A 144,179-nucleotide genomic window follows, 5' to 3' on the forward strand; every position below is an offset into this window, starting at 1 on the left:
CCATTGCACTAAGAGGTGAAGGAATGAAACAGTAGATTGAAAAGACATTTATTCTACTTGTGACATGGCTTTTAATAATAGAAGCTATCTAATGCTGTTCTGCACTGCTAAACTCAGCACCTCATTAGTACTGTTGGTACTGTTCACATTTAAACTACTAGGAGATTCCTAGCAAGTCTCTTTACCCATCTTAATCTCCCACGTAACGGGATAGTTTATACTGTGGTAGGGCGACAGGGGACTCAGTTTGATTTGTCTTCCTGAATATGTTTATATGCTTTCTCATAACCAAAAACTATAGTCAAGGTGGACCAGATGGTATTTAAACTAATATTAGTTGCTACTTGCTAGAAATATTTATGCTTCGTTATGAAAACTAAAGTCCCAATTCAACTTCTGTAATTTAACAGCATTCTCCCTTGGAAATTGTCTGACACATGGCATTTTCCAGAGGCAAAATAATTACTCTTTAGAATTACTTTTATCTGCCTCCAGAACAGAAGTCATCAGTGGCAGAGATGAGTTGGTACTGAGGGCAGTGACTGAGCCTGGTATTAGCAACTGGGAATTTGCCACAGTACTCCCTGTTTCACTGTTACTTTATGTTAGCAGAGGATGCCCAGAACTTTCCCTCAACATGTAAATGCAGTTCCTGCAAGGAGATTCAGGGCAGTGTCATACCACCAGTGAGACATCCTAGCCCTCCCAGTAAACTAAGTAAGTTAAGAAACAGACGGTTGGATTTTAAACATTTGTGTTCCTGAGTAAGAACTGGGAACTAACTTTGAAATAGAAACAAAACAAGAAATACTTTCTCATATTTTTAATGCTTGACTATTGTTTCCTTTTTCTGTTAACTTTAATGATCAAGATAAGAAACTTACTTAATGTATACTCATTAGATTTAAATGCTAAGGCAAATGTCCATGGAAATGCATTTGCAATTGAAATGTAATTTTCAGCAGAGAGAAGACTCTCAGTTTAAGCAATATTGGTTATTTATATGAAGTACCTAATCAGAAATTTTTAAAATTACTTTGCATTACTTAGTTTATTAACATCTTATATACATACTTTGAACATGAAACACTTGTGATAACTACTTCAAATGGGATTCATGGACTCAGAATCGTTTGCTAAGGGATAGGATCAAACATTTCAATTGATAAAGGAAATCACAGAAAACTTGAGAATGAAAAGAGGAAAAAGTAACTGACCATAGTTCATAACAGCTCTTAATAAAATGGTTAAGAATTTACAACTTAAATGTTGGCTAACTATGCTTGTTCAGTAGGAAAACAGCAAACATCAAAGTAAAATTTCCACTAGGACTTCAAACCCCACATTACTCTGCGGTGGCTGCTAGCAACTTTTTTTTTTTTGCCATCGTTAGGCACTAAATACAGTTACAGGAAATGCTTTGCCAGGAGGGAGGAGAGACAGCCAGCCAAACTGCTGCCAGTGATCATGCCTTTTGGCTTGATATGAAAGGAGACAAGCAGAAACTGTTCATTTGCTCTTACTAGTTAGGAAAGTAACCTTTTTTTTAAAAAAAAAAATTCTTCTTTCTTTTCTACTATTCTTTTTTTCTGCCATCTGAGAACTGATTTGCAATTTGACCTATGATTAGGGATAGGAAAAGAATTGGTCTTTTCTGTGTCCAGGCAGCCTGTATTATAGCTAGCTGTCAGTCTCAGTCGGAGGACCGTACCCACATTTAGCTACTGTCCATCAGGGAAGACACAGAGCAGGTGCAGAGCTCTCGAGGAGAGATCTTAGACCTCAATAAAACCCAAAACTGAAAAAAATCACCCCTACCTTTGGGAGTAACTAGATGAAAGAGTAGGGAATTTTTTCAACCTAAAGATTAAGATGATAAATTCTCCGAAGTCACAAGGAGTTATGAGCTTAAAATATGGTAGTGGAGTTTCAGATACGATAAGAGAAAATTTTTTTTAAGGCCAAAAAGATGAAGCATAAAAATGCAGTGTCTTTGGATTCTCCATCACTGCCAATCTTTAAGAACAAATTAGATAAAAATTTCTTAGAAGTTCATAGTTAGGCATAGCTGAGCCTGCTTTGGAGCAAGGGAATAGACTATATAACCTGAAGGAATCCCTTCTTCCCTTACTTATTTTGCTATGTTATGAAGCTAATGTTGATTTTGTTGTCATTGTTCTGGTCAACCCAAATGAGGGCAAAGATATTAGGGCATTTTATTGCTTTGCTTTATTCTTTATCAACACAGTGAAATGCTTTCTCTGTGTCTTAAAGGAGGCACGTTTCCAATAAACTTTAACAGAGCTTTGGTATCTGTCAGCAGGAGTAATCTAATATCAAAGGATAGCTTTACAGAGTTATGAAAATATGTATTTGTTCAAATACACACAGTTTTCAAAAGCGTGCTGCTGAATGGTTATATATTGTATGAAGAGGTAAATGTTTTAAAAGGAGACAATTAGTATTCCCAAAGACTCTCTTTCTCCCGAATGGGTAGTGATATTTATGAAGCAATGGGAGTACTGATGCTTACACTTTTTTCCCTGATATATCTCTTTGCCAGTAAGTGAATTTTAGTGCGAACATAACAGCTCTGAAGTTGGCAGCTACATCTGTCTATCCATATACTGTACAGCTATGGTCATCTTGGCCCTATGTGGGAAGATGTATGAGTGGGCTAGAGAAAAGCTATCTTTTATGATAATTAAGTATAACAGATTGGGAAAATGCCTTTCTGTGGAGTTGTCTGGACTGAAAGCAAGCCAGGCACATCAAAGGAACTAAATCCCTGACAAGGGGTTTGAAAAATAGGTCTGGGCACACAGAGGAACAAGAATCTGGCAAACATGGAAGGGAATTAAAGTCTAACAGATAATGTCCAAAAAAAGAAAAAAAAAAGAAGTTTGAGAATGGACAGCTCTTTCCAGAGTTCAGTTACTGCTTTACTGAGTGCTTTCTCTTATAGTGGTTTCAGAATTGATATTTTCTGTCAGCCATTTCTCCTACACAGCTGCCACTTACTTTCTATTTATTTCTGGTTTTAATGAATCTCTTTGAAAATACCTTTTGAGAATTAGACTAGCTTGTATAGTTTCTCACCTGAATAAAATCTTTTCATGTGTCAGGAATAGTAATAAAGGATGAAGGCTTGGAGTTGGGAAGCTGGTATCTTTTTCTTAATTGTTTTCTTAGGAGACTTCAAAACCAGAGCAGACATAAGTGGGCAATGAAACTAGAAGGAAAGAGGTTCAGGAGCAGCAGACTACACTTTTTGAGAAGGTAATTCTAGTAAAATAATCAGAGTTTTGGTCAAGGAATTGAATTCCATCTCATTTTTGGCTCATGCCATAGTACTTTTGCCTGTGAAAGTAGAAGTAAGAAGTGATGCTTGAATTGAAGAAACAGAAACAGTAGCAGTGCAATGAGGGAGACATCTAAATATGCCTTCCTCCTCAAAATTAAACATTAAAAAAATATATACTCCACAGGACTTGGTTTTAAATCTCTGTTTCATTTGATTGTGCTGGTTCTGGAGTAAATGACTAAAAAGAGAACTTGAAAAATAAGTTAGAAAACTGACTTGCTGTGTTATTTGCAGTAGTTGTGACTGGGGAGAAGCAAACAAGAAAACTGTGTCTTTATTTTATTATATCCAGTATATTTTGCTGAGCTTCCATTTAGATCTACAAGCCTTTCTCTTGTCACCAATGTATAATCCTTAGTGGTTTTGTTCTTATGTGTAAGGGCATTGTACTTAATCAGTTAAGGCATCACCGTTCAAACCCAATCTTCTGGGATTTTAAAACTTTTTTCATTAAATATTCTCATTTCTTCTTTTCTTTTCCTCCCAAAATTGCACCCTGTTCTTTTCACCCAATAGTTTTTCATTCATATCCATTCCATTACAAAAGTATTATAGGCAACTTTCCAGAATATTTTAGGTTTTTATTGGCAGTGCTTATTAGTGATAATTTCTCTAGCAGGTCCCTTTCTTCTGTCCTCCATCATTAAAATTTTTTATACCTACCTGTTACTGGGAACTTGGCCCAAAACTTGGTCACTTTTAGTGACCTGGATTTCAAATCTGAAGGCAGTAGAAACTGTGGGGCTCAGAAGCTATGAAAAATGAAGACAAAATTAGGTAGCTTGAATATAGTCTTCTTAGGCTTTCATCTGAAAAAAAAAAAAAAAATTCAATTCTGTCTCCAAAAAACACTGCAGTGACTTGTCTTTTTGACTACGGTCCATTTTGTAGTGTGAGTTCCAGGCAAGGCACCAGCAGACCTGTCAATACTCTCCTGCCCTTTCTAGGTCACTGACAGCACAGTAACTTGTGATTTTCAGTCTCTCTCTAATGGATTCATACACAGTTAATTACAAAAAGCCATTTTCCTGGACTACAGCCAGAGTGTAAAGCTTTCTGAAAATCACTTTTCTATGTGTATCTGAGCTTTTTGCCCCCAAAAGGTGAGGACTGTGAAGTTTGCTGTTCATCCATAGAGCAGATAGTAGCAGTGCCAATTTCTATAGTACCAGCTTACATGAACACTGACATGGAGGATCAGTCCTTTGGAATGAAAGGTTAATTAAATGTCTTGTGCTTTTGAGTCCTACTTTTTCTAACGATAGTGCTGATTTAGTCTCACTACAATTTTGAATAAAGCCAACTTGCCTGCAGCAGCACTTACCATATATCTCCATTATCTTTCAGAAGTCTAGGAGCCAGACTCTGCAATTCAGCTAGACCTATTTTATTCTATTTTCTAGTGAAAAGTAGCCTTCAAGTTTGAAATATTCACACTGCATGAAACAACTTTGGCCCAGCAGAGATACTATACAGGCATGTCCTGCATCGGCAAAATGCTTTGTGCATAGTAGGAATTACGGAGAGAATATGGTTAACACCTTTTTGAGTATAATTTTTGACTTGAAAATGGAGAAGAAAGGCATAGTAGATCTGTGTTCAGTTGTATTTACTTACATAATATGATAATATTTTGGAGACAGAAGACTGAACTGGCTACTCCCTAAAATTGTTTTTTCTTTAAAGATAATTCTGATTCACAGAGGCTAAAGCTTCAGACAGGAGTATAATTGATTAAATTTTCAGCGATAAACCTTTGAAAGACCTATGGTAGATTCTATGGTGGTGCAACTCCCCACCCTCTCTTGGGCTGCTTAGTGGAGTTTTCCCCCCTGTGTCATATGCCAAGTCAAGATGAATAGGGAAAAGTAGTGAACCAGAACATAAAGGCACTCCCCTAACACTCCTGACTCCTGTCTTACCTATTGCTTGGGAGCGGACCACATGTCAGGTCAAATGGATTAGGAAAGGCAGTAGACCAGAGTGTTAAGGTGCTCCCTTAGCACGCTTGGTTTCTGCCCCCCTCTCTTATTGCTTAAGAACCATGGTAACAATCAATATCCCCTGACAACACATCCATACTTGGGTTGTGGCCCAAAGGGGGTGGTACCAGAACTCTAAGATCTAGCAAGTTCTGGGTTTCCACACTGGTAGGAAGTACCAGAATATTCCATCATCCAAGTTAGGCTGAAATGTAAAAGTATCTGATGAAAGTAAATTATCTTGGACTCTATAAACAGTGATTCTAAGCAAGACCCTTTGATCTCTCCTGAATCACAGTGGGCTGTGACCAGTATGTCCCCTGAGCTGGCATGCCTCTCAGGCTCAGACTTCTCAAAGTTTGAAGATTGTCTGCTCACAAAGCTGATGGAAGGCCAGGGTGAAGTCAGACTTCTCAGATCTCAATGATCACGCATTGGGAAATACTGATGCACTGTGAGCATTTCCTCCAAACTATAGGCTAGCCTCTTCCATCTACCTCTTTACCTATCTGTGTGTTTAACTGTGCACATTGCTGTCATGAGTGTGGGCGTCTAGATATTTCACTGAATATCCAAATATTTCTGTGCTCTTAATGTGTATGTGTGTGTATTTTTTGTGTTTATACATATATATACACATATATTAATAGATATTTTGATTTAGAATATCTTGTAGTATGTTAGTGTGAATCTTGTCATTCTCAAATCTGTAATTAAGTCTCTATTTTAATCACAATATATTCTACCAGATCATCTTGTTGATCTTTAAATGGGTCATTCATGTTCATTCAAAGTGTTGCTAAAATGCAACCTTTTGATCCACCTCACACCATTAATAAATTATAAATTGCTATTAAATCATCATTGTGTCAAACACTTTCATCCACAACAGACTTGTGATGCACTTTCATGGGATTGAGAGTATGGGGACACATCTGAGAAAAATGACCATTTTCCTTTTTTGTCTGACATCAACAGAAATGAAGGCAAGTTTCTAAACCATACTTTTTTCGTAAAAGTCATAACCCATTATAATCTGCTTGTTTCTAGAGGGAGCTCAGTTTTATGAGAGGTGATGGCTCATTTTAGGATGGCTGCAAGATGTTGTTGTCTTGCACTGCATTTCCACTTACCTGCTGAGATTCTCACCTGCATTGTACTGAGGGGACTAACCTGTTTTGTGCAAGAATTGCCACTGTTTGCAGTGCAGCACATTAACATAGCCTAAGTCTGTGCCTCCACTGTGTGATGATTCAAAACATGATGTTGATAAACAGCTGAAAGGTCTCTGCAGCAGGAAAAAGAATTTTCAGAGATAGGTAGATATAGAGCCAGAGAAGAGAATTTCCCAGGATAAGCTTTTCCTTACCGATGAGTGAAATCCTTGAGCAACCTTATGATCTTGGTGTAAGTCAATGCTGCTATTGTGAGGCTGTGAATTATGAATTCTCAGTAAATCCATGCCTTGCACTTCTCCACTTTAAATCAATCCCTTATATTTCAGGGTGGTGGTGGTGTTTCCAATTAATTCAAGATTAGCAGATTTTGAGCAGAATGGACTACAGTGAGCCTATGAATTAGATCAGTCTTTTCCTAAATTAAATAATGGATAATTTTGGGATAAAAATTTCTTCAAGAGGAAGAAAAATGGTGTCCCACTGTTCTGGCTTAAGTGACTAAAATATATAGAATATAGAAAAAGGTCAACATTTTCAAAATGAAACATTACAAATTGTCGTTCTGAAGACAGATGAAATGATCTTTTAAAATCATTTATTTTCACTGGTACTTTGAAAGAGATAAAAATATGTATACAAAATATTTAATACTTGCACATACTGGAGCTCTAAGATTATACATTACATAAACGAACCTACTGTAAATAGTTTACAGATCATCTAGAGAGGCAATACTTATGTACCTGTGCATTTGGCTGTGAATACAGTTAACAAACTTTCAACCTGAATAGTCATAAGAAAAAAAATTGTCTTTGGGATTTGGACAAATGGGTTTGTTACACAAGTTGTAAAAGGTTCCCTGTTGTCTTTTAGGAAATGTGGCTTTTTTGTTGTTGTGGGGTTTTTCTCCCTTGTTCTTTAAAAATTAAATGTTAAAAATGAGTGGTTTTTTGTTTCAAGACTACTTAGAGTTCCTAGAGCAGTGTCTTTTTTTCTTAAGTTTCCAAGCAGCTATTACAAAACAAGGACTAGGGAAGTCAATAGCTGAATTACAGTTTGAGGATGGATAATGAAGTCCTAAGCCTGAATTTAACAGGTATTGTATTCCTGTGTTGCAATATACTGTTCTCCAGTCTAGAGAACTTTTAGTATTTCAGAAGTTTCTAACAAAAATATTAACATTATTTTTTCTGGGTAGAGAGGGATGTAAAATATCAACTGTCTTCCTTTCTCTGGCATAATAGCTACTACCCTGAAAGAGGCACTGGCCTCACAGTAGTGAAATAATAGGGCTACATGGTATACATTTCCCTTTTCAGAAAAAGGAAACTTGGAGCTTCTTAAGTACAGTGACTATGTCCTGGTAAAAAACAATTTCTAAATATTTTGACTTTTAACTAGAATACTATATCCACCATATTTGCCTCTCATGTACTGCCTCTGCATAATCTCTTTTGCAAATGTGATTTGGTTTGTGTGAATTCTGATTAAACACAAATTTTGATACGGTACTAAGATTTGTATAATGAAAACATGTTTTTAACAAGTAGAAATAGTTTACAAAGGTCAGATGACTCAATCAGGAACAGAATCAATCCGAGTTTGATAATCACAGTGCAAGGACTGAATACTTGAATAGTCCAATACACATTTTGAGAATTCTCTATAGGTTGAAATTCACAACTTGTATAAAAATGATAAAATATAGTTTTCAGAGAGAAAAAGGGTAAATTGGTTAAATGAATCGTTACCATAATGTTTGTGTATGGCTGTTCCGTTCCTAATATCGCCACAGAATTTATTTAATGTGTATTTAAGGAAAGATTTTTTTTTTCCAGTTGTGATTTTTTAGATAAGGTTGCCTACATCAAGATTTGAGAAGCTAGAAAAAAATAAGCTGTCATGAGTTTACTAAATTAACTTCTTTAAGAGTTAAAAGAAGCAAATTATGTGCAATACACACAGAATTTTAGGTTAGTCAAGAAAGTTAGAGAAGTTAAATAGTGAGCAGAATGTTTCCTAATGACAGAATAAGCAATATGGATATTTTAGTGTAAGTTTGCTGCTAGAACACCCAACAATTTCTTGTTGGTACTGGATGTTGAAAATTAATAATTAACAATAATTTATAAAATTATTTTATTAATTTACATATACAGTGGCAACTGGTGCTGTTTAGTTGCATCATTAATCCTATGTAATATAACCCATTATAATCTGAAAAATCTGTTAAATGTATTTATACATTTATACTAATATTTTTCCTTGCGGACTTGTGTATTTAAATGACTTGGAAGTTTAGGCTCCTAATGGCTATCAGAATTGGAGACTCAGAAAGGAGAAAGAGATAAAGAGCAATCCACTCCAAACTGGGGAGTTAGAAAAATGTTTGCAGATTTCTGTATTCCTAATAATATATCAGATTGCTGTCTATGCTAAGAACTGTCAGATATATATAGTCTTTATAGTCTTTTAGTTTGACTCTAATTAGCCTGTGATAAACTCAAGACATCTTAAGTTTATCTGTTAGAGAGTATACAGGATGACGATTCAGGATACTACTTGAGCTAGAGACCTTGGAGTAGAAAGGTGTGTAGAGTTAGACCACTCTATATTTAGCACTGTTAAATTACAGTACAATGGAGCAATGGTTATGACCTGCTGACATTTTGTTCAAGAGAAAACTGGAGACAAATATGTCTGCAATGTTAGAAACTGATTATCAAAGCTTCAGTGAGTTGTGGAAGTATAAAGAGAGACAAAGATGTAAAAAAAACCCCACAGTATGATCTTGGGGTCTTTGGAACTATAATTGTCAAAATGATGCTTCATATTTCTGCAAAAGGAAACAGTATTTGAGAGAGGGGTGGGTAACATGAGGTTTTCTCCCAACTGTAGGAGGCTGTTACCCCAAACAAATGAATAGTATCGTGCAACATCTTTTCCAAATCCCTGTGGAAGAACGAGGACAAAACTTTCAATCTCAGGCATCAGCCATGGGATTCAGAAGAATCAAAGCTGATGGTCTTGCCATCTCTCAACACCCCTGGAGTTTTTCAGTGCCCATACTGTAAAGTGAAGAAACAGCCAAGAAGACCTACAGTGTAGAAACCAAACAGTTAAAATCACTGTAGACAAACAGAAAAAGTTGGTTCGAGACAGCTCGTCTTTTATACTGGGTAGCCACAGTACACAACTGCTAATGCTCCATGGCATCTTCAAAGCTTTAAGGGGAATTTGAGTAGAAAACAGATCAGAGATTTTGGATGGTGGACAAATGATATAACCTGATCTCTTTTCTACTATTAGTGAGACTTAATACGATTCCATTCTGACCTAGGGTACACGCGGGGTTGAAGTACACTATTAGCAGGTCTGATAAACAGCATAACTTGTGGTAGAAGTGGGAATTCTTGGGTTTCCATGCATTGTGGCAGACCACTGTTATGGTTTAACTTACATAGGAGCTTCTCATAGTTTTTAAGTGCATTACTTGAGGTGCAAGGCTCTGTATCACGTTGCCTTTAAGGTACTTTCTCTCCAGATTTGCACATTCAGACATGGCGTGTCCTAACACGCTTTTATCCACAACAAAGTTTTGTTTACCTCTCTTCCCCCCTTTTACAAGCTTTATTAGAGTTCTGTATGACTTCAAGATACCAAGAAAAGGGAAATGAATTTGCACGGCCTAATTGATATCATTATGAAAAATTTTAGGACTTACACTGTGTTATTCTTTACTCCATCAGTAGTCCCAGGGAAAATTACAAGGGCTGCAGAATCTGTTAAAAATCACTCATTCAGGAGCATTTGCACAAAATATTAACTGCTCCTCTGTGAGGGATAACAAGATTTTTCATGTATTTTTAATTAAACTGAAAACTTCCATGTGTGCATAATAGACTGGTTTGCTTGGTTGCATACTCTTTTTGCTCTCTTTAATTATTTCTATTTCTTATGCAAGAATCCTCTTCACACCTTCTCTTTGCTCTCTCTAAGCAGTTTGTTGTTTTTCACAGTTTGATCTTCACTGACAGCTTTCTTTGCTGTGTATTCAGTGCATAAAGAGCAAAACATATATTTCAGTCTCAATGACTTTCATTTTAGATTAGGAAAACTGAAATACAAAGCGAGAACAAATATAAAATCTTCATGAGGGAGAAAGCAAAGAATCTGTAAGATCTGCAGTTTAAAAACCTCTGTAAAACCTTTCATCTTTAATCCTCTTATAATGCTGTCACTGGCTGACAGGCAGGTGGAGAGATTTTTCATTTTATGGCATAGAAAGGACAGATTTGTGATTAAGGCATAGATTGGGTCTCAAAGAATTCTAGTTCAGTTTACATCTTTTGATACAAACTTTGTATGTGTGCTGGTTTAGGCTTCATAGTGCCTGTATCTTCTTTCTTTTCCTCTTCTCTGTAATGATAGTATTCCTCTGTCTATATAGATGTTGTAATTGCAAACATGCTGTCTTTTGCACCAGAACTGTTGACTTTTCCTTAATATGAAATTTAGGCCTGATAAATTTTATACAGTAACTCCAGTTCAGGTATGCAATTGTGCATGTGCTTAATCCCTTTCAAAAGTCAGACTAAGAGCATATGCAGTGTATGTCTCCACTGAACCGATGCTAAACATACAGTAGTTTTCAGAGAAGTTAAATGTATCAAACAATGTGTCTATTAGTAATATGAAATCTACATAGTACAAACATTAAACAAATTTCAGTGATGTAAGAAGGATAGGCATATAGTGAAGAGGGCTTTAAACTTGCCAGGAGATGGGAACCTCAATCCATGCCACTCCTAGCAGCTTGATGCCAGTACCAGCAATAGATGCCCAGAGTCTGGAGAGGGATAACAGGTCAGCAAGAGAGCACCTGCAGAGCAGCACAGAAGAATTCCAGAGAGTAAGTCAGCTTCATCGCGAGTCCAACTTAAATGTCTCTATGCAAACATGCATAGCATGGGGAATAAATATGAGAAGCTAGAGATGTGTGCACAACTGCAGGGCTACAATCTTATTGGCATCACAAAGACATGGTGGGATGGCTTCTATGACTGAACATTGGAATGGAAGGATACAGGCTCCTTAGGAAGGACAGGCAGGCCAGAGATGTCAAAGGCAACAAGAAAAGCTTCTCTGGGTACGTTGGTGATAAAAGGAAGACTAAGGAAAATGTGGGCACTCTCCAGAAGGAAATAGGAGACCTGGTTACCTGACATATGGAGAAGACATATGGAGGAACTCGACAACTTTTTTGCCTCAGTCTTCACTGCCAAGGGCTCCAGCCACCCTCTCTAAGATGCAGAGGGCAAAGGAGGGCATTGGAAGAAGGAAGAACTGCCTGCTGTAGGAGAGGATCATGTTTGAGACCATCTAAAGAACCTGAAGGTGCACAAGTCCATGGAACCTGATGAGATGCATCTGCAGGTCCTGAGGGAATGGGCAGATGAAGTGGCTAAGCCACTATCCATCATACTTGAGAAGTCATGGCAGTCCAGTGAAGTTCCCACTGACTGGAAAAGGAGAAACATTGCCCCCATTTTTAAAAAGGAAAAAAAGGAAGACCTGGGGAACTACAGGCCAGTCTCACCTCTGTGCCCAGCAAGATCATGGAGCAGATTCTCCTGGAAACTATGCTAGGGGACATGGAGAATAAGGAGGTGATTGGTGACAGCCAACATGGCATCACTAAGGGCAAATCATGTCTGACAAATTTCGTGGCCTTCTATGACGGTGTTACAGCAGTGGTGGATAAGAGAAGAGCAACTGATATCCTCTACCTGGACTTGTGCAAAGCATGTGACACTGTCCCACCTGACATCCTTGTCTCTAAGTTGTGAGAACGGGTTTGATGGATGGACCACTCACTGGATAAGGAACTGGCTGGATGATCTCACTCAGAGTTACGGTCAACAGCTCGATGTCCAAGTGGAGAGCAGTGACGAGTGGTGTCCTCACAGGTCGGTGTTGGGACAAGCCCTGTTTAACATCTTTGTTGGTGACATGGGCAGTGGGATCGAGGCACCCTCAGCAAGTTCACCGATGACACTGAGCTGTGTGGTGCGGTTGACACGCTGGAGGGAAGGGCTGTGTCATCTAGGGGGAATTGGACAGACTGGAGAGGTGGGACCATGTGAACCTCATGAAGTTCAACAAGGCCAAGTGCAAGGTCCTGTGCATGGGTCGGGGCAATCCCAAGCACAAATCCAGGCTGGGCAATGAGGAGTGGATTGAGAGCAGCCTCAAGGAGAAGGATTTGAGGGTATTAGTCAGCAATGTGCGCTCACAGCCCAGAAAGACAACCACGTCCTGGGCTGCATCAAGAGAAGTGTGGCCAGCAGGTCGTAAGAAGGACATGGACCTGTTTGAGCTGGTCCAGAGGAGGCCATGAAGATGATCAGGGGGCTGGAGCACCTCTCTTATGGGGACAGGCTGAGAGAGTTGGCTTTGTTCAGCCTGGAGAAGAGAAGGCTCTGGAGAGGCCTTATAGCAGCCTTCCAGTACTTAAAGGGACTACTGGAAAGATAGAAAGGGACGCTTTACTAGAGAGCACAGGGATAGGATGAGGGTTAATGGTTTTAAACTGAAAAAGGGTATATTTAGATTAGATATAAGGAAGAAATTCTTCCCTGTGAGGGTGGTGAGAGACTGGCACAGGCTGCCCAGAGAAGCTGTGGCTGCCCCCTCCCTGGCAGGGTTCAAGGCCAGGTTGGACGGGGCTGTGAGCAACCTGGGCTGGTGGGAGGTGTCCCTGCCTGTGGCAGGGGGATGGGACTGGGTGATTTTTAAGGCCCCTTCCAACCCAAACCATTCTGTGGTTCTATGTTTTTATTTCAGTTTGTTGCTAACTCTGTTCTATAAGCACAAATGAATATTCATCTTTCTGATGCTGCACACACAGCAGTCGATATTTCAAGGGGAAGTTTGGTAGAATTTGAAATGCATATCAACATTTTAATACACTCTAATGGGAAGCTATCTGACATAAAGGCAATTTATTTTGATGTTCATCACATTCAGTTGTTGTGTCTTTATATTTCATCTGACTTTTATGCTGTACAACTCATCATAAAATCAGGCCCTTTTTCAGCTAAGAGTAACATGCCTTGGTTTATTTTAGCCTAATTTCTGTGCATTGGGAAGCTATGCAAGCACTTATATGGTCGGTACTCAGTCTTCTAGACTTAGAGCATCCGTGAAGATTTCTGCACCAGTAAAAAAAGTGAATTTGTGATGGTTCAGGAATCACACCAGATTTTTTTTTTCCAATTTAGGAAACCAGCAAGTTGGGTTTTAATTACACATTAAGCAACCTTAAAGGGCTCCTTGAAAGCCATCTGATATCACTTGCCTACAATTTTAATATCTGTAGGAAAGGAAAGCTGTGTCTCAAGCCAAATTTTCAGTTCATCCAGAGTCTGTAAAATAGTTCCAGCAGGAAATGAATCAACCAAAAGAATGGAAAAAGAGAAGCAAGAAAACTTGGACAAATGGCCATTGCATTTACCACTTCCCCCAATAGCAGTACCATCAGAAAAAGTCTTGTTAGGAAGAATTGCTTGTCAGTGTGAAGGAAGCACTTTTCAAATTTTTACTTGCAGATTGTGGAGTCTGTATAGGAATACAGGAGGAAAGTTATGTGCAGGTGTCCAGATTTGCTGCAGTTCCTCTGTCTCCTTGATTCTTTTGTCATTTTGTCTTAGAAGGTATAGGAACTGAGTCATCCTCCCGTTGTCTAGTGGGTTTACATTAACTCAGGGAATGTGAATAAAAATTTCCAGGTCAGCTGTACAGTATGCATCCTTGGTTTTTATGGTAGCAAAAGGAATTTCTTAGAAGGTTGCCTGTACAAGTTAATTCCGGGTTCAATTTGTGTTATTAGCTGATTGAGTAGAGGAGGACTCTGGTTTTAACTATCGTTTCTTGGAACAGAAAAATCTTAATTTTATGTAAGAGTGTTAGTCAATGATTAGGGAATCATTACAGAGTCATAGAGACCAAACCCTGGGACTTTCACTGCCTGTGGGTGTGTTGTTATGACATGTGATGTTTGCCTGCTAGCAGCCAAAAATTAAGATCATTAATTTTCTAAGAGTAATAAATAAGCTGACTAAGCCTGGATGTAGGTTGTAGGTTGCTTTAGGTTTTGTTAACATGAGGTAAAGGGGCTTTTTAGGTTTGAAAGAGGAGGAATAACACAGTGTATCTTTGTATGTCATCCCCTGACCTGCAAAAAAAACCCAAACAAAATCACTTGAGACAAGTAGGGCTGCAGCTGTCTTGAGGTGACATTCATAGTGCTTCCTTTCTTAATGGGGTTAGGCAGTTTGCTAGACATTTTGAAAATGCAAAGCAATGCTTCACCTACTCTCAGAACATATCCAGGTAGCATATTTCACAAAGAATATTTGAGTAGAGTTTATGAATCTCATAGAACAGAACACTTTATTTTCAAAATTTACTGCAAAATAGGTAGTATGATAAAACTGAAGATTACTTAAGAAGAGGGTACAGTGAAATGGTATTCTTAATGTTAAGTGGTAAAGCAAACACTGTAAAGGTATGACACACACACTGATGAATATTGTTGTCTTTTTATGCACCTTAATATTTAGCTTTACATAAGGACATGTGTCAGAGAATGTGCCACTCAACAGACATTTTTTTTAATTCTGTATGTACAGCAATCTGAGAAGAGGAAAAAATGCTCATTAATTCATAAAGAATCTTTTAACTGTTTCTTGCATTTCTGTTTATGCTAATCTATGTTTCTCTTGTGAGCTTGGGTGTAGTCAGCACAATCTCTGACAAAATGGAATAATCCACAACAAACAGATGGTTCTGTAGTTTTGGGTGCCATTTTTACTAACACAGGTTACAATATTCTTCTGCAGTTGTGTGCTTGTGTGGAAGATCTCAGCAGGGATTTCTTTGGAACCTCTAAGCTCATATAGATGGGCGCGTGGGATCTTAGGCTGATTACAAAAATGGGCACGTATCGGAAAGTGACTAGGTCCTTTATCAATTTAAAGGCCATTTTTTCCCCAGTTTTCCAACATATGTCAATGAAATGTCAGCGTTTTCTCTATAAAAGCTCTGGAGAAAATGTAAAAATACAAATTCTGAAGTTCACATAGATGACTAAGCAGTAACTCTCCAAGTTACATGATTTTTTTAGTGTCCTAATTCCTCTGCTTGAATTTTGGATGTCTAAGCATATTAAGGGACAGATAAAATGAGATTCACTTTAAAAAAAATTATGTTTAAGGGAAGATTGAGAGACAGGACTGGTGTGTCTTTCTGAACAAGATAAAACTAAATAAAAATATAGTTCTACAGAGTTAAATACAGATGCTAATTTACCTTCAGGTGGGGATGTATTCATTGACATCTGTGACATAACTCTCCAATGGTCCTGATTTTTGAATATTAATATATTTTGGGAGAAAAATGTAAACTTTTTCAAGTGGGTTAACTTTAAAAAAAGTAGCTAGTGGGTTTTTTAATTTATAGATTCCATTATTTTACCATATTGTCAAAGATACAATTCTTTTGCCTACTTTCTTTTTACTTTCAATTTCTCTGTAATTATTTTCAATTTTTTTCTTAATAAGTAAATGCTCCTTTTGTATTTTAACTCTTTGAAAAGCCTATTATTCCTCATAACATAATAATTGTTGAGCATCTTTAGAAACTGGCGGCTGCTGTTTAGAATAAAATGCATCCTGTTCTACTATAGCATGAATGATTTTGATTATCATTTTGATTAGTATTTTGCTGGCTACCTATGAATTAAACAGAGCTTTAAAGTTAATAAGATTTTTGTTACTAAAACTGAAAAACTGGTACTTTCCCCTTCTGTTTCAAAATACTCATTGACACATTTTCTAGGCAACATCAGAAAGTCAATCCATTTATTGGAATTGTGACAAATTATTCAGACACGGTATAATCATTTAGTAGTACTAGTACTCAAAATGATGTAGGCATCTAGCGTACGTCTCATAGGATTGGTCATGATGGTCTTAGTCTACCAAGATTAGTTTACTCAACTACTAGATGATTAATTTTCTAAGAGTTTTGGTAAGGCAAATAAAGAACAGGAACTAGGCTGCCGATGATTTTTCTTTACCTAAAGAAGTTAATTGCAGAATTGGTTTGAAGGTTTTTTCTTTTAAAAGTTCCCCAAATACCACATTTCAGTTCTACGCAATTTTTTTTTCCTAAAAGGGAAAATAAGGGCATCATTGCAAAGTAATATCTTCTCACATTGTATTTTTCCTTTGCACCACATATGAATTAAAGTGTACGGAGGGCTAATGCCTTCTCTGCCTAGGTGCCAGGGAGAGTGGGAGGGAAGGTGCAAGGAGCAATAACATAATACTTGGCATTTATTTGGCAAAATCCTCAGAAGAATTTTTACAATTATCTCAAATGTGCATGGGATGTGAACTTAAACGTGTTTACATAATCAAAGGCCGTGTGTCTGCATTAACTGCTCAGCATTATTGGTTGTTCCTCTTTGTACAGGTTGGAAAAATAAACTCTGGAGACTAAATTATATGCTCACACAATAAGGTTGTATCCAGCTCCATCCCCTAGGAAATTTTACCTTAGCATATTTTATTTCAGGTTTGGGATGAATTTTAAGACTTCTCAGAAAGATCAGTGTTTTATCCTTCAATTCTCTGTAGAGGACAAAATCACACACACACAAAAGTGGATCAAATGATTCTCCAACTTAGAGATCTTGAGCAGGACTAACCATTTCAATTTGTATTTTAATATTGTATTTTAATACAATCCTGTATTTTTGTTCATTTCACAGTAGCTCTAAAATACACAGAGAAGATGTATGTGATCATTTACACTTTGGCAGTTTTTGATCCCAACTGATACTATTACTAAAAGGAGCAGCCAGAAGCTAAATAAGAGTTGTGTAAAGTAATTAATAAAAGTTTATGATTCTTAAAATTATGTATAGAAGCCAACTTAAGTTTACAAATAACCATTACTTGATAGTAACACTGAATCTTTAATAAATTCTCTTGTTTATCATTGATGCTGTATCATTCTAATCATATTACTTTTTCCACATTATTCTTTTACATGCTGCCCAGAACTTGTGTCGCTGCATTGGTTTAGGAACACTGAACCAGCAAACATGAGGGAGAAGGCACCAGTGGAACTTGAGTAATAATTCAATAAGGCAATGGACAGGATTTGCTAGTGGAACACACAGTTGCTTATATGAGCTGCAGCACACTTAATGAGCATCATTCTTCCATGATCTAAATTCCTTCATGGGCAGATGAGAAGGCTCTTTAGAGGATTTTAGAAGAAAGCTATGATTTTGGTTAAAAGAATCTCACAATTTTTTTGCAAGTTCTGTTCAGTCCTACTCTTGGGTATATTTGGTTCTTGGGTTTGTTTTTTTTTTCCACACAAGTGGTAGGGTATGAAGTCAATGACAGAGGGAAGGATGAACAGCCTTACCTTTTCTTTAAAGTGAGTGCTTCAAAGGACAGAAAAGGCTGCTAGTGCCTAAAAATGTTATTTTATTAAAACACGAGCTAATGTGCTAGAACAAGATGGCCCTTCAAACAGAGAAAGTTCTGATCAACTATGGCAGATCATACAGAGTAGTTTGAAATGAATCTCTCCATGGATATTAGGAGTTTCCAGGGTGGTTTCTTTGACACAGCTTCACTTTCTACTGTACAGTCCTTCCTGTACAGTACAACCTTCTCTCATCCCTGTATAGCTGGTACCTGTGATTCTCTGACATTAAGACTCTCCCAAGGGCCATCCAAGGTACGCTCAGCTAGTGTATCTTTCTAAAAGAGCCACTGAAAGACTCCCAAGAAAGTGGCAAAGCTACTAGAAGCAGAGAGAGCAGCTGAAAAATGCTCATGAAGTGTTACTTAGGGTTTGAAGGAATTAATGACAGCTGTTTCAGTGTGGCCATTGTCTTTCCTTTCCAGAAATATTCAGGGAGCATCAACATGTCATCCTCAGGTGCTTGACACCAGCAGGAGTGCTGCTATATGAGGAGGGTATGGCTTTGCTGAGATTTACGCCACCCCTAGATGTTGTCAGGGTTTGCAGATTGTGCAAATATGGATACTCTCTCACTATTACAATTCAGTCTAGAGAGACTGAGCCTTAATAAGAGCTGGCATCAGCTGTCCTGAAAACAAGTAAAACTAAAACAAGCTTGAAGTTAACAACAGGTCTGTCTTAACTCTTTTTAGCTTCCTAGTATCCAATCCATTAACTTTACAACTCCACCTGCAGTTTCTTTAAAAGTGATAGTTCTCAAATTACAAGAGTTTTTCAGAGTTGAAGTGGAATCACAAATTTGGCTGAAGATGTGAGAATGGTGATTTATGGGACAGAAGCATAATACATGCAAGAAAGATCCAGAGCTGCTAGATCAGCAGAAAAGCTATCAAATTCACGTAAATGTTCAGTGAGGGCAAAGGAATTTGAAAGAGCAAAAAGAAAATCATTTTTCAACAAGAAATCTCACTGTGGCAGTAGATTAAAGAGCACTGATATAAGTAGAACAAGAATGAGAAGTAGAAAAACCTGTGAAAGCTGAATAATGAGATTATAGAATTGTTGAAATTGTCAGTCTAGTCTTTCACTTCTAGTCTTAAGGAAAACACTGAAGGGAATTATGAAAATTTATGAATATGCATTGTTTTGTCAATACAAACATGCAGACGTTTGTTTTTATTTTATATGGGGTTTTTTCTTCTTTAATTTACATGTGGTTTTTTCTTCTTTAATACAGCAAAGTATCCAACTATGCTAAACCATCTCTAGCAGGTCTGTCAGACTTTAAAGCTGTTTAGATCCTCATCTATTATTTTTATAGACATGTTGTAAATGTATTAGCTGGTCAGATATGCTCTATGTGCTTCTGTCTCGTTTTAAGAATGAGATGAGAAGTCTTGGTTTGGAGGTTTTTTTTGGAGGAGGCGTTTATTTGTTTGTTTGGTTTTTTCCTGTGGGTAAATGAATGTTAAGCTTCTTACAACAAAACTGCTGAATCTATAATTAGGCTTATAGCATATACCTGAAAGTTCTGAAGAGAGTGATAGTTGATTAAACCTTATCAGATATAGATTTCAATGTGCTGGTATGAAAAAGCATGTATCTGGGGGGAAGATCAATATTTCTAATTTTTTTTCATAGTGGTTGAATTAAAGCTATATTAATTTTTTCTCATTTCTTATTTTGCATTTTCTCATTTTAATAATCAATATGAATTCTATGTGAGCCCAAATGAGAAAATTTTATCCAGTCTTATCATACTGTGGGGTTTTTTCCCTACAAGAAAGGCAACCTTTTTTTATATGTTTTTCTGAACTAATTCAGCATTCTGGAATGAATTATTCAAATGGATTTGTGGACTTGTAAGCAAAGCTTTTAGTTCCTGTCTGTTGTTCAGGATCTTTTAAAGGTCATGGACTTTCTTTTACGTATTCAACAGATATGTTTTTCATTGTAAATCTTGACTTTAAAAAGAAAAACATGGTAATGTGTAAGTAGGAAGTCTGAATATTTTCATCTACAGAATCCTTCTAAATAAGGAGGGAAAGTGCATTGGCTATTAATTTTTATAAATACAACAATAGATCTTTTATCAGTTAATAAACTGATTTACCTGTGAAGCTTTTCATAAGATTTAATTAAATTATCTTTGCAAAGCAACTGAAATTTTGTTTAAAAGACAACACTTGCATTTTGAAATGTCGCTTTTCCCCCTGGGATGTAGTTAAGTTTTATTTAGATGGCTTCCTTGTATTTTGTCTTTTCTTCTTGTGTTCATGCTTACTATTGGATTCTGTCTTGGATCCCTTAGCTTAAAATAACAGGCTTTATTCTTCCAGCTGCAAAAGGCCATGAACAGGCTTTATTTTGCACTATATCCTTACCTTGGACCTAGCTATTTATTTCCAAATAACATTAACTTTCTTCCATAGCATCAGCAAAATTGGGTTCTTCATCCATGTAGATGAAACCTGAACCCCAAATATGCTCCATTCAGTTCAGAGAACTGCAACTTTCATTATTCTAGCCTTGACAATTACTGTATTTTCTATGCATCATATTGCCCGAATTCTTCTTAGCTTGTTGCTTTGTACTGCCTCTTTAGTCCATTAATGTACATAATTCTTACATAATTCAACAAATTCTTTTATTTGCTTCTCTAATTCAGTTATCAGTTGCAGGCTGGATAGAGCAAATCAGTTCCATATTAACTTCAGCCTCTGTATTGTAGTCATGGCTTAGTTTCATTCTTTAACTACTAGCCTCTCCCACAAAGACTTTGTTACCTAGTCCTGCCTTTCCTCTGTAGCATGAGAAACACTTCAGCAAATCTGAAAAAATCCTTGCTTATCCTCTTTCAAATCCTAATTTACAGCTCATCTCTACTGTGATCCTACAAAACCTGGATTTTGTGATAAGGCAAATAATTTAAAACTCTATTTTTCTGAGTTCTTTTTTTTGGTTCCATGTAAAGTAATGCAATCTACTAAAATCTGTGCAGTTAACAAAACTCTTGTTCCATTTCTCATTAATTTGCTTGAGTATTCTGTAAGTATGCTTTTTCCTTTTCCTACCTATGTTTTTAGACTGGAGGGCCTTGGGGGCATGGGAGGAAGGAGGTCCAAGTATTTGGACCTCCAGTATATCCCAATGTTTGCTGCCATAGGCATGTCATTGAAACTGATACACTTAGTATATTTGACCAGTTCATTCATGTTAGACAGATGTATGTGACTGTGGGAAAATGAGGTAGAAATGAGTGGATTAAAAAAAGACCACTTGCTTTTTTTTTTCTTTAACTTTTCTCTGTATATATAATCTATGCTAGGAATTGAACCTTTAGGAACTTTTATCATTTTATATTGTACAGAGGCTAAAAATTACTCAATACTGGCTAGTTAAAATATAGTCTTGTATGGCTGCCTAACATTGAAAAATATTGAGTCACATTATCTCTCTGAATACCATTATCTCTATTTACAAACTGGGGTTTGTAAATGTCATAAAGGTGTAGAGATTTAGAAATGCTTTGAGAGTGTTCTCTTTTGGTATGTATATATGGCATAATCCCTGGGACAACAATGCCTTGTCTCATTCAGGACATCTACGTTCCCTACTTCCTATTTATATTGCAAGTAATTGTGCCGCTAGTGTATACTTGACAAAACTCTTAACAACCATCTGAACATCCTCAGACATATCCAAGAGCAGTAATAGTGATCTGCAATGTGATGAACTTGAAAACGTTTTAGAAAGTCTGTTGCGTCAGGAGTGAGTTTCTTCCCTAGAATGCAACCAGGAGAGTTAATATGTATAGTTAATTTATTTTATATAATATGTGTGAATATGTCTGAATAGGCAGGTTTCTGAGCAGTTTTCTTTTAAAACCTCATCATACCCAAATGTTAGTTTGCTTGCTATTTAGTTTGCTGTGTTCCCAGTCTGGCTTACAATACATAGGTCATCTTTTGATTCTGTGCTGAATAGCTAATACCATCTCTATTCAGAGGAACACTATACTTTTTGTTTAGTTAGCACTAGACTGTGCTTTGGTGTCATTTCCTCACAGGGAATTACATGTTTCTCCATGTTGCTGTCCTTATAAATCTCATCCGTTTTCCCCAGGAAGAAATGACAGATCATCTAAATAAGTGTGGCAGGAGAAGAGATGTTGGGTAATGACTGATTAAGGGCTTATTTCCTTTGTGTAGTGATACATGTATGGTGAGAAAAGTTCACTCAACTCCTTAACTGTAAGTGTGGCATAACCTTCCATTTTGTGTGGTTTCCATTATTGTAATGGAGGTATTTCAGTCTTTTACTAGACTCCGCCCTTGATAAAATCATAGAATCACAGAATGGTTTGGGTTGGAAGGGACCTTAAAGATCATCTAGTTCCACCCCCCTGCCACGGGCAGGGACACCTTCCACTAGCCCAGGTCGCTCACAGCCCCGTCCAACCTGGCCTTGAACGCTGCCAGGGAGGGGGCAGCCACAGCTTCTCTGGGCAGCCTGTGCCAGGGCCTCACCACCCTCACAGGGAAGACTACTTCTTTAGATCTAACCTAAATCTACACTTTTTCAGTTTAAAGCTGTTACCAAGGGGTCCTACCACGACACCCCCTGATAAAGAGTCCCTCCCCATTTTTCCTGTAGACCCTTTAAGTACTGGAAGGCCGCTGTAAGGTCTCCAGGCTGAACCCCCCCAACTCTCTCAGCCTGTCCTCATAGGGGGGTGCTCCAGCCCCTGAGCATCCTCGTGGCCTCCTCTGACCCCACTCGAGCAGGTCCGTGTCCTTCTGCTGTTGGTGCCCCCAGAGCTGGACACAGCACTGCAGGGGGGTCTCACGAGAGCAGAGTAGAGGTGGAGAATCCCCTCCCTCACCCTGCTGCCCACACTTCTCTTGATGCAGCCCAGCACACGTTTGGCCTTCTGGACTGTGAGCACACATTGCTGGCTCACAGTCAGTTTTCCATCCACTGATACCCCCAAGTCCTTCTCCTTGGGGCTGCTCTCAATCCACTCCTCGCCCAGCCTGGATTTGTGCTTGGGATTGCCCTGACCCATGTGCAGGACCTTGCACTTGGCCTTGTTGAACTTCATGAGGTTCACATGGTCCCACCTCTCCAGCCTGTCCAGGTCCCTCTGGATGACACAGCCCTTCCCTCCAGCGTGTCAACCGCACCACACAGCTCAGTGTCATCGGTGAACTTGCTGAGGGTGCCTCGATCCCACTGCCCATGTCACCAACAAAGATGTTAAACAGGGCTTGTCCCAACACCGGCCTGTGAGGACACCACTCGTCACTGCTCTCCACTTGGACATCGAGCTGTTGACCGTAACTCTGAGTGAGACCATCCAGCCAGTTCCTTATCCAGTGAGCGGTCCATCCATCAAACCCGTTCTCACAACTTAGAGACAAGGATGTCATGTGGGACAGTGTCACATGCTTTGCACCAGTCCAGGTAGAGGACATCAGTTGCTCTTCTCTTATCCACCAGCACTGTAACCCCGTCATAGAAGGCCACGAAATTTGTCGGATGTGATTTGCCCTTAGTGATGCCATGTTGGCTGTCACCAATCATCTCCTTATTCTCCATGTCCCCTAGCATAGTTTCCAGGAGAATCTGCTCCATGATCTTGCTGGGCACAGAGGTGAGACTGGCCTGTAGTTCCCCAGGTCTTCCTTTTTTTCCTTTTTAAAAATGGGGGCTATGTTTCTCCTTTTCCAGTCAGTGGGAACTTCACTGGACTGTCATGACTTCTCAAGTATGATGGATAGTGGCTTAGCCACTTCATCTGCCCATTCCCTCAGGACCTGCAGATGCATCTCATCAGGTTCCATGGACTTGTGCACCTTCAGGTTCTTTAGATGGTCTTGCACCTGATCTTCTCCTACAGTGGACATGCAGTAATGAAGAGCGATCAGATACTTCACTTGTGCAAGATGGCTTTCTGCTTCCTACAGTGGGCAAATGCTTTACTGTGAGGGTGATTGCAGGCTTTCCATAGGCACATGTAATCTGATGACTGAACTAGGGTAAGCTACTTGGTGTCACCAAATCCTTAATTCACAGACCTTGTAAAAAAATTTCTAAATACATTAACTGAAATGTACTTGGAGTGAGAGAATTAAAGGGCGGTTTGGTGCTGAGGTTCATAACGATCTGTATAAAACGTGATAGCAGGGAAAAGATCAAGATAAAAACTGAAACCACTCTTATTAACTGCAAGAAACTAACAGAAAGCTGTGAAATCACTAAGCACTACTAAAAAAACCAACTTAGCAATCTGTCTGGCACCATATGAAACACATTTCCATCTGAAAGATGATTGACACTCATTCACAGCATGGAGACACTCTCTATTTTAAGTAGATAAAGAAAGGTTCTCTCTCCTCATTAGGATACTCCCAATTCAATGATTTTAAAAAATTATTATTATTTTTAGAATAGCCTAATCTTCAAAATGGTTTTAAAGATTTAGTCTCAATCCTTGAATGTAGAGCCATTTGACTACAAAATGAGGTAGTTCAGAGGGTTATGAGGATTATAATCACTTATATTTAGGCAGCTCATGAATCAAACTAGTCAAGCAGTCTAGTCTTTGAAGCATGCTTTTAACAAACTAATCACAAGAAAACTAGAATTGAGTGCAGCAGTTTTATTGAAAAAGTCCACAGGTGTGTGCAATTCCTTTATTAAAATGTTTTCAAATACATTGGACAAGGAGCAATTGATGATCAAGAGTTATTCCTTTTTTATACATTTTTATTTCCAAAACTATACAAACATTGGAAAACTTTCCTTTTCCTCCATTTCAGCTATTAATAATTCTGTAATGATAAGTTATATATCTCCCTTTTCAATCTGCAAGCCCACTTTCCTGGAGGTGACATTTTACATCTTTGACAATTAAAAAAAAGGTCTGTCATATTTACATGTGCTTAAGGTTGCATAATTGAGCATCATACAAGTTCTGAAAACCAGGGAATAAATGGTTTTCAAGATTCACCCAGGTGGGTTGAAGGTTTTAAATACACATAAACTGCATACATGTGATTTAGTAGCCAAGACACCCTTTGTTCCCTTTTATTTTCAAGGCTGTCTATAAACTGTGTGCTAGCCATGGTAAAGGTTTGGTTTAGTAAAGGTACTCACCAGGTGAAAAGCAGCGCACTGACAACAACTATTGCTGATCAAGAACATGAATGGGCAGAGAATTGTATGTGTATATATAATACAAAATCTAATGTTTCAAAATGAACCTGAAGCTCTTATGTAAAAATAATGTTTAGAATAAAAGCTATTTCCTGGACTGAAGTAAAGAATTAAAAATATCCCACAAACACTTGTGTAAGGAAAAAGTAGAGTTCAACATGGGAAAAGAACAATAGAAGCACATGAATTAAATTCAGAAGCTGATCTTGCAGTGTATAATTACTGGAAATTCAGTTGAAATATAGCAACATTATCAATGGAAAATGAAGGCTACAACTGCAGCAGACACATACAGTATACTTTATGAGCTATTATATTGGCCATACGGATTTGTCTACATGTTATTTATTTGAATCCTTAAGGCTTCTCTAATGTCTTACATGAAAGTGCTGTCTGCTTGGATCTTCCATGCATGAAGGAAAGGGCTAATTTTTCAAGGAAAAAAAAAGAATTGTCCACATTTCAATTACAATAGCACATCCAGAGACACAAAATAAAAGACAAACTTTATGGTACCTTTGTTTCATTTATTTTGGCCCCCAAAAGATGCATGCACTAGACTTTATATACTACAAGGTATTGAAATATTTACAGCATTGTACATGTGCTCTTAAAGGGATGGCAAAGGGAAAAGTCTATTTTTATCTTGGTGGGAGTAAAAGTTACCTTTCCTAGCTTAATAATACCTATTCAAAGTGAGAGATGACTCTTCCAAAAAGAAAAGCCCACAAAGAATAAAGCTATAGCATAATTATAGCCAATGTCAACAAACTGTACAGCACTTTACCTGGGAATCCTCCTCTCTCTCACTCCTTTTTGAAATAGCAGTACCAACTATTAAGAGATGTTGTCACGTTCCCCTTGCCCTGGCTGCTCTGTTTCTCGCTATTCCAGCAGGTATAGCTGTATATTACCTGTTTATATGATTTTTATTTAAATTATTTCAGCATGTTGAATGGACATTTAATTCACAATAACCTGATGGCAATTTTTGGACAAATGATATGATTGATATTTACCAGGTTATGGCACTAAAGAATTCAGACCACTATAAAGCGCATTGTAAATACTTCAAGTGGACTTAAGAAACCATCTCTCTAAGAAATTCAGTGAGTAAGGCTCATGTCACTGATTTCCTTCTGTTTTTAAAGGTAAAGATATGATACCCAATACACCAGGTTAAACAAACAGAAGGCAGTTGGGAAGAAGATGCGGGCATAGGAGTCCATTTTGGCAATGCGGATATGTATTCTTCCATGCCTCCATGCCCCCGTTCGACAATCCTCAAAGCAGCAAAAAAAACTGGCACAGTCCTTGCCATCAAGACACTCATACCCATATTCTTCATCCCTTTCTTGGAGGTGTGTAGCATTGTTCATTTGAATAGTAGCTGATCGCGGTCGGATGTCAATTGTAGGTGCCTAAGATGGAGTGGCAAAAAAAGAAAAAGATGGCAGGAGGAAGAGACTCTGTTATTATCACCAGACCAACAGGGACATAGAGACTAATGGTCAACATGTGAATGATGGTTCTGCATGGAGTACATGGGAAATTGCTGAGGAGTTCTAATGGTAATATTACCTTGAACATATTAAAATCAGTTGCGTCGTACACTTTAACTTTACAGGAAAGCAGCACAAACCAATATAAAGTTAACAGCGGTGGACAATTAACTTTGAAGCCAAACTAAGTAAACATTAAGGGTTAAAGGAAACATTCAGGCATATAATGTTGATATTTTGAATTTCTTTTGTGTTTTATATAGCTGCTTGATATCTGAAGTCAATTTGTTTATTGTATGTGGAAGGAACTAAAATAATCAATTGGAAATGCAGGATTTTAATATAAGGCTGGTTCACGTTGAGACAGGAGAAAATATATGTACAGGAAAAATGGCAAAACTTGTCTTTTGAATAGGGTTAGGAGAATCTCTATAAGACTCTCCAATTGTTTGAATATATGCAGTTCACCATCTACTAATGCTCACCAACTAGAAGTTTCAACATATTCCAGATTTTATATCGTAGCTGTACAGGTATATATGCATATATATTTTGAAGGAATTGAGCAAATTAAGCATTTAAAACACATTTGAGCACTTTGCAAACACTAGGATGACAGGCATTGAAATTTCCTGCTGATAGATATTAGGGTAAAATAATTCCATTCTGTAAGTATGTAAATTTTTTTGGCTTTTATTTTATGTTGTTTCTTTTTTTCCTTGTTTTGTTTGTTTGGTTTTTTTTTTTTACAAAATTCTGCATTTCTGAATGAAGACAAGGTTTAGATGTGGATCGTAGCTAGACATATTTTCTAATTTGCTTAGAGTGCGTTGATCCAGTGACAGCATTAAAAATACATACGCATCTTAAACCCTTTCAAAACTCTGACTTTTTTGCATAAGAACAACATTTGAGTAATTGATGATGAAATTGAATTTTGTTCAGGTCAACATCAGAACCATATTTGGTTTTATAATTTGGAGTGAAATCACAAAGGTTAAAAAAGCAGGATCAGAGCTGAGTTCTAAAAGGGTGTATTGCAGGTTTCTGGTGTAGCTGCTGCTATTGGATCCCATGGCAAATTGAAAAAGAGAGGAGCAGAAATGTTTTAACATTAAACTCTCTTAATTCATGTGATCCAATAATGCTGGTCACTCTTGAACTTAAGCTCAGAACCATAGTGAATCAGTATTTGGGCTGCTGAATCAACTCTACAAATTTTTTAGAAATGTTTAACCATTCTACTTAACTAGGAAGTTACCTTGAGTAGAATGCTTAGATGTCTCATCTAAAAAAAACCCAACAACAAAGCACCACTCTCATATAAGCTCTAATAGTTAAATTCAGCAGTTGCATGCAGTGAATTTCTATTCCAAAAAACATTATACCTTGAAGGAAAACATCCGAAGAAGCTTTCATTTTGTAGACAGAAAAGAGAATCAGAGGGATTTGTTTTAAATTAAAGAAAGGAAAGAAAGAAAGAGACAAAAATAATATAAATTAAAAATATGTTTCTAAAACATAGTAAGTCAAAAAGAACTAAATTTATAGAAAGGTTGGGATAATAGCAATTTAAACAACTGTCTGTAAAATACAACCCCCATATTTTTGACTTGTTACTGTTTTGTAACTACATCTGGGCCAAAGACATAAGATACCAAACTCCATTTAGATCTTGTCATATTCCCAGGGCATTCCAATCCTTTACGTTGAACTGTTTTGAAAGAGACTATTCACAGTTTATCAAAACACTTCTTAGAAAAAATTCTTTTTACCTGCAGACTGGTTCCTGAACATTCTACTTGTGAGTTTTTTAGACTTTGTGATTAACCATTTATAGTTCCCCACATGCTCACAGGTAAGTAATGTAAAGAACAAGTAATCTGCCATTATATGCACATCTTTGAGGTAGTTAATCTTTGCTCCTTTAATTGATTGGGAAAGACACACGTGCACAGCCTTTATTTTGGCCTAAGACAGGCCATGATGTATCACTATCTGGAAATGCCTCTTTCTTTCTTTTGACCAAAAGAGAGGCCTATGATCAAATCCAACTTTAGCATACCTAAAGTTAGGTAAGAATTCTTGCTCTATAGTTTTACAGATGTTTTTCTGGCTGTTTATCCACTACAGAGTACATCTACTTTATCTACTTTTTTAAAGTCTAGTTCTCAACAGATTTTAAAGTTGAACTTATAGCAATAATATGGAATAAAAGGTTAATTACTATTTTTTCTAAATTTTTATTTTTGCGGCGTATGTTATAATTAAAAGCGAATTATCTTCAAAAGTCCTTGTAGATTTTAACAGAGCAAATCCAAGTGACTTCATTGTTTCCTAGATGCCTGAAATGGATTTGAAAATACTCTCTATTAATGTAAAACACTTGTTCTTCACATTTTTCATAGGCATATTTGGGGGGTTTTGTAGACAATTAGGCTACTTTTCTCTCTAGGATTTTACACTAATTCCTTTCACCTCAAGAGATTTCAGACAACAGACTTTTCAGCTCAGTTGCAAAAGGCATGTAGAAATATATCCTGGACAAAATAAGCAACAAAATTTTCCCCTCTCTGGGCAAAACCCCAGACTCTTACTGAGGGTATTTCCAGGATCTTTTTATTATGGTTATTATATACATTTTTTTATTGTTGTGTAGCATGCATCCACAAGTAACATTGTAAACTGCTAGCCAAATCACTTTCTAATGGGGAGAAACAGATAAAGGAGGTAAGAAATACAAGAAAAAGAAGATAAGGAAACAATGAAAAGGAAACAGATGCTTAAGGGGAAATTAGGAAAAGCACAGTCCATAGTTTAAATATAAAAGTTTAACTGTAGTCCTCAACAAGAAAAACAGTCATGTCAATAATACGGACATAAGTTAATGGCAGAGAATATTGCTAAAGCTAAGACAGAGAAACTGATAGCTCTTCATACAGGTCACAGCAAGAGTTCTATCTACAACAGAAATAATGGTTTTGGTGATAGTTGTGATTTGCAAACACTTTGGTTAAAAGGGTCCTTATTCTAAGAAATTAGTTTCTCTAGCATCCAGGGACGCGTAATATATGAGCTTTTTATTCTCAAGGTGAATGTTTGCATTCATATTAATACAAAGGAAGAGTATATATGCAATAGCAAAGTCTGAAAGTACAAACATAAAGAGAGATTTAAATGCTCTCTCAGAAAACATAATTGAATTTTAGACCTTGCTGGTAAAAAGATACATACTGGATTTTTCTTCTTTTTGTCTTTATCCTTGCTTGGCTTTCTGTTGCTGACAAAGTAGTGCAAAGTTCCATATTCCACCAGTGCAGAGAAAACAAAAATAAAGCAGACTGACACAAAAAGATCCATTGCTGTCACATAGGAGACTTTGGGAAGAGATTTACGAGCAATTGTACTTAGAGTGGTCATCGTCAGGACAGTTGTAATACCTGGTAGATAGAAAGCAACAGAATTATTACCTCAAGTGACAAACTGATTTTGTCAGTTACCTCTCTGACTGGTTTTGAAGTATGCCTGGAGTTCAAACATATAGCAGAGATATTAAACAGTGCATCCCAGTAGTAAAATACGGATTCAGTGAGAGCTTCAAGGATTAACACAGGGTATGAAATGTTTTTGCATGGTCACTGCAAGTGCTGCTCTGCAGAATACTTTGGTTAGATGGATTTTGAGTCTAAGAAACTTAATTTAGTTTTTTAGTTGTGTGGTTTACTTCTAGGCAGCCTTTATTTATTTTAAATTGAGAAATTTAGTTTTAGGGTTTCTGTGCTGAAACCCTTAAACAGAGCTAGAGAGAAGAGAACTTGTGTCAGAGTGAGAAAATCATGGTGGAGAATGAGTTGCTTTACTCCATTCTTCAAAGTAAGAAACTTTTTCTACTGTTGGGATAAGTTTTGCTTATTTTCATTTGCAGGGTAATGATACCAGTGTCAGTAAGAGACACACCTGCAGCCATTATATGAGGTAGAAATTAATGAAAATTCTTAAGAAAGCATGTAATCGAGCAGGAACTGCAGGACAAAATGTGTGTAGATTTGTACGTGTGCTACATACAGAAATGAAACTCTTTCCTTTCTCTTCCCTGAATTTCTGCACTTTGGCCACAACAAAGCAGCGCTACAGGCTTGGGGAGGAGTGGCTGGAGAGCTGCCAGTCAAAGAGGGACCTGGGGGCGTGATTGACAGCCAACTGAACAGGAGCCAGCAGTGTGCCCAGGTGGCCAAGAAGGCCAATGGCATCCTGGCTTGTGTCAGCAATAGCGTGGCCAGCAGGGACAGGGAAGGGATCTTACCCCTGTACTTGGTGCTGGTGAGGCCGCACCTCGATTCCTGTGTTCAGTTTTGGGCCCCTCACTACAAAAAGGACATTGAATGACTCGAGCGTGTCCAGAGAAGGGCAACGGAGCTGGTGCAGGGTCTGGAGCACAGGTCGTACTGGGAGCGGCTGAGGGAACTGGGGGGGTTTAGTCTGGAGAAGAGGAGGCTGAGGGGAGACCTCATCGCCCTCTACAGCTGCCTGAAAGGAGGGTGCAGAGAGCTGGGGATGAGTCTCTTGAGCCAAGTAACAAGCGACAGGACAAGTTGCACCAGAGCAGGTTTAGACTGGATATTAGGAAGCATTTCTTTACAGAAGGGGTTGTTGGGCGTTGGAATGGGCTGCCCAGGGAGGTGGTGGAGTCCCCATCCCTGGAGGGGTTTGAGAGTTGGGTTGACTTAGCGCTGAGGGATCTGGTGGAATTGAGGATGGTCAGTGTGAGGTTAATGGTTGGACTGGATATCTTCAAGGTCTTTTCCAACATAGATGATTCTGTGATTCTGTAAATGCATTCTAGTTGTATGCAAAAGATACTATCCCCACAGAAATTATCTGCTGTTTGTTATTTAAGTGATTTCTTAATATAAAGCTGGAAGGGAAGGTCTCTCAGGGCTCCTTGTAACACTGTGAGGTCAGATTTTTCTCTGCCACAGCAATATCTCTTCTGGCCTTCATAAGTGACTGCAGTCTATAACTGGGAAGTATTGTGACATCCCTCACCATCTCTTCTCCTTTTAGAATATTATTCCCTGTACTATGATGTGAAGAACATTAAAAATGCATCAGAACAGTTAAAATCCATCACATTTTATATAGCAGATTTCATACCACTGATTTTACCTCCTCAGTGGTACAAATAGACTAATTCTCAACAGAGGGACCAATCTGTTTTGCATATCTAAGTAACATTTAAAATAACAGCTGAATGCCTTTATTAATTTTATAATTTTTTAAAGCAGATTTTATAACCTCTTTTTAGAGAGGACATGAAAAAGGCAATGAAAAGCTTAAAACTTTATCATGGGAGCCACTGGTCCTCTATTCCTGTGTTTCTTTCAAGGGAGTTCTGGAATGAAAATGCTGTCTCTTATTTTGCACTCCAGTACTCTGTGCTATAGTTCTGTGACGAAATGCAAATGCAGGAGGAAACACTAAATGATTCTCACTTGTGTGGATTAATGCAGAAGTGGAAAATGTATTTAACTTTCTCTAGTTGAATGTTTCTATGCTAATTTTTACAGCTACAGCTGCTTTGCACAAGCAAGGTTAATTTAGTCTATCTCTTAGGTGTGGAACAGTTGCTAAGTGTGTAGAAATTGCTAATTCTGATTAATTGCATGTCACATTTTCATGTGTAGGATTTTAGATACAACCAAATTCGGTTGATTTTGTGTCCTGAAGGCTACATTTGCTTGTTGGTCCCTGAAGTAGAAGTCAGGATGGTACATTCTCCTCTTTTTACCACTACAGCTCACAGACAGCCAGAAAGATTGATTCCTTCCTGGTATTTATTTAATTTGTATTGCTAGTCACTGTGATGTGGAAGTAAAGCAAATAAAAACTAATGCATCTCTGCCTCTAATCAAGCAATGTTTCCCATCCTCTTGATGTTTATGAAAAGTACTGCTTTGTCAGAAGGATGCAGAAGCTTTTATTGTAGACAATCTACAATGCTCAGAGTTAGGATCTCAAATAGTAAAAAGGAAGAGATGCAAATATAGTTTAGTCTGTGCTATTCCTTGGAAATTACTACATATGCCTAAATGAGGAGAGCTCATGTGAAAATGTATTTCCTGTTACGTTTACGTGATCTGCAGAAGTGTCAGTTAAACATAATAATGCTTAAATAAAAGCAGGAAGAAAAAAACAACTCACCCAGTGATGTTCTGGCTGGAACTGCATCCTTATTAATCCAGAAGGAGACCCAGGACAACACAACAATAAGTGTGCAGGGAATATAGGTCTGAATGGTGAAATAACCCATTCTCCTGCTCAGGTTAAAGTAAACAGACATGACTACATAGTCTCCTGAAAAATAAAAGCATACTGAGATAGAATAATATGTTAAAAACCCAACATAGAATTTCTGTGTAATAGCTAGGGTTTTCCTACTCTATGTCTGGGGTGTAAATATTAAACTGATTCACCAGATGTACTGATGGCAAACACATGCATACATTTTCAACACTGGCATACCTCAAGAACTGGTGGATTTTCCACACTACGAAAGTAAACAGTCTTGCAGGTTCACTTAGGTAACCTGTATTTTAAGATTTCAAGAGTAACCTCCCTTGCATAGTGCACCAGGCTTCTTTCTACCCAAGTCATTCCTCATAACCTGCAAATGCCTATACAATCCTCTTACAGCAACTGAGCGAGTGGCAGTGGTCATGCAAACCTCCAGTCAGCATGCTGTCCCTGCTAGCATGCTCTCAGCTCTGCTCTCAAATAATGCGTGCTTTCAGATGTACTTCCTAAATTATTTATGTTCTCAACTATTCTTCAGGGCTACACCGTGTCAATAATTAATTTATTTGCCTGCAGATCTTCTGTTGTATTATTTCCTCTAAAAGGATTTGAACCCACATCTCCTAAGTGCCGCAAAAAACCAGGCTCTATGTTACTCTGGTGTGCATTTCCATTCAGTAGTTTTGTGATTCTTTTTCCAGGTTTTTTCCCCTCTCAAACTGTTAAGTAAATTACAGCTGGATTCAGGAATACAGCAAAGCTTCAGTTTTTGATGTACTTTTTCTAAACTAAAAAAACCCTAGTTCTCATCTTTACTTCAGATTACAGCACTCCTGGGAAATCTTGATTGCAAAAGAACTACAGAACCCCAGGCTACAAAAGACTTCACTGCAATTCAGTGAAATGCAGTCTAGAGAAGTCTCAAACTGAAACAGAACAGGATTTGCAAATTTAGAGATAGTTTTCCAGTGTTATCAAAGAGACTCTGTGGGTAATGTGAATTCTGCTTAGATCAGTACCTTTAGTTAACACTGAATTCTCTGTTTTCAGGCATAATTAAAATTTTAATTTCCCCCAGAATAATCCCTTTGAACCTGCTCACAGAAGAAACTTCAGAGATCATTTTTCAGCTGGTGCTTCTTTGTTATATATATTTTTTAATGTGAATGTCCATATCCCATGGATTAACTGCTTTTAATTTAATTATAATTAAACCAAAAACTTAAAAAACTAATTATATATGTGTGCTTAATAAGGAGATATGGCTTAATATGAACAATCAGTTATAATAACGACAGTCTGATTATCCCCTTAATTCACAGATAAGTTTGCATTACATGTGTATGTCCTTCATATACCCAAAAAACTCGCCACTGATCAGGAATGCTGTAAAATTTAAGTCATAAAATTATAGTACAATTCATTCTTCATCTCTGGATCACATATTAACTTCCTGAGAAGTGACTATTTTGTCAATTTTGGGAATTTTTTAATCATTCTTCATATATGCTATTAATAGCATTAGTATTTCAACTTTTTTTTCCCTGCTATACTATGGTAGAGATTACTTTAAGCAGTAGCTGTATCACTTCCATGCAAACAGTTTTAAGGAGAAGGCTGTTTTCATGCTCAGTGTTCTTATATTATTTTAATGAGACAAAAAATTACCAGAAGAGGTGAAACATAAACCCAAACATAGATGACAACATAGAAAGGTATAAAAGATTCGCTCAGGGTTGAAATTTAAAAAATCAGATGTTTTCGTTCTGCTACTGCTTCTTTTTCTGAAGCTGCAACTGCTATAGACATTTTTGGAGTAGCTGAATAGATACATCAGATTCAAGGTAACTACTTTCTCCATATTTTTTGTAGACCTGTACTTGGACAGGTCTTTTTGCCCAACTGTTCTGGTAGTTCTAGCGCTCTTGTCTTGTAGGATCTTTTATTCATAGGAACAGAGAATACCAGAATCTAGTACACAAGACAGCACTACCTATTAGAGTCAAATTCAAAACTCAGCACCTGTGTTGAGAAAAAAACCCCAGATGAATCCAGAGGAGTGTTTTTTATATGGTAAGCTATTACAATAATATGTTTACAATATTTTATGCATTACTTTAAAATATATTTTTTGTTCATAATGTAATGCATAAGAGCTTTTAAAATGTTAGCTAACTTTAAAAGCCTCAGTCCATTCAGCAGCAGCGAAACATTACTCTGAATTCTCTGTCATCTCAAACATACACTTCAGAGGAAAATCCCTTTCCATAGGGCAACAGCAGTGTCCTGTCATAGATCATTTGCTACATGAACTGGAGATACTCCAGGTGGAAGTGTTTTATATCTAACTGGACACAATTCCCTCTGCTTTTTTTTTTTTTTTTTAAATACTGGACTTCTTAACCAATTATGTTTAGAAGTAACATCTCTACTGACATGTTCCAACAAGTTAAAAAGTGATGTAATTTTTCTGGATTTTGTTCAGCCCTCACAAATGTTATTGCATCTTCCTTTATGCAAAGACTTTATTTCCTAATGGTCATATGTATAAATATATCCTAAACACTTCAGAATGATATCCCTAGGAAACATCGTATCAGCTCCTGATACTTACAAACAAGGTCGACAGAATTATTCTGACAGACCTTATTTCTCATGCCTTGTAGAATTGGAAAATTTTTACTGAAAGCTCAAGGAAATAAGACCATATATAGTTTATATGGGATTTAAAGTTTCTGCTAGTGAAGTTAAATCAGAGGAAGTAAAAACTTCAGTGTCAACTATAACTTGCCAGGCAGTGTGGAGTTCACCAGTCTGAAGAATTATTCAAGGATGCATAGATTCTTTTAAATTACATGTTGCTTTTTAATCTGAAAGCCTGCTGGTGCAGACACTGTTGCATTGTGGAGTAAATTCCACTACTTCAGAGAATCTTACTAAAAAAAGGAATAATGTTAATACTACAGAGGTGTTTGGTTTATGTTGTACCTTGCTTGGTTGGGATTTTGGGAAGTGGAGTGTGTGGATGATTTTTTTCAAGGTAAGAGTGAGAATATTAAGCCAAAACAGCTTTTACGGCAACAAATAACAAATATAAATTAGGAAGTGCTGCGATGAGGCAAACCAATAATTCTATAATATATTGAATATCTCTTCCAGTCTTGAAGTAATATGAACAATTGTAAATAAAGCATTAAGGAAACCAAGACTAAGTGGTGGGATGCTCCAGAGAAGCATCTTGCTGGTTTTGCCTCATTTACATAGGTGATGTTGGAACGCTATAACAGTGGGCCTTCTGAGATCTCGAATAAGAAAAGTACTCTGAGCATACAAATTAATGCAAGACCAAAGATGTGCAATTTAGGACCTAGCATCAGTTGTCATAACACATAGATCCAAAATGTAAAAAGCATTAAACCCTCTGTGGAACATGGACTTGACAGTACTTTGCATTAGTCAAATCTTTCACGATGGAATCTTGCCTCAGCCCTGTTTTTATCCATATTTCTTTTTTCCTGACTCTATTCATGGACTTCTCTGCTCTTCAGCTGGGACCAGTTTAAATAGTCTCTGTTATTTTCAGATTATCTCTGTGCCTGAGGTTATTTTTCACTCCTGGTGTGATGCCTGCATGAAGCTGTCAAACTAAGACATTATTTTAGTAAAAAATGGACAGACTTGATCTTTAGCACAATGTCATTCATTAGCTCTCACTCGGCAAATTGATAATCTTTTCATTATTACTTCATCATCTTTCCCTGTGCTCTGGCTCTTGTTTATCCCAATATTGTCAACTGCACCAGGAAAATTTCTCAGACTTCCTTCAAGATTGCTGCTCAGAGGGCTAATACACTTTTGGATTTGTCCAGAAATGAATGGTAAAGCAACCTGGCAGTATTTTTGTAAGTCAACATATTAAGTACTTAACATTTGGCCGCCCAAATTAGAAGATTTTTTTATTATTTAGGCTTTCACCAGAGACCTTACAGTCCTGCCACCCATTCTAAGGTATATTTCACTATTACATATGTCTAGAAAATAATACCTGCCTATTTTTCAGCTCTTAAATATGTATATAAAAAAATTCCCTAGTAAAAAAAATCTTACTACATGAGGAGCATAGCAAGTCATCCTCATTTATTTCTCTGTATAATATGTATTTCTCCTATTCCTCTGTATTCATATATATATTTGTATATATAGCTAGATAGATATAGTTTTCTTTGTCTGAAGATAACCAGGTAATCAGTTTCTTCAGTGAGATATATTTAAACCAGAATGCAGCCCCTTGGGAAAATGCTATCCAGGTCATGTTTATCCTCATGTATAAATACTCATGTTTTCTACTAAATACATATTCCTGCCAATTATGTTTGGAAGATCACAAGGTGCAGGGCATGGTTCTGACTTGAGCTATTTCATTCCCATTCTGAATGGGAAGTTGAAGATTTCTCTTGGCAATAATCCCTGATGCGCGCAGAGAAGGTGCATGGGCCTTAAGTCACTTCTAGAGTGAAAACGAGATGCATACCGTCAGTATCCAGTGATCATGACATTAGGAAGCCCTTACAAAAGTTTTATTTCTAATACTCCTGTGCCATCCTAATTTACACAGACTCAAAGCAGTCTATGCAAACTTGGAAATTGGGACGCTCCTCCTACCACACACTTGTGTGTTACAGTAATTTGAACACCAGGATTCAGGCTCTGACAGCAGGGGAAGAGAATTCCTGATTTGAGGAACCATCTGTGCATACGTCCTGGCCGAATTCCCAGAGGTTCAATAGAAGGAATTAGCTTGCCAGGAAGCATAGCCAGAGGGAATGTACACTGTACTTAACTGATTTAATCAGCACAGTGGGTGTGATCCTTCATTGCTTCCTGGTTGTGGAATCAGTTATACCTGTGCAAAGTGAATGGGAAATTATACCCATTAGTACTCTCTTTATGCATGTTTAAGTGACTGCAAAGTGTAAGGTACTGGGGAAACAAGCCTCTAATTTGTACTCAGAAGTGATTTGGAAGCTAGTATAAATGCTAGAGAAAAGAACAGCTTTCTAACATCACAGGAAATAGTTGTCTTAATTATAGTTCAGGTAGCAACACTTATAGCTGAGATTGTCTCACACTTACTATTATAAGATTCTGTTTTCTGTTTAAAACATTGCTAGATTTAAATTATTAAAAGAACTACAGAACAGCTTCAAAACCTACATGTTGGCCACCTGGTCAAGTTACTTGTGTGTGTAATTTCAGTTCATTCTCATATATAGTTTTGGAGTGGAGAAAATTCAATGCTTCGTTTCTGTTGAAGATTGAGAGTTCTGAACAGGGAAATCGGGTGAAGGGCTGGCCTTTTTACATGTTGGTACTTCTGTGAAAATCTTTCATGGCTTAGTTGAAAGTTTTGGAAAAGAACCAATGTGTGCATAGACATGTGTCCACAGACATGAGAAGATTTTGAGAGTTTATAAGAAGACTTTATTCTGACTAACCTTGTGCCATCTCTGTTTCTTACAAAGCTACATATCACTCTGTAGGGCACAGCAAAACCAGATGGATAGTATAGGTAACTATGTTCTTAAACTTTGTTCCATCATACAGTCCACTACCTAAAATCTCCAGAATTTCTCTGTGTACTCGAAGTATACAGCACACAAGCTCCTCACCTCATGCTGACTCCATGGTGTCAGGGAGCCTCATGGAGCTCTTCTCCCCTAGGAACTGGATGTGTTCTATCCCAGGCTCTGAACAGGATTCTCCTTAAGTATTTGGCTACCTTAAATATTTTTGCCAGTGTTTAGTAGTATGAAAATCAACATGTGTTTTAGTAATTCTGATAATGTTTATAGTTCAGTGCTTTTTATGTCTAAAATGTAAAAATCCATGGAGAAAATAAATTATATAGGAGAATATTGATGATGAATCAATAATTGGCACAAAAACGCTACCTATCTTTAGGATATCTTTTTAAATCTTGAAGTTTTCCTCGACTAGATGGATTTGTGAAACTGCCAAGGGAAAAAAAAAAAAAAAAAAAAAAAGTTAAGTATGAGCCAAACTTACCCAAAATTTCAGGCCATCATTTGTTCTTTAAGGACTGATAAATGACTAACAACTAGGATTAATGTAGGTCACTGTTTTATATGGGAACCAATAGGCACGATTTTGTTAGCACAGCCAGTAGCAGCCACATGGCTCATACAGACCCAGACATGCACCAGCTGGCCAGATCTCTAGTGGGTTTTTCTCTCATAATTTTACATAGAAACCACACAGAAAAGAACAAGAACTTTAAAAAGCTTTGATTAGAGAACCATATGAAAATATAGATAGAAATAGAATCTTTTCTCAAAATTAACTCATATAAACAAGTACATAAATAAATTACTTTTTTATATATGGGAAACCCTATCCAGTTCATCTTTCTGGATGAAGTATACATAGGAAAAAAGCCAATAAAAAAAATCGTGCCACATGAGGGCACTATCACCTCAGAATAGAAATGAGAAACAATTGCAAGTCTGCCAGTGGAAAACCGAATCTTTAAAAATTTCTAATTATTCTCCCCATTGAGTGTTTATACAAACACTCAAATGGAGTAACTGAGTTGTATGGCTCTGTTAATAGAGGAGCACTTCTAAGAACTAAACTAGCTCTTGTATGATAAAAATATTACCAAAGTAACATCACCTTTGTGCTACAAGTAATGAGTATAAACTGCATAAATTGTTAATGAAGAACAACTGTGGCAGCAGAATTTATCTTCTTTTCCTCATAAATAACTAATAGATACATCCTTGTTCTCTCACTCTCTTACTGTTAGCATGGCCAACAGTCTCATTTTCTGTTAGGTAGAGATGACAGCTAACACTATTTGTTTCTTTTTAAAAGAATGAACAGGCAAATAGTAGTTTAATGGAAAAGATGTGTTTTCTTGGTTTTAGTCATGGTACATGGAAATACCATTAAAATAGTAACATATGATTTCTATAAATACCTCCTTTAAGGGAGGACCTTTGTTGCAAGTTCATTGTTGACAGTAAGTAAATTCTCACTCTGAATTAGTATTTTTTAATTTTAATAATTTCAAAATTTAATATTTTGAAAAAAAGGACACTCATGATGAATTTGAAAAAAAAAAATTTAAATGTCTAAAATATTTTAACAGAATTTAATCATTGACTAGTTTGTTTTTGTGATGTACCCACACATAAAACAAGATGATCCCAGACCCAAAGGGTTTATTGGCTAAATCTGCAATATTCAGATTTCTAGAACATGTGAAAAACATCTGTTATTTTTTTAGAGCTGGTATTACTGCATCTTGCTATGTATTAGTTCAGTGCGTTGTATTTCTAGGCTGGAGCTTGCATACCCAAATCCAGATGAACTTCTGATTCTTTCTAGCTCTTAAAATGTCAACCTACTGGACCAGTACTGACTACAAAAGTAATAGCTAATGGGACCAAAAGGATCCTAAATGCATCCTTCTTTTAAAAAAAGTCAGGCTTGGTGACATTTTTATAAAGGTATTCTGCAGCAATAAATAAATAAATAGTTGTTAAGATTGTGGGGCGTTGCCTTTAAAACAACCAATTTCCTTCATAATGTGTGCTCTTCTTCACTTCTGGCACACTGGAGGGCAGCAGGTTACCCCAAAGCTGCTACACATATAAAAAACAAATTAAAAAAAAAAAGAAAAAAAAAAAGGAAAGGTTAAATATGGAAAAAGCCTTTTCTCTTTCCTGTCAAAACAGGTGGTGGTACCAGAGCTCTGGTGTATGTGGTGCTCAGCAGTCCCTCGGTACAGATTACTGCCCCCAAGAAAGGCATGAAAAGGGGAGAATCGGAGACTAGGGTCACACCTTTCTCCCAAATCAGACCAGTGTCAGACTGTGGACTGCATTGAACAGTGCAGCTCTAATCTAGGATTTAAAAAATCATGTAAATAGTTTAAGATCAGTGTATTTGTCCTGATTCATCTTCATTTGGCATTTGTCCCCATCTTTCTTCTTGCCTTGACAGGGTCTATATTTGGAATTCTGCTGGCATTTACTGTCTTGGTGAGGGTATTGAGTCAGCCTGGAAATGTGGTTCAGTGAGATGTCTTACACTGTTACAGTCATATGAGGAAAACATAATATTTTTTCTAAACCCACAATTTTCTATGAGGGCTCAGGTTTAACCTATTCAAATTATTCTCTTGTAGAAAACCTAAAGTAACCTATTCTTGTTAGGGTTTTTTTCTTTTAGCAGATCAGAAACTTCTTAAATCTGTCTAGGTCAGTACTAATGAAACAGTAGTTCTAAAACTGGTCATTTATCACATGAAGAGATGATATTGTCTCCTCCAGTGCAATATATTTTTACATATATCACAAGGAGAGAATTTCAGCTCAACTATTTGATCACTGGGCACATGAATGAATTTTCATAAAGATAGGACTGCAATTTGATCACAATGCTGATCAGAAGATGATATTTACGAGATTTATTAGTGTCCACAGCCAGAAGGGAAAAGTCTGGGGAAAAGGCAAAAGAAGAAAGAACAGTCATCTAGATATCTGACCATGAGACTTTCTCATTATCTCATCCTTTACCAAATGCCCTTTTTATTGTATCTGTCCTTCACAGTGCTTTGTTCTTTCATTGACTCATTTTTAGACTGCATAAGGGCCAGACAGTTTCAAGAAATAATTAAGTCTCTTCCTTTTCAAAAATGTTTGCAATCTCTTTCCCTCTGAGATTTAGCAGCAAAATACCATCACTGTGTCATAGGGAAGTCATGATGTGAAATAAAATGCTTTGCCTTTAGGGCAAAGAAAGAAAGAAAATCTGCCAGTGGCATTGTAGATACTTGCTTGCAACAGACTTGAAGCACTTTGAAGCGGTGCCGTTCTTCACCTGACCACTGGCACTCCCTCTGCCTGGGTGTTACATAAGGAATGGGGCAATTCGTGGGCACTGCTGATACAGCACAGCAACTGTAATGACTGATTTCACCCCAATTCTAAATATCCTTTTCTAAACAGTGATTATAGCTTTACTATGTAATGAAGTAAAACAATATTAAGGCTTTGACAAAACTTGCACTGTAGTCCATTTGTATAAGATTATTGCTGGGATTCGCACTGAACAGCGGGGGTGGAGGGCAGGGAATGGGAGAAGATTTTATTCTTTTTTTCTGATTTTAAAGAGTAATGTTTGTGTCTGTGTGTGAATGGGTCTGACATCAAACACCTTGATTTCCTTCGGGAGCAGGGAGAAGAGAACTGGAATTAGTTTATGTTTGTGTGAAATGAAAACCCCAGCTGATGAAACTCGTACGAAATGAGATGAATCATTACATCCATCCAAGCAAATGAAATTTCTTTATGTATGACGTGACTTTATGCCCAGCAGTTCAGGATTTTGTTTGGTTCTTGGCCACTCATTCCATTTGAAGTGCTGTTTTTTCAGTTCATTTGACAGAATGTGTTCCACTTCTCATTAGTTTCTAATTATAGGAGGAAAGAATGTAATGACACTAGACAGTAATTAAAAGCTATTACTGTTGTTCCCACCTTCCCTTTGAATTCACATAGGCAAGATCCACCCTAAGAATTTTTTGTTGCTGAAAAATATCAGTATGTGAAAACGTATTGAAGGATTGAAGGTAAATTTAGGTGTGTTTGTTTCTAAAGTTCCATCTGTGAATACCAGAAGTTCAAAGAAAAAATTAATGTTACTGACCCTATATATTTACATATGATTTTTTCCTAGTTTGGGATATAATTACAAGTAATTGATTTTTTTCTGTTTGTTCTTAAAGGTGGCTAAGCCACTACACACTGACATCAGCAAGGATTTTTCGTGTGCAGGATTAGTGTTCAGATGTGACAGCAGCACGATGTAATAGGTTGTAACTGCTGTGAGCGAACCCTTATGCTCCAGTGCAAATAGGCTGCAAATTACAGAACCTTCTGCTCCCTTTCCCACTCCCCTCCTGCCTAGGATGCATCAACCCAGGATGAAAGCTCAGCATCTCATCTCTGAATGATTAGGAGTGGTTAGGTTTCTAAATAACCTGTTTGACTTACTGTGATAGAAAATTGGAACAAAGAGATAAAAAAATGTGAGGATAACAGAAATCTCAAGTAACATGAGAAGGTAAAGAGCCAGAATTTCCTGGCAACACAACCAGTTGGGGTGTTGTTCTGTTAGAAATCTTGCTGTGCCTGACGCAGTCAGGAATCCTGTGTTCTTGGCTCTTTCAGATGTCTGGTTGTTATCTGAATACCTAAAGAAAAGCTGTCTGGTTCAAAAAAATGATGCACCTGTAGCTAAGGATTCCTATCATGTTTAAACTAATAACTTGATTAATTTTGAATATTTGACCTATTATCATTATAATTCTAATAAAGGTTTTGAGATACAGTGAAATCACCAATGTAAGCAAATAAGAAATATGTTTTATTATATTTTATTCATTTCAAGGTATCCAGATGGTATACCCACTTTCTGGCAACATCCAACCCCGCCTGCTCTTACATACAGGGAGAATTGGAAATAACTGGTTTGTTTCCATACTTCAAAACATGAAATACACCACATCCCTAGTACTTTAGATCAAACACACTATCAAGATTATGAAACGGCATAAAATAAGAATTGTCAAAGCTATGTAAATTTTATCATGTTGAAATTTTCAGCTGTTTGCATCAAGGTAAAACGCACAAGATGGTGTCTGGTTCTGTTTTACATTGTGGTAAAGTACAACATTCATACTGTATCATGGGTGTACATATTTGGACTTCCTAGACAACTGTGCAAAGGATTTGTGTAAAAAGGGAGTGTGGGCAACTCCAGGGGTAATAAAATAAAACATGAAAATGGGAATGAAGTTAAAGGTGGCACTTTGAGGCCTAGGTTAAAACCGCTAACATTAAGTACCTGAAATAACAAAGTTAAAAGCAAATGGTCAATCAGAAGGGACAGACAACTCCCAAAGGGAGTCAGATCTTAGGTGGACCAGTTCCCTTCATGGTGTCATCTCAGCTAATCTGATATTAGACATCATGGCTCTGTGGTCAATGGATGAGTCTGTGGACAGAACTGCTCCCATACTGGCGGAACAAGAGACTCACACGCCATCTATGTATTCTACTGTAGGCTTCCTAAAATTTCACAAGTGATTGAAAAATAGATACAGGCCTCTTTGGTGAACTCCACAATAGAAGAAAAGAAAGTATTTACATTTTTTGGTCTAAGTAACAACAGACTTACAGATATGTTGGAAAACTCCCTTGAAATTAGTTTTGTTTAACGAGCTTTGTGCATGTTTTGGTTGCTGAAATGACTGCAGAGAACTAGCAGTTCATAAAACACCACTTCTCAGATTTGCTTTTACATCTTTAGAAATCGTCTTGCATGGCAAAAGTCATTCTCAAATTCCTCTGAAAGCCTTTCATTCTGAGAGAAGAGGAATTTGAGGATACACTACATTTAATCTTTGATCTTGATGTTTCCAGTTATTTTCAGAGCCAGGAGACAGTATTACATAACCCGAGGCTGCAATAAAACTTAATGTTTTCTTCTACTTCCTCTCCAGAGGGGAGAAAGCATGACTGCATGGAGGCAATGTTTTGCAGGGGAGCTACAGATTTCATAGATTCCTTCTGTCTGAACCCCCCAGCAGAAGAAATATTTATACAAGAAAGTACCACTCGAACACCAGCATCTCGCTTCCACTGAATGCACAGGGAGATTACTGGAAAGACAGTACCATAAACAAAGAGCCCAAGGGATGCTGGGAAGAATACAACATGCTTTATTGCTTGACTTCCAGCACTAGGTTTTGGTTTGTTTTTTTTTTAGGACTTCTATTTATTTTTGGCTTCCTTTAAATATTTTAGAAGATTGCATCAGCGAATATTTAGTTTCAACCCCCCAGGAAACCAATCTAAATAACCAAGAAAAGACTAAAACTCACCCGGGTATGAGATCCTGGAAGGCAAAACATCAAGGAGCAAAAGTAGTACACATCAAACCCAACTTTCTTCAGAGCTCAGTGTGATAAGCTACCAAATGTCTTGGGCTTCAGAGAGTTAGGGCAGCTCAGTAATAAAAGAAGATGACTGAGCACAAGAACCCAACAAAGATACATAGTAAAAAGTAAATTGGCTTGTTGGAAAACAACATAGCCCCTAAAATATCTCAAAGAAGTAATGTGGATTATTGATTATTACTGAAGCAGCAGGCAGGATAACTCAGGTCTAGTCCCAGCTCTCTCACTGAACAGCTGTAGAGCTGTAGGACAGCTATTTCTCTTCTCTCAACAGATCTTTCCTCCCATGGAAGTTCTTTGGAACATGTGCATACTATGTGCTTCAAAAACATCTGCAGATTTTGCTCTAAACTTACACAGAAATATTTCATGGGAGTGGCTGAAAAAGAATCATATTGTATGTAATTACATAATAATTAGGCTTTGTATTTATACTCATAATTATTTTTTTGGCTTCTCGCACAAAAGAAAACTTGAAAATGTTTTCTTCTTACTATTCTGTTTCTGGTGATATTACTAAAATTACCAATGTATGCATGGTCATGCAAAGAAGCAGTATAAAATAAACTCACAAATATTCCTGTCTAAAATCAGAGCCCATAATCACTGCTATAAGGATTGGTCTGAAACTTTCTCCATTTTTCCAAACATTTTTTTTTTCTTAAAATACAAAGAAATAACCAAACTTTAGTCAGTTTTCTCCTGTTCATGTCCTGTCATGTTTCTGAGTTGCCAGAAAAAAGCAGGCTGTACGCTCTGAAAAAGTTTTTTATATGACACAGAAACAAGGTGACACCTATAGATGATAAAAAACCCACAGAAAATAGAATTCTGGAAAAGAATAAAAATCCTCATGCACTGAGGCTTACAAAGAAAAGAATATTAAAGGTAACACATGCACAAGCATTAGATTATTTCACTGCCATCTAGGATTGGATCCCTGCAGCTCCCACGGAAACACTTGTCCATATTCGGGATCTGGCTAACCACTGAATGATATGGGTTCTTGAATGATTATGGTAATTCTGAACTTCCTGATACTCCTGATTCTTACAGTATACCCGTATGTAGTTGATGGGTAACCAAATCATTCATTTAGTAGTTAATTAAAATGTAAGTAAGTGCATAAACCAGGTATTGATTATGCTATTGAGAAGCAGTCCACAATTTTCTGTTTATCAATAACAGACACAGCTGGCAGCAATACATAAGTCCATTTTAAATTTCTGTTATTTGTCTCTGTTGAATATTGATTACATAGCAAAAGATATTTCTGTTGCTTAAAAATTCATGGTTTTACCATAAAGCCTTTCAGTGTTGAAGAGCTTGCAGAATTCTGCAGGGAATCCTCCCAGACAGATTTCCGCTTCTACTTGTTGACATATTAAGCTCTTCAGAAACCTGTTGTTTACCCAGATACACAGGTAGGAAGAGAGGATGTTCACACACCCTGTTAAACTGTGCTCTGACGCTTTTTGTTTAAGATTTACTAGTACTTGTGTAGGAATTCCAGCGCATATCTAGTATTCATCTGCATTAGCTGATGAACATGTACGTTGGTTACACCAGGAGTTGCTGTTTGAATGAGTCTTGAACATGTCTGTGTATGTGTATCATACAGGAAGTGGAAGGAAGAAGGGAGAAGAATAATACACATTTTGTAACTATATGTGAAGTTCTAGTGTTCATCGATGCTGTTTTTTAAATTATAACAGTGATTACCATGGTAATCTCACTCTGTGTGTAGCAATGTATAGTTCGCTTGTATACTAGGAAAGTGAGCTCTGTGCTCCTTCTGCTAATGTCTGACACCTTTCTGAACCTGCAGCCAAATGTAGCTGCTGTCAGGATTCCCAGCATCAGTACTACTCATTTATGGGATAAGGATTTTTTCTTTTCTACTTACATCTAACACCATGTTACTGTTTATGAATGGAATGAATTTTTTTTTTTTTTTTTTTTTTGACATGTGGACACATGGAAACAGTTGCCTGACAGAAGTACTGGTTTCTTAGATTATCAAGTACAAGGAAGCTTCCCACCTATACCTGTAACTGATAAAGCTACTGCAGTTTTAAGTCTATTCCCCAGATATTTTACAGTGACTATAGTAATAGATTGTGTAAGGGTTTTTTAAAGGTGGGTGAAAAGTGTACTTGCTTTTTCTCATTGTTAATACATGGCTGCCTAGAACTGAAGCTGAGATAGTTGCATTTAACTTCTACAAATAAGATGAGTCCAGTTGCATTTAACTCTCACAAATAAAACCAGGAATTAAAATAACCCATGGTTAGTACGTTCTTAGAGTTTGGTTGTTCTGGAGAACATAGATTCTATTTTGCCAATTTAAGCATGTCTGTATGTATGTATTTAAGCTTGTTTCATAGGTCCTAACCAGAATTTTGGCTTGTAAAATTCCTCCACAGCAGAGTAAACCCAGTTTGACAGGTTGTAAGAGCACCTTTTGACATAAGAGGAGTGCAACTCGAAATCAGTTTTCTAATCTGAAAAATAGGAATCTTGAAAAATACACTGTGTTTGGCTATTACAGAGGTCTACATTGCTCGAGAGAACAAAGCATTTTTCTTTATCTTGCATGGTTTGTTCAAGGCATGGGAAGAGCAGCCTTCTCTCTCTCAGTAAATATGTATCTGCTGCCTACCTACTTTTTGAGCAGTACGTGCTGTCTCACACAAGTACATTCTCTCCCACATGAGCTGTGCTTTTCTCCTGCTGTACATGCAAATGGCTATATATTGGAGCAGGTTACTCCCATTAATGTACATGTTTCAGGATAGTATGCATCTGCCTCAAGATAGTGACTACTAGGATTTAGCGCTCTAAAGTTTTCCATGAACTGAGCTTCATAAAAGATCATTTATTTATGTAATATACATGATGTTAAGTCATGTACATTACCTAAATATTACATACATGACTATTACATACAGTCATACATACATGACTTTTAAAAAGCTTCTAAAATATCATAAATCTTACACACAAAGGCTTTGAATGATTTTCATGAGAAGAATCTGGATCTGTATATAGGTTCATTTGTTTGAGAGTAACTTTTTTATTGTCAACATTTTGTAAACATCTAAAATTTATTAGAAGCATACTTTAAAAACATAACATCTAGGCAAGCCGTTCACCTCTAAAATATGTATTTTTTTCAATGAGAAATGTGGAAGACTTTCAGAGACATTTTGTTCCATTATATCCATTATATTGCTGCGAGAGATTGCCAAATTACCTGGAAAAGAGTGCCCCAGAGTTCACATCCATGCCTATTAAAAAGATATTCTGAGTCATTCTTGTAGGTTTCTGTAACTACTTAGAACAGTTTAAAATAAAACCATCACAAATGTATTTGTTTTCCAATTTGAGACATTCCTCTAGAAAAGGCTATTGTGGACTAATGTCTGAGGGATACAGTATCCTCATTCTCCTGCTATCTGTTTGCCTGAGGACAGTGCCTGCTCTGTGTTCAGATTCCAGATTGTTTCTGGTTTCTTAAGCATTTTGTCTTGCAGAAGCCAGGTGCAAACATTCAGCAATGTGCAAATTAATCTTGTTCACAATCACAGCTAACATGTAACAGCAGAAACATCCTCTGGCAAAAGTAGGTGTTGCAAAATAGTCTAAGGTGTGATTGGTGAGGAAATGAAATGGAAGAAACTAGTTCTAATAGAACACTTATATGCTCAGAAAGGAGATGGCAAATGTGTTTGTGTGTATTTTTAACATCTTAGCTTTCTAGGAGGATATTATTGGCATCAGGTAGAAAGTAAAATCTTTGGAGGAAAGGAAAAAAAAAAAAAAAGCTGTCAAACCCAGAATCTCTTTAGCTATTAAAAGGGGGAAAAAAATTTTTTTTAAAAATCAGAGAACAAGAAGACATAAAGTTACTGAAGCAGAAGGAACTAGGCTATGGTTAAAATAGTAAATAAATGTAGAGTTAAAAAAGTAAAAGATGTTGGAGATAGTGAGAGAGAAAGACAGAGAGAGAAACTATGAAAAATGGCAACCAAGGAGAAGATGTTCTAAAATGATAATACCAAGAACAAGGGTAAGGCTGGCCACAGGTCTGCACACAACGGGTCTGAAGGAAAGGATAGAGGTGAAGAGGATGCTTAGTTTGAAGATCATGTCTCAGAAGAGACAGCTATGAATAATGAATAATTTATAACCAGTATTGCCATTTGAAGTCAAACAGATCAAGCTTAGGATGTAAAAAAAAAATTCTTGAAAGACTACAGATACCATCTTGAAGTTTCAGTTACCAGCTTCACAGGAACAGAGGTAGAGCTTCTAGGTGTATGTAATCACCCTAGTCCAAATCCTACAAGGTATTTAAATGGTTTGCCCTTTTCAAGAGGACACCTTTGAAGAACTATTTATTTCTCAAATAGACATATTCAGGATAATGTTCACAGCTACTACAAAACAGGTTCCCCTGGGAGTCTCCATTCCACGTCGCAGTGTGAATACCATTGCACTGTATGTTTTCAGGCCAGGAAGTGCAACCTCTTAATCTTTTCTTAAAAGCGAGGTTATAACTCTGCGAATCCCACGGGTTATGTCTTTTTAAGACTCTCCTCTCTTAAAATTTGAAAATGCCATGTCCTGGAAAGCTTTTAAAAATGAACTAGCAATTCTGGAGCTGAAACAGTGCGGCATACACAGGACGTATTTGGAGTCCAACAGGACTGTGATGAGGGAACCGTGGATTGAGCTTTACCGTGTGGGCTGGAGTGTACCCTACACATTGGTGATGTAATATGAAGTCACTGGAAGCTAGATCTCTGTAAGGTCTCCTACAGTTTTTTTTAGAAATTCAGCTGCCGTGTTTGTAACTCCACAGAGACATAAGGCTGCAACTGGTGCTAGACACCAGAAAAGGTTAATATGCTCACAAGAATCATTCGGTGCTTTTGCATTTATCTTTCTGTAGAGGTTGCTATTATAAAAGACTTCAGGGTTGAGATAACAGTTTGGATGCAGAAATGATGAGTGGTCATTCATTTCTTGCAGGTGTAGCTTGTTATGAAGATTCTCTATGAGACAACGTCGGTCATGATGTTACCTCAGATGCCATAAGAGAGAAGGATACTCAAAACCCAAGAGGCAAAGCAATACAATTGCAAGCAAAAACTTCTTACACCCAACAAAACAATATTTGCTTTGAAAGGGCTCATGAGTTTCCTGGAAGGGATGTGGATATGGAAATGTCATCCAGTTTCCTTCAAGAAACCAACATTCCCACCAGGCAAATGCAGCACTCCTCCTGCAGGGCGCCATGCCCAGCAGCAGGCCCCCTTCTCGTTCAGCTGTCTTGGCCCCATGCCCTAGCAAGCTCTTTGCCATTCGCATGCACATACGGCAGGTGGGAGAGAAGAGTAGCCAGAGCCAAGAGAGAATTTAAAATACTTCAGCAGAGTGAAAAAGAGAAGTCGGAGGTTTGGTTTTTTGTCATGACTTTCAGTTTTTACTGTGGAAACGACAGCAGTGTTTTCAAATTGCATCCCAACAGTTCCCAGCCAGATGAATCTTAAACATTTTATTATTTGTAGAAGTAGAATAAGTTCAAAAGAAGATGACTGATGGTAGTTTTCGAAAAATACATATTTTACTGATACAGTTTCTTCCCTGTTTCTTGATCCTAACAACTCTATGTAAACACCTTTTTAAGCAAAGTGAATGTTTGAAAATATGAACACTGGTGTAAAAAAAGTTCTCTGAGCAGCTCTCAACAGGAAACAATTTGTTGCTTAGTTGTATTACCATGAGCTAGCAACCCTGATCTTGGATTAAAATCACACTATCATAGAATTTAGAAGAAAGAAGAGATTGTATCCCTCAAGTTTGTTGCCCAAGTGGGTGAATTATAGAATTACAGCTTTGCCATATCAATAATAAGATTCCTCATTGCCCTTTTCTGAAAGGCTACTTTTATGTATTTTAAGTTTTGTGCATGGCTAGTACCTGCAGCACTGCATTCGTATAGGCATATTAACAGTTGTCACATATTTATTTTTAGTACCAGGTAGAATAAAGCTCCCTCATCTAATTAGCCAAGGCTGAAGTGTAGGGTTTGTATATGAAGATGTTTAGCTTGGGCTGAATTTTCTTATTTTCAGAGGTGCTGGAGTCAAATATTACTTCAAGAACATTTCTATGTAAAATATTTTTCTCAAGCCTGCTAGAGAATCTTCATACAAAAGTTCAGTATATATTAGAAAATTGCTATCTGTTTAATTCCACACCCAAATCCAAACTGTTTATATGAACTGTGTGTAAAACCTACAAATGTTAGGCTGAACTTCTGTTGTTTCCTGATTTCAGATTAATTTCCAATATTCTCAGTGGGATATTTTGGCTTGCAGAGCTTAAGTCCCACCTGGAGGTTGGAATTACAGTGGTTTCTGAAATCTAACTAAAAATGAAACAAACAATGAATAGCACTTTTTTATAAACCTCAAAACAGGTACTGTCTAAGCTTTTGTTAAAACTTCAGAGAAACATATTGCTTTTTATCCTGTTCCTCTAAGAGAAATAAAGATTTTATTACCTCAGGCCCTCACTGTTTATAATTTTGAACATATTGATCAGTTATAGCTATTAAGACGGAAGTAGCAAAGTGTCAAAGACAGGTAGAGGGATGCTACTGCTTCCCACAACATCAGCCACTCCATACACTCTTCCTCCCAGTAAAGGTTAAGGCATGAATTTCGTTTTTGTTAGACTCTGGGGAAATGACTTAGAGAACACCTGTGAGGAATGCTTCAGTTACTGAAAGAGCTTAAATTGGCATTTGCATGTTCGTTAGGCAGTAGGGAATTCTTCCATGCAATGCAGACTGTAAGAAAACATCCCTTCTGCTCACAGAACTATTATTTTTTTCTGGCTTAATTCTCCCTAGAGAAAATCTCTTATCACACCAGGAAACAAAAATCCATTTTAAATTTTAAGGTCATGGCACTAGGTAGGCCAGAAGAAAGAGACAAGAGGTAGAAATTTTTTTCCTTCCAAGTCAATAGTCTCATCAGCACAGCTTTATATTTAGGCAGTATGGTTAATTATAAAGCTACATAATGAAGAAGAGGTGGGTACCAAAGCTGTCAAACTCAGCAGGGGAATGTCTGATTTTGGTTGCTTTCATATTGACTTGCTTCAGAACATAATCTGAATTGTGGTGACTACTGCAATTATAAAATGATTCATCCTCCAGCACAGAATAGGCACCACCACATCTAATGACAAGCCAGCTGGGTCATCCTAGATCAACTGGCTCTTAAGAAGTTCAGCATCAACAGTCTCCGTCATTACAAGACCCTGAAATAATGCTACCATGACCAACAGGACTATGTTCAGACACAAACTGCCATGCCCCCTGTGGGAAGATACTGTGGTACTTTTCCTCTCTGGGGCACCGGTGGGATTTGCTCTTGGCACATAAAATGAACTAGTTCATGAGTTCAGAGAAATGTCATGTTTGCATATTCCAGTATTTGGAGGGTTGATCTTTTCCTCTTTCACTTTTCTTCTCTGACTTACAGAGCCATAATGAGTTTTTAATATTTGCACTATTCACTAGTAATCTTGGTGAAATTCTCTGCTTTTCTTGTCAACAGAACTGAAGGATATCATATACTTCCTATACCTAGACTTGGAAGTCTATTTCTTTTTTTTTTTCCTGCAGTACTGCTAAATCTAGTAATACAGGTTTGACGATTATTTAAAAAAAAAAAATAGGTAAAAGTAAATTTTTTTTCCCATATTCAATAATATTCTTGCTTTTCCCAGGATGACATCCAGTCATGAGAGTTATTTTAGAACTCTTATTGTATAGCTCAAATCCTTAGTGCTCGAGCAAACGTAGTGACAGTATGTTGTTACGAGTTGCCCTTGTACAACCAAATTTAAGCTATTCAGGTCCGAGACGTTGCTGTTTCACCTTATGATTTTGCAACTGGAGCAATCTAATAGCTCTGTTCCGGAACAGCAGTTTGCTACAGTGATATAAGAAAGGAAATTTTGGTGAACTACAAGGGTGGTTGGAAGCATTCAAACTTGTTTTATTTTGTTTTTAAATAAATGTGACTGGATAACAGCAGAAAATAATCTAAGAAATCACTACAGGTTCTTTACTGACTATGTATTTTTGTATTTTACACAACTGGAGAAGGGATGTTAAGTAAGGTCAAATAGTAACTGCTATCTGTAATTTGAATGGACAGGGTATGAACTCATTTAGGGTTTTTGGAGAGGGGCAAGGGAAGAGAGTTGTTTGGGGTTTTTTAACCTATACACTCACAGAACAGAAGCAACCTGTATGACTGATTATTACCTACACAGTACAACTCTACTTCCCCTTCAAACTCATATTTTCAAGATTAAGAGAGAAGAAATAGTGCTACAATCAGCAAGAACACATTATTTACAATAATCAATTTTTTAAATCATTTTCTCAGTTCTTAGAACTATATACAAGAAAGAACAAATAGCAATTCACTGACTAGTTTCATGGTCACTTCTAGTCACTAGCATTAAGACACACAAAGGTTGTTGTGGTACTTTATTCATTAAATCTTGAAAAATATTTTTAAATTCTCTTATGTAGGGCATGATACAAGAAAGTATTATTACATAAATTTTATCCTGCAGCTTTTTAGCCTTCATTATGCAGTCTTCTTGAGAGTAATAACTCACTTAATAGACTGTATCACTTTTTGAGATAAGTGGCATATTTATAGCTTCTATAATGTACATCAAAATGAGGACGACTATGCCTTGTTTAAAAAGGCAATGTTAAAGCACACTATTTACAATTAAGAAGTTGTTTTAATGGTAAAAACGAGACAGTTAATGTTTGTGAAACATAAAATGATAATGACAAATATTTGAACATTGCTACTGTGCTTAACATTATGCTACTATATTCTTCTGTGAGAATGTGTTGTTAACATTATAGGATGGTTTTATGGAATTGCAGATAACATATACCTAAAAATATAAGTAGAACATTTTATAATCACTAGGTACTGCAGAGAGTTTTAGAAGTTTGTACACACTGTATACATTTTCATTTAACACCCTATTCTATTTTCTTTTTGTTTCTCCTGTGTTACTTGATACAAAAAAAAAAGAAAAATCAAGCTTGCTGTGAAGGTCTGTTTAAACTTAGTGGTGTTACATTAATTTAATTTGCTTTTTACATGGAATATTTGGCTGGATTTGAGGATAAGCTTCTACCAATTCTGCTCGACCTGGATACACTTGTTATGCAGACTTGTATGTTTAACTTCCACTGTGCCTTTTAATTCTATCTATTCAAATATAGCGGCAACCTCCCCCAAGAAAACAGCATCTTAGATAAGTAGGTTACTAAAAATGCTATGTAATGACATGAGATTGAGAAACGAGAAATTGCACTTGCAAACTGAAGGGATTTAACTTCATAAGAACAGCCTTAGAGGCATATGTTTATTATTTAGGACATATATGTACCCCAGGCAAATCCAAACTTATTTCAAATTAACTTTGCTTACACTATACATATCATGAATATAAAGCTGTTATCATGTTCAAAAATCCTTAACGAATTTGTTTTTCTCCACTGAAGGAGAAGGAAGATGATGAGTAAGGTAAAACCAAGGGAAAAAAAAATGTGAAAAATCAGTGAGGAAATCGACCATCAGTTACAGAAATTACCTTGTGACTCCACAGCTGAAATGCTAAAGTGCTCAGGAACCTGCCAATTTATCACAGGATTGCTTGAAGTTTAATTATTTAAATAGCATGTTAAAACGTTTATTTATTAAATCAATAATTTAAGCATACTTATTCAATATGAAGAAAACGCTTCTGAAAAAATGCTTAATATTCAGCGTTATTTTAATGCTAAAATAATTGTGAATATACATTGCTCTTTAACTACTAAGCCATTGTGTCTAATCCTTTTGAACTAAAGATATCTCACCACAATTTATTACAATTAGGTCTAGCTCCAGTTGCAAAGAATGGAATTACAGTGATTTTCTCTTGTGATATTGCAAGAGTTTCTGTGAAAATCAGAGAGTGGATGGAGTATGATGATTTCATTACCAAGCAGGAATTTGAAAAGGGAGTTGGGATGTTAGTATGCTTTGTGTCTCAAAGACTCATCAGTACTTATGAAAATATATTCATAGGGGCATTAGACGCATAATCAAAATTGTATGCTTATTTATTTGCAGTAAAGGCTTTAAAACAGAATCACTGTTGATTTGGTGATTTTATCATAAAATTAAAACCATTCAAAATTAGTTTTTTTCTTTATTTTTTCAAAAATTTAAACTTCAAAAAAAATCTAATTATTTTCTTGCTATTAAATGAACAAATATTATTTCTTAAAACCACTGTTCTGTAATATCCACAAAACTATATTTATTACAAAACCAATGTTGCCTTTAACATCTGTGCTTTTGCAGTTACCCTGCATTAAGTTCAGGAGAAATGCTTGTAAGATTCCACATTATCCCTTATTCTCTGGTTACTTGTATATTAATCCTTTTTATCCTTACCTGACCTCACTAAACTGTAGCAAGCTGTGTTTTCAGATATGGCAAACCTTCAGAAAGAGAAAGTCAGAAAAACAAACTTGACCCTCAAGAGTCTTTGTTCAATTGGGAAGTCACGCTGGGGAGGGTTGAAAGAGGTTTCAGGCCCCAACAACCCTTTTCTTCAGGGACAGTCATGATTTCACTTTGTTGGGGTGACTGAGCTGACATTGAGTCTAGGAAAAACTGAGAGTAAAAAGGACCGAATTACTGTCACTGGAATTTTAAGAAAGCCTTTAACCCCTCTCAAAAGATAAAAAGTAATCATCAAAGAGCCTTTCAATTCTTTATATGACTAGTTAGAAGCAGGTGAACTTGAATGGCTAAACCTGAAGCTATACAGATACAAACCAGAACAGATTCTTTCAATCTGTAAGAATTTTAAGCATATTGATTCCAAGGGAATAGTGGGGTTTTTCCTGCCTATTAAATCACTAAGACCTAGCCCATTACTGTGAAAGAGATAGAAAAGCTAGGGAGGCTTTGTGTTCTGGATGCTTCTTTGCATTAACACCAAAGCGGCGATGGCCCTTCAGTCCTCAGTCACGGCTCCATCGCTGCTGCTGTGGCTTGGCAGTTCTCACTGCTTACTGTCAAGCTCTTTCCAAGGAGTCTTACAGCATCTAACGACATTATTGAAATGTATTTCACATGGGTGCAACTACATTTGTCACATAAACTGGAAAGATCCTTTTTATTGTGGTCATAACTAAGCAGAAAACCAGGCCAAAACTAGCTATCAATTGTATGTATACTTGGATCCACAGGCTTTCTTGCTGGATATGTCACTTGTGTTAAATTCCCTGCTCCTCAGCCTATGCTGTTAAGGTGGCATGGATTTTTCTATTTTTTTGCTGTCACGGGAATGGGTCCATAGTGATTTCAAAAAGAGCTACAAACCAGATGATGAACAGAAAGGTGTTTGTATGAATAAAGAAAGTGGGAAGGCAACTGTGCAGACTTTCTCAGGTCTTTTGGGATGCTGCCAAGGGCTAAAGCAGCCAGTACAGAAGAGACCCCAAACCAGTTGACTCACGTCCTTCCCAGCCATTTCAGAAGAGCCTTCCGTCCCTCTTCGACTCCTTGTCCAGTTTCTCAGGAAGCCTTCAGCTTGTCCCTGTCATTTTATCTGCTTCACAGGGATTATATAAGAATAAATGGTTCTAAGATGTTCTGATTTTGCAGTTCTAAAAAAGTTTATGTGCATAGATCCTGGATGTTGGCATGACATGTAGGAAGAAAAAAATCTTACTTACTGAATTAGTTAATTTATCCAGTCATGTGAATTCATCTATAAATACTCATTTATCACACAATTAACCAACCTAGATGAGAAAATAAGGAGTATACAACAGGTATGGGAGGGAAGGAGGGAATTCTACTACGTCTTTACTCTTTGAAGACATGATCTTGAAATGTAATTATTTTAAATTAACAAATTTTTCAACAGTTATACCTCTAGCAAATATACATTAATTGCTATGGTTTGATGAATGACTGAACAGATCTGGATTATTTAAGAAAATTTTGTTATTCATATTTGATAAATTTGTTATTCATTATACTTCAGAAAAATACACGAGTAGTTACCTTAGACTGGTTTTATCCTGACAGCAATATCAAGCTTTTGTAAACTACCAGCATAACAAAAATCCTCCTCCTGCTCACAGAATTGTCTGTAACCCTTCATACTTGTAGCATATGAAAGTTAAACAACGTGACTCCTCCTGTATTTTCTATCAAATAATGATATGTTTGGTACAGTAAGGTTAAACAGTGGTTCATGTGAATTAAAATAAGGGACAGTTTAAATAAAACTTTTAAAAAAGGAATATTTATAAGCAAAAATATTCCCTTGTGCTCTCTGTCTGGACAGGTGACGAATACTTATATTAGGAGTAAAATCTTAAGGTATAACTATTAGATATTTTAGGGTGATCTTAAGGATATTACCTTAGAGCTGAGGATTTCCTTTGAAGCAGCAAATATAAAAATAGGCCTTTCATTGCATTGTGTCTACATACTGCTTTAAATGTTTTGCTCTCCTAGAGAGAGTATTCTTTTAGCAAGTATGTTTAAGGTAATTTAATATAGGTTTTCAAAAAACAAGGATACTGAGATAAATATCCTCCACAACCATAAAGAGAACAATAAAGATACACAGAACACACTAATAGTAGTCTGGGTTTTCTGACTTAAAGCTTATATCATCATTTACTCCTCTGCAAAGTGGATACAATGTATAAATTCTGTCAAAAGCAAAATGCAGGTGCTAGTATCTTGTACCTATTCACTAGATCGAAATCTTCACACAGCGGATGTTTTCAGTTCTCAGAGGGATCTCCCTGACGATGCCAGATGCTATAATCAACCGATACCAGGACCTAGAGCCGTGTATGGAGCTGTCAGGGATTTCTAGGCACAGCGGCAATTCACCTATGGCCATTTTTTAATGTCAGGCCTATTTCCCAACACAGATCTTCAAATATGATATGCACCTGTCATATAATATTTTGACTTAATAAAGGAGAACAGAGAGAAGACTCCTGAGGTTTTTAAGCGTTATGAAACCTCTGGGGACTGTATGCCTGCCAACAGTTCAATTCATTATGATACAGCATTAAAATAACGTATAAAAGTCTGCAAATATGTCCTCTTCCACAAAATAATAGCCTTGACCACATTTTCCTGATAAAACAGAAACCAGACCCAGAACTATTTATGTGGTTTAATAGATGCATAGCAAGATAAATATTTAATAACCAGTTTGACACTGTTTATCAATTATGAGCAATACACTGTCTCTGCTGCACAGCTCCGATTAGCTCTGTAAAACACAGAACAGGAAGAAAATAAAAAGGAATTTACAGATATTGGCTCACCAGTCTCTGTGCAGCTTGTTGAATTGCTATTTATTGATTACTCTTATAATGCCTTTGTATCTAATTAAAAATTCAGGATGGGCTCTGTGAATAAGCAGTAGACAATGTCTGGTCTAAAAAAGGAACTACCCAGTCACAGAAATGAACTGGGAATAACAGAAGCTCCATCTGTCCTGAATAATTACACATTCACAGACTGTTTTGCATAGTACAGTATTTTTTACTTTCAAAAACACTGGAATAGTGAGTAGAAAACTAGAGTTTGTCTAGTAATTTTATGGAATTCATAGAAACTTATTGATGGAAAGAATTTAAAGATGTAAGCTAGTACTTTCCTCCTGGTCTGAGGTATGATTTCATAAACCCTCTGCTTTTAGGGTTTCTATAATCTCCGTAAGTATAATGTGCCAGTGGTTATTGTTGTTATGGTTTTAAAACAGTATGTTTGTTTTACTCCTTTGATCACCAATTAAATATTTTCTTCCAGACTAGTTCTATACTTCCAAATATTTCCATAGGTAATGTTATTTAAACCTTTTACTTATTAAACTCTCCTGAACTCCCCTGTCTTTTTAAAATGTTGCACTTAAAAGTGAAATTGTTTTTTAATCAAGCAGAATGTAGCAACAATTTGACATCAGTTTTTTACAGAGTAGAACAGTGAATATTCCTCCCAAGCTCACACACAACACTCTGAGTAGTGCATTCCAGAAAAGGTGGGTTTTTTCAACAGTATCACATTCTCTGTTCTTGTGTGTTTCTGGACTACTAGACATTTTTTTGCACAACTACTGATCTTTTGATATTTGTGCATTTGATTATTTCCTTCCTACAATCTTTCAATCTTTATTAACGTAACTAAAAATTTTGGAATTTTCCTGTTCCCAAAGTGGACTGTGTTCCTGATTGGTGTCATCCATTTGTGCATTATATTTTGCAAATCTTACACTTCTGTATCACTTGTTGCATTGCAGTAACAATCAGACATATTAAAGCTTATCTTTCTCCTTAGTCAAGTCTGAGTTAAGAGAGTTCCCTAGAAAAACTTCCTTGAAGTCCCTTCTAAGCAATAGACACCTTTTCTTCTATAATGTCATTCTAGCTAAGTTCTATATTTTCATTTTGACATCCAAAAAGTGAAGAACATCATCATTTGCTGATATGATTCACAAATGGTGGACTTGATGGACTATTTTGTCTCCTAAATTGTTTCTTATTTTTAATCCACAGTGAATATAAAAGGTCAGAAATTACATACAGAGTGTTTTTTAAAGCAAAAAATAAGAACTGACATTCAATTTAAATGTATTGTGCAATATGAAATGAGAATATGGAGGATGAGAAAGTATGCCCTATGCTAGAGTAGTCATTTTTTGTTTTCTTCTCTTTATTATTGCTGCTTACTGTACGATACAACTTTTTCTTTTTATGCTGTCTGCTTTCTGCCTGCTACTTTCACATTTGTCCCATGTATAGACCACATGTCTAATAAATCACACACTCTTCTAACTAAAGACATTGTAGTATGAACCCTGAACATGTCTGTAAAGCAGGTGGCTTTACTATGCAACCTCAGCATTGGGTTTGAAATAGGATTTTGTAACTCCGATGTTTTCTTTGTAAGGACTACTCATGGCAGCATCCATCCAAATTTCAGAAGTTGGTGAATTTTTATCCTCTAGACTTTTCCATTAGGTCATCCTTTTTTTATTGCAGAATCTCACTATCATTCAGTGGAAGGGGCCTTACACTGTGAGCAAAAAGGCCACACAAGAGAAATGGTAGTTTCTTAATAAATGATGGAGATATGCGCTGTTTTAGCAGTAATTATGGATGTACTTCAAAAATACAATAGATCTTAAACCCATCTCAGTTTATAAGTGTTCGAGGTCAACTGTTTATATAACTCAGATGATATTATATCTTAACATTCACTTTACCACAAATAATCTAAACTAAAACCACTGCTGTTTTCAGAGCAGAGGATGTTGTGAAAGAAGGAAAAAAATATACTGATAATATATTATTTAATGTACAGACTTTTTAGTCATTTTAATGAAATGTTCACAGGGCAGCAGGTTGAGAGTTAACTTTTCTTAACAGTCCCCACTATTAATGGACAGTGGATTCCTTTAGCTAAGTAATTTCTTATTGCTTGGTCTGTGACTTTCAAAGAAAATTAGAGTGACATGTGAATGCTCAGTTTAGAGAGAAACAAACGGACAACTCAGGATGAGTCACATCAGATAAGAGAAACAGGATGGTTTGTAATATTCCAGTTGCTTTTTTCTGCTGTTATTGGGATTTGCTAACTGATCGGGGACAGAATTCCAACATCTGGACCTTTCAGTTAATCTTATATTTCTGCAGCCCATGTAAAGGAAGAGCAGCAGATAAATGTGGTTACTTCAGCAAGTCCGTCAGACCTTATGAAGCTTACACTCAAACAGTCCTTGTCCTTCTTTGTCCGTAACAGCCCAGATCTCAAATGTTCAGCTATGGCATGACAGAAAGAGGCGTAACAGAGTTTTTAATGACCAAGTCTCAGCCACCCGTTCTGATTCTCTTTCTGCTCCAGTCACCAAGCAAGCATAGCCCTCAAGGACTAGAATGTCTTAGTCACTGGGAGGCACGAAGCTGAAAAGAAGAGCTTGTTTTGAAATGGAGTAAATGCAGATATGGAAAGTTTATTCCAGTTTAAAATGCCTTAACTCTACTACCAGATTTCTTGTGTTCTGTAACTATTCAATCTCATAGTCTCTAATTCCCCCTTCTTGTGTTTAGGTTTCTCTGTTTTCTGTAGTAATCTAAATTTCATTTTGGGGAAGAGTTCTTGGAAGTATAGTATAGTCCTATTTCCAACTTCTCATTAATCTTTCCATTGCCTCCTCTACTGTACCTCAGTTCATATCCCCACCAAAGCATTGGCAGTGGTACTGTCATAAGTTTGCACCCAAATTCTATTATACACAGCACTGCAATTAGTTGCATAAAGTCTCATGGGTATATGGGCATTTAAACATTTAACATGTACTCAGGCTGCATGTAGGTTGAAAATAAATCTGTAAGTCCAAAATGTTTTTCTTTTCTGTTGGGAAAACTATTGATAATGTGTGCATGTAAGAGTAATTTTAGGTAGACTATGGGTCTGGCTGAGAAGTATTAGGGCTTAATGTAGTTCCTAGCATGCTAATAGTATACTTAGGGAAGCAATGAACACTCTTTAAGTTCCACTAGCTTTAGCAAAATATTTGTAGGAGATAGACCAGATTCATAACAATCCCTATTTTGTTGTTTGGTTTTGGTTTTGGTTTTTTTTGTTGTTTGTTTTTTCCTTATCTTCCATTTATTTAGATACTGCATCTAGATCGAAATAAAATCTAATTTTCTTGCATACCTGTGGTCATAAAAACAAGAGGAGCAAGGAAAATCAAACATAAGATAACTGCAGCAGAAGAAATATATACATAGGACATTTTTCCAAGTTTTTGTACTCAGCAGGTCTTTGAAAGCAGCTCAGCAGGCTGAATAGCTTTCATGAGCATTTCTTCTTAGGAATCAAGTGATGACTAGAGTGAGTCTTTGCTGCTTTAAAGTGCATGCTAGATGCTACTTACTTTTTAAAAAGCAAATTAAAAGGGCTGGTGTGTGTCATCATATTAAAAGCTACTGATGCCACATTATGGTAGTACTCCAGGTGAGTACTACAAGCTCGAGTGGCTATCCCTTGAAAAAGTAAAGGTTTTCTTTGCATTGGAAAGTGTCTTTTTGCTTTCTGTGTTTTACTGTTTGTTTCCCAGTATGCACTTTCTTCACATCAGCAGAACGTTAGAGAGTGCTTTTGATTCACCAGTGCAAGATGGGCAGAATCAGTGGATGTGAAGCTTGCAGCATGTTAAGATTTTATTACTTTCTATCTCTGGCCAAAAAAAAAAAAAAGTAAGTTTATTAGAGAATGACTCAAGCAGAAAATGAAAGAAAAACATCAAATAAAAAACCCTGAAATTAAGGCTGAAATAAATTTATTCTTCAACCTGGGCAGGATGAAACCTTAGACTGCACTTGAGTACACTGCTGCCTTCTCTGTTTTGCCTGTTGCAGGGGCAGTCTGAGGTGAGATGTGCCACTGTTTATATTTTTGCTTTGAGAGAATTCCACCACATCATGTATAATGGTGGTTATTAGCAGCTATGGCTCACACACATGCTGCTCTCTTGTCCTCTTTTGCACCTGTATTTTTATTTTCCTGGGAAAATGAGAAAGGTCAAGGCTTTCTTGAATAGCTGACTAAATATCCTCCTCAGCTAAAATGGCAGTAGATGCCATAAGGCAAATGTGGCTACAGCTGGGAGGCTTCATTCCATTTTTACCCTGCTCATAAGACTAAACATGTCATTGGTGCTTAATGTCCAGTGATTCAGGAGTTGGAACTTAAATTAATTCTCAACCTCTTTGTTTGCACTCCAGTGTAATGCACAGCAGGCTCCTCTCAACTCTAGCGTATCTCACTCTCCTTTTGAATATAACAGCCATGCTGACCTTTTAAAAATAAAATGGATGGAGATATTGCTGAAGAATTAACACAGATGTCTGAATTTAAATCAATATATTTACCAGAAAAATTAAATAATGTAAAAGTCAAAAGCAATGTGAAAAGAAAAACTGCTTTCATTTCACTATTCTTTTTGAAAGTAAGAAGCCAAAGACAAGGGATATCATGAACATACAAGAATATTAATATGCAATTCCTCTTTACCTCCTTTTTTATATTCACTGATTTTCTTTCCACTGAGAAATAAAACAATATATATGTCTAGAAGAATGCATTTTCCTGCTTGGTTAGTAGGGTTAAAATTGCTATTTTTATTAAATGCTGGGTACTTTCTCATTTATCATTTTAAATTCCATTACTTGTTTCCAAGGAGATAGAAATGTGCAGGAAAATCATCAGAGAGACTGATTTGTAAGACTGTTCTCCTTACTAAGAGCTGAATGTGACCTGTCTTAAGGAACAGAATAAACTTGGAGGTGCTGTAGTAAAGAGTTTGGGCCTTCAAATTTAATTTCTGTACATTCTTACTTTCTGCTTCTGGAAGTTGGAATGGGATTGAAAAATATTCACATCAGTATCAGATAATCAGTTAGTGGCTCATCTGTGCTGTTTTCTACACCCACCCCACCTAGTAGTGGCTTTCTTCTCAGTTCTACATATTTTTTTGAGGACAAGAATGGACAGTAGTGACAACTTGTTTTTCTTTCTGTGAGTTCTTCAGAAATACTACAGCCTGGATGGTTCCATAGGTATTTAAAAGCCCATAATTGCTCAGTGAAGTGCCAATACTAAGTTTTAAACAGAGATATCTTTCTTTCTTTCTGTTAATAAAATCCTAAATTAATCTGAAAGTAAACAGATCAGTTGTCTTACCTGAAGTAGTCTTCACCACCTCAGTTGTATTTCTTAATCCTGTAAAGGAGAACTGGTAAAGCCTCCAGGACCTGGTGTCCCCCACCTCCACTGAGCTGCGCTTCCACTGGTAAATGATCTCTTCTCTTGGGTAGCCATCTTATTGCAATGGAAAATACAGAATGCTTTGTTTCATAGTCATTGCTAGGTTTTTAGTGTACTTTAGGGAGTAAAAATACTATTTTCTATTTCTGGAAGAAACTGGAGAAGCATATTACAAGTAAATTATAGGTATGTTTTTATCAAGTTACTTAGTAGTGCCTTTTACTTAATGTCACATTTTACTTTATTTATTATAAATTAAAATAGCACTTGAGATAAATTTTTCAAAAATTAGTTTCACACTTCTGTGGAGCCAAAAGGATACAGTTTTGCTCATCTTTCAATTATGGCAAAAAGTCTGCAGCTGGACCTGGAATTCACACCTTGATCTGACTGCAAAATGACAAACTCTTCACTCCAGCTATTGCAATAGTAAAACATCCCATGCACAGGGAAGGTATGGGGCCATGAGACTTTGATACTGAAAGTAAACATTTCTACTGTTATGCTAAGATATAAGCATAAATTAATCACATAGGTCCCAGAACTTGTATCCTTTTTTATATAACATTCCTCGATTACATTTGTGAATGTATGATACATGCACTTGCAAGTTCAAAATAAAACTTAAAATCATTGGACTGTGTCTAGCTCAGAACATAACTCTTGCTGACTCCAAGTATATAAATATAAATTTATAATAAATGGTTCAGTGTGGGTCAGAAAAGGGGTATTTCTAAGCATGTTACTTACAGCTTGAAAATTCCAGGGGGCAGGAATGGGCATCCATTGGGAAGTTGTGTAACTGTAGCTGACACTCAGCATCAATTGTCAGCCTAAGGAGAAAGAGATGGGGATATACAGAACGTACTTGAGAAGCTTATCCTGAAAGCTACATCTTACTAATATGGAACCTGACTATGAAATATGCAAATATATAATATATATAGAAAGCAAAAGTAAAGTATTAATAAGTATGTATTCATTTGGATATTCCAAGCATAGGAAGATATCATGGTTACTGATAAGCAGTGTTTCTTTTTTGGTTAAATGGGCCCTGATCGTTTACTTTCTGGACTGTAATAGAATGAGGTATTAAAGTTCTGTTCCTATGCATCTGAAATGGCAGCATTACTCATGACTGGCAAATCCATAAGTAGATATACAGGTCATCTCATGACCAGTGACAAATCTCTGTGTCACAACATGCCATAATGCACTAGGGAAATGTATTTTATGTGACAAAAATTCTATTTCAGAAATGATGGATGGGAGTCCAAATTTAGACATCTGCATCCAAAATAGCCATCTAGACTACCTTCATAGCTAGTGGGAAGGCACTCTGAGGATATACTTAATTTAATTCCAGAATAAGACACTTAAACCAGAAGAATGTACTGAAAGGTATTCCTCTCCACTGAATATCAGGAGAATCATGATAACTCAGGTGGTGCAGGTGCTATAGATTAGGTAGATACGTACTTCTAGAAAGCCAAAATTTGATAAGAGGTATCTCTTGATATGCCTGCTAAAATATCTACCATTTTTCATTTGATCCATTAATTGTTGCTAGCCCTGCCATGAGCTGCACGATACTTGGACTTTAGAAAGAAGGGAAGAGGTGAGGTGAGAGAGGGAAAGAGGAAAAGGAGGGGGGGGGGGGGGGGGGGGGGAAGCAGACTGATGTTTATTTGTTCCATAAGTCTCTAGGAAAACTGTAGTTTTCTGAGCTTTGCTGATTCCTGGATGTCCAAATGAGCAATTCTTTGAGCAGGGGTTGACTCCTGACTCCTGCATGTAAGTGCTGCATGTAAATAAATCCCTGAGTCTCATACTGTGGGATGCAGAGGGATGCTGTGACCACTAGCCACCAAATTAATGAAGTCAAAAGGAAACTTTTCTGCATTAGGGATTTAGGAATAAATCTAATATTATTCGAAACTAAGGGAAGTTCTCTTTGTGACACAGAAGGAGAGGTCATTCTGTGTGCTATTACTGCCCTTTCTTTCTCTTCTCATTTCCATCACCTTCAGATTCACGATAAATCATAATATGGATCAAAAAAAAGATTAAGTTCTTTCTTCAATATTGCCTTTTCTCTGGTGAATATAGTTAACACTGTTTGAATTTGGGATAGGCTCAGATTTACTGCTGGGTTTTATTTGTTTTCTCTTGTGGAATTAAGTAGATTTCATTCCCTAGCACAAAGCACAATCCAGGGTTTGAACATCTCCAAGCATGGAGTTTTCTGGGCAACCTGTTCCACTGTTCGACCATTCTCACAGTAAAAAAGTATCTTCTTATCTTTAAACAGAATTTCCTGTACTTCAGCCTGTGCCCATTGCCTCCTGTCCTATCACTGGATACCACTGAGAAGATTATGTCTATGCCTTCTTTACCCCTTCCATCCCCTGCCTTCTTTACCCCACCCACATTACACACATTGATAAGATCCTCTGAGCCTTCTCTTCTCTGGGCTGAAGTCGCAGCTCCCTCAGCCTCTCTCCACATATTAGATGCTCCCAGCCCTTCAGCATCTTAGTGGGCCTTCATAGCACTTGCTTCAGTAGGCTTATACCGCTCTTGTACTGGGCAGCCTAGCACTGGACCCAGCACTCCAGATGTGTCTCACTAGTACTGGGCAGAGGAGAAGGATCATGTCCATCAATCTGCTGGCAACAGTCTTACTAATGCAGTCCAGGATGTTTGCCTTTGCTTCAGGGGCACTTTGCTGGCTCATGATGAATGTCCACCAGGATCCCCAGGTGTGAGAGGTATGACACCAGATCTTTTCTGCAAGGTGCTTTTCAGCTGGTCGGCCCCCACCCTGTACTGCTGCATGGGCTTATTCCTCCCCTGGTTCAGGATTACATTTTCCTTTGTAGAACTCCATGAGATTCCTCTTGGCCCATTTCTCAGGCATGTTGAAGTCCATCTGAGTGGTAGTGCAACCCTATGATATATTAATCACTCCTCCCAGTTTTATATTCTCTGCAGACACGCTGAGGGTGCACTCTGTCCTATTATCCAAGTTATTAATGAAGATGTAAAGATGTTAAACTGTATTGGCCTAGTACCTGCGGAACACACCACTAGTGACTGCTTTCCAGTTGCCTTTCATGCCACTGATGCTAACCCTTTGAGCCTGGCAGTTAAGGCATATTCAGTCCACCTCAGTGTCCGCTTATTTAGCCCATACCTGATCCTCCTCTGCCAAAGGTAAGTCTTCCTTGTTCCACTTTCTACAGGTCTCATGCACTTGGGATTGCTGAAAGCAGCATTTTACCAGTAAAGACTGAGGCACAGAAGGCACTGTGTACATTGGCCTTTTTGGTGTGCCTTCTGACAAGGTCCCCATTCCCATTCATTGGCACACCTACGTTTTCCCTAGTCTTCCTTTTACTGAGGATGTATCTGTAGAAACCCTTCTTGCTTTCATGTCCATAGTCAGATTTGAATCCAGATGAACTTTTCTAACCCTGTCCCTGAGTGCTCAGACAGCATCTCTGTATTACTGCTGGGTCACCTGTCTCTGCTTCCACCTCTAGTACAATTTCTTTTCACATTTGAGTTTTGTCAGGAGCTTTGTGCTGATCCATGCAGCCTGCCTGCTAACTTTGCTTGATTTCCTGCTGGTCAGGATGGACTGTTCTTCAGCCTGGGGGGAGGTGACTGAGAAAATCAACCAGCTCTTCCAGAGCCCTCTTCTTCTGAGGACAGAAATCCACATCTTTGATGATACTATCACACTTTACTTCTGGATTAATCCAGGTTGAATCCTTACTGGTACTTGCTGTGACTCACTAGAACAACTAAGTACACATTAATAGCAGATAACTGTTTTTAAATTCTATCAGTCATATCTCTTTCTAATGAGAGAAACTGAAGGGTTTGAAGAGAAAGGTAACAAAATCCAGAGTGGCATATCTAAGTCCGAATTTAACATTTCAGAAGTTAGGATCTTCTTTATCAGACTGACTTTGATTTGCACTTTTCAATTTTGATTATTCTCTTATCTCTTCTGATGATGCAATGTGTAATTAAAGTAACTATAAAATAAAACTCCTTTTTGTAATAGACAGTTGCAACATTGAAAGGTTGTCTTAACCAAAGTTAAAATTAAAAATTAAAAGTACACTCATTAAAATTATTTCTGCCACCCAATAAAACAAAAGCAGAAAAAACACTGAAAAAAATGCAGTCTAAAACTCAGATGGTCTTATATCTAACATCTTTGATGCTGTACTCTCATTCTGAATTATAAATTCTCTTGAACAAATGCTGTCTTTATCTACATATTACATAGAACCAAATATTATACCCCATGTAAGAAAAAGAAGAATGCACTTAGGATTTTCCCATCTGGAAGTATCTTATGGTCACTGCAAATATGATATTTGAGTTGTCATATATTGCATATGTTACACTTAAATGTAGGCATATGCATAACTTAATTATTGAAAAGACAGTTTTTAAAGGCAATCTGTCTTGAAAGAAGAGCTATGCACGTGACTGAGAAATCTGGAGATGAGCATATCAAGTTCAGATTCATGAAAATTTTAGTGGAACAGGGCATGTTCGTTGGATTAAACCTTAAATGACCAATGCTGAAATGATAATTCTTATTTTCAAAAGATATTTGAGGAATGAAATGCTCTTTCAGGGTGGAGCCACATCTAGTTAAATGGTAATCGATTCAGAATAAGGGGCCTTTGATGTATATAATACCTCCTTTTATACCATCTACTTAATTCAAGGATATTTTGAATTCATCAGTTTAACCCAATAAAAAGGACAAACTAGTAGTAAACAATAAAACATATGTGAAAATAAAGATTAATTACTATAACAATGTTTATATTGATTTTAGTATTTGAAAGTGAGTATTGTGGAGCAAGACAGTACAATCTATAGGAAGAAATAAAACTCTTTACTGTGCCATTATAAAATAAATAGCATGCAAGTAATATCTTCTAAACATTTTCCTTTTTCAGAGTTGTATGCATAAGTAAAGAGGAAAACCCAGTGTTTTTTTCTTCAGATTAATGTCAAATGACCTGAATTCACAGGACCTTTCTCTTTGGCTTTCCCTAGAGAAACTGAAATTAAAGTCAGGTATAAATACCTCAATGTGTACAACACTCTGCCGTCATTCCAGATCCTGAGCATCCTATTAGGAGTTGTTATCCAATGAGCATCAGCTTTCTTGGAATTTCGGAAAAAAGTATCTGGTATCCAGATCTTCCCAACCATGTTGCTGTTTAATCTGAGCACTTTTATAGTGCTGTTGAACTTCAGACGTCTGTCATACCACGTTTGGGCGAAAAATATATCAATTGTATATTCCTGTTGTGTTAACCAGAAATACTGATGAAAACATAGCACTCAGCATTTGACATAACTCCTGATATGCTTTCCTTAATTTCATATGAAAAAAATGTCAACTACAGAAGATGATACTGGAACTGATAAAAACATTTTTTTGTCAATTTTTGAGGGCATGGTTAAAAAAAATAATCTGTTACTTTCACACTGAAAAGTAAAACTAAGATGCAATTGAGTGGTATATGCACCTTCCTAATTCTGTGTCCCTACACCTCAACCCACACCTGAACAGATCAGAGAACAATTACTTATTCCGCTGGATCTAGGACCGGAAAAATTTGAGCTGACTTGGCCGTTTTAATTGTCTGTGCCCCCCAGTTAATACCAGAAGTTGTGAGGCCTCACTTTCCCTGGCACCACTGGGCAGCCAGAAGCTGCAAAGAGAATTACAGGATGGAAAAGAGCAATCTGAGATTTCTTTCTGCACATGAAAACTACAAGAGCAAAGTAGACATTGTGGTAAGGCTACACCACTTTCCCTCACCTGTACAACGATATAATTACATTTTTCTGGAGGAACTTTGAAAATAGGAGAGGAGACAGGATCTAGGCTTTTTTTCCTTTTCTGTATTGGTGGCAAGAGTGGTAGTATCCCTGGTGAATGGTTTTCCTAATTTTGTAGCAATCTGGAAGCTCAGTATTACATGTTAAACTGTCACAAAGCACTTGAAAGTCAAGCACATAAAAGTGTTAGGATATGTTAAAACAATTGTTAATACATTTTCTTCAGCAGAGAGTTCAGTTTCCCTGTCTTGTAGAGATTCACATAGTCCTCACATCCATAATAATAATAATAATAATAATAATGAGATTTAAAAATTAATATAGGTATAGCACAACATTAAAAGTAATGGAAGCTTTGTAATGTCAAAAATGATGGGGGCTTTGTAACAATGTGAACATTGTAGAAAAACTGGCAATAGTTTACTTACCATATTGATAGCATTCACAGGCCCAATGCTATTTACATACATGTCAGTGTGAATTACTGTCGGTTTAACTGTAAGAGAAACAAGAATCAGTAACAGGAGTGAAGGTCAAAATCAACTACATGAAATTCAAACACAAGCAAAAATTATAGTACCTCTCTTGTATGGCTATGGTTGCCTCACATTTAAATGTGCATATACAATAAATATAAATTTGCAACGATGTCTCCAGTTTGAAATTAGCTGGAGACACTCTGAGACCAACTCTTATATCAGTTATTCTATCAGAACAAATTCACTATGAGAACAGATACTGAAACCAGTGTTGTTACCTTAGAGTGAGTCATATCTGACTGAGAGTATGTGTATTTTGTGTCAGGGCACAGCAGCATATCTGTCAAAACACTATCAACAAAAGCAAACTTATTCTTCTTGTGATGTCTTGCATCACTCGCTTTACATTAGGATGCCGACTGCAACATGACTGCTGCTGCCTGCAGACATGGTTGTAGGTAACAATTCACGAGCCCAAAGCAAAAATAATACTCAAGGCTCTAAAGCAGGAATGAAAACCAGTTGTTAGACTAATTTATTTTGCAATTACTCTATTGTAGCTTTCTTAATCTTATACACCTTGACTAAAACCTGATTTTTTTTTCCCAGATGCTTTTGTGAATGCTTAATTTTTTCTGTTCTCTGAAGTTTTGGATTGGAAGAATAAGACAAATTCCTCTGCTAAATTACACTGTATACATACAGGGAAGGTTAAATACTCATGTTATCCCTCACTGTGAAAAATTCCTTAGTTTATAAGCCTCTATAAACTTGATAGAAATGGCTTCCTTCATTAACCTTGCTGCTCTCTGCTTTCTTCTGCCTGCCTCATCCATGAATTCTCTTTACTTTTTTCTATAATCTCACTACTGCTGTATCCTCTTCTACAGAGGTATTGTCTGTTCTGTGCACACACGGGCCTTTGCAAACCGCAGCAGCTCAGGGAGATCTATCACTTTGAGCTCCCTCAGGAATCAGTGGAGGGGAAGGATCCTGTAAAAGGGGATTCAGTCAAATAAGACTTTCGTTACGAGTCCCAGCTTGGGTCTATATACTTATACTGTCTGTTGGGGAATCTAGGGAGGTTGGCCTTACATGTCTGCAGTTATTTTTTGTGAACCTCTTCCTCTGTGCCCCAGTCACTTCTGGCCCTGCTGTGCAAGTGAGGGCCCATGCTGCATCAGTCAGTGCAGACCTGCTGCTGTCAGAGGCTGGGTCTGTGTCCCTCACATCACACAAGGATCACACTTCTCCTCATTTTGGCCTTCCTTTCCAATATGTTATTTATGATTCTCTAACACCCTCACTTAGATATACAAGAAAGATAAGAACTTGCTTTTTCGTTTCCCAAAAGTTAAATTCCACACTTCCTGTGCAGGTGCATCATTACAAGCAGCCTGATTCAGCAAATCACAACAATCTTCTTAGATCTCTCAGAACAGATTTAGTAATCTTAATTTATGTCAGCTTCCAAAATCATGACTACTTTTCATGCCACTGGTGTTTTACTACATTGTAGTTTGTTTTCATAAACTACTTTGAATGGATTCTGCTTCCTGTGTATATGTGGTATGAAAATGCTTTATTTTCACTGCTTAATCAAAAATGGTCTAAAAACATACCTCCTATGTCAGGTCTCAACTTGTTGTCATATCCTTCCAACAAGCCATTTAAAATAAGAGTGACATCACTCTCATGGACTTTAGGAGTCAAAACCCAAGTCTTATTTGAAGTGTAATCTTCATAATCATCATCTCCCTTTTGGGTGGAACTGTTAAAGAAATAAAAATGAAGAAATGGAAAGCCTTGAAAAATACTACTTTGTAAGCAACTTCTTCAGAGACAATACACACATAATTCAGGTTTTAATAGTACTGTACAAAGCATTGAAAAACTGATTGCTTTATAAAAGGACACTCACAGTAAAGATGTCACATAACAGCTGAGGTTACAGTTCACTTTAGCAATATTTTCTTTCAGTACAGTTGAGATCATACTCTGCCTATCTGAAGGAACATCAGCGCTTATCACCTTTGGCATGCCTATTTTTTTTCTGACTGACTCAGGTGGGACCTGTTATGAAACAAATCTAATTGTCGCTGAGCTTATGCAACTCTCCACCAAAATATCACTTAGTATGTACACAGGGTTGTTGCGTTATTTCTCTTTCAGAGAACAATTTGATGCAACACATTACTGACAAGACCAATAATGAGATTCATTCAAACAAACTGTCACACATCTTTTCTCCACTCTGATGAACTTGAGCTTATTGTGCATTTGGAAAGTTCAGCACAAATTTTTGCCAGTTGTTTTCATTTTCACTTCTGCTAACTAGAACCCAAAGAGGATAAAAAGTCTGTCTACCATTTTTTCTGCTACCGAGCAGTATGACAGCAGATCTAGTATAATTCAACCAGCTTAGCACAGTAAAAAGGGCAAGTTAGGAATCAGAAATGTGTAGACTAGCCTCAGTGGATGTTTTGTTTTCTTCAAATCTGTGCCTCCAGTTCTAGAGGAGAACATAGAAACTACTTTAGAATATGACATCATCAGATATTTTCATTTCAGAATGTCAGTGCTAATCAACTGAATGGTGCTAGGCAACTGTAAATTTTTGCACAATATGCCAGTGCCCTTCTTTCCTGACCTGCTTCTGTGACAAAGTTTGAGCACCGCTGGATATGAAAAATCTTAATGAAACTACAAATGTCTTAAGCTAGTGGGTGGAGTTTGGATATGAATGAGTCAAAAGCAGAAAATTTCATTATTTTCCCGTTTCAGCCAGAATCTGTACAGAAGTAGGAAAGAACAGAGACAAGTAGATTCTCACGGGGGCCGGAACTCGTGCTTGGTACACAAGATTGAAAGCAGTCACAGCTGACCATGGCCATGGGTGCAATAGTAAATGGATGACTAGTCCCGGAGTCTCAGAGAGCAGATTTTTGCTCAGCTCAGGTCTTGCCCACTTCTCCCTACAGTGCTATCCTGCTGTGCCCTCATTATACCTACCAAGAGCGGATGGCCTGGATGCTTTCGCATGTTGGACATTTGGGAGCTGTAAGCCAACTGCACAAATACAACCTAACTATGAAAGAGGTTTTAGCTTCTTTCTTCCCCATGGGCACAGCCTAACAGGAAAGAGCCACAGCACGTCTGTGCCTCTCCGTATAACACTGTTTCCCAGAAGGTCCTGAAAGTACAGCGAAATTTGAAGCTGCTTGAGCCTGCGCATAGGGCTGTAGTAACTAGGAATTCATAGCATGCACAAGAGAGCCTGGCTTGCATTACACTGAATTGAGCTTGGAAGCTGCTAGTGAAGCTAAGCTAATCTGTGCCTTCGCTTGGTGTATGAGTGCCACTGACTGCAGCCTCCAGGCACCACCTAACCCACCCTGTGCCAGCCACACGCATCTGGGAGCTTCAGCTTCCCAGATCAAGAACAGGCAATCCAACCTCCTCCCTCTGGCTACACAGGCCTGAACCTGTAGTGTTTTGCTGGCAGTCAAGAACAGAGTTTTAATTGGCAGTGTGCTATATAGTATTCTACTGGTACTGACAAACAGGCCAGGATAATTAAATCGGTGGGGGAAATTTGTTTATTCAGCTGTCTGGAGTTCAAAGATCTAATTGTAATTCAAAGGAACATAACTGAAGTGAGGTTCTCCCTCCCGGAGGAAAGGAAATCCTTCTAAATAAAGTCTTTGCAAACAGAAGGCACTAGTTTATATGTTTTCAGTCTGTGCAAATTGACTGAAAAAACCTAACTTTATATATAAAAAGCCATACTCCTGTTTTAAAACCAATTAAATATCCATTCTCGAAAAAGAATATTTTTTCTGAATGGAAAACGTAAATCAGATACATTCTTTCACAAAGATAATGTGTTCCTAATACTGATGTGATGAGAAAGCTTCAAAAGTCAAACAGCTAGTTAGCAGAGTCTTGACAGTGATGAAGAAGTATGCTTGTCCAGGACTTGTCTCAAATCTAGAACAATGTTATTGAACAGCAGCCCACAGTGACTAAAACTTCCATTTCCTCTTGGTAATTATTTGTAGGAAAGAAATAGCCATTTGTTGGCTCATCTGCCATTTCAAGCCATTTTGGCATTCTAAATCTCAAAAAACTGCAAATGCTTTATGAGATAAGTATGAGAGAGAGGAGAGGGAACACAGCCCATGGAACTAGGGAAAAAGAACACTGAATTCCAGCTTTTATATGAATTCCAAGTAGATCATAAGTTAGCATGGGTATCCATTTGTCTGTGTAAAACTGCTTACTAGCCAGAACAACAGAGGTGCATCTCTATCCAGATGAGCAGGGCTTTAGCTGTGCAATGCCATTAATACTAATAATGAAAGTCATAATGACAAAGCCCTTTTCATCTCCTTAAAACTTTCAGATCAATCCTTCTGATTATATGACCTAAATTTCACAAGTGCTTTTAATGTCCGGAACAGATTTGATAAAACCCAGATTACACCCAAGTGCATACTGAAATCTGTTTTTATTTTTATGACTGCTAGAAGTTTTCAAATAATACAGGTATGCGGAGAAGCACATATTTACCTACTTGCAGATTACCATATAATATTTTGAAAGTTAATGTTTCATATACTGATACAAAATCTGTTTGAGATATTCTCACTTCTGACATTAATGCCATGTGTGCAAGACTGCTCTACATAAATCCAGTTTCCTTGTTTGGAAAAGAGATGGCTTAAGAGGGTCAGAACCCAATCTTGAAACTTCAAGTTGTAAAGTAATTAAAGTTAGAACGCACTTTTGGAGGTCATCTGGTCCAATCCCTGCTCAGTTTGCCAGCTAAGCCTGCGTGAGGTAGCTGTGATTGTAATTAATTACGTATACGTATACATAACCATGAGTGTGCCCAGCAATCAGGGTGGCTCTTTGTATGTGTCATATTACTTGAAATATATCTTCACAAAGCAGACAGAGGGCAGAAATCAATACATGCTAATAAGCACTTACTAATTTAGGCCAGAAAATGCATTAATTTGGACTACAGGAATATTTGTGAGGTGGATGACAGCACAAGATTTAGCCATATTTAAAAAAATTTTTTGATAAAATGTGCAAAGGTCTACAAACTGGTATTTCAATACACTATTACATATGAACCTCATTTTGCCAATGGAGCTTTTAGCACGTAGGGACCAAAAAGAGTTTTAACTTACGTTTCTTGTCTTCCTCACTATAAAATACGCATACTAATCCTAATTCTGCATTAAAGAATTTGTTACTTGATTTATAACATTTATATAGCTCATTGGTGAGGTGAAACTTCAGCACAAAGAGATTACACAAACTCACAACCAGATTCTCCAGATCTTTGCTAGTACACATCACCCCTAAGTTTTTTGCAGTACCATCTGGGCAACATTTAATCACTCATGGAGGAGGTGTAACCTCTGTGGGCAGAGGTACCTACTGCAGGTAGAACTGGGTTCACCAACCAAGGGATAAAGAACTAGTGAAGAGATGTTCTATTTAATTGGCACAGCCTCTTTTACAGACCCCTTAGCACTAAAGGCATTATTTCTATACTGGCAATATGCTGAAATTGTAAAAGATTAGTTCAATCAGTCCCAGAGGGTATCTCTGCTGAGAAATCACTGATCTGTTAGGAAAAGATTTTTTTTCCATCTTCTTTTCTGAACCTTATCCAGAAGATACAGAAAAGCCAAAGGTTTCGTTAATGTGCAGATACACTGTTCTCTTAGCAGTCCAAAACCATGGAAGGCCAGTGGCATCCTGGCTTGTGTCAGCACTAGCGTGGCCAGCAGGGACAGGGAAGGGATCTTTCCCCGTACTCGGCACTGGTGAGGCCGCACCTCGATTCCTGTGTTCAGTTTTGGGCCCCTCACTACAAAAAGGCCATTGAATAACTCGAGCGTGTCCAGAGAAGGGCAACGGAGCTGGTGCAGGGTCTGGAGCACAGGTCGTACTGGGAGCGGCTGAGGGAACTGGGGGTGTTTAGTCTGGAGAAGAGGAGGCTGAGGGGAGACTTCATCACCCTCTACAGCTGCCTGAAAGGAGGGTGCAGAGAGCTGGGTTTGAGCCTCTTTAGCCTGGTAGAAAGCGACAGGACAAGCGGTAATGGCCTCAAGTTGCACCAGGGCAGGTTTAGACTGGATATTAGGAAGCATTTCTTTACAGAAGGGGTTGTTGGGCGTTGGAATGGGCTGCCCAGGGAGGTGGTGGAGTCCCCATCCCTGGAGGTGTTCAAGAGTAGGGTCGATTTAGAGCTTAAGGATATGCTGTAGGTGGGAACTGTGCTAGGCGAATGGTTGGACTAGATGATCTCCAGGGTCCTTTCCAACCTAGATGATTCTGTGTGTGTGATTCTGTGGGTGAAGTCCACGTTACAGTTTGGGAACCTGTTCCTCTTTTTAAGAGATTCAGTATAATTTCTTTTCTTTTTTGCTTTCATTTCCATGCAAGTAAGATTGATACCTACATAAAAATAATCATCACTTTAGTAAAATTTAGCAAATAATTATATTGATGGTATTTAGCTGTCTTATTATGCTCTCAAGCCCTTTGACTTAATTCTTTAGTTCAAAATTCAAACTAAAGGGTAGATTTTCTATTTCAAAACTATTGTGTTTTAGTTAATTGCTAACATAAAGTCAGCATTATAACTTTTGATGATCTCTGTTGTTCCATGACATCTCTGTATCAGACACTCTAATGTAACTTCCAGAATAATCATACATAACATTTCTTGGAAAGACACTACCATATGTTGGTAAAGAGACAGTATACATTATTTAAAATCACAGACAGCAGCAATAATTTTTCAGTCTAAACTGAGGGACAGATTGGGCACATCTTATTTCATTAGTGAGCAAAGGATATCTCTTTGAAATAAGGTACATATTTCCTAATCCACACGAACATGATTTTCACAATTTGTTACAAGTAGTAGAAGGTATATGATACTCCTCTGTTGCAAAAACTTCCCATGACTGCTCAGTCTTTCAACATTCAGATGTGAGGTCATACATTCAGCTGGTCAAAATCTCTGTAAATCCAGTGACTTTAAATAAGATATGTCAGTTTGTACCTGCTGTAGCTCCAACCTTTAACTTTTCTAAATACAGAAAATGAATTTTAACTATTTCCAAGTTGTTCTATTAAGAAGCTTCACACGTCAATTATCCCTGGAATTTGCCTGCTACTGTATAGCTGTTTACAAGCAGAATCATAGTAGTTACAAAGTGCCTGAAGAAAAAGACCTATAGCAGTACTGAATAACCAGCAACTAATTAGTTTAATTAAAAACTTAAGTTTATTTGTCAAAAGAATATGACCAGTTTAATCTTTTATACCAAGTAGGCTATAGAAGCTATGGAGCCTACAGCAAAGATTTAACTCAACTACTCATGCATACAGTAGTGGAAGTGAGTCTTCCACTTAAAGCACCAATGTTTTCTACCTCTCACTGAAGGACTGAGGGAAGGCTTGCTATTTTACTCAACAGCACTGTTTAACTTAATGAACAGTCAAGCTAAATTCATTCTCTGATAAAAAACTACCCTAATCTGTAGGCCATACATTATTCATTATGATAATTTGGTCACTGTGAGGGAAGGACATATTCCAAGTTCCCACTGTGGATGCAGAGATGCTGTATGCAGATGTGGCATATGAGTGTGTAGAGAATAGTGTATTTGCAGGAGATTACAGTGTCTGTGGAAATCTAGCTGTATCTATATTCTCTCTTGTTGACTGCCAATCATATTTTAAGTAAAGCTATCTCAGTTGAAATAGAAAATGTTTTCACAAAGCTGTGTGCTGAATTCTCCCTGTTCGTGTTTCTATTCTGTCTGTTTGTATTGTTTAAATCCTAAGGCTGTGCCAAGGACTATGCTCCTATCTTTACCATAAAAATGATACCTATTTTCTCTTTTACTACTAAATGTTCGTCACAATACCCAACCTTCACTTCTCTCAGGATTCCAAATCATGAAATATGAAAATTAATCTCATTCCAAGTCAATTCCCACATCAGAGATGGAAACTAAGAATGCTTTGCTTAAAGAGGAAAAGAAGTTCCGGTTATCAGAAGTTCCATAAAAGGACATGGAGACTGTGTTGAGCAATTCGGGCTAAGAAATCACAAAGAAAGTGCCTTGTTGTCCTGCTCCCTCCACCTAGAGCTCTGGGGCTGGTGAGCCTGCAATTCTGGTACCTGCATGGAGCTTTGTTCCAGAAGAGCCTGAAGCACCAGATTCACAGTGTTTCCAGAAAAGCTTCTTTCAGACTTGGCCTCTAGGGAGTATTAACTGCAATCTGGCCACTTGACATAGTCATGTAGTGAGGGAGGCTGAGGAAGTTCATGAGAAAGAATAGTTTTTATCTCTACTTCATGGTTTGGGTAGGTTGGATTTTAGGTAGGTCAGCTGTAGAAAATAGTTTATTTCCTATGCAACTGCTACTGCTATAGCTATCAGTGCGTGAATTATTCAAGTTGTGTACTTAAAAACTTGCCATGAAGTGATCACTGCTTAAAACCAAAACAAAGCTGAGTTTTCCTGTCTTTCCTAAGTCACGGAGGTACTGAAGCATACAAGAAAGAAATTATTAAAATAATACTACAGTTCTCATAAATAAAGCACTATAGCTGAAACACTAAGATTAAGTAGGGACTGAGCACACAAGCCTCAAAATGGGTATTCAAGACCCAGAAATCACTAGAGTAGCACAGATGAGTACTCCCAGCAGATAACTTTTCAGTCATCTTTACAGTACATGAAGGCCCCAGATTGCCAGCAATCAAACAGTCATTTCTGAAAACCATCCCTACGTTGAGATTTAAATGCCAGTCATGTTCCTGTGAACATTTACACTGTTTTCCACTGAATGAGATGATACCTGGTAACACAGCACCTAACTGTCATGCTGTGGATTTTACAGTCTGCCTTCTAGTTACTCAGCAACTCAGTGTCCTCACTGGTACTTGTCAGCCATTTTGAGTAAAGCAGCCCAAATCTTAAACCTCTTCACAGACTTCTAAAATGTTACATGGCAATGATGGTTTTGCATTAGTCGCTATAAAACTGCCAATCATAGCAGACTTGTTTATCTTCCAGTCATTCTACATCTTCCCCAAGATGTGCACTCACATTAGCTATAGCACCTTATCACATCATAAAGTTTAGCCCTTCATAGTTGAAACATCTCCTTTCCATATTTGCAGATTCAGCTGAATGTGACTTCAGAAAGTGTTTACTCAGAAACATTGAAAATGAAAATTTAACTTGGTTTAAGTTTTGTTTCTTTCCTGCAAGTTTGTGAAAATGATTTTTTAAAAAGCCCTTTAGAGTGCATTTATTGAGAGTGCTACCAATAAGACTTGTGGTTTGTAGTATTTACTGTTTTCCAGTTTGCTGTACTGAAAAATTGCAGTGCCATTTTTGCAGTGCACAACTGATTGGATTCGTCATGAGTGAGCATGAGGATTATTGTTCCTTTTTAAGTATTTCTAGTACCAACACAATGGCTCATGGCCAGTTGTCACCAAAATTACCAGAAACAGGGACCAGTGTTGGTGCCTAGCAAAGAACCGAAAGCTGAAATGTGGCACCCGGTCTAGAATCCAGTTCTCCAGCAGAAAGTTGAGGCACATTGGTTAAACAAGCTGATAAAGGATTTCTATCTTCAGAGCTATCAGAACAGACCGATGTAATTGTCCAAAACTGAATTACACCATAATATAAAACTTGTGGGCAGGGAGAGGAAATATATGCTGCCCCCAGGGAGGACAGCAAAATGTAGAGGGGTGAAACAAACTTGTATAGCCAGTAAAGAACAAGAGAGATAATTATGGAAACAAGCACACATCGTTCATTTTGAACAGCCTGATCCTGAAGTGCAGCATTTATACTTAAGAGAACTCTGGAGGAGTCTAAGATGTGATCAGATGATTCAAATAAGCCTCCATAACTTAAGATGGTTATTACAATTTTTTTTGAGCTGAAAGCTTGTATGAATATGCTTCCTTACATCTTGTTTACTGGACATTATATAATCTACTCATGTATCTCTTTTTACTGTAGTTATGGCTACTCATTTTAGTGGCAAGTGAAGGAAGGCATTAGATAGAAACAAACAGAAAAGGGATAAATATGTTCACATATTCTTCTGCATCTCTGCTACTTTATTTGAAATTCTCTAGCTATATCTAATTGTAAAAGGTGTAACCTTGGAATGAGGTGAGCCTCTGAAGGGTTATATTTTGGTTTACCTTCCTATCCTCTCCACTTCTTTCCCCTCCCAGCCCCTTCTCTCCTCTTTTTTAATTTGTTTTAAAACTGTTCTATGCGTCTCTACACATGAAATCTAAGACACTTGGTGCATGATTTTTGCCTGTTGCTATTACGCAGCTCCTACAGATTTCCACTATACCTGGGAGAGCTCAAGAGAAAAGAGTTAATAACCATTACTGAAATGTGATCCAACTCGGTGTTTTTTAGTGTGAGTTCTCTTCATTTTTTCTGGCTGTGTTTTATTGTATGGAACTGTCATCTGTTACTATTATGTAATTTCGCTTCCCCAGTAAGGTACACTACTTTTAGAAAAGATTTCTCTAAAATCTCACTATAAATTAACAAGAGGAGCAAAAAGCGTAATTCTGTTCTCAGTGAGTAAGATTAGGAAAACACGGATGCCCTCCAGCCTTGTATTTAAACAACATTAGCTAAAAAAACCCAATCCTATTGCTCAATTAGATTTGAAAAATGACATAAAGATTCTTGTTCTATAATACCCTATGAGGTGCTCATATTCATGGCTTTTCAAAATACTTGCACAATTTTTTTTATATTTTGTCAGCATGGTAATTTCACCCAGAAGGAAGTCACTTCTGCAATCAATCATTTGTGATGTAGTCATCTTCACATCACTATCTGACAGTGTTTAAAAACAAACATGTGAGGTGCTAGAAATGTCAGCAGTTTTGCTTATTGAGTAACCCTCCTGAGTATTTTTTTGAGGTTTAGAATACCTTTATTTGTCTACAGATGTGAGCTTTAAAATTTGAGTTAAACGGAATATAAATCCTCATTAGAATTAAATCTGTCAGGAAATGTTTTCGTTCTTGTCTTCTATGTCTCAGTACACAGCAAAGCGCTATAATGTGGTATTCCTAGTGTTGGGCTGGGAGTCAGGAACATTGAATGCTTACCCCAGTTAAAGGATTAGTGTCCTTCTACTTGCTATGATAAGCCAAGTTCTATCATCTCTGCATGTAAGTATAAACCATTTTTACAACATAACTAGGCACATAAATGTGCCTTATTATTTGTGTTTGGTGAAGATGGTGTTCATGGTGAAGACATGATGGTAAGCCATCTCATTACAGAGGAAGAAACAATCACTAACCATGCCTTAAAAAATGACATTGCATTGCTGGGAATCTCACTTCCATCGTACTTATCAGCAATATTATAGTCCACATCTTTGGTAAACAAAATGGGTCAGATAAACCCTGAATGATTAGGGAGCCAGTCAAAAATAAAATAAGTATAGGTTTATTCTGAGTATATTCTTAATTCTTGCTTCTTTCAGATCACGGATCATTACTGAAATGTTTATTAGACAGAAATGTGTCTTGAAAGAGCTGAATGAACAGAAAATAGTTGCTTGATACATATGTCTTTAATTAACTTATCATGAAGCTAACTCATTCACAAAATGAGTGTAAGCAAATGGTGAAAATTAAACTGGTTTTCCTTGGGTTTTTTTAAACAATGCTTCTGATTTAACTTAATTTTTAATGCATGGTAACCAATAGTAACCCATGTGTTCCCACATAAACCAACATATCATGCAAGACGCTGTTTGCACTCATGCTCATAAAACAGACTGTGCAGGGGTGGATGTAGAATTTAGTTCTGATAACAGGGTAGATGTGTGATACATTAAGAATGTAAGTGGCAAGCTAATGTCTCTATGTCAGCTGAGCAGGAAAATTGTCAACAAGTGTGCCTGAATTTCCCCTATGGAATTTATTTATTTATTTTGATGAAAAGGCCTATGTTGGTTTTGTTGTGGAATTCTGTTGGACTTTCCTTGGTGGTTGGTACTATTGGGATGGCTTCATGTCAGCATTTCCCTAATTCTGTGGGGCATATGAACATCTTAGCTTCTGGATAAGGATTGTACTGTGCTGGATAAGGATTACCTCTGCTGTTAATACGTACCCAGGTGGGGTTATTCAATGGCAATGTCACCTCATGCCTTTACCCCTCTATACTGCATCCCATATCCACTTCTCAAGGCTCCTGCTGTCATACTAGGCTTATGTTTCTCTGCATTACGTAACTATGTAGATAACTCATTCTTCACAGAGTCACTGCTTGTTACTATTGTCTATATAAAACTATGGGTGTACCATACAAAAAGTCAAACAAATTAGCCATAGATCCCTGGTCAATTAGTGAAATTGCTGTGGCAGCTAAACCAAGTAAAACAAAGCTGTGGGCAGGTCAAGAAAGTTCAGACCCAGCAGGCCTGACAACCCTCTGTCCTGAGGCCTTGCAAGCTCAGTGCAAAGATTATGGCCTGTCATTAGCAATGGCAATGTTGTGTTGCAGGGCTACATGCTACAGTTCACAAATATTCCTTCCAAGGCAAATATAGATGCAAAGCTGCTACATCTTCCTTTCCTATTTATGCCCCACTATGACAAATGTTTTGGAATATAATTTCAGAAAGGAGTAGTATAGTAAAAGATGTAAAATACATACTTTGGATATCTATTCCATAGGAAGAAAATCTCACTGTTAAGTGTATTTAGCTTTTAATGCAAGAACTTCAAAATCTTTTTCTGAAAAATGCTAAGTTGTTTTAATGGTGTTAACGAATAAATAATACGGTGACTCTGTAACTTTATTTTAATGAGAAAAAAATGTGTATGGGTTCAGTCAGTGTCATTTCTCTCTTTTTGGCCTATCAGTCTCCAATAAGTAAAATGTAAAACACATAACATGCAAATTCTACCTAGCTCTGAAATTTTTGACATTTGAGTGGGCTAGGCATAATGATCACTGCAAAGCCTATCTTCCCATGCCTTATATTTAAATGTGACTATTAAGGCTAGTCAAAACACCAGGAAAATAGGAGCAATTTGTATTTCACACACATACAAACATATATTTCCCAGACTTCTTTTTCCTCCAGAAATATTTTGGCATACCTTTTTTTACTATCTCATCAATAGAGTATAATTTTATTTTATAAACTGTCATTGTTCTTACTATGATCACAGAAGTTTGTCTTTGTAAAAGGAAAGGAACCTTTAAAGAGAAAGCTACTAGAAAGTTGTAAGTAGATAGTATTCAGAGATGGATGCCTCATAACTCAAAAAGAGGGCAAGAATCAGAACTATAACCGAGTACAAGCAGAAGCTAAGAGTGGGTTTGATTAATGTGTGGAACTGGCTACAAGGGTCAGAAATATCAGTAGATGTAGCCATAAATATATTACAGAAACATTATTTTGAAAAACTGCATTGGAAACCAAGTTTATAAGGTACAACTATGACCGATTTATTTCTGAAATTCCTGGAGAGGGAGAAACCACATTAAGGTCTAGGAGATGTCAATTCATGTAACTAGAGTTTCAAAATATGTTTAGAAATGGAATACAGAGTGCAGAAGATACTACAGAGAATGATACAGAAAGACATACATAGGTAAAAATGCTTCCTTCAGATTATGTAAGAGGATAGGGTTTTTTTCTCCTCATCTTCATTGCAGCTCTACACTGTGGTTAAATCAAAGGATCCACTAAATATGCTGCAGAGACTGTTTCAGATGTAAACCAAAACATCCACATATTCAGGCCACAGTTTCCAGATCCCCAGCAGGTGTTCTTGGTCCTTTTTCTGAGCTCTATGAATCACCCACCATGGCGTGTCAGCAAAGCTTTAAAGGTGAATCGGTACAAGACCAAGTAGTGATAGGCAGCTGCTACCATCTGAACAGGTCATCTTGAACTAGTTCATTCCCAGCTGTGGGGGCTCTGTTTAAGAGGTGTGAGCACCAGCTACATGTGTCATTTATGGAGATTGTACTGTTTGTGAGCACTGAAACAAAATCCATTAAGATACTTAGGGCAGCCACACAAAGCATCCTGGCTACTAAGAATAAGCTAAATGGCAAAATGAAGATGGTTTCAGACCCTAGCTGCTATAAAAAGACACCATGTGCTTCATGGATTTTGTTGGTCCTTTGAGGATCTTATCCAAACTTAAAATTCTTAACCAGGAACTTTTTAAAAACAGGAAGAGTCTTTTCATGACTCAAGCAGATGCCAGATGGGACCATCAGGTGAGAACAGAGACCTGAAAATTTGGAAAGAGAGCAAACCCCTGAAATTAATGGAAGCAAAGGGACAATAAGGAGGTTTTACTTATCACAGCATACTTCTCACATGGATAAATTAATCTTCAGTTTCCCTTGCTACAGCTCCAGCAGCTTTTTGTGAGCTACAGACTTATGCAAAATGGTGGAGTATTGATGAGAAGAAATCGCACTGGAAGCCACTGAAACAAAACTTCTACATGCAGTTTATCCTCCTGAATCCCTGGGGAATTTGGTGAACATACCTCAAAATAATTTGTTAAATAAAGAACAGGTGCTATTCCAAGCTCTACAGTTTTCCAGGAGACATTAACAGTGAAATAATTTAGAAGAGAGGACATAACCAGAATACGCTTGCTGGCAATATTGGCATTTTTAGCTTATATCTGTCATTTTCCAGGATTATGCTTTTCATACTGCCAAGTGCTCGGTGTTCTGATCCTGGTGCAGAAAACCATGTTGGTAAACATTTGAACAGAAGTGAAAGTGCTTTCCTTGATGAAGGCTTGAATGCTAGAATCCATGCAGAATTGAACCCCAGTTTAGCTGCCTCAGTTTCCCAAGGTGTTATTGCAGACATGTCTCTGCTGAAGAAATGCATTCTTCACATGCTGTCTGGAATTCTTGCAGGTAAACTAAAATGAGAAGTTGTATTTAAAATACATACTATTTATGGTTGGGCATAATTTGACTATTAAGCTTCTGGGTTTTTTCATTATATCCTTTTATTAGTATTTTATTGAGGAGCTCGGAACATTGCATATGCAGGTAACAATTCAGATAACAAATGTTTCTCATTTTTTAATCTGAATATATATTGCAATGAATTTAATCACCTCTGCTGCTTATCTACCATAGAGAGATTGAAAGACACAGTGCTTTGAGGACCATTACAAAAGAATTGATTTTACAGATATAGTATGTTTCCTCTTTATATTTTTCTTCCTTAACAAATTATATAATTAAAGCTGCAAACAATTTTCTCTTCTAATCCTCTCCAAAAGCCATCATATACTCAGAACTTTTTCAGAGTTACCAAGTGAGCTGAAATTCTTGGCTTCTGCCAAAGATTAATTTTATTTCAAAGCTTAAAATAAAATTCATTTTTTGAAATCTGTAAGGCTAAAATTATTCCTATTCCCTCTTAAAATCAAATCTATACAGGGTTTGTTTTCACACATATAATCCCTAGATGACTGAATAGTAAATTCTGGAACTCATTATAGAAATAATCCTCATTAAGAAGCATACCCAGAGTAAAACTGACGGGATATTAAGTAGTTAAAGTGTATTAAGTGGGTGTGAACGTGGTTAAAGTGGTTGGATAATAATAGCAAATAATTTGGAATCGCTTAATTTAATGTCTGAGAAGTTAAGTCTTTCTAGAGGCAGTGGTGGCATGTTATGGGAGGAAAGAAACACTGTCCTTACCTGGGTGAAATAGAGGTATCTTACTTTTATAACCTTTTGATATCAAGGAGGCAGCATTGTAAATCTGTAACACACTAACCAGTGGCAGAGAAGAATATTTTCATTTTGTTTACCATTGCCTCTTAAATATGGTGTTCAGAGCCTTATTAGTTATGCTGGACTTGGAAGTTAAGAATTTGTGGTGACTTTAATCTTATGTGCTGCATTAGAACTTTATTAAGGTTTTAAGTTGGTTTAAGTGCATGCTTTAAATCTTTAAAGCAGCTTAGTGGGTTTTTTAGCATCTCCTTTGTAAACTAGGGAAATGAAAAAAAATGTTATTGATGTAATGTTGATTGTCCTTGCCCCAAAGTGGTTACAAATATCCAGTATGTTTATTCAGTGTGATGCCTGTTTGATGCTAGTTAATTATTTTGGCTCATTAAAAGAGCAGCAATATTTGTGATTGTATTCTAAGGTCCTCCGAGTGTTTTACCACTGGTAACCTTCACCTCTTCCAAATCCTTACCTTCTAAGAAAATAATGATTCCTTTACTACGTTACAAAAGAAAATCTTAATACTCTGACATATTTGGGTTCACAGCCCTCACACGCTGTAGGAACAAAATGCATCATTTCAGTTATGTATGTAGAAGCCAAAAGTTGGTTTTAGAGTCTTCAAGTTCAGCTGCTAAGACAGTTCTTGGCGGTGCAGATATTATTATGAGGATCACACACCTCATCTTTTTTTCCATGCCATCTTACAGCGTGACCACTCCTCCAAACACAGTTACTTATTGTGGTGAGTTACTCTGTCTGCTTCTCTCTCCTTTTACTGCATAACTGGGAGCTACTAACAGCTTTTTCACTTCTGTTCTTACCTGAGTGTGGCATTTCCCTTGCCTCTAACTTCCAAAACATATATGCAGGCTATCTTCACTTCATGCAAAAAGTTGCCCTGTGTTTGTCATTTTTGTTCATTTGATCATAATACCTCATCTTTCTGAATCCCTGCACTGGTTTTCTCTTTAAGTAATAGCAGGCTTCTTGTCACTATGTTAAAAATGCTGTATAATTCCAGTCTTCATAATTCACTTTTATATCTTCTTCAGTTCTCCCTCCTGTTCACAGTAACTGTACAGCCTGTCTGGGCTTGTAGCTGAAGTCCTTACTCTCTGTATTAAGTGATTCTTAAGAGTTATCAGTGATATCATCTGTAGCAAGTCAGGCTGACTGTAATTTTAATTGTGTATCAGTTATTTGGTGGCATTCTTCATTCACTGACATATGTGTGCTTCTTTGCCTTTGGTGTGGTATCTGTTTTGGCAATGGTTTCACAATTGTTTTGAAACTATTGGCCATTACCACAAATGAGCATGAGCTAATGATCTGCATATAGAATTTTATTACTGATTTTTTAGGATCAGGTGATTAATTGTCTACACACAGAGGCAGTTTGACTGCCTAAACTTTGGAAGAATGGCTCTTAGGCCTGGGAAAGTGAAAACCAGAGATGTTGTTTAGAACAGCAGAAGAGGAAAGATGATTGCAGGCTCCTTGATGATCTGTTCTCCTTTGCCTGATCAGTATCTGCTATATACCTGATTGAAGCCTTGTTAGTCTTAAACTGCAGCGTGAAGTCTTTTGTGTCTTCATCAGTTTTTGGAGAGGAAAAGCAGAGTGCATTCTATACCACCCTTTCATAAGATGGGCAAGAAATGACTGATCTCTTTATCTGACCATTAAGAGTATAATTCATTCTGGTTTGGTGACACACTTTTTCCAGCTTTATCAAACATTTGCATAGATCAGTAGGTCTCAGAAGTGCATTATCACTTAATAATATATTGGATAATATATTGATTAGTTTTGTAAAGCTTTCTAGCATGTTCTCATTAATATTAATTGTTCTTAATTGTTGTCTTTTTCATTTTTTCCCCCTTCTCTTTTTCTCTCTCTTGAAAAATAAGGGAATTAAATGAAAGTGGAATTCAGTAGATAATCCTCAGTCTGTTGCAGCAAGCAGATTTCTGTTTAGATCTGAAGATATTTTACTACAGATTAACTAAAGCTTCATATGACCAAAACATGCTATTTGTGTTACACAATATAATGTTGAATCACTACTGAAAGAAAACATTCATTTTCTCCTATCACCCACTGTTTTCCAGGGAATTCTGTCAGAATGTTATTTGGGGTATGCATGAGATCCTATTTAAGATGCATTTCTCATCAATGTATAGAACCATAGATATTTTTCTGTATAACATGGAGCATTCAAAAAGCTTAAGTTGATAAATAGCTCAGAAAAAAGCTAGCCTCTCACCATAAGAGTTCACACCAAAGTCCAGGATGACATTCAGTAAAACATACAATTTCATACATGATTACATGCTTCTTTTGGAAAGAGGTAAAGCAAGCATAAAAACTAGCTATCTTCACGTTACATTCCTTCCAAATGCTCATTATTATCCTTCATTTTTAAAAATAGCTTTTTTCCATATATTGATGTTTTATTTCTGGTAATAATCTGTATATGTTGGTTTAGGTTTTGTAAAAGTGCTATTTCTTCAATGTTTTGCTGGGTGTCTGCAAACAGATTAAAGTTTTGTCTTGTAAAAGTAATATTTAGTTTCATATACAATGGCCAAATTTCACAGCTAGGCCTACACATTGTGTTGTACTTTACTGAATATGTGTGAAAATGTCCTTCCACTAAATCTGAAAAAATAAACTGATCCTGTAGATAAGAAAATCTGACTTACACATTAGTGATTTTCTCCTTAATGATAATCATTTGTTGTATTGAGGTTCTTGTATAAGTTACAGAAGTTCTATTATCTGCTATAACTTTGCAGTAATCGTAATGATTACTCTGGGTTACATCAGCTATATATCGTGCCATGTATTTTGCATCTGGCAGATGTCAATAGTGGAAGCTAAGAGCGTAAAATCAGGGCAAGAATATAGTGATGCTTCCCTGATAAAAGCTCTCCGCTTCCAGAAACATGCAGCTAGAGATTTCCTGTAACGAAATGTTACCACTGAGTTTAATGGACTTTGAAGTATTTGTTTTGAAGCTGTATAAATCTTTGGGCTTTGCATTACCTCACTGATTAGAAAGAAAACCATTTTCTTAGGTTTTCAGGCAGACGATGACAATTTCATTGGGTGCTCTATGCCCTTTATATAAGAGAAAAAAAGTAATGCTTCTGTAGTCAACTTTTTCCCATGTTCTTAGGACATCACATGAAGAAACATTATGCAGCTGAGGTAGTCATTTACATGGGAAGGTGTTTGCTATATTTCTCTTCTGCTTATGCAGCCATTGGTGGTTTTCAGCAGCATTAAAGCCTCCCTTTTTTGACAGTAGCTGTGTTAAAAATATTACGCAGTTATATAAATAAGAGGATATCACTGTGTGTCAGACTGAATACCCAATATTCAGTCTGACAAGACTCGCATATTAATTTCCTGTCAACTATACAAATACCCCCGAATCACACTAGATGTAATCCTCACTGTTCTCTCAATAGCTTTCTTCAACCTACCACCTTCGCCCCTCTTTTACCTCAGTTTGTTTCAGCCAGTTGGCAGGTGCTGGGACTTGTGAAAATATGTACCCACTATCTCCCTCTTCCCACTCTTTTTTCATATGGATGAAAAAAAAAAAAAGATAGTTTTTGTAAATTTCTCACATTGAAGGAGATGGTTACACATTCTGATATAAATGAATTTCTAACCACTTCATATGACAAGTTTAAAAGCAAGTAATATTATTTTCTTGTTTCCAAAGATAAAATGAAATGCTGTTTTCTCCACCTTCTGGTTTAGTGCAAAGCTGAATTTCTTCTTAATTGGACGAATCAAACAAGCAGGTTACTTCTGGACATCACAAATAGAAACTGGACCCATTTCAGACAACAGGAAAGCTCCTACTTACTGCACTGGAGCTCTTCTGAGCCAGGAGCTCACCTAAATAAAATGTCTTTAAAGACAATACGCCTCTACAGGTGTGCACACTAGGTAAATCCAGGCTCTCACGGTATGCTTTTTATTAGCATCATGACAGTTTGGGCTATAACCCAGTATCAAAAGGAAGCGTGCAATGAATGTTAAGTTTTAAGTCATCAGAAGTCAATCATCATATTGAGTCTGAAGTCTAAAAAAATCAGTGCCTTTAGAAGAGACACTTTATGCTGTTCCTTTCTCATCTCCCTTTCAACTAAAATAGCTCTTCACCCTGATTTTAGTGCTTTGGATATATTCACTAGGGACAACTGTAGTCCCTAATTTCGTAAGTGCTGAATAAGTTCGGTTTTAGTCTCATTCTATGAAACAGGCTCTTCCTTACCTGATAATAAATACAGTTATCTGACTATGGTGATGGACATTTTTTCTGCAATTTATGCTTATTTCCTGGTACCTTCTGCAGTCTTTTTATTCATCATATAATGAATGTATCTTGTTCTAAGTAAACAACCTCCACCTTTGAGCCCAGAAGCATACATCTACTTCCAGTGAAGTTACCTGGACAACTATTTCTATCATCACTTGTCATATCTTTTCTAAAAAGAGATAAACAAACATGTCTCTTTCTCTTTTACTGCCACAAAGTCTCCCTAGTTCTTGTTCAGGACTTCCATTCACAGAAAACAAGCTCGTGGAGAAATTCCTTTATGTCCAGGGGCTCAGGCCAAAACCCGCGTGCCACTTAAGATCAATTTACATTACAGTCAAGTGGAGTGTAAAGTTTAAGCTAATCTTCTATATCGAATAAAAAAGAAGGAATGAAGAAAAAAAGTCTTCAGAGGTATTGTAAATCAGTTAGCTGGAATGTAGGTTGAGAGCTATCTGCAAAAAGTAAAAGCATTATGCAGTGTAAGAAACACTTCTTGAAGATTCTTACTGAGTTATAATTTAACTTTGGGTTATTTCCCAGTTCTTACTTATGAACATATAACTACCTGTAAGAATTTATACTGTATAGGTCCTGGCTTTTCCTTCAGCAACCGCCTGACTTCACTGGGTCAGAGATTACCGAGAGGATAAAACTAGGCCCGTCATGTAAAGAGATTCCTAAAACTGCTGAGATTTTCAGCATTAGGTATAGGATAGGGTGTTGATTTCTTAGCAGACGTAACTAGGAAAACAGGCAATCAAGCCTTACCATCTGTGTTAAAGGGAATTTATATTGCAATAAATGTCCATTTAAAAGGTACAACACTAGATAGGCTATGAAGCATGAAAAATAAATTTAAAAAACCCCTTCCGTTCGAACATCCCTATATCAATCATTTTTTTAATGTGTGTATTTGCTAAGCCCAAATCCATATAAAGCAAGCCCCCAGCTAGCATTGTATTCTTCACTGCCATTCTCACATGATTTACCTTTTTTTCTGTATGAGACTCTAAGTGGGGCTGCAGGTACAGCAGTATGTAAAGCAGCAGTTCAGACTGTACCAATGAAGCAGAGAACCACAGTACACTGTAGTTATTCTGTTGAATGCTTAACAATAAAAAAAAAATCTTAATTATCATCCTAAGAGAAACTTTGAATCTAGTAATATAGTGAACTTTTATAGCTAGAGTGGCTGGACATAACAAGGGAAAGGCTCCAGGGTACTGAGCTAGCTTCAAATGAGCCAGTACATCTCCACACTGCAGGACAGTGCCAGTCAGAAGTACTGACCTTAAAACTGCCTCTGCTTTGGAGCCTACTTTAACATATTTTCTGGTTGCCCAGAGAAGCTGAGGCTGCCCTCTCCCTGGAAGGGCTCAAGGCCAGGTTGGACAGGGTTGTGAGCAACCTGGGCTGGTGGAAAGTGTCCTTGCCCATGGCAGAGGGGTTGGATCTATTTGATCTTTAAGGTCCCTTCCAACCCAAACCACTCTATGATTCTGTCTCTGCAAGGTACTGTACTGACCAGTACAGATATACTCTAAAAAGGCATAAGAGGCAGAATATGAAAAAAAAATCAACCTTGCTATAATTATGCAGGTGTACCTGTTATTGCTCACCTGTGTCTAATGCTTCATCTAATCCTTTAATAATTCATGCTTTCAATTCACAATTCAGTTCTTTGTTGGAGAAAGTGGTGAGAGAAAGTTTTGGAGAAAGTATATAAGAATTTAATTGTACTGGGACTGATATTTGGACTCAGTTTCCTTTGACCAGACATTTGTTTCTTTTCTTTTCATGTGTTCACTCCTATCAGAGTCTTCTTCCCTTTTAAATTGTTGTGCAGCTGTTGTAGAATTTCTTGACATAATGCCAACAGAGCAAATGTAGCATAAAGAGGAAAACTATGCGACCACAACCCAAATCAACGAGATCTTTTTTCCATATCATCACAGTTTTAACTTAAAACCCAAAAGCGTGATTTGGATGGCATGAAGAAGACATACAATATGAATCATATGGGAAATACTACTTTAAAAGAGTAGAATCGTTGCCTAAGCTATTTTTACTGTACTTAGTTTCAATAGGTTTTTTATTAAGAAGTTTCACTTCTCGGATTTTTAAGGATTCAAAGTTTCTGAAAGACTTTCTAGCATCACTTTGCACATTCATTAGAGTATTTTGAAAGGCGTGAATTTTGGCATGCAGGTTTTGATTAGGTGGTAGAGTCTAAAGCACTAGTTAAAGGGCTTAATACACATCTCCAAATCATTATATACTTTCAAGTAGGGAAACTGTCTGTAATCTTTTTTGCCCCATCAAGTCATTAGTAATGAGATAGTGGGAATTTTACTTAATTGGTCAAATCTACTTTAGAGCAGTGGTTTTGGTAGTCTTTTTATTACAATAATAGTTGTTTCAAGTTTGTATCCCAGCATTACAGCTGATAGCAGTCAGGAATGCACCATGGCTATGAAAAACTCCAAAGCAGTCTCACCCTCCTTTCTACCCCTGAAATGTTTCATTCGAGAGCTGATCCTGTGTCCATACAGCTCCCACTCTGCTGAAACAAACACTGTAGTGAATAGGCCAGTCAGCATTAACTACTCAATTTCATAGTATCATAGACAAGGATAAAATCATCATTTAACAGCACCTAGATTCACATCTTCTGTCATGACACTTCTTTAAAAGAAACCATTTCTTGTTAGTTGAGAAACTGTCTATTGCTGAGGAACATCTTATTCCGGTAATGCTACAAGTGACTTCAGTGGGACCTCTGACAATATTTATTCGCACTGTGTCCATATGATTTTTTATGACAATTTGTTAAAGCTAAGGACTAGGCAGAAATAACTAATAAAACTTATCAGTAAATAGTGTGCAGAGTATAGCTTTAAATCTATCCGAAACTTTGCTGGTGAGTGAGCTCTATTACATGTAACGTGCTATTTATCTATTACATGTTCAATAAGTGTAATCAAATACTTAGTTCCAATTAAACACCTTATTGAAGTGTGCAAATATTAAACTATTTTATTTACATTTATGCACAATTTTCAGAAATTTGGAGTTCGGTTTGACTCATTTGCACTGAGACACAGCTTCAGTCAATATGATGGACTGCACTGTGCTGCTCTACTAGTCTGAGTGATACGATGATGGTGGAACTTTATGCAAGAAGTTTGCAGTATGGTTATGAATGTCAAGAAACAAATTGGAAGAAAGCACTTCCTAAAACTTTAGTGTGCACAATTGTAACGTCATACTCTGTGCATGTAATAAAACTAATGCGTAAAATTGTTGTAAAGGTGAAATACTGCAGTGTTGTAACATGACATTTGTTATGAGTTCATTCAAATCATGTTTTGCTGAAGTTAATGCCAGAATTTTAGCTATTGCCATTAATGCCTGAATGATGCTTTAACTTTCTCTAATCTTCTAAATATCAACAATTTTGCGACAATTTCTCTATATAGTAATTTTTTTTTGTATTAATAAGGGGAAAACTTCTGCACAGTATTGGTAATCAATTTTTATGTGTTCAGTTACTTTGATCAAATTCTGAAAATACTTAAACATTTGTGTGTGTTCTGATTGATGTCAACACAATTATTCACATGCATAATATGGAGCACATATGTTAAGTGTTCAGTTGCATCGACCTTTCAGAATTTCAGTGTCCAAGACAAGTGACATAACACAATTATATTGCCCTCCTTCTGAAGTGTTTGAGTTTTTAACAAAAAAAACCCCTTTCATCTTGGCTATAAATAAATGGTATCGAAGTTCAACTTTGTAACTGTGTCTTGGTCCATGAGTTTCCAAAACTGATGGTAAAGTTTCTTCCACAACAGAAGGAGAAAAGATTATTAGAATTCAAGTTGTATTTGCATGTTGACTAATTTAAAATATTTTTGTAAAGCACTAAGGCTAATTTTCCCCTTTACTTGTAGCTTTTCAATATTGTTTCTCTGAATATAATTTATTCTTTAAAATTATGAGGTCAGGAAGCTGTCAGAGAAAACCATCTTTGCTATCAGATGGCTATGAACAGAAAACAACCTTTTGCTGAGAAAACTTTAATTTACATTATGAAGAGTTTCTTTTAAAGCTTATGAAATCATTTTGGCAAAGGTCCTCTCGGGCTATGTTATTCTGAAAGATGAGTGAAAAGAAGGAAGCATGTTAAAATAAATATCTGGGATTATTTTTAGTGGAAGTTTTATGTCCAAATAACCTGAGACCCTGTGTTCATGAAATCCTGTGAAAGCTCATTTTCCACTGCTATATTCACACAGTAATCATAGATGATTCTGAAAGAGTCAGAGATACCTTGCACCTGTGATCTTACTCTCAATAACGAAGTACCCCTCCTGGTAGGCTCACCAAGCTTTATTTTACTTTCTAGTCCATTTTTAACCATTTAAAGTTTCTTTTCTCAGAAATTCTTCACCAAGTCCTTTTTTTCTGTGAAGAAAGTTACTCTAAAAGCCAGCAACTTTTAATTTCCCTGTTCAATAATTTTGACCTTTTATTTTATTTAGAACTAAAATCCTACCACTGCAGCTACAAAGTCTGATTTTTCTTAAACAAACAGAAAAAAACCAACTTTTTAGTATGGTAGTGTCCAGGTAAAAAGAGGGGAGAAAAAGAAGGTAAACTTGAATGAGGAGCCTGTATGAATACAGCATTAACAGTAGAAAAGAGAGGGCACTAACTTCTCTAATGTACCAATGACAACATGGCTTATGCAGCTGTGAGGAAAAGTCTGTTGCCACTTGGAAGGCCAGGCACTTCGCAGTGCAATGCTACTTTCTCATCTAACCTGTTAAATGCACAGTCCACAGTTTTTTTTGCAAGGATGTCTGGTTCAGCGTAATGTTTGGCACCGCAGCAATACTCACTCCCCCCTCCACTTTCTACTCGTCTACATATAAACTCCTTCTTCCTCTGCTAAGATTTTGACTTCTTTACATTTATGTGTACAGTACACATATGCAGCATGCACAGGTTGTCCTCCAACAGTACATGTGTCAGGGCGGGGGTAAATGCTATTGTAAACAGTCATCTCGTATGATCAGCGAACACTATTACATCCCACTGCTTGTTCTATCAGTATTAAAAGCATTTCCGTCAGTGGGAGATGCAGGCAGCACCTGGCTGCCTGCCTCGGGAGGGTTGTGCAGAGATCTGCATCCCTGTCCTCGGTGCCCGATCCCCGCACCGGCTCTCGGGGACGGAACACGGGCACAGCGCTCCGGAGCCCACAGCCCAGGCACAGCCATGATGGGGCTGCTTAGGTGCAAACAAGCATGAATGCACTGACATTCTGCCCACAAAACACAGCTGTATTATAACTCCATGCACTGTAGCAAACAATAATTCAGAGAGAAAAGGCTTTGCTAATACGGCATTATATTCTATGAAACACCCGGCATGTACCACCATCATACACACCCGCTGCTTACCCTCCCTGTCCATTTCAGAGCGACAACAATCGTAAGAGAAATAAAACATTGTAAGATCTCAGCTGCTAGGAGATAGATGAATGTAATGCCGCTACCCAAACCTTCGGCATTCTCACCACAGCTCTGCAAATTTGCAAACAGATTCTTCACCCCCCAGCCCTCCCTCTCTCCCCCCACCCCCCCCGCCCCGCAAACAGAAACAGAATCAGAAAGCACATCTTACCACTGGATGAGAGAGAGGAACAGAAGTGCCCACACCATCATTTTGAGAGAAAATGCAGGATTCAAGAATGCAGTGCTCCCCAGGCTTGTTGGATTTGGAGGAATCATCTCTTTTTCTCCCCCCCCTCCCCAGTTTTTTTCCCCTTTCCTCTTGGTTGCAGATGGATCCGTCCCCTTCTTTAATTTTTTTTTGGTAGTGGTTCTCCCCCCTCCCTACCAGGTCCCGTCAGTGGGATGATACATTGCGCCCAGCTGCAGGAATTAATATGCAGGGGGACAGAAATTAGATCTGCACAAGCCCTTTGCAGATATAATCAGAAAACGTCAGCTCAGGCAGCAAGCAGCAGCTTCCAAATCTAGGGGAATAATATAATGGGGAGAAAAGAAAAAAAAAAACAAAGCCACAGAGACTCACTGAATAAAAGCAGTTAAGCAAAGAAATACATACACATGCATACATTTACAGAACCGTTCACACGCATGCAACAAAATCCAATTAAGCAACAGAAAGAGTAAACGAGAGAAAAGAAAGAAAAGAAAAGAAAGAATAAAGCAATGGAGCTTCTGCCTGAATGCAGATTAACTCTGAGGTCAAAGTGGAAATGATGCACTCTGCTGCAGCACAGATTAACACATGCGTGGTGTCAGCCGGGGTGCTTTTTAACCTTTGATTACACATATGCAGGCAGCCTGGATTTTCATTTTGGAGGCGAGAAGGATTTGGCAGGCATAAAAAGGGAGGTTGGAAGGAAAAGCTTGCCCTATGCTGCTGAGCATCCTCATTTTTCTAAACAGCCTGGAAATCGTGATTGCAAAGGGAAAAAAATGAAAGGATGGATGGGGGAGTGGAAAAGGGAGGGATGGTTGTTGCTAAGTAACTCAGGAAATGGGGAAAGCAGCATTGGTGGAGTCCGTATGAATGAGGTGATTTAGTGTGTGATAGGATTAGGGGGAATATGCAAGGTTTTTATCTCCCCTCCCCCTAATAAAATCAGGCTACACAGGCACAGGAAATGCTTCCTGGCCAGAGGGGAAACACTAGATCGGTATAAAAGCTGGACCTTGCCAAATTTTAGAACCAGAATCCCAAATGCCATTGTCCAAAAATGCAATTTAGCAGCTACTAGTGAAGTAAAAAAATCAGGGAATCTCATGATTTCCCAAAGTAAAAGCACCTCACTCTAAAATAGGTACTTGGACCATGACCTACAATAACAAATTTTTTGACTCCCCAACTTTTTCTGCCTAAAACCAAAGCAAATATAGGCAGCATGAAGCCTCCTCAGTGCTGTGTATAAAATGGGAGATTGATGTGCAAACATAATCATCAGAAACTGGGAGTTGTGACCTCACACTGTTTCAATTCAAAGCCCATCTTTCTAAAACTCAAGGGAAAAATAAATAATTCTTCTAAAGAATACTTAAATAGAGAGAAAGTGAAATGCTCCTAATAGAATAAAAGCATCAGAATTTCTCTCTGAACTGAGTCTAGTCTGAACCAAATTGGACACTTGAATCCTCTCAAACCTGCCAATTCCCAAGCCAATCTGGTAATTCCTAATGTCCAAATGCATAATGAAATTTATCCATCAAAAACAGATAGTTACAGTAGTTGCTGTCCCAGAGTCTCAAAAAACATAGATCCAGCCTTCAGCTATCAAGCTATCTTTTTTCATTTCCAAACACAATGTATTTAACTACAACAATAAGTGATAGATTGATGTTATCTGAATGAAATACATCTTGGCCCCTGGGTAGTTCTGTGGTAATTCAAGCCCGTATCTAACATTCACTGTATTTTTATCAGTGTTTCCAAACAAAGTAACAAATTATGAACCTGGTTCTTAATATTTCCAGTCAATGGTCCTGTTCTTAATTAAGTCACTTCACCAACTCATTAATACGGTCACTTCAGAGATAAAAAGCTATAAAATATTCCATATGCTCTCTCTCTGTCTTTCTCTCCCTCTCTCTCTCTCTATATATACACACACACATATGTATGAATATTCAATTATTGGCTCCTGGTTCACTTCATTACCTGTGAAAATGACACTTCTGTGATGTTAATGCTGTAATGTCTCTCATCAGTTATCAAAACATTCCTTTGAAGGTTAACAATGCTGTGTATATTTTGAAGAGGGAATCAAAATTGTTGATAGCTAAGAATTTGAACTGTGCAGATAGTTATTGTCTTACCTACAGCCACTATGTCTTCTGTAATACAGGGAATATCAACTTGACACAGCACTTTATTTACTGAAATTTGTCCCATAGCAAAATGTTTCACATCCTTCTTGTCTGAAAATAGTTCCTGGGCTGCCTGCAATATTGTTATGCAGTTTCACTCCAGAGGTTCAGCTCATTATTCTTGATAGGCAAGGGGGCTACAATAGAAGAAAAAACTGTTGGTGTCAAACCTTAAGAGTTTCTTTTCCAGGCTTCCCATTGCATCGAGGGTGTGTCAAAGGGAGTTAGATACGGTAATACTAATCCTTGTCTGCTTAGAGTTCCTTAAGATGTATGGAGACATAGCCCATTGATAATATTATTCCTGTAGGTATTTTATTAGCTGTTGTAGTTCTACGCACATTGTTAATTGGATATCAGTGGGTTTTGATGGACAAGCATACACTGAAGATTGTGTAGATTGTTCTGCCTATTAAAACTTGCATCATCCTTTTATGATCGTTTTTTCTATGATCAATTTTTCATCTCAGATGCATCTGCTTTAATTTTATTTTCAGATGTGTGCAACTGGCATTTAGGCACCAGTTTAGGTAGTGGGAATTAGGGTCTTTGGCCTCTGATATAGGCAGTGGACCACATAAAAGCCAAGTCAGGATTTTCAGTGTTCCTAGATAGTAGATATCAGAGCTAACATCATTTAGATACATAAAACTTATCCACCAATAATCAAGCAATAGCAATTTTGGCTGTAATAATTTCAAATGCAAATTTGTCCTTGCAGTTCTTTGCAACCTTGGCCTGAAGGCAGAGGAAGCAAAAACAGGTTTTATGCTTAATGAATTTCAATATTATAATCTCTAGTTATGATGATAACCTTTGCTGGGTAAAAACTTGTTCATCCATAGCAGATATAACTGCCACAGAAAACAAAAATCCAAGAGGCTGTTTCCTATTTGAATACATGTCTTTGAAGCACAGGGTTCTGCTTTTTGTGACCACAAGCTGGGGTCAGACAGTGATGTTTTAGAATTTCATCATAATAAATTATCACAAAGGACCAAATTTACATGAGGATACTGTCTCGTATGAAATGTTTTCCTGACACCTTTTGTGTGATAAACCAAACCCGCATAGTAATTTGCCCCTGAGCAGAAATGTGGTATCTTTACCAAAAATGATTTAAAGTTTTTTAATGGAAAAGATTTCTCATGAAGAATAATTAAACGCAGATGTGATTGTTCCAAAACCATGCGTTCTATATCAGACCAGAATAATATTCACAGGAGTATCTTACTATACTTTGCAGATGGCTTGTTCATGTCCAAGTTGATTCTCAGCTCCCATTGATTTCCCAATTTGCTTGTATCTTTAAGCCCCCCAAAACCTTGGCTCTTCATTACTCTAAAATTATTTTTTTCCTGTGTATCAAATATTACATCATACATTAATAAAGAAGACAAAAGACATATGTGAAAAAGAAAATACAAAAATAAAAGTATTATAAAAGATAGAAAAGGTCTAAAAAAGGACACTGTCAATGTCAATATACTGCCAAGTAACCCACAAAAAAGATTACTTTTTTTTTTTCTTTTATCACATGTTCGTATCTGGAAATTTTCTGTTTTAGCTTGTAACTCATTGTGTTGCTTTGGACAAAAAACAAAAATAAAATGCTAAGTTCACTATCTCTCAAATGTCATAAGATTTGGGTAAGAGGTAACTGGGTTTTATGGGTCATGTTAAGTATGGTTTTCTAAAGACAAAAGAAGGAAACATCTAGGTAGATAAATTGTCTAGTGATGATTTAGGAGACTGTTAATTACATATTAAGTTATGTTTTGATGCTTAGAAAAATACATGCAATAATTAAAAATATTTTTATTCAGAAATAAAATATCCTAGTTATAGATTTTATAGTAGTAATAATAACATTGATACTATTTTGGTTTCCTCCAAGATTCTCTTAGCACATTCTACCCTTGGGGAAATATATTAATACTGAATTCCTGAGGAAAATATAATCCAATATAAAATATTTCTTAGGCAGAATTCTAGGATTTGATACAATCTCTCACTTTTCCCATGGCCTATCTTCAAATATATTTTATGCTCATCAATAGGAGTATAAATGTATACTAAAAAATGGAAACAACTACAAAGGAGTCTTGCAAAACTCCTAGAAGAAAGGTAGCTCATGTTTTTATACATTTATTAATGTACATATGTTTTTGTGGTGTCTAGTCATGTGCACAAAACCCAGGTACTTGAGAAGGAGTGGTATGGAGGTGAACTGAATAAAAAGTGCCCTCAGTGCTAGACTAAAATCATAGTTTAGAGGTGTTTATTGACTTCTTAATGGACATGAAGTCTGGGCCTTTCAAAGAGTTTTTTTAATCAAGTCTAACTGAACATTATTGCAATAGCACTGATTTATACATATTTATCAGTAGTATGTAGATGAATTCAAAACTATAATGCATCATGTATCCAAATACAAATCTGTCTATTTTGGCAAATGTAACTTAAATCTAATTATTTATTGTTATAGAACTAAAACCAGTCACTTCTTAATACTGAATCTCACTGCTACTATTCCATGGTAAATATTGAATGAGTCAGACAAATTGCGTATCATTGTGTAGAATATGGATATTCTAGGTTGGCAAAGTAGGACTCCAGTTGGATATTATTATTTAACTGAAAAGGTATCATTTAAGCTTTATTTCAGTGCTATTTATTAGAATTAAGTTGGTTCACTTGAGCTGTCAGGAGAAAAAGTAAGACTAAAAAGGCAAAAATAATAATTCTTTCAATAAAACCATCAAGCTGAAGCTAACTTCTTAGAAGATTCAACTTAATTCATTTAAAAAATAATCAGAATCTTTTGCTGCTTGTGAAATTATTTTTTAAGGAATTAATTTAGAGCTTAATAATATTAAACTGGGAATTATAGTCTAAAATATGTATACAGTGGTTATTTCAAGTTTTTTATGCAAAGTTAATATTTTTTCGGAAATATTTCTATTTACACTGTTTCATGAGGTTTCTATTCCAAGCAATCACTTTCTGAGTATTTGACTTAGAAGAAATGCTGGTAGCCTAAATACAACCAAAACACAAACCCAAAATACTGTGTTTGTTCATATGCTTTGATCTTGTGCTAAAACAGTAAAGAAACCAAGTTTTTGGCTAAGAGCTCTCTCACTGTACTTAGATTTACAAGTTCCTGCCAGCAACAGACTTAACAAATGCTATTTTGTGCTGTAAACATCTAAGATTCTCTTATGATAAAAGTCTTCCGGCAAACTGCATTCCCCATCTCCCTGCCACTGACTCTTCAGTGTCACTGTGGTATAGTGTAGTTCCACTACACTAAATTCTTATGTGAAGATATCACCATAAGATACTTTCTGAGGAACACAGTAATTGTTTTTGGAACAATTTCATTAATATCTAAGAGAAGTCTCTGCTCCTTAAGAGTTGCAAAAAAGCCTGATTCTCCGGAGCCATATATTGATATATATATTCATATATATTAGCAGGGTTTCTTGCACACAGTATTTTGAGTGTGTTTATACTATATAAAGAGCTTAGGTCAAAACTCTGTTTTCAAACTGTAGCTTTCTCCCCATATCTTGTGCTAAATTTCTAAGTTTAAGACTAGTGGCTTTTGAAACCATCCCAGGAAGGCAGTCTCTGCTTCCTGTAGTCAAGCTCCTTGGTGAAGGGGAAATGAGAATTGTGACTGAGTTTGGCCTCTCACTCCTGAGAGTTAAGAGTGACACATAGCAGACAGGCAATGCTGTTGTCACTTCTGGGATGATGCCAGAATCTTTAAGTGGATGAATGAGGGAACTCTGTTCACATAATATGTACTTTCAGTGGGATGAGTTTAGTTCAATTGTTCCAAATATGTTTATGATCAATGGTCATACAGTCTAGTCGCATACTTCTTGTGAAGTTACCTTTCGGTACCTGCATGGCATAAGTAAACTTGTAACTGCATATATTATCTATTTAGCAATGAGAGAGGAAGAAATACCATGTGTACAGAAGCAGCACTGAATTCCAAAGGGAAAGACATATTAGAAATTTGAGGAAATAATTTTGAAAGGGTACTTTTCAATAACTATGTTCTGGTACTTGAATATTGGAATAAAACCAAACAGTTATTCTGGAAATCATCTAAGAAACAGCACATTTGATGGACCAATATGTTTGCAAATATATTTTCATTTGTATATACTCACAATGGGCAGGATTAATGTATTCTGTAAATTATTTGTTAATGTTCTGAAGTACTGTATATGTAACAGAGAGCTGTCAACACTCAGTTATTTCATATCGCTAATGGCCAGTTTGCCATTCTGTTAGAAGCATTCACCATCACTCTATTTTATATTAAGATATAGTGAGTGATAAAGTGAGGAATAAAGGTGTGCATTTTTTCTCTAGGTGTTCAATTCAATCTTATAATTTTCTTTATAGAGCATGATTTTTTATGCTTTTGCATAATTAAAAATTTAAGAATTTTTCTTATTTACTCTTACCAAAAAAAGAGAAGTACTATTGAGGATGCTAAATCTGTTCATTTAAATGGTGCACATCTATAATATTATTTTTATTCCCAGATGAAGAATGAAATTTCTCATAGACCAGGAAAACACGGTTCATTCATTAGTTTTCCCTGATTTCCCCTATGCAACAAGAACAACATCAACACCAGATACTTGGTTTCTGCACAAGATAAAACCTTGGCTGTCTTAAGAGTGATTACTTCTTTCAGAAAGAATTATTTTATCAGTTTTTCCACAAATATATATATTTTTCAGAAGAGTAAAGCCTGCAAATTCCTGACAAGAAGCCACAGGAAACAGCTTGAAATGTGTGCTTAGAATAAAGCTCATGCTCAGGTCTCACAAACTCTGATGAGAATTAAGGGCATGTTTCACTGCAGTATATAACATCATGGTTATCTAAGTCCATCCCTTCACAAGGAGGTGAAGCCTTTTTTTTCATTAATGCAAGAAAAGTCCTACTCAACAGAAAATAGTTCAACCTCAGAATGTCAGTTTTCACAATTGTAATTACTGTTTTCTCAGTAAAGATATTTTTGCTGTTTCTGATTTTCTTTCACACCAGGAAAGTGCGATCTAAAGTAAAAAGGTGAGATTTAGCAAAACAAAACTTGGTTTTGTTCATCAGTATTTAAAGACACCAGTCTTCAATGTCTGTATTATAGCAAACATTCCGAACATGCCCCTCTTTCTATCAGACCCAGCCTCAATGACTTTTTCTGTGGTTGTCATGCCTTTTGTATAGAAAATCTGATCTGACATACAGTGTAGGTTTGACATTTTACCTGGTGTTCACTAACACAGAGCAGAAAGCTCTGTGTTTCCATACCAGATTCGGTATTTCCTTTAGACAGTTTACATAATCTTAAAATCTATTTTGATGTATCATTATTCCCTATGAGTGCAATATTCAAAGTCTATTTCCATCAGCAAGGCAGTATCTCCTCCCCAAGCAAACATGAGGAAAAGCTTCCTGCCATTTGTGTAAGAACACATTTGGGCACAAATATGTTTTTGTGCAGGTTGAGTGGAGTGGGAATGCCTACATCAGAAACAGATCCAGACTACTGAGTCTCTGCAGCCTATGCTGTGGAAGTCTTACAAACAGCCTTGCCAAGAGAATGTTATGTCCATTCTGTATAATCATTATAAATGATTTTTGATATTCTTCCAAAACATTAATGGAAGTAGTAGGCCATAAAGATTTTTTTTATTTTCTGAAGGAGAAAGAAGAAAAACCAGAAAAAAAAAAATATGTGCTGAAGTGTTATATTAATTATGCAAGAGTAAGGATACACAGCAGTATAAATAGTTATCAATGCAGTCTTCAGCATCTGTTTTTCATGTCTACATTTGAGTTATGAGGTTGGTTTATTTTTTTGTTCATGTTTTTGCCTTATATAAAGCTGAAGAAGTCTCATGACCATGTTTTCTCTTCAGGGTAAGCTCTGTTGATCTCTATAAACAAAGTTTCGGCATTTTGAAGGATCACATTCCATACAGTGGATGTAAATACACATTGGAAATGATACCTGAAAACAGTCCACACGTGCTAGCAGGCAGGGAGTACACATTTTGGCTCTGGACTTTGCATATTGTGTATGATATTCTCATAAGCAAACTAGGGATGTATGATCTAGTTCTAGAAGTTTGTTCTCAGTTATTTTCAGTGGTTTGCTTTGAAAATGCAGATGGGTGCTGAGTAGGATTCATCAGGTGTTTATTCTGGACTTTTTTTTCTAAATATATTAATGATCTGGATGATAGTACAAATAGTATCCTTACTATATTCAGTAAGGATGTCAAGCCAGAGGCAGGAGGGGTTTGGGCATGGTAGGGGATAGGACTAGACCTTAAAATATTAGAAATGGATCTAAAAAAATATTATGACTTTCATAACATTCAGAAAGAAATAGCCAGAAATCTTGAAAAATTTCTTCGAAGCAAAATGAAAAAAATAGCATAAATGCAGTTCAGTCTGAGATAAATTATGCCAAGTTTTCAAATATGTACTGGTGGAATGAGGAAGGGAATAGCTGGTATTTATAATAGGATGATAGAGATTTTTCACAGCTTCTTAGATTAATTATCTTTGGATAACTCAGAAAAAATTCCCTATGGTAGGAATCCCAGAACACTGGAAGGGTTTGCTGACATTAAATATATATATGAGGTCTCCTCAATTGTTGCTTTCCATGACTGATAGGTAAGTGCTATGTATGTTAAATAATGGGCTGAAATTAAACAGAGAATTGTTCAGTTAAGCTTTTATACACAAAAGTAAAAGGGTGGTTTCCTATGTATCTTTTTATCTGTAAGAACTGGCAGAAATTCATTCATTTAATAGGTTAAAGGGCTATGAAAACATATGATGCCACAAAAAGGCATGAATTATTTAGATGAGAAAAAAATGAGGAAAACCACACATATTAAAGGTAATAAGAAATCAGGCATATGACCTCAAAAGCAAATGGAGAAAAAATTATGGGAAATTCGAAGTGTTGCTTACAAGATCAAAAGAAAATGAAGGGAAAAAAAAGTGATTCCCAAGCATGCTGTAGTTTATAACGTCTTTTCATCTCTGTCTCTCAAGTTCAGTTTCTGACATGAAAGTCCACTGCTAAGTAATGACTTTCGGGAAAATATTTCTAAGAAAAACATGAACTTTATTCTTTTCCATGTTATTTGGTCTGTATTTCTTACAACATGCTCAGAACTGTAACTGAATTGAAAATCTCTTCAAATTGCTGGGACTGTGAGAGACCTATAAGGCTTTTATTCCTCTTTCCCGTTTGTTTGTCTGATTGTCTTTTTTGTGTGCTTGTTTTGTAAACATTAAAGAGCAGCATCATTCTCTTATAGTGTCTTCCTTTGCACCTATAAATGACATGGACCACACAATAATGAAAAAATGACATCTGAATCATCCCTTCTCCAATGAAATATAGATTGTGCGATGATCTCAGTTACAGACTAGATCCTAGATTTACCTATGTTAACAGATTTCTGTTTCAATGTTTCTCTGTGGTTTTAAGTTTTCAGGAATCATAATGCCCCCAAATATAAACTTCCTAATATATTTTAAACAGTGACTCATCAAGGGAAAATGAAGTCATGTCATTCTATATCATCCATATGTGTCACTTAGTCAAGTCTATACTGAAAGAAACATTCCCCCTACTGTGAAGGCTTATACTCACATCTTTGCCCTTTACTGGCTACCATGGTTTATTTTCTCAGATAAAATGAGGCTTCAGGAGCTTCTTTGAGGCCATACAGTGACAGGAACTACAGAAATTGTAGGAATTTAGTATTTGGCTCTCTTCAGTGCTATATAGCTCTCAGAACTGGGACTGAGAACACAAAATCTCTCTAAAAAACTTGTTATACAAAAATGTAACTTATTGTCTATTGTCAGGCTGAAATCTGAGGCCTGGGTACATTGTGGGGATGTACTCATAAAATCAGGTGACAGGGTGGAAGGGACTGCGTGAGGTCTCTCATCCAGCCTCCTACACAAAAGCAGTGTCAGCACTGACTGAATTTAAACCAGGTCTTGCCTGGCCAGGTCTAGAAAAGCTTTGAGGACAGAGATTTCACAATCTCTCTGGGCAATTCATTCCAATCCTTGATTATGCTCATAGTAAATTATTTTTTATCCCACTTTGATTAAGGACCCTTTTCTCTGGCACTGCCTTCTGAGACACCTCCCTGGGGGTCCTAGGGAGCTGCTGCTCCATGCGCAGCCCCTTTCATGGCCCTCTGGGGACTCACTCAAGTTTATCAATCACTTTCTTGTATCAGGCCGTCAAAATAGACACAGTTCTCCAGGTGTGATCTGATGAGGGCCAGGTAAAGGTGAATGATAACCTCCTGTGTTGGGTTCGTGTGTGGCAGGGTTTTGGTAGAGGGGAAGGAGGCTACAGCAGTGACCCCCTGTAAGAAGCTTCTCGAAGCTTCACTGGATCCAAGTCAGACCCCTCTTTGCACCAAGGCCGGGTCAATTAGCAACGGTGGCTGTGCCTCTGCAATAATGAATTTAAGAAGGGGAACCTGAGAGGAGGAGGGGTAGTTGTGAGGGAGACACCTCTGCAAACACTGAGTTCAGTGGAAGAAAGGAGGGGGGGCAGGGGGGAGGTGTGCCAGAGCAGAGACCCCTGCAGCCCGGGGTGAGAGGGCGGGCTGTGCCCCTGCACCCAGGGAGGTCACGGTGGAGCAGATGCCACCTGCAGCCTGGGGGTGACCCCATGCTGGAGCGGGGGCTGTGCCCAAAGAAGGCAGGACACTGAAGGCAGCCCAAGCTGGAGCACTCTTGCTCGGAGGGCTGCAGCCCACGGGAGGGACCCACTCTGGAGCAGTTTGTGAAGAGCTGCAGCCCATGGAAAAGACTCACACCTTCATGGAGTTCATGGAGGACTGTCTCCTGTGAGAGGGACCCACACCAGAGCTGGGGAAGAGTGTGAGGAGCCCTTCCCCTGAGGAGGAAGGAGCAGCAGAAACACCGTGTGATGAACTGTCTGCAACCCCCATCCCCTGCACCGCTGGAGGGGAGGAGGTAGAGAAATCAGGAGCAAAGCTGAGCCCAAGAGAAAGGGAGGAGTGAGGGCAAGGTGTTTTTAAGATGTGGCTGTATTTGTCACTGTCCTACTCTGCTTATTGGTAATTTAAGCGGTGGTGGTGTTCAGATTAAATTGATACTCTTTTTTCTTCCCTCATCTAACCTGTTTTTTGCCTTTGACCATAATGGGTGAATCATCCCTCCCTATCCTCATCTCTATTCCTGAGACTTTTGATGTATTTTCTCCATCCCATCCCTGAGGGGAAAGGCGTGAACAAGTGGCTGTGTGGTGCTCAGTTGTCCTCTAGGCTCAAACCATGACACCTCCTTACTGTTTGCCTTCAGCACTGCCAGGACACAGTACTCTTGTTTCTTCCTGCTTCCCTGCCAGTCAGTTGCCCTTACCTTGGTGGGGGATTAGTCCGTCTCCTCTCTGAGCAGCAGCCCTGCCCTCAAGCACATTGACAGCATGCCCCAGTTTGGTGTTGGCCACAAACTTGATGGTGGTGTGTCCAGTCTCGTCTAATGTAGAATTTTATTAACAACAAAATGTCAAATGTAAAAGTGATAGCTAAACCAGACTGAGAACAACTATAATTAATATTTTTTACATTAAAAATAACTAAAATAATAAAAAATACTAAAATAACATCACTGGCAGCTTTCCGGGGGTATATATATATTATTTTTTTTATTTGTACCTGCTTTATATGCTTTATATGATAGGTGCTTTGTGCATCTTCTAATGGTAACAAAAAAAAAATCTGTAAACTGCCTTTATTTTCAAGGGAAGCTAGTTTAGTTTCCTAGTTCTCTTACAGTAAAGGCTTTATAATCAGAGGGGCTGTTAGAACTAATGAGTTCATGTTTCAACACGTTTCCATTAGAAGTTCAGCAAATTAAACTGCATTTTAAAGCAAAAATAACTAAAAAAAATATGTAAGTTCAAATAAATTTAAACACAAAAAACACTATAATGTCTAGTCAGGTTAGGATACTGATTATTATTAGCAATGGTAATTATTAAACAATTGTGCTATTATTAAAATTGATCATGTGATAATCACATTGGTGGCATTGCCTAGTTTGAAATCTGAAGGCCTTGAGATGGGTGTGTTATTATTCCAGGGGCTTGGACTAAAATGAATATTAATGAATATATTAATAAAAAATAAAGCTAAACAAGAAAAATGGAATTAAATCACCTACTATTAGAAATCTTCATTTTTAATATCTCTGTATCTGCTGTCACTGTCAGATACATAGAATCAGGTGGAAATTAAATGGGAGAATATGAAGAGTTATCCACTTGAAAATTGTGTACTGTCCTTTGACACAGTAGTGAATGCACCAGTGAACTGATACTGCAAGAAACTATTAGAAGGAGGCTTTCAAGTACTTTTAAATTATTGGTTAAATGTTACACATTCCTTTCTTTAGAATAGTGTCTCAGAAGCTATCAACCAGGATTTATTTTCCTGAGTTTTGATATTTTTCATTCAGCAAATAACAATTTATTTTTTCATACTTTTCCCAAGGAATGAGCCAAGAAACTAATAGACTGTACACTCTCATCTTTGTCAAGGGATGTCAACAACAGTAATGTCAGAGTGAATCCAGGAATAAAGGCTAACCTGCTTTTATATCTGGATGTTTGGCAGTAGGCACCTCCACCATTATTTAAACTAGAATTCAAAAGGAAATGAAAGGGTTGGTTTTTTCAGAGTTGCTTCTTAACTAAGTTTTGTAGTACTGACAAATAGCAGAAGCAACTTTTTATGCCTCTGAGGTAGTATGTTTGCATAACCACCAGCAAAAGATTTACTTATTTGTCTATTATTCATCAGGGTCTATGAAACAGATTCCATGAAAAACACAGAGAGGTGTGAAAAAGCTCACGAGTTTAGATTCAGAACTGAAAACTCACAGACCTCAGTGAAGATACAGAACAGCAAAAATTCAGAAATTTAAACTCGTTTTAAAGCTTATTATCCTACTGGCCCTGAGAGTTTTTGGCATGTGAAATTTCTTTCCTTCCACTCTTGAACTAGATAAGCTCAGCTACTGCCCAGACTTTGGCTTTGAAGTACCCAGGCAGGGAACCATACAGCTCCCCCAGCACTTAGACGTCTAATTTCTGCCTGCAGAGTGAGGAAGAGCACTGCTGTGCTCCTGTGCTGCAGCTCCCACTCTCCTCCACCAGAGAGGAGAACAAAAAGTGGCTTTTCTTGCAGGCAGAGTACGTTGCTGAGTTACGAAGGGATTTAAGTCACAGGTTATAGTGCATTAATAGATGTACTCTTTGTTTTTACGAGCATAATTTTCTATCTGAATGTAAGACCATTCTTACTTTCAAACTGCTCTACTCAGTCGCACTTCCTAGGTGTTCATTCCAGGCTGTTGCTGCACAGCAGTAACGGAATATGTGGACAGTTTTTCCAGGGAGGAAAAATACTACTTAACATTGTTTAGAAGACACAACAGATGGGGAGACTGTTTCTCAAAATAATCCTCCCTAATGGACATTGCAGTCACAATTATGCAGAAAGAAAGAGGAGGAAAAAAATCTCTTTGCAGCATCTGTGAAAGGAAATCTTGGGAAAACAAATAACTTAGACTCTTTTAAACAGAGAAATGACTGCACAAGGACCCAGAGTTATTTATACATTTTCCTTCGTTACTTCCTTCCATTTGGTTTATGGATAGTTTAACTGAATTTTCAGATGTGTTCTGTCAGATCACATTCCCGACCCTGGTTCTTTCACACTGCTTCAAAGTGTGGGCAGAAATTTACTTAAGCAGCTGGAAATTCTTGGCATCAGGATCCCAAAGGTAATGCCTGCCAAGCTTAGGCCAGGTTTTTTGCCTCTTATTCTTGTCCTTCTCACCAACATAGAAAGCAAAATGTTGAAATAATCTCCCATTTTTTGTTTGAAGTGCCATCCATATATATGCAAATATTACTCATCACTTCTTTTGGCAGTGAAAAAACTATTAATCTGTAAAACTTCACAGAGTTTTAGTTCTGTCCCCATTCATTTTTTAGTGTAATTAAATCATATTTCCTTTATTCTATTTGTTGATCTGGGCAGTGCCTCGTATATTCCTTTGTAGTATCTAGAGGCTAATTATAATACTTGTTCTGCGTCGTAACATTCATTACAGCTGCTCTCTAACATTTCGATTCTGTATTTATAAGTAGACAGTTTTCTTTTTTTTCACAGCTCTCTTTTTCAAAAGTCTTGCTATTTCCAGAGTTTGCATATTCATTGTTTGATTGGGTCTATTAAATGGAAATAAACATGGATTTTCCCTGTAGCAAAATGTCACAGAATGAGCTCCAGTACTGCTAAAACGAGTTAAACTGAGGGAATGAAACAGAGAAAAAAAAAAAAAAAAAAAAAAGTACTGGAAATAGGAATAAGAACAGATGGCCTAAGTTAGCATTTTTAGATATTATATTACATAAAGTGGTAGGAGGGAAACTAAAAAGCAACCTTTTTAATAGTAGAAGTGCTCTGTTGATATTCTCTTATCCAAGCTCATCTAGAGTAATGAAGTAAATAGATAGCCTTAATAAATGGTAGCTATTCTCTCTGCCTTGTACAGATATGAAAACTGAAAATCACAGTGCTAAATGGTACCAATTTCAACATGAAATTGGTTAATAAATTAAATTGAAATTGCAAGCATACCTACAATAATTATGAGTATCTGATCTTTCAAGACTTTTGAGTTTAATTGAAAGAAAATATTTATTATATTACATGATCAGATCTGCACAACTAATTTGCAAATTAAATGCACAGTAATATCCATCAGAAACACTCTGCCTCAATGTGTCTCCAAAGGAAAGAGGAGTGTCTCTAGTGTCTGGCTTGAAGCTGTCTACCACACTTCATGCTTGATTTCTCCAATATCTAACTCTTTATTTAGGAGTTCAGTTACTACCCAAAATTTTGTAACATTGCCAAGAAACTTCCAGTTGATTCAGGCAGTGAGTACTTCTTATTGTGCAAAAATAAAAACAGAGTAGATTCACTTGCATATTCTGTGCAGTGAAAGGTTATTCAACATAGTGGCTGGGACTAGACAAAAGCTTTCTTTGTGTGTATCATTATGTAAAATGGAAAGTGGACAGATCCTCAGGTGGTTGTTAAATTGTCACTGGCATCACATTAATACAGAACGTAGGTCATGTTTAAAACGTAAATAGTACCAGACATGCAATGATTCTGAAAATGGTCTGGGATAGTGGTTAATCATTGTATCATGCCTGCGAAAGTTGCAGTCCAAAACACTGAAGTGAAGTACTTAGTTTTTAGTCACCTGTTCGAGATGTGTTCTTTGGAGGTGGGCAATGTAGATTTAAATTTATTTAGGCAGAAGAGGGCCTTGAAACTTTAACAGAAATTAATGTTTTAAAGCTCTTTTTTTTTAATGAGAAGTGCAGGCCTGACTGGTTTAAAGGAGAAATCAGACATATCTGAAAGTTGTCAAAAGACTCTTCATTACGTATGCTCCAAAAACATTTATCAGCCTGATTAGCTAGGATGAGAGTCGGGGCAGAACAGAGCGTACTACTTCTGACGATGTTTAGGAAGACTTGGTACAGAACTTATCAGCATGGTCAAAAGAGGTACTAGGGTTAAAAGCAGAATCAGGAGCATCAGGAATATCTCACTTGATATCATCTGGGCCCCATCAAGGTCACACATAAGCTGAAAGGCTGATGTCAAGAGTCACACACTGAAATGTAGGTGCCCACAGCTAAAATAAAAATTCCCTTCAGGTCCTTGAATCATTTTCTGAGTATGGACAAATATACTGAAGATATAAATGAGAACAGAGGATGAAGAAAGAATAAAATGAAAAATAATTTCCAAAATACGCATTTACCTACCAATGATCAACTATTTTAGTGAATCCAGTAAGGCCGAAAACACAATATGAGTTATCTTTAGATGGCAAAATTTAGTATTGAAGTCAGATGTTCTTCACTAGTTGATTAGTTCAGAAACTTTTTTTACTTATTCATTTATAAGACATGCTATTTCTCTGTTCCTGTCTGAAGCAATTTTTAACACAAGTATTAAACACATTTCACTGGGCCATTTCATTTGGCTACAATGCGTATTTCCAATTAGATAAGACCTGAGCAGCTGTTCAGAATATAGCCATAAACCTCTTTATGACTGTGCCTATTTCATGTGGAAAATCAGATAGTTTCATTATAATCACAGCTTTGAACAAAGTGATACTCCCCTACATTATAAATAGCCATTTTCCTTTACTTTTTGATGTCTTTGCCATTCAAATAATGTCATTTACAATGTGCTAGTCAAAATGTCACAGGAATCAAAGTTCTTCTGTGAGCAACTATGGTGGGTCATGTTCCTCTGTGCAATGAGAATGAATGCATAAATGATTTATTTATGTAATTTTATATTTTGTTTTTGTAATTGTATTTAATATTATGTTCTTATTTTATATCTTCAAAGAAGAAATTACATAATTTCTTAAGATAACATAATTTTAAAGAGTGCTGTGAATGAGGCTCATCATTAACAGATTTAGCTGGCTGAAGAAACTGTCTCTCTACTTTTAGAAACTTTGTCTATACCAGGAAAAAAATCAAAACTCATTTTGTCTGGATTTGCTACCATTTATGCCAACAATATTTGTTTAAAAGCATAAGCAAACATTGATGAGAGCATAATTCAGACAAAACATAGATAAAGAGGTTTATCTAGATGAAATATAGTTCATTTGTTCATTTAATAGATACATTAAGGACTAAAATAAAGTACATTATAAAATACACCTGTGCTATACTCAGATCAGAAGACCAGACTGCAGTCAGATCCTCACTTCAGCTGAACCTCTAGTGTTCATAAATTTTAACACAGTAATGGCAGGATTTTTCAGATTTTCAGGCAGTTTTTGGACATGTTTCACAGTCTCCATAATCTTTCTTGTAGACATTTTGTTGGCCTACTTGCCTACTCACTGACAGAGAACTTCTGGTAAATTCAGTTTAAGAGCTATACTTTAACAGGCATTCAGCTACTTTTCTAGCCTTACTGAATTATATTCCTGTAATAAATTCTAAATTTTGTCCTAAATCTTGCTGTGAATATTCTGTTGTTTAAAAACCAGGCAAGATTCTGTAAAAAAATAGCAACCCCGATAAAATCAAGCACACCATTAATTTTGGGGAGATTTGTGTTGCATCAGAGGCATAACAGGAAGAAAGTCCTCAGGAAATGAACCTTTAAAAGTACACAACTCAATGCCTAGACTCTGCATTTCCTTCTCTCTGAGGTTTTTGGAAAGTTTTCTTTCTGTACTTACCCTCGCTTTCCTGGACAACAGTGTACTCCTTAGCATTGAAATATCTCTTCATCAGTGATGTCTCAGAGTAGATTAAAGAAGGTGATGTTGTTTTTCAATGTGATTATTTACGTGGTTCAGCTTAACTGAAAAATGCTTGTATCAATTTCAGAAGTGTGTGCACCAAATGAGTGATCAAATTTGATCAAATTCCAGATGGATCTATAAATAAATCTGTCCATAATAAATTAGTATAGGGCCCAAAGGTATTTTCATGTCTGGCCTGATTTATTGGTGTTTGTGCCATATTTATTTTATTCTTGATATAGTTTTATAACACTAGGAGAAATATATCATAATTAAGACAAATATATATATTCAACTATTTTTTTATTTACAGATGCTCACCTCCTAGAAGGCCACAATAACATAAATTATTCATTTCTAGGGAGAACAATTTTATTTTGTGGCAAAATAATTCTTATTTAGGCTAGTGGTAGAAAGGAAAAACTGGTAAAGAGTCAATCGATAATCTTCCCATAACAATTGAACCAACTGTAAATAACACAATCTGTTAAATATAACTGGTTTTAATAAAAATGTTCCCATAAACTTCTTTCAGGTTCTTCTGAACCGACAGTGTGTGTTAATCCCATCAGAGGGAGAGAAACTCTTGTGGAAATATAATAAACAAGCCTCAAAGCAAGGTGAAGAGCTTACCGTTATATTACTGAACCTAGAAGTGGGTCTGAGTGGAAAAAGGCCTTTAAATGATCAGTTATCATCTATACAGTAACTGCCTAAATTGTGTTAGCTATTGTAGTTGTATCTTGCTTTTTGAGAAGAGTGCTTCATTGTAACAGACCATTCATATCATGATACAAAAACAATATCCAATGACATTTTATAAGCTGTCTTATCATTTAGGAACCATACACTCTGTTCTTTAATTTTAATTAAGTTTATTCCCCTTGATTGAGCAGACATTGCAAGAAAACTGGTGAAATAAAACTAGGTAAAAAGCATGCCATGGTTTTCTGTACTGAGTATTTTCCGTTCCTGTGCTTCTGGAAACTTTTCAAAATTTTTGCTGTGTACATATACAGCAAATAGCTGATAGAGTCAGGAATATCTCTGGTACCAAATCAACTAATTTTTTCTTTTCCTGTAAGCTTGCGCTAACTCAAAGTAAATCATACAGCTGTAAATATATTTATCCTGGGTTAAATGGTTTGCAAACACAATGACAGTAAATATGCATAGCTCTGTGTGTATTAGTTGATGATTAGGCTGTCTACTATGAGCAAGAAAAGTGAGAGTAATGGTGTACTGAGTCTTTGCATATTCTTGGATATTGATAGCATAACACTGGTAACATTTTATTTCTCTAGTTGCTATTGCATTCCTACCTGCCTTCTAGCTTTATTTTCACTCTCATGTTTTTGATTTTCCGTGGTATTAATTCCATTTCATTAGAAATAAGTTCTTTTCCACTATTTTTACTTTTTACAAAGGCATATAGTGATAAAACAAGGGGATGGTTTTAAACTGAAAGAGGTTGGATGTAGATTAGATGTAAGGAAGAAATTCCTCCCAGTGAAGGTGGTGAGGCCCTGGCACAGGCTGCCCAGAGAAGCTGTGGTGCCCCCTCCCTGGCAGGGTTCAAGGCCAGGTTGGACGGGGCTGTGAGCAACCTGGGCTGGTGGGAGGTGTCCCTGCCCATGGCAGGGGGGTGGGACTACGTGATCTTGAAGGTGCCTTCCAACTCCAACCATTCTGTGGTTCCATGATTTTGAAAATATGGTTCAGTAAGAACAAGGGAGATGTGGATTAACTACAAGGATTTTTCATTTTGGGCTGATATAAGAGAACTTAGCAATAAAGCAATTTTTTCCCCATGATTGCTTACCATTCTCATATGAGCGCCATGAAAAATCATGATGCAAATGGTTGATATTATGCAGGAGGGTAAGAATAGAAAAGGTCAGAACATTTCAAAGTACCTTGGATGAATCACAATTTAAAAAAATTGAGTAATATAAATAAACTTGTAGTTTATGTGTATTGGGAACAGAAATTGGGTACAGCAGTTTTCATGACAAGACTTATGCTTCAAGAAAAAACAAACTGTTGGTAGGAATTATAGGCATCAGAGTACTTTATGAGCCAACTTTAAATCAGTATTATGATGAAACATGTGAGTTGATAGAAAACATTCATTATTAAATCTTTTTTGTTCCTGTTCCATCTATCCTACTTTCAGATGATGCTTATATTCTTTTTTGTACTCTTTTAACTTTTTCACTTCTTTCAGCAATGAATAGAGAACTCATTTGTATACACGTTTTATTACTAAAACTGTGTAAATAAGTGATGATTTCACTTCATCTATCTAACAGAAAAGAAAATTTGAATTAGTCCAAACAAAATCTTCATATAATCTGAATATTTCCTTTTTTTAATTATTAAACACTTGAAGCAGTTGCAAAAGCAGTGAAGAGTTAGATTCAAAAGTTGCCAAAAGCACAGGGATGACCCTTCCTCTCTCTTCAGGGAAAAAAGGAAAAAAAAAAAGAAAAAAGGAATGTTTATAATTGTGTTTTGTTCATCATTGTGTAACACACAGGTACAATTCCTTCTACTTCTTAAGGGGATCTCCAGTTGCAGCACCTACAAATGCCTTCTAGCCAGAGCATTGTGGGGTAGGTAACTTGGAGTAACGTGCTCACCCACCTTTTCCTGTGTGTGATGTTACTGATTGTTACATATTCTTTTAACAATTGCAAAACTGAGGAAGAACAGATCTGTAGTGTTGCCATCAGTCTTTGTTTATAATTTCCTAGCCTGAATCAGATAAAACTAGAAAAATTAATATAACTTGATTTGCCTACCTTCTGTGAAAGTATCTGGTAAATACCAGTTTATTATATTAATCAATAGGAACAAAGATGTTCTACTTCTAGGCTTGACTCAAGACTAACGGATGAAAGAGATAATATACAAGTAGGTAGATAACTTGGGTGCTACCTCTTCTGCCACAGACACTGTACATCTCATTTTTCCATCTGTAAAACACAGTTTAAAAGTATATTTTTCTTTATTTTTTCAAAGCATATTGTAAAATCTTAGAAGAAATAGCCAGTTCTTGATGTATGCATGAACTACATGTGCCAGTTCTGTTCTCAGCTGTGAGCACTGCTGTAATACAGATAAATTGACTAGCAAGAATTTAAATCACATTAAGCTTCTAAGTGCTAGAGAAATCTTAGTCAAACATTAGCTCTTTCCTCTTGCGCATAGGATTGCAGTGCCTCTCTCTTTAGATCAAAATCAAGCTGGATCCTCTTAATAAAACTATGACATCATGACAGGAGTTACTGTATGCAGATTTACCACTTATAATCAAATCATCATTTCCTCTATCAGTTTGGTAGCATTATTAAGTGACACTTACAAGTAACCTTGATGATTAAATGAGCTGTTCTTCACAACAAGTCTGTAATTTTCTGTTTTCCATGAAGAATACAAATCAAGACATGCCAGCAGTTCATTACTTGGTGCATCTATGCCAGGTGTAAGAAAATTAGTTTGGAGTTTTACTTCCTTTTTCACCTGCTTTTGAAATGTTTCCATCACTTGTAGCATATCTTTCTTCATGTTTTTATTTGATAGTGAGGAGTTGTTTTGCTCCCAGAAGCAATCCTGAAAATAACGGTAATTATTTTTGCTAGTAAAATGGGAAGAAAAGGAAGGTGGATATGCTGATTCAGTTAGTCCTATTGGTTTCTTCTGGAGTTGTCAACCATCATTGTGACATCAGGTGGTATCTCAATTTTTAAAATTTATTCTACAAACCTCATGTGAGCAAATGTAAGCGTTACTCTTTTCACTCAGGCCTCCCACTCAAATGTTATTCACACTACATCTAAATGCCATTCAATGTAAGGAAAGTCTATCTTGTTACACTTCTTGTTCAATATGATTGAAGATACTAAGAAAACATAAAAGGTATTTGATACTATAACATCTTTAATAAATCATTATATGACTAATTTTCATTAAACACAAAATACGTGGTCTCTTAACCCTCTTAGTGATAGGTATGTCTAAGAAATGGCAGGAACACAGTTTGTGAAGGATGTTCAAGCACAGATTTATTTATTTTCCTTTGATGCACAACTTTTGAATTTTACTTTATGCAAATAAAGGGCTTTAGCTGCTACAGTGATAGATTCTACTTACTAATTTGACAGGTGAGATTTAATCATAGATGGAAGGAAACCAGAGACATATTTTGTTAGCAGGGAGTCACATTCACAGCTTCATCTGTATAGATCGTATGGTCTTTGAGGCCTATGTTCCTGTTTTGCAGATGTTTATTTTGTTCTTTGCTGGAAATGCTAGAATTTATGGTTTTATACAAGGAAGTTATTTCAGATTCTCAAGTCAGTTTGAGAACTGATTGCTATCATATGTGGGTAACCTACCTACAAAAATGCTAGGAAGAATGTACTAGATTTTCAGAACTCTAAATTCTAAATGTTTGTTCCTGTAGCAATAACATTTGCAACATTCATAAACTTAGGTTTGTCTCTGTCATACAGTACTTATAGTGAAATAAAAGTCAGGCTTATGTGAGATATATCCTACTCAAAAAAAACCCAACCCGCAATGGAACATGTGGAATAACATTCTGGCCTTGTTTGCACTAGCAGGAGTTTGACTTCCATGTCATTTGTTGCCCCTTTTCTAGATATCTAATGTATCTTTCACATCTTACAAGAACATTTACAGACACTTGCGATCATGACAGCAGCACTAACTCTCAGTATCTGCAGGTGATGGCCAAAGAGTTGACAATATATCAGATTGTGCATCCTTAGGGAAGATGAAGGAAACGCTTTGCTATTTGGGTTTAGTAGTCCCACTGCCCACCAGGCAAGCAGAGGACTAGTAGTCAGAGTGGAGCTCTCCTGGCCCAGAAGTAGGGTGGGGAGGAATTCCAGCTTTACTAGGTCAAAGGCTGGCACACAAGAGAACAATTCAGCCAGCCTGGCTAAGAATTGAAAGAAAATAAGTATATAATGCTATAAATACATAAAATCTGACGAATTTAAGAAAACAAGTGAAATATTCTACTTATTAGTGAGATTTTTCTTTTACATCACATAATCCTGCAGTGCAAAGTCTGCACACCTTCACCCCTGTTTATACATGTAAATCACAGTATGTTTGTTTTTCTCTTGCTTTATTCAACCTTCGTTACTTTTTTTCCTTAAAGACATTTTTATTTTATTTTTAATAATGTATTTCTACACAAGCTTTTGAAAACTCCAAAAATAATGGAAGGAACTTCCAAAATAGCAAGTGCTGTCATACTCAAAGAAAATTTCTATCAGTTATAAGTGTTTTATGAAGTCTGTGTCTTCAGAACTGACTTGTCAATATCTAACTTCATCAGTTCTTTTAAAAATTAGAGAACTATATACATATTAAAATTCTGTTCTGTTGGCTGGGAACATAATATTATTGTTCAAACATCTACAGCAGTATGTTACTTGATTGTTCTTTTTGTAGCTCAAATTCAATTTTAGATTATGTTTAAAATTATCTACTGTATTCTTGGTATCAACTGCCAAGCACATGATATTCTGGAAAGCTGAAACTGCTAAACCTCTTATGCAGATTTTTTTTTTTTTCTAAATGTTATCCCTAATTTTAGTACTGTTAACATTGTCATCTTCCAAATATGTAGGGGCATATACAGCATGACCTGCAAATAATGTATCAGCAAAGGGTTTTCCCTCCTACAGCCTTCTATTTCAAATGCTTCATGAAATCAGAAGGTATATAAAAGTTATTCCAAGGTACTAGCCCACCTACAACATGTCACTGTGGATTGCTGAAAAGCGCTATTAAAAAAATGAATTCAAGAAGGTGAAGAGGATAGGAGTCATTATTACATTTGTTGTGACGGAATTTGTAAGCTGTTCAGCTTTATGAGTCAGTTAAAAGCAAAGGAGAGAAAGAATGTAATATTTCAATCCACAGCTTCACCAAAGTAGTTTCATGAGTTATGTTGCCAAGTGCCAGATGGTCAGTGACTTATCTGAGGGCTTAATTTATTGAAAGTCACATTCATTCATTTCTCTCAAATTTCTATTTATGAACAATTTGAGGTCTTTCTGTCTTACTATCTTCCTATGCAGTGAGGGAGTAAATGAAGAGATTTAACATTTCCTTGTTGCTTTGCCCTGTCCTTGGGCAGGAATTCATGGCAGTAGTTTGAGTTTCTGGTAGAAGGCAAGACGGGATATGTTGAATGCACTTTACAGTTCTGAGTCATTAGGAGACCTCTAGCTGAGAGTAAGAAAAAAGAGATGAGCTGGGCCCAGCTGGTACAAAATTCGATAGCATATCATTCAGCAGACATTGACAAGATCAGAAGTTTGCAGTTCAATAAGAAAACCATGTTTCTGTGAAAGGACAATTACAGTATCCCAAATGGTGGTCAAGGTGACTGTGTGAAGGATGAAGGGAATAAAGAGTAGCCTCTGACAACTGATTTAATTTTGCCTCCCCCCAGCTTCCCCCTTCTTCTTAATTTCTCAACTTCTGTTGTTGAAAAAGTTTTTGTCAATTTCTAAGAAATACGTGACCAGCACTATTAATTGCCAGAGATGCCAGAGGTCTGATGCAGTGGTGTAGTAAAAGGTGTCAGTTCAGAAGTTTTAGGTAGCTGAAAATTGAAGTCCTGGACTAGGGATTAATTTTTAAGAATTGACACAGCTATGGAAGGAATTGGCAAAACTTATTAACTTCTGTTGCTTCAGAGTTTACTCCTGAATACTTTACTAAAAATCCTACTCTACAATAATAAACAATAGTGAGGTTTTCTACCTGAGAAATTCTTTAACTAGGGGTTTTGAAACAGCAATAGAAATTGTTTTCACAATGCTTTGAAACAAGTTCAGCCTACATAAAGTGTACTTTCACTGTATTCTATATAGCTGTTCTCTCAGTGATGCCCTTGCTGCCTGAGTATTTTTGCCCAGCTCTACTGCACTCTGATCTTCAATCTTGCTTGAACTTGGGAGGTGACGTACAAGGAAGGCAAATGTAGAATTAGATAATGAATTACTCTGTTCTCTAAATTGCAGGCTATTTCTCTTAACTGTTTGCTCTTTGATACCACTAGGTAAATGAGACTTCTTTTTCTCATTAAGAGAAAGAAGGGGAAAAAAGTAAAATACTAAAATGATATCATTAGGATAAAACAAAAAAACCCCAGGAACTAACAAAATAAGAAGGGAGTCTGCATAGCCAAGAGATAAGGCATATTAATTAAGAAGGTAAGCCTGACTTATTTAGAGCCAGAATTTAGGGCTGGGGAGGAAATCAAATTAGAAATAGACCTTATTTTTATGTCATTGCATAATAACCTGAATCTGTCTTTTGTTAGGCAGAATCTGTCTTTTATTATGCTCTTTCACTGCTTTGGACTTGGAATTAAGATTTTACTTTAGGTCCCTGGTGCTAACATAACATGGAAAAATTAAAAACTTGGAAAGTAACTATCTGCAACATTCACTGGGACTCCAGTACTCTAATAAATTGTATGTGCAGATGAGATATACTGTCTATCACAGGAAAAACAGGACATTTTTAAGCTTAGCTCCATATTCATAAAGATACTTACCTAATAGTCTATTCATCTGTTGAAATCAATAGGTAATAGACAGCAGAGTAATACTGGATGTTTGGGGCCAATGTCTTGCCTTCAGTCACCAGGAAGCCAACAGAAGAGAATGTAACTGAAATCAGGCTCCTCACAGCATAAACTAATAACCTAACTGCTGAGCTTTTCCTCAGAAGGCTGAACAGCAAAACTGGAGTGAAGCAGTCTTAGCATGAGAGAAAGGAGCTACATATTACTAGTGGGAAGAGACACAACCTCTAAATCTTTGTAGTAATGAATAATAGGTTTTATTTATATTAGAGAATGTTGCTTAGTTCAGTGTGGTTGTCATTCCCTTGGTTGTCGGGTTTGCAGATACAGCAGTAAGTGCAAGAAACCTGCTTATGCTCTAGAAAATTAAATCCTGCACTTATCATAATAGAGTACTGAATGAAAAGTGGAATAGTTGAATTAGATGAACTCCATTGAATGTCTCATATCTTAGCAAAAAAATAAAAGCAACCAGAAGAAGAATCCTGTGACCTTGACTCTAATAAAAAGAGATAAGAAGAAAAAATGTGCTGGCTCTAAAATTAATTTTTCTAAGGGCAGGGGGCATAAATGGAAACTGTATGGTACTCCATAGTAATACCACAATCCACATGACAGTATTGTGCCCAAGGGTAACAGGGACATACCATTCATTGGGTACATGATTAATGGGAAACACTGATAATGCTGCTGAATCTATCATATGAAAGGAAAAAAAAAAAATTGAAGTGGAGTTATCCAAATGAAGAGAGAAAAATAAGTAAAAAGTTTCTGCTCAGAATGATGTATTAATCTACCATTCTCTTGAATTTGTATTCTAGTACTGGTCCTAGTAAAGCACTATGTGCCAGTTTGGGGTATTTAGTGTGATATTTAATTTAAAGCTGTGATTGACTTCTGGAAAATCTAACAAGCGTCTAGTTTCATTTATTAACATCTAACGATGAGTATTCATCATCAGTGATTTTAATTAATGTTCCCGTTCAGCAGTGATACACAACAGTTAGGTGACCTTGATGAGAGAACATTCCACACTATTAAATAATAGACGTCCCAAAGATTATTTTGATTTCTGTATCTCCCTGATTCATTCATTCCTTTGGCAAAACTTGTTCTTGGTAGAATAAAGCCATGCATGCAATAAGACATTTCTTTGAATCTTAATACATGTTTCTTTAACTTTTAAATTGAAGTTTAGCTTCCTTTGGGGGGAATTAGCGCTAGATATTAAAGGTCACTTCCTGATGAATTGTTTTTGTCCAGTGACTGCTTGTGCTTTGGATTTTTTCTTCGAATTTCCAGATAACTCTTATAATATATAGACCAAAAGTTACAAGTATTAATAGCTAAATTGTACATATTTATAAGACAACTTGCATAAGTGCTCCTTTAGGATACATTGGATGAAATTATTCACTGAACTTAATCAGAAGACTTGGGGGAAAAATTACTTTTATCTGTCACTTAACATGGAAATGATCCAAAGGTAGGAAAAAGTTCAATAAGGCTAAGAAACATTCAAGAAATATATTTTTATGGTTGAGGATTTCATTTAAGAAATAATGTTTAATAATAACTTCAAGGAGGGATAAATGATTGTTACAGGAATAAAATACTTTGTCTTGAAAAATTATTCTTTAAAGTCTACAATTCCAATTCATGGTCAGTTCCAGTCACGAACAATATGGGACAAATTAATTGTTTAGTTATTATTCCTATGCTAGTCACATGGAAGAGAGAAACCTTAATCTGGACACAAATACATTGGGCATAACTTTCCACTTCTTAGAGTGGACTCTTACATCTGAGTCCATTGAAAGGCTTGTAATAAAAAATGCTACAATTTAGGAGACACAGCTCTGGATCCATTTTCATGAAAGTATATTTTCAAACCTTCCACTTCTGATTTGCCCCTCACCTGCTGAAGTTAAGTTTATTAAAGATTCTGTGCCAAGGCAAGTTTGAATATTTGCTCTTAGTTATATCAGGATTTGCCCTTATCACATTTCCCAGGAATTCATTTCTTAATTCACTTTAGATACATTGGTTTTACTCTATTTACAGTTGTTATTTATTTATTTGGTGCTAATCTGCAAGCAGTAAAGAAGCATTAGTGGTGATATTCACTTAATACCGGAATGAACTCTGTCCTCAGACTGCTCCTTTAATTCACTCACCAGCGGAAAGTTTAATTTAGATTAGCTCTGAAAGTTTCTAGCCATGTTTCATGAGGCTGCTGATGCTGACAAAGTTAATAGCAGCCATATCATCTTATTCTTTCTGAAAAGAGAGACAACAGAAGTATTGAGTTTGGTGGTGGATAATATAGCCTTTCTCCAAGTGGGTTTTACCCTGAAAAATTACTGCAAGCCAAAACCTAAAGCGCTATAAGCAAACTATGGTGAAATCAGTACAGTTCTTTTTGCTTCATTTAAGACTATCTTGAATTTGACCAGCTAAAGTTCTTTTTAATTTCTAGCACTTAGATTTCATTCAAAAAGAAGGAAAATGAGAAAAGTTCCTTAGACAAACTATCATTAAAGGGGACAAGGATACTCAGATTCAAAACATGGAGAAGAGGAATAGAACTCACCAAAAGGAAAAGTAGAGAAATTGAGACCTTTTCACATATACTGTAACTGCTGCTTTCCTTTCAATGTCTCATTAATTGAATTTGCTCAGGTCATGGAGTATCTGCTCCTTCTTGTTGAATCATAAAGTCAATATAAAATAAATATGAGCTCTTTTTGCCTCTAAGATCTTGAAAAGGACCTTGCATTAGTATCACTTGTTTGCAGTTAGTACACATCAGTTCTTGATTTTGCTGATAATTGATGATGCAGCAGAAGGGGGAAAGTGCTTTGGAAAGTGCACTAAATATATATCTCTGTTCAGGCTCCTAAATAACTTTGAAATCCAGCCTCTGGTCATTTGTAATAGCACTAATTTCAGTGGAGTTCTGGTTTACAGAAATACTTGTGGGAAATGCACAGGCTGTCTTCTAAGTAGCGGTCTCTTAATCAGGAGACTATGACTGCAATTGATTGACTGTATCCTCAGTGCAAGAGTGTGCTCAGGTGTAGACACTTTGGCAAACCATCAGAGTCTATAAAAGACTGGCATGAGAACAAACTGGTTAGTAAATGGACATCTGGGTTTAGGGATAAGAGGAGAGAGAGGTAAGTGTTGTGAATTCAGTGTGGGGCTTTGGGGAACGTGGCTAGAGGCTGTTAAAAGGAAGCAAGTTTTCAAAGTTATGTTGTCATTCTATGATATTTGTTAGTAGTAGCGTAATAGGAAAGACTATAGGAGCCTACAGTAAAAAATTTTTTGTTTACATATTTTGTTTATATTTAATTATTCTTTGGGTAACATACAGATGTATTCTCTCCCTCCATACAGCGTGCAGCTAATACTTCTTATCTGGACTGGCTTATTTAGGAAGTGATGTATTAATCTTCAGTAGTTTCTCAAAAATCTCTCTTTAATTTTCTTTCTAAAGATAATCACCTAGTTTACTGTGACTTCTTGATGAAAGAAGGTTCAGTAGTAACGTGTCTCTGAAAAAACTGGCAGCAGTGTTAGTGTTTTTGTGGCATTAGCTTGCAAAGTGTTGTGTTGATAGCGTTTTAAACTGTTATTTTGAGAAACTAGCACAGTGTGAACATGCAACGCTTTTCTACGGACCTGAGGTTACCCAGGACTACTTGAGCAGTAGCCAGCCTTTTGAACAGAAGTGGTCATTATCATAGCAGTAGATTTGCATGTTAAAAAGCCTGATAGCATATGCATTCAGAAGACATAAGGACATTGTAGTTCAGGCATTAGTTGACAAACCTTATATAGATGGTTGAAACCACTCTGTGTTATATGAGAAGTTTGACTGTAGCCCTTAAAAATAGGTCTTATGTCTGCTTTCTCTCTATTTTTTGTGGCGAAAGGTTTTTTTTCCTTTGAGAAATACAGATAGTATGCAGAAAGTAGTTAATGCCTGCCATTTTGAAAAGTAAAACGGTTTGATCACTGTTAAATTACAGCAAAATTAATTCCTTGAAGCTACTATTACAGGGAAGAAAAGCTGATTAATAGAAGTCATAAATGCATTACCACATTTTAAAAATGAAATAACTTCATTACATATTTTCAGAGGTAATTCTGTGCTTGTTATCTTGGTTTGCATCTTATGTATTTTTTACAGTGAAACCTGATATGAAAGTTAAATTAGCTTTGTTTTATCTACTGAAGATCCGTGAAAAATTTCCCAAATACTTTTTCAAATATCTTTAATCTCTTCTAGTTTTCTCTACTGTCTGTAATCTATGACTTCTCTTGTTCCTCAGACTTCATATGGAGGCACTCAGTATATCTGAATGCTTAGTGTTCCTTGCTCTTGTGAGATCAGGGCCAAATGAAGGTTATTCCTTTGATCTATAACAAGCAAGCAGAATTATTTAGACCTCCTAAAAAGTCTCTTTGCTTTTTGTTAAACATAAAGTAAGAGTTAAAGCATTCCTCACTATGACCAGTAGTTTACACTCACTGACAGAACTAAAAAAGACCAAATAAAAATGGTGCAATGACTGAATAACACTTCATGTGACCATGCTAGGGTGTCTAGGCACAGCCCTTATGTGCAATCAAGCAGTAGACAGTTGGGCTTGCTGTGGTGGGTTGACCTTGGCCAGCAGTCATGCGTCTACCCAACTGCTCATTTGCTACCCCTCATTCACTGGATGGGGAATGAAATAGGATGAAAAAGTTCATAGGTCAACATGAAGACAGAGAGACTGCTGACCTGTTACTATCACAGGCAAAGCAGAGTCAACTTGGGAAAAATTAATTTGTTGCTAATTAAAATAGATTTAGGTACCCAGAAAGACAAAAATTTAGAACACTGCCCACCGCTTCCTGCCACTGCCCTGGCCCCTGGGCACTCTGGGAGCTCCGGTGACTGGCTCAGCCATGTCCCTCGGGGGGCTGATTGAGTTGCCTGGCGCTGGCTGTACCCAGCATGGGGCAGGGCAGGCCTCTCCTTACAGCGGGCACCCCTGCTGCCAAAGCCTTGGCCTCTACACCCAGTACACCTCCATGTTTTTAAAACAGTGCAGGTAAGCTTGATACAAGATTGGAAAGCCTTTTTTGATCAGGGAATAGAGCGAGTGGTTCTCAACACCACCAAAAGTTCAGGATACTTCTTTATACCAAGTCCTTCGCTCAGCAAGGAATATCCAATTAGATAACAATGGATAACAACTCCCTTTGTAACTCTTTTAAAATAATTTTCTATTTAGGCTTACAATTATGAATCTTAAAAAAGTAAAATATCCAACTTTTGGCATTAATATAGTAAATCAAAGAATGCTTAAAAAGAGAAATAATCTTGGAGAATTCTGTTTCTGGCTTGAAAACAAAATAGCCAAACATATTAGAGATGTGAACTGGAAAAATGTCATGAAAACCAATCCCAATTAGGTTTATGATATTACTTCCAGGATTTAGCAGCACAATTTAACAAAAAATAAGTTAAATTTTACTCTTAAGATTCACAGGTGATTGATTTACTATGGTTTGTTTGAAACATAGTATGATCTGACCATAAGTACTATGGGATAAAGCCCTGGAGGGAAAAGGGGCCCAAGGAAGCTGGTTGATATTCAAGGATCATCTCCTTCAAGCTCAGGAGCAGTGCATCTCAATAAAGAGGAAGTCAGCTAAGACCACCGGTTGTCACTGCTCTCCACTTGGATATCAAGCAGTTCATCCATCAAATCCATGTCACCACTCAGTGGATAAGGAGTTGGCTGGATGGCCTTACTCAAACAGTTGCAGTCAACAGCTCAGTGTCCAAGTGGAGAGCATTGATGAGTGGTGTTCCTCAGGGGTCAATGTTGGGACCAGCACTGTTTAATGTTTTTTGTCACTGACATGGACAGTGGGATCGAGGCACCCTCAGCAAGTTCACCGATAACACCAAGCTGTGTGGTGCAGCTGATGCATTTGGAGGGAGGGGCTGTCATCCAGAGGGACCTGTACAGCCTGGAGAGGTGGGGCCATGAAGTTCAACAAGACATGTTCAAGGTCCTGCCCATGGGTCGGGTCAATCCCAAGCACAAATCCAGGCTGGGTGAGGAGTGGATTGGCAGCAGCCCCAAGGAGGAGAACTTGGGGGTATTAGTGGATGGAAAACTCTGTGAGTCAGCAACGTGCGCTCACAGCCCAGAAAGCCAAACGTGTGCTGGGCTGCATCAAGAGAAGTGTGGGCAGCAGGACAAGAGAAGGGATTCTCCCCCTATACTCTGCTCTTGAGAGACTCCCCCCTGCAGTGCTGTGTCCAGCTCTGGGGCCCTCCAACATCAGAAGCACACGGACCTGCTCGAGCGGGTCCAGAGGAGGCCACAAGGATGCTTGGGGGCTGGAGCACCCCCCTGTGAGGACAGGCTGACAGAGTTGGGGTTGTTCAGCCTGGAGAACAGAAGGATAGTGGCCTTCCAGTACTTAAAGGGGCTACAGGGAAGCTGGGGAAGGACTCTTTACAAGGGCATGTAGTGATATGAAAAGAGGTAATGGCTTTAAACTGAAAAAGTGTAGATTAGATTAGATGTGAAGAAGTAGTCTTCCCAGTGAGGGTGGTGAGGCCCTGGCACAGGCTGCCCAGAGAAGCTGTGGTGCCCCCTCCCTGGCAGGGTTCAAGGCCAGGTTGGACGGGGCTGTGAGCAACCTGGGCTGGTGGGAGGTGTCCCTGCCCATGGCAGGGGGGCGGAACTAGGTGATCTTTAAGGTCCCTTCCAACCCAAACCATTCTGTGATTATAATAGTCATTTTTAGTTTTATCCACCTTTCTGGACTCTTGTAAAATGTATTGTATCAGAAATCCATTTTCCTCTACTTAAAATTAATTTAATTACAGAAAAAAGCAGTTCTGTTGACTTTGGAATCACTTGAACTCTGTATACAAACTGTCTAGCACAAGCACTGTTTCTGTTATACTGACTACCCTGAAGCTATCCAAACGTATGAATGTTGAAGTCACTCAGTAATTTTGCTGTCACTCTTGATGTAAACACCATGGATAAAACTTCCATTGAAATCAACACCCTTTCTGTTCACATTCCTATTTTTGGACTCACTTTCAAATATAACTCAATTGAGAGTAGGTATCTCACCAAGATATGTTTAATGTTCTCACCTATTCATTGCAGCAACCTAAGTAGGATGTTTGAAGGAAATGTATGTGATTGCATTCAAATGTATGAAAGAGCACTACGAGAAATATCGAGCTGCATTGCTCTTACGTATTTCCTGGAAGACTGATTGGCAGTAGAAGTGTAGGATTAAGATTACAGTTCAGGTTTAGCTTCAATTTGTACTCACTGGTTAAGTTCAATAAAACAGTGAACTAATTCTGCTTTAGTTTAGTCTTCTGTAAAGTAGACATGATAATATCTGTCTTACCATGGTTTTCTGAGGTCTCATGAAAAAGAGTATTTAAATCTTTAAAATGTTATAAGGCTGCAGAACACTAGCATTACCCAGCAACTCTACAATAATTAAATACAGTCACTGTGAAGGAAATTCTGTATCCAAGTGGCTTGCTAAGAGCTCTGTGCAAGGTACAAGGAAGAAACTTCATAATTTAGTACTATACCTACTGGAATGACATTTGAAAGCAATTGGAACAGAAAGATTCCAATTACAGTTTTAGCAATATTTGATTGAATACTAGGCCTTTTTATTCATTCACATAATGAAATTGTCTTATCTCTATAAACTATTTTAGATTCAAATATCTGTTTTAAAATAATTACTAAAAAGTTCATATCTTCTCTATCATAACTTAGGTAAAAACTAAAAATAATTTTCTGTACACCACAAACTGACCATCCTTTTAAAAAGAATCTGAGAAAAAAACCCTAAACAAACAAAAAAACAAAAAACCCCAAGAGAAACCTTAGAAAATTTACCTTTTGATGAACAGTTAATATTTTTTTGAAAATGTAAACGATATCCCTATATGTAGCTTTGGAAAAAATAGATATTGGAAACTTGGATCCCATGTAAGCTTTAGTCATGATTGTCTTCAAAATATGTAGAGTTGTGCCTCTTTTCCTTTTTGCCTACTTTCAGCCCATGACTGTGCCATAACTCTACTTCCTTTCTCTGAATGAATGTAGACATTACTAGACTCTGCAGCAAGATTTTTGAGAGACCAACCAATTTTCTATCATGCTGGTTTTAAATCTAGTATGTGTACAAGCTGGCCATTACAATGGAATTAGATTTTCTAAGACTACATGTTGCCACTGGGGTCAACTTTAGGATGAGGGAAATAGAGAGTACTATAGCCAGGGTCAGAAAATTCATACTGGTTGCTTGTGTCTAGGGATCATAGTGGCCACTGAAGAAGCAACTCATCAGCTGAATCTGATCTGATCCCATTCATCTCCTTTAGTTTTATAAAGGATTATGTCTAGCCACTAGAAAAGTTAACATTGTTTTTACAACATCTCGGTGTCTGAAGAAGTTTACGTTCACTTTCAAGAATGAGTTCAGAACTTTGAAATCTAATAGGCTAGCTCTAAGTCTATAACAAATAGGACTCCTAAGAGATAACAAGTTTTTGTATGGTTTTAGATATTTGTATATAAGCCTTCCCAGATTTTTGCTAGAATGGGGTCCAGTTGTTCTTAAACTTCTCTTGGAGTATTTTTGGTTTCTGGTTGAACTTAAGCTGGCAGCTACCAAATTTTTTTTTACAGCAAAAAAGAACTGAAGGATGTAAAAATATTTTTTAAGGGATCAAGTGTTCAAACAGGCATTCATGAAACTCAATTCTTCAGTTCTAATTTAATTTGACTAATCATCTATTTCCACTAATGTCAGTTTGACCTTCTGGAATCTTCCAATGAATTAATGAAGGAAATTTTATCAGGGATATTTTGGACCTACAGCATTGACAGTTGTCCTGGTTCAGCTAGGATAGGGTTAAGTTTCCCCAGCAGTGGGGAGGGAGCTCTAGCTGTCATGCTGATGTCAGGTCTGGGTGCCCAAGCGCAGGAAGAGCATTGGGACGGCTTTTGTCCAGGTCAGTACCCTCACTGTTGTATCTGTGCGGTATATCTCTTGTTCTCTTCATTGTTATTACTGTTATTGTTATTGCTGTTGTTCGGTTTGTTGTTGTTACACTGTTGTATTAAATTTTTCCTTATCTCAACCCCGGGGTTTGTATCTCACTCCCTGCCCTGTCTGGTCCGAGGGTGGGGGAGGGACAGTGGCAACATGGTCTTGGGTCCTGGCAGGGCCTAAACCACCACAGCCTATATCTCTGTCTATCTACGTCTATTTCTCTGTCTATAACTGTATGCCTATGTATCTCTATATACAGAGATATAGAAAAGCAGTGGTTTCCCTTTGCCATTTTCCCCTATGTAGAGAGAGTGTCATAGTGTTTCTGTTACATGGAAAGGTTCTGCTCATGATTCAGGGAGAGTAGTTCCAAAAAAGCAGGATGTAACTGAAAGGAAAGAGACTGCACACATCAAAATCAAAACATTTAATCAAATAAAATAAAAAATCTTTTCCCTAAATCTATTCTAAAACTATGGAAATGTATCTTGGATGAAAACAGGGGGAAAACTACTTGTTCTCAGGTACAGGGTAAATTTTTAAAGCAATGAAACCAGGTAGACAAAATTATCTGGAGGGTCAGACTCAACAGCCCAGGCAATCTTCCTCTTCTTTTCTTCTCTGTAGAAGGTGTCATAGATGGAGTCTTTGGTGACAGTTTTGGCTGGAGCCGGAATGTCCGCAATGCCAACGTGATTTTTTTTTTGTCTATCCTGGAACCAGTGGTGATGGTGTAGGCATTGCTTCTGTAGTATTTCCCAGCAGACATGCAACAAACTTCTTTCATCCCTCTTCTGAACTTTGAATTATAGATGGAATAGAGGGCTGGCTTGGCAGCTGAAGAGCTAAAAGAGAGCCAGGTGATGTCCAGGAAAACCAAGGAGCTGCTGCTGTTGTCTGTTTCGTGCAGGTGCCACAGCTGTACCACATAGAAAGGGACCCAGGATGGGAGAAACACCACGCTCACCACTAAGAGCATCTTGATGGTTTTCAGCTTGCTTCCTGGGACAATTTTCCTTGTCCTCCTGCCAGCCCTGCCGTCAAAGCCTGTTCTCCAGATGTACATGATGAACCGGTGGTAGAAGAGGATAATGAGGCTGGCTGGGATCAGAAAGACCACCAGGAGCTGGGTGATACTGTAGGCAGCTCCTTGCCAAGACCCGGGGGGGGAAAAAGGGGCAGTGGTGGTCGCTGCTGGAGCCATAGAAGAAGAAAGCCGGTGCCGCAAATCCTGCGCCCAGGAGCCAAGAGGCCAAAATCATCTTCTTGGCTTTCTCCCTGAAGACTTTGAAGGTTGGGGAGTAGACGACGGTGTAGAAGCGATCAATGCTGATCCAGAGGAGCATGTTTACCTGGACTCCAGGGCTAAGGTACTGCACGTACCTTACCAGCTTGCAGGTGACATTCCCCAGCACCCACCTGCCGTAGGCCAAGTGGAGCAGCACGATGGGCACGCTTGCGACGCTGAGGAGAAGGTCTGCGCAGGCCATGGCGACAAAGTGGTTGGGGGTGGATTGTGTCCTCCTGCTGTGGTGGATCACTAAGCAAAGGAGGGAGTTTCCAAAGATGGAAACCAGCCACAGCGCTGCCCAAAGCATGCTGGCTGCTGCAATCTCCCACGGCCCCAGGTGATGCTGCAAGGCAGTGTGGTTCCTGGTTGAGCTGGGTGCCATGGGGGACCCCATCCCCTCGTAGGCAACAGGAGGGATGGAGGGTTTGGGGTAGCTCTTGTTCTGCAGCAGGAGCAGCAAGGTAGGGAGAAGAAGAGGACCACTGCTGTTACCCATGCTGTGGACAACCATGGCCACATTTTTTGCTCAGGCTGCAGAAAGAGGGAAGAGAAAAGGTTGTATGATTTAGCAAGTGTGCTTGAAAAGCCTACCCTAACCAATGAAAGATAATTTCAAGTGGTGGATGTGCTGCTTCAAGCAGCAGATTTGAGAGAAACGGTCCGCAATTTACAGAGAAACTGTCTGCTACAGCAGAGGCCATGGAGTTTCAGGCAGGCCTTTCTGAATGGCCTGGCTAGTTTGGGACAGGCCTTTCTGTCCTCTGAAAGAGAAATGCGCCTTTCGGAGCCAGAGGCTGAGGGGCAGTTTCACCAGTGTCACTGGAGTATCCTGCAGTGGGAGTGAGCTGCGTCTGCCCCACGGCTCCCAGGCATGAGCTGTACTGCCCAGGGCTCGTGGAAGTGGCAGAAACCCAGAGCAGCAGTGAGTGTCCCTGCTGCCTCGGCTTGGCCAAAATCCCTCAGGTAGATGAGAGACAAAGGAGCTGTTTCTTCTTCCGAGGGGGGGAGAATGGGAAGAAACACTTTCCAGCATAATCCCATCTTCCTGGGGAAGGCTGCCAGCAGCCAAACCCTGCTCCCAGCCCAAGGGGTTAGTGACACTGTGTTCCTGAGACATGGGGGTAGTGCAGAGCTGCGCGTACCCAGTAGCATCCAACTCTTGGAACACTGGTGTTCCTGTCCCTAAGGTCCCCGAGCCTTTCTGTTTCTGGGCGTCATTTGGGAAGGTAAGCGGGGTCTGGATTGGAAGGCAAAGGAAGGATCAGCACAGTGGAAGAAGGCCTGGCACCAAGCTGGGTGGGCGCTGCTCCCTGTGAAGCCTCCTCAGCCCTTCCAGAGTGGGCAAAGTTTCATCAGGAGCGGGACGCTGTCTCTCCTAAAGAGTCTGTCCTGAGCATCAACGCTGTCCCCGCACGTCCTGTGTGTGTTATCTCCCTGCCCCACCCTCGGTAGCAGTTCCCTCTGCTGCCCTGAGAACAAGGTGGCACAACAACGTCCCCCCAAGCCCTGCAGAAGACGTTTTAATCAAGGGCAGCGTTTGCATTGAGAAGGAAATGTCTGGGGGAGGAGGGCAGTGTGCTCGGGCAGCTGAGCTGGGGGCAGATTTCCAGCAGCAGAGTCTTGGCTGAACGGTGCCCAGATGTGACTGCCGTCGGCTCCTGAGGATCTCTGGGCTCTGGAGAAAACCCGGGCAGAGGGTGGATGTCCGCACCTGGGTCAGGCGCCTGCCAAGCAGCAAGTGTGACTCTTCCCAGCCAAGCCCATCCTCCCCTGAGCTGAAGACCTTGCAGGTCTGCGGGTGAGCCAAGGGGCAGCTGAAGGGTTGCCCCAGCAACTGACCCCAACACCCAGCACGGAACCTCTGCCCACAGCTGGCTCACGGGGAGGCCCTTGCCCAGCTCTGCCCAGGGACCCGGTCACCTTGTCTTGGCCTCGGGATGTGCCAGCTGTCTGAGCTCAGCAGTGCTCTCCTGGCATGAGCTGTGGCTTTGTAGTATTCTGGAAACCTTTTTACCAAATGTTAAGGTAGTCATATGGGATGGTTTTGCAGTTTTTTCAGGAGTGTGAAATCACAAAATATGAGTAAATGCTAATACCTTCTCTGAATATCCATTTGGGTGAACAGATTCAGTTTTTTTCTTGACAGCCTGGCCTAGCACTGCAAGCTTACTTACTGTTTCATTTGCAGTGAATGGCCCTTCTCTTATACTTGAAGACAAACACTCAGTGGAATAATCAGATGGTGAAATGCTGGGGTTTCAACCCCCAGCCCCAAATTAATGTTGACATATGGGTGATTCCCACAGCCCTTCACAAAGGGGGGTGAGTTTCCCTTTAGGCTTCCCTCCAGGGTGCGGCCTGGCAGGGAGAGCCATTGGGTAAAGGAGCCCCAGGGGTCCCACATTAAGTGAACAAAGGTCAGGTGAACCACTGAGGGATAAAAGCTGGGACCCCTTGCAGGCAGGGGCAGTGTCTGTCTGTGAGGGGGATGCCCTGTGCAGAGTTCCCTGCTGGGGAAGGACCTCCCGCCTCCCTGGGACTGGGCTCCAGTCAGGTCTGGCTTTTGTAAACACGGGCTGTGTAGAGATTCAGTGTGTGGCTGCCTTGGTCTTATGTGTTTGGCTTGTTGACTCGGTTGTCTCCCATCCCTTCTATGGGAGACTGCATTTCACCATTTATTCCACCCATTGTTGGTCCTGTGGTGTCGTTGTTGGGGTCAGTGGGATTGATGTTGATTATGTATAATCTGACTGTTTGTACCCCCAGTGCTCACCCATGTACTGACCCTTTTGTATCAAATACAATTTGGTTATTGGTTCATCTTTATGCTGGTTGTGTCCTTTATGCTAGGCCTAATAATTGGCAAAACAAATAGTTATTTCTTATAAATGTTTATGATTAATGAAATGTTTTGAAATAATTCGTTTGAAGGTTTTTGTGTATTTATCATGACCAGGTCTGCTCATCTTGTACAGATATAAGTAGCTTATACAAACGTCTACCAGAATAAATTCTAACACTGCCAGTGTACACACAGGAACTGATGATATATTTTACTTTGCTATTTACTATAAAACAACAGCATAAAATGCTTGACATCACAAAAGAACTTAAAGTCAAAGCCTGTGATTAGATTTTTGTGGAAATTAGATCATCTGGCTTGGAATTAGTGTCAGTCAGTAATATTTTAAAAGAGCATGAAAAAAATAAGCCAGTTGATAGGAGGCAACTTTTCTTATAGTCAGCATAAATAAGCATCCTAGCTGATTAGTATAGGAATGTGACAGAGCAAAACATTTATTTACTTCTGTGTTTCCTTGTAATAAAAATTTATCATGCTATTTGTCACTGTCATCTTCTCTTGACTTTTAATCTGCTGTCACTTATTTCCTTATCATCTTTTTCATATTTCCCCAGACTTTTGCAATTTTATTTTTCTAGCTTCATGCCATATTTCTGGAGGTTCTTATTTGCAAGCACAAATGTTTCAACCCACCTCTAGAATGACAGTGAAACATGATTCCACCTGCTCAATGTAAAATCATGACATGTTTTTCTGACTTGTACTCACAGATGAATCCATATCCTCTTTAGGCAAACATACATGTTTTCCCTTTTGCTATCTCCTTTCTCAAAGACTACAGCTCTTTTATTTGTCTCCTGTGCATCACTACTTTGCTCAGACACGTATCTAGACTTTCATATCTAGGTTTTAATTATTATTGCGAACAAAACCACGTAAAATAAGCTTTCTTTATCCATGCAGTCAGAAAGGCTCTTTCCCACTCTCTTACCCTGGCATCTGGTTGCTGCAATCTACTTTCTTTGGCCTAAAATACTTAGTTATCCAGAACACCACTGTGAAAAGTAATTTGCCTCACAAATTACTTCCATTATGTTGTACCTTTCTTGATCTGCTTTTTCTTCCCTGTTTCACCAGATACAAGCTACTTGTCAGTATATTCACTTTAGAGTCACCTTTACCATAGTCTGTCAGTCAGAACCAAGAGATCAGTCATCACATCCTGCACTGTGACACCAGCCTCTAATCTACATGTTCAAACAAACAAATGCTCTATTATATAGCTATCATTGTCTTGGGGAGGGGGAATCTTTTAGCAATAAATATCGTGATTTGAACACAAAACACTGACACCTTTCTTTCTACTGTCATCTTGCTGGTATTTTGTAGTGAACGATCTTATTTGCATGATTACTTCTTCAGGCAGACCACTTTGGGGATCTCAGCCTCTGACTAAACTCATATTTTCATATTTGCATGATTTTTCGAATTCTTTCATCCCTGGAGACAGATGTATCTGTCAAATGTTCATTTTTAAATTTTACCAAATCAACTCTGAGGTATGAAAACTGTTGTAGAGAAAAATGTCATGGCTAAATATTCTTAATTTGCTTCACAAAATGGTTAACAAGAACACAAGGGTGGTTTCCTAAAATGCTATGACTACTGATGAACTTGCAGGGTAATATCATCCCACTGTTCATTTGTCTTTAAGCATTTCAGACTCGGAACCTATAAAACATGAAACATCGTTATGTAAACTTATTTTGAATTAAGTTTTAAAAGATTGTTTGTAACTGGCTTCACCTTTGCTCTTTGAGACAGTCATTGAAGTGTCCGAAGCTTTGCAGTAAGCTGCTAAATTGTTTTCTTCTAAGCCTCTGTGCAGGTTCTCAGGATACTATTTTGTCATTCTCTGTCAAAAGCTTTTAATTGTCAAGAAGAAGCAGTGTATCACTGTCCTCATCATTTTGGAGGGTTTTTGATAAATCAAAACATTATAATTACTCTGATGATCCTATGAGTGGACCTTTTACTTCTGTAGTACTTGATGTCTGACAATGGCACTATATATAGCGTATATAAATATAATTAGAGAAGAGCCATGGTTACAGAAATGACTGGGCTATTCTTTTAACTTGTCTCACAAGATACGATCTCTCATTAGACTTGTCTTTGTGAAACATTTATTTAATTAATGAAAAGGGTGGCTCTGAAAAATATTGTCAAGCATAGAATTACCCTGGATATTCAAAGGAATAGTACTGAGTCAAGGAGAAAAATAGCACCTAGGCAATTCCCATTCTTCATAACTTGTCATGCAAGAAATGACATTCAGATTAATGAATTACATGAATAATTTATGTCTAGCTAATGTATTTGGAGTTTTTAAAATGAACGGGGCATCTGAAAGTAATTATCATTGTTATTTCTATATACTAGGCAATGAAAACTTATGTTAAAATTTCATTAAAAATTTGCTATGAACTAAGAAGAGTAAATGAATTCAGTAGGAGTGCTACAATTTAATTCTTTTTTTGTTATTGGTAGCCTAATAACCGAAAAGGGATTCAATTTTACTGTTTTTAAAATTTTTCAGGTGTATTCTGCAGGATTGTTCATAGATATTTCAGATAACATAAGAACATTCTTGCCTTTGAAAGCAGACATTCAGTATTGCAGACTTTGTTTTTAGAATTTCCTTTCAGTAAATATCACTTCCTCTTTAGTCTGTAGAAGATGAAGAAATGTGTCTAAAACGCTTTTAAAAAAAGTGTATGTATTTTTTAAAAATCCCAGAATTTATTTATCATGTACCCATACATCTATCAGAAAAAAAGAACAATGTAATCAGAGATTGGGGCAAGCTGCAGACACAAACTTTGCCCTCCATCACTTTCCTTTTTAGATTTAATGATTGAAATTTGTGAAATCTGTGAAGGTTTAGTAAAATACAGCAGATGGCAGGAGCTGAAGAGGGTGCAAAGTGCTGGGAAGATACTTGATCTAATTTTTCCTTCTTCATCTTGGCCTGTAGATGCTTCCCAAGAGCAGTGAGGCATCATTTGAAGTGGTGTGGAAGGGCTGTCGGCAAGCATAACAGACAGTAGACTTTGCTGTATTGCACACCGAGAAGGATTTCTATGTCCCAAGGTGGTATTGCACAACATGCAAGCCAATAATTTCTAACAACAAAATGTCTAGAACATGTAGCTATTTTGTATTTGTCCATTCATAACTTATTAATTTTTTCTTTATCGAATTATACCTTTGCAATTAAAGTAAGGATAATATTAAAAATTTTTCCCCTGGAATTACCAAAAAAAAGTGTTAGGTTTTGCAAATGACATTACTTATAGAAAGCACACACATTATGGCTACTGAGCTGCTAAATCAAATTTCACCTGCAATTTTCCTTGCTTAGTCAGCATTCTGCTTATGTAGTTCAGGTTTATGTTTCGGTATTTATGATGTGGAATGAGAACCCTGATCCTGAGACTGAAATTAAGCTATCTCTTGCCTTGAAATTTTTCTACAGACTTGGATACAGTATCAGCTTAAAAGAAAAAAAAAGAAGGAAAAGAAAAAACTCAGGAAGTTAAATTTATATAACAGCTTCCAGCACTGAAAAATGTTTTTTCACACAATTCTTCCTTAATATTGATCCTTATTCTGACAAACTTGTAAACTTCTTCAAATGAGAAACTTTGAAAATTCAAGCACTAGCTGAAATGTGACCTTATTTGACATTTTCGTCAGACTGGACAGGTTTATGATATGTTTTTCTCCAAACAGTACAGTAAATGTTATTTTACTAAAAAAAAGCTAATGGTACATGACTGTCAAGAGGAGTTTACATAAAAAGAACCACAGTGCAGATAAGTATGTCATTGAACATAACCACTGCCAAAGCTGAAATATTTATGAAAATTATTTTAAAAACATTAAATCAAATTTATCTTTAAGTAACTTCTGCTGCATCTATAAATTTTGTAGCTTGCACTCAAGAGGAGGTTCACACTTTCTTCCTTAGGTAATTTAAGTAATTTTATAGCACCAAAGTATGTGCTTTGAAATTTACATATATCTCAGATGACTGTTAAAGGAATTTAGGCTTCCAGCTTTTGTCCTTTCATTTAGACATGGTTATGCAGTAGGTGTTCAGAAGCTTAATATTTTGGGGGATTTTCCTTCTTCATGAAGTGTCAGGTTTTGTGTCAGTCAGGTAGAAGATGATATGCTGCGTAGCAGTAGCCATTACTTAATAATTTAAGTCTACTGAAATGAGTAGTACTGAAATAATCTGTGCTAGTACTGAATGTTGTCTCACTACATCCAATGTGTAGTGATCCTGTGTGCTATGCTTAGTGTGTGCAGCAGTTGTTCTTTGTGCCTATGTTCCTGTGCTTTGTTTGGTGAGAGTTGGGTGAGTTCCATTTCATCTCTCAGAACCACCTTTATACTGTTGTCTGTTGACTTTGCCAATTCAGTGCCATTGAGGAATATGATAGAGTTAGCAAACATACCAGAATCTGGACCATGACACACCATAGTATTTGTTGCAATCCCAGGATGTGTCACTACTTTTTTGTGAAGATACATTTTCACTGTGGTCACATAAAGGGATGGCTTATGAGTGACTCAGCCTATATTATATAATTTAGCATTTTCCCATGTTTCCAGCATATGTATATGATGCATCTTTAAGGCTGGTATGTTGTTGGAATGCCTGAAGGTGTGCATATGTCCCAAAATGCAAAATTAGTGCAGTACTATAGTGGATTTTTGCTTTTTACTGGTCAAACTATTGTCTGTGGGTAATATTAATGAAAGCTGTATGGTTGAAGTCACACTTGTTGAAATGTATTCACTCTTTCAAAGCTGAGTATGTATCTTCTTACTGGGTAATGATTAGTTTGAATGTTACTAGATAAACCGAATCCTATCTAGGCCAAATACTGCAAGAGCTCCTCCTAATGGAGCTAACAGAAAGAGAGAAAAGGAAAAAAAAAAACCAAAACCAAAACTAACCCACTAAGTTAGAAGGGGGATACAGGGAAATTTCCCTGCATTTTCACTCTGTTTCCTAATTTGAATGGTCTCACCACATTACTGAAGCTTTGGTATGTATTTATCTGAAAGAACTTTAGAATGCTTCAGAGAAAAGTATAAACTACTACTGAAAACTTTACAGAGTGAAATACATACCTGGATACGTAGATAAAATTGTTCTAATGCTTTTCAGGTGTCTGCAAAAGCTGGTGCAATTTTGCTTTGAGTGGGTGTCTTGGTGGAAAGGCTGAGAGATACTAAGCTGATCACAAATGCATCCTCTTTCTGACTACATTAGCATGCAGTAACTTAAGTGCAAATCCCCTCTTTTTGCAAAATCAAATTTGTATGCCGTGGGCATTTACACAATGAAAAGATGTCTGGGCTAAATTCAATATTTGGCTTATAATAAAGTCTTATAGATTCCAGTCCTATAGATCTCAGTCCTATTTCACCTCTTCAGCTGAATGCATGCTTCCACTCGCTGGTCTGGGTAAGGATGACAAAATAGAATATTAATTGAAGCTGACAAAATGTTTTCAACAAACAGATGAAGGTGTTTTAATTCAAGCTGTTGCCAGTAAAATAATGGGCTGACTGGTACAGCAGCCTGCAGCAGGTTGATAGGGGGAGACTGTAAGGCTTTTATTCTATTTCTTTGGTTTGTTTTTAATATAGAGCAAAGTCACCTTGAAACAAATTTGAAATAATCACAGCCTGTTAAAATAAATAGTTATTGTAATCTAACGAATCATCTTTAAGTGATTTGTGCAAGCTGTGACTAAAGACTTTCATATTTTCTGCAAAAGAAGTATGGTAAGTTTTAGGGGCCATTTGATTCGGTGGAACTACACTTGGCAAAGAAACAGATGGCAGTTATGACAAAAGCAGTTTTCTATCACAATGTTACTGCTGGGCACTTCAATCACAGGTGTAAATAAGAGCTCCCTGGGGACTGCTGTTTCACATCCAGCTGTGATAATCTCTGAGGGGCTATTTTAACAGATGGACATCATCACAAAGCTGCTCATACCTGTTGTCTCTGTGCTGAAGGCTGTCAAAAGAAGTGTGTATGGCTTTATACAGAGATTCTCCACCCCTTTTGGAATCCTATGATGTATATCATTATTTAGATAATCACTATCTAATTTGCATAGTGAGAGCTGTGCAAGGTAAAAAGCAGATTTAACACAAGCCAAATCTGTTCACTAACTTTTTCCATGGGTGTTTTTAACTCCCTGGCCAAAATGTGTGCATATGTTTGATTCTTGCATATTCCAGAAGGGTGTCTGTGATAAATAAAAATGGCATATGTTGCTAACGTCAGAGTTTGAAGACAGCTGGTGATTTTCAGCTAAGACACAGTAGGCCCAGTTCTATTTTCACTTTTCTTTGAAATCCAGACAACTGACTGAGTTACAGCAGTGTATGAGGATCTTATTGGCTCTCTTAATGGTCTAATATTTAAATAAATAAATTGGAGGACAAAGTAAAGGAAGGACTAAATCCAGGTCAGGCAGATTACACCATTACATCAGCACATGGCTTTTCGGCAACCACAGCTGAGTCTTTGAGAAGTAGTGATAATACATTCTTCATGATCTGAGTCAGAAGTGCGGTAAAGGATCGTCATGAAGTGTAATTTTTTCTAGCACTGAACAAGGGTGTGGTGCAACTAATATGCATTTCCTTAATGTTTATTCATACCAAGTTTTAGACCTTACAACTTCCTTGATATCCCAAAGAGAAAGGCTCTCTATTCCTCAACCTCTCTTTCATGGAGGGAGTGACTTACACTTGAATTCAACCCAGCAGGGCGAGGGAGGGGATTCTCCCCCTCTGCTCTGCTCTTGTGAGACCCCCCTGCAGTGCTGTGTCCAGCTCTGGGGGCACCAACAGCAGAAGGACACGGACCTGCTCAAGTGGGGCCAGAGGAGGCCACGAGGATGCTCAGGGGCTGGAGCACCCCCCTGTGAGGACAGGCTGAGAGAGTTGGGGGGTTCAGCTGGAGAAGAGAAGGCTCCGGGGAGACCTTAGAGCGACCTCCCAGTACTTAAAGGGGCTACAGGAAAGCTGGGGAGGGACTCTTTACAAGGGCATGTAGTGATATGAAAAGAGGTAATGGCTTTAAACTGAAAAAGTGTAGATTTAGATTAGATATAAAGAAGTAGTCTTCCCAGTGAGGGTGGTGAGGCCCTGGCACAGGCTGCTCAGAGAAGCTGTGGTGCCCCCTCCCTGGCAGGGTTCAAGGCCAGGTTGGACGGGGCTGTGAGCAACCTGGGCTGGTGGAAGGTGTCCCTGCCCATGGCAGGGGGGTGGAACTAGGTGATCTTTAAGGCCCCTTCCAACCCAAACCATTCTGTGATTCTATGAATCATCTCAATTTAAAAAGCACATAGACTTTCCCTCTAGTAATCTTAGGAGAAAGCCACTTCCAGTGAATATCTGTGTCTTTCTGTCTACAGAGTCAGTATGTCCAAGGTTTTCTAGACAATGAACTTAAACATTTACACTTTATTCCATGTAATAATTATGGTACATAAACCATTCTCTAAATTTTAAATCACCAAATTTGTATAGCTTAAATATAAGTTCAATTAATTTATCTATAAAATTAATTTAAAAGAATGAATTATACTAATACTTGCTACAAGTAACTTGTCCAGTTCTAGTACTGAAATGGGTTACTTCAGTTCTAGAATGAAGCAGTAGATAATTTTCATTTCAAAAATAGGTGGGACCTACTAATTACAAACTTTCGTCAATACTTAATTACCATGTATTTCTCACTTGCCAGTTCATCCTGGCAATGACAATCTTTGTATCTTCTACTGAGCAGCATTAAAAGTAAGGGATATTTTTAAAATAATTTATGATTAGGACAGTTTCCTTTGTTCTGTTCTGTTCTCCATTTGGACAAAGGACATTTTCCTAGTCTGCCCTTTTAACTTAATAGTCTTTATTCTCCCTTTGTCACCTTCCTCTTCAACAAGCATCAATTATTTCTCTCCATTTTCAAAGCACTTGTAAAACTGATTCTTAGAACCTTGCAGCATAGTTTGGGGAAAAACTTTTATTTTCCACAAATGTCACTCCAGACTTTGCATTTAGAACTGGACAATCATGACAAAACCACTGATGACCTTTCCAACAACAGTTAACATTCTGTAAATAAAATATTATCCTTTCCAGTGTACCTAGTAGGTAATGGTGTCTTTCCTCAACCAGCATCCTGACTGCAGAGAGACTGGTTTTGGGCGTTTCTGTTCTATAAAGAACACAATTCGATTGGAAAGGAGCTGAGACAAGCAAAAGCTTCCAATTCCCACAAGCAGTGTCAAGACGAGGTATTTGCTATATGATCACTTCCTTTATGACAATAAAGAACATTTAAAGTCTAAATGTCACTGCTGTATCATTTCTATAAATAGTGGCCTGAATCAGGCTGGCCATTGTTTCAGTTTTCAGTGTGGTAGAAATAAAGCTACAAACTTTAATTCCATGTATTTCAGACAAACCCTTTTGCCAAAAGAGTGGTTTGTGCAGTGTGACTGCTACCAAACTTCATTTAATTTAGTAGAAATATCTGCAAGAATAAAATAAGGTGGGGTTGGCTCATGAAGTACAGTGCAATACACTGTTTTAGTAATATGAACAAACATCAAATTATCTGATTCTGAAAAAAAGCATGAGCTAATTAATGAAATTGCAATTTTCATATCTATGGAAACTGTTTTACTTAAAATAATTGTGCCATTAGCTTGACCAAAACAGTGAACCTTTTGAAGGTCACTGTCACATCAACAACTTTTCTGACAAGTCTGCAGTTTACCATGTACTCCTGTTGTGATTAGATTTGCACTTTTATTTAATGTCTACTTTTATCATTTTTGCAAATGACTCCCTGAAATGCCGGGGTTTTGACCCCAAGCCCCAAATGAAGGCTGACATATGGGTGATTCCCACAGCCCTTCACAAAGGGGGGGTGAGATTCCCTTTAGGCTTCCCTCCAGGGTACGGCCTGGCAGGGAGAGCCATTGGGTAAAGGAGCCCCAGGGGTCCCACATTAAGTGAACAAAGGTCAGGTGAACCACTGAGGGA

The 144,179-nt window shown here is 37.4% G+C and overlaps 1 protein-coding gene and 1 pseudogene across 2 annotated transcripts; both read right to left on the reverse strand.

The window, feature by feature from the left end:
* Positions 1-24,758: 24,758 nt before the first annotated feature.
* GABRG2 (gamma-aminobutyric acid type A receptor subunit gamma2) lies at positions 24,759-97,226 on the reverse strand. 2 transcript variants are annotated; one of them, XM_074916438.1, is made up of 10 exons: positions 96,424-97,226; positions 72,144-72,292; positions 70,471-70,538; positions 69,279-69,499; positions 64,907-64,989; positions 64,073-64,210; positions 33,020-33,172; positions 30,053-30,258; positions 28,207-28,230; positions 24,759-26,737 (listed from the first exon to the last, which is right to left on the reverse strand). In XM_074916438.1, exons 1-10 carry the CDS (start codon positions 96,528-96,530, stop codon positions 26,462-26,464), a joined length of 1,425 nt encoding a protein of 474 aa, XP_074772539.1. In that variant the 5' UTR covers positions 96,531-97,226; the 3' UTR covers positions 24,759-26,461. The 2 variants fall into 2 exon arrangements, with proteins under 2 accessions (XP_074772539.1, XP_074772540.1); XM_074916439.1 differs by lacking the exon at positions 28,207-28,230.
* Positions 97,227-131,440: 34,214 nt separating this feature from the next.
* Positions 131,441-132,745, reverse strand: LOC141965082 (putative G-protein coupled receptor 19; annotated as a pseudogene).
* Between the last annotated feature and the right edge of the window lie 11,434 nt (positions 132,746-144,179).

The sequence above is a fragment of the Athene noctua genome, chromosome 12 (assembly GCF_965140245.1).
Source record: "Athene noctua chromosome 12, bAthNoc1.hap1.1, whole genome shotgun sequence".
Taxonomy (NCBI): domain Eukaryota; kingdom Metazoa; phylum Chordata; class Aves; order Strigiformes; family Strigidae; genus Athene; species Athene noctua.

Coding starts and splice junctions, on each gene's coding strand:
- GABRG2 (XM_074916438.1), bottom strand. CDS start 96,530: ATGATTCCTCCAAATCCAACAAGCCTGGGGAGCACTGCATTCTTGAAT. Junction 72,293..96,423: donor TTCCTCTCTCTCATCCAGTG/GTAAGATGTGCT, acceptor TTTCTTTAACAG/TTCCACCCAAAAGGGAGATG. Junction 64,990..69,278: donor AGAGTGTTGTACACATTGAG/GTATTTATACCT, acceptor CTTTCTCCTTAG/GCTGACAATTGATGCTGAGT.